Source organism: Scyliorhinus torazame, chromosome 1 (genome assembly GCF_047496885.1).
Source record: "Scyliorhinus torazame isolate Kashiwa2021f chromosome 1, sScyTor2.1, whole genome shotgun sequence".
In the NCBI taxonomy this organism is placed as follows: Eukaryota; Metazoa; Chordata; class Chondrichthyes; order Carcharhiniformes; family Scyliorhinidae; genus Scyliorhinus; species Scyliorhinus torazame.
This window is the reverse complement of record NC_092707.1, coordinates 245,277,807-245,399,702: the sequence shown is the minus strand read 5'-3', so window position 1 is coordinate 245,399,702 and position 121,896 is coordinate 245,277,807. Positions and strand designations below refer to the sequence as shown.

Sequence of the window (121,896 nt, the reverse complement as noted above, 5' to 3'; positions counted from 1 at the left end):
TGTTGTCTGATCGCTTTAAGAGACTAAGTGAAGAGTCACTAAAGGAAGTAATGACACATCGCCCATTATCAGGGTCGCTGGGGGTGTAGACTGACAGAGTAAAATATGCATAAACTTGCTCCCATACTGATGCTGTGTATTTATGTTCATGTTCAAGCTACAATAAAAGAACCCACGTATATGTTGTTTTGTATTCCTGTGACCGCCCCTATATCAGCCACGCATTAAAGGAGCAAATAATAAAGCAGTATTAGTCTGTGATCTGCTGTCCTCATCTTGCATCTACAGACTTGTGGCAGGCAAACAGATCACTTTAGGGCTCATCGACACCATTGAACCCAAGTATTTGCCAGAACCTGAGCTCAATTTACAATGCTCGTTGATGATGCGTTTCTTCACTTAATCCGTATTTTATGCACCTATCTTCCATCTCGATTTGCCCTTCCTCTTCTTACCACCGTCATCAAGCTCCTCTTCAAGCCGCTGCATCTCTCCCGCTCCCCACATTGACCTCATCTCCCCAATGCCCCCTCCTTACCTTCATCTTGGAATGCCTTACCCCTCCCCTCCCCCCAGCCGCGAGCGGGCAGCTTCGCGCGCACGCTCTCTCTAACGGCCGTTGTTTCCATGGAAACGGCGGTTGGCCTCTGCAGCTGCGCACGTGCCCCGCCCCCTCCTGATATTCGGAAGGCGCCGGAAACTTGAAGAGGGAAGGAAAGTGCAGTTCTTCTGTGGCCGTCCTCGCTCCCATTCGGTTCGCCAGTACGATTCCCACGTCCAGCTTCACCGCCTCGATGGAATTGCTCCCCTAGTTCCGTCTGAGGCGGTTTTCCCGGTTTGCTGCCGCTGAGCCTCCAGGTGCTTGTTGGAGGCTGAATGTGGGGCCAGTCCTGAGATTTCGGGTATCGCACTTCTGCTCGGCCTGACACTTCCAGTCCTGGAATTCGATGTATTATTGAGACTACGTTTTGTTTATATGGAAAAAAAACAATTGACAACCCTGTTGTGTTTATGCTTGCCATTTGCCATCGTATTACTGTTTTGGGTGGATTCATCCAGACTTTTGGGTAATGTTGCTTCTTCCCCTCATTATGTCTCTTTAACGATAATGTGGCGATGTGGTGCTCTATCTCGTTCGACTGGTGCCCATTTCTTAGGGCGAAAGAAAGGTGCCAAGTGTTTCCCACCAAATTGGGTTTGGCAAGGAGTTGCAGTCATTATGGCACAGAAGGAGGCCATTCAGCCCATCGGGTCCATGTCACCTCTTTATGGAGGAATCCAGTCCCATATCTCTGCTGTTTTCCAGGAGCCCTGCAAGTTTATTTCGCTCGGTGTCCATCCCTTTTGAAATCATTGACCATTTCTGCTTCATAACCCTCATAATCAGTGAGTTCTAGGTAGTTACTGGGGCAGCACGGTGGTGCAGTGGTTAGCGCTGCTGCCTCATGGCTTCGAGGACCTGGGTTCGCTCTTGTGAATGTATAATTACTGATAATTCACCAGTGCAGTGTGTTATGTTATCAACCCTGTGGGCTCCACCTATGGGTCATTGTGCGGCTTCACCCACAGGGGTATATGTTGGGGCATGTACAGGCTCCGCCCATGGCTCCACCTCTTTAGAGGAAGTATAAGAGCAGCTGACCTGTGGGACCATCAATTCACTTGAAGACACGTGGAGAAGTAAACCGTGGTTTTAATCAGCTTGGAACTGTGCCTGCCTGTGACCGGTACAATACTGAAGGCGGCCCCGCAGGTCAGCTGCTCTTATACTTCCTCTAAAGGGGTGGAGCCATGGGCGGAGCCCATACATGCCCCAACATATCCCCCTGTGGGTGAAGCCACACAATGGCCCATAGGTGGAGCCCACAGGGTTAATAACATAACAACATAATGCAGTGCACTGGTGAATTATCAGTAATTATAAATTCACCACAGCTCCCGGGTCACTGTCCGTGTGGAGTTTGCACAGTCTCCCCGTATCTGCTTAAGTCTCAACCCAACCCAAAGATGTGCAGGGTAGGTGGATTGGCAATGGTAAATTGCCCCTTAATTGGAAAAAAATGAATTGGTTACTAAAAGACCTAGCTTGTTACTACTCTCTGCATTTTTAGAAAAGTTCTTCCTGATGTTCTCTCCTCACAACCCTAAATCTGTTCCCCCTATTCCATGTAACATTGATTAATCATCTAATTCTGTCATGATCTTGTATACCTCTGTCCGGTGTCCCTTCAACATCCTTTGCTTCAAGGAGAACAATGCTAGCTTCTCCAACCTAAATTATCTCATCCTTGGAACTATTCTGGTAAATCTCTACCCACTCAAAAACCCTCACATTTTTCCTAAAGTGTGATGACCAGGGCTGGATGCAAAACTTTAGTTGTGGTCTAGCAAGAGATCTATGAAGGAGTCATTCACAATTGGAGTATAGATTGCATGTAATGTCCCAGGTGTCTGTACTGAACATGATCAGAATTTCCCTCATACTTATGGTTTTTTACAGATAGGACTTGAGCGTTATATGCATCAATTTCGATGGAGATTATTGAACAATCTTCAATAAAAGAATGGTTATCCACCTCCCCATGATATTCAATTATTTTATCATTGCTGACTCCTCCACCATCACTATTCTAGGGGATCCCATTGACTAGAAACTAAGCTGGTCCAACCATGGAAAATACATGTCTGCTAGTGAAGGTCAGAATCTGGGTATTCTTGATTCAGCATCTAACTGCACAAAACCATGTAATATTCACTATTTGCTTGGATGGATGTCATTACAACATTCAATAATCTTGACAAAGCAATTCACTTGATTGGTAACCCATCCGCCACTTTAAACATTTGTTCTCTACATCACCTGTTTTGCTGTCTGCCAGGGCTGTCTCACCAGTGCTACAAAACCTCAGAACTTTAACCATAATGCTGTGAAATTCAGAACTGCCACCTTTAGTTCGACCCATTCTCAAGACAAGCTACTGAACTTCATGACTCCTCACTGCCGTATTCACAATAACTTTGATTGCATTTTTAATTTTAATGAAGTGAGGTTAAGGGGCATGAACCTGGGCTGATGAAAAGCAGCCAGATAATCATAAAGACAGTGGTAAGGATTATTGGTCTGTTGGTATATTTGGGATGGGAGAGATAGTTTAGATGCAGTACTGTTCAATGAACGGAGTTCTGGGACCTAGGGACACTGGTGATCAATGCTTCATTAAATCATATTGTGGAACGATAGAGCCTGTGCCGACTTTGAAATTGTTATTCCACTCCCCTGTGCTTGATGCAAAGCACTGCAAATTTTTCCATCTTCACAAATATTCTTCCAATTCCTTTTTGAAAGCTTCTGTTGAATCTGCAACATCCATCCTTTCAGATAAACAAGACAATGAGCCATACCGCCACAAAAAAATGTGATCAATTGTTCAACTGTTGCTCTTATTAGCCTTAGTTTTATTCGTTCTAATTATGTCACCTTTGCTCACGAGTCGCCAGGTATCTTACTGGAGTCAAACTTACGGTTGCTGGTCGATGATTCTTGCGAAGGTTGCGAGCAGGAGAAGAAGGGAGAGAAGGGTCGATCTGAACTTGGCCCCTATCTTTATAGGTCCCAGGGGCTTCCCGCCTCTCGGGGCGGACCTTGACCCTGGTCCCAAGTGATTGGACTTGTTCCCAATCACTGGGTTCGATATGCTCCAATAATGGGGCGATTCCTTGATCGGGGGGTGGTCGTTCACCTTTCTTTGTCTCGGCCACTGCTGGCGCCGAGTGGTCTGGATCGGCATTCAATTGCTAATATGTTGCAATTGTTCCCGGGGATAGCCGATTAAACTGCAGATGTCTGGGCTGATGTGCTGCTAATGGTTGCAGGTATCGATCTGGGCCGACTTCCCCAGAGCCGAATACGCTATTCTGTCTGCAGCTGTCCGTTTGTGCCCTGTTGGCTGCTTTTCCCATCAGCCTTTTCGGTCAGCCATTTTATATCGGGTTTTGGCCAAATTAATCGGGAATCAGCCATTTTAGGTGGCTACACAACTCAAGCAATGTTTCTGTTGCCTCAACTGTTCCAGAGAAGCTCGCGAGTACCACAGGAGCAGCTATCCAAATTTGTGGTCATCTGCTGTATGCTCCATAATTGTATCATCATAAGTTCTCATCTCCATCTTAAACGGAGGACCTCTATTTTGAAATTGTGCTCCCTAGTTTTAGATTCCTAATGAGGAGAAACATTCTCTCAGCATCTACCCCATTAAGCCCCCTCTGAATCTTTGTTTCAATGAGGTCACCTCGCATTCTTCTAAACTCAAATGAATATAGGTTGCATAAGTCAACCCTTTCAGCCTAGAAATCAACCTAGTGAATCTTCTCTGCACGGCTTCCAATGCAAGGAGATTGTTTAAGTGAGACTCATACAATAAGGTGAGATGGGGTTTGAATGGCTCACACATGCAAATAGATTACAGAGGGAGAAGATAGGTTAGGAATTTAAAGCCCAGTAAAGGGGTACACCGATCTTGAATGTTGGTGGCTTCAGGCTGAACTGGGTGGTCCTTCTGGGTCAACATTGAGATTTAAAGATGCAGACAGATGATTTATCTGTTCTTTTGAAGAAAGCTGCTGTGAGGTAGAGTTTTTCTTTTAAATCTTTGCCAAATGTATGAAATGAAATGAAATGAAAATCGCTTATTGTCACAAGTAGGCTTCAAATGAAGTTACTGTGAAAAGCCCCTAGTCGCCACATTCCAGCGCCTGTTCAGGGAGGCTGTTACGGGAATCAAACCGTGCTGCTGGCCTGACTTGGTCTGCTTTCAAAGCCAATGATTTAGCCCTGTGCTAAACAGCCAGATTCAAACACCCAGATCCCCCTGTGCTCCAATATTCTGCAGTCTCTCTCCATTTAAATAATATTGTACTTTTCTATTCTTCCAAATTTTCTACCCACTGACTTTATCTATGTATATCCATAAGAATTAAGAGCAGGAGTAGGCCATTTGGCCCTTCGAGTCTGCTCTGCCGTTCAATAAGATCACAGCTGATCTGACTGGCCTCAACTCCACTTTCCTGTCTGCCCCCCTACCCTTGACTGAATTAAAAGTCTCTCTAACTCGGGGCGGGGGTGGTGATGCGGCCACGTGATGTGAGGGTGGGATTGGTTGCATTTTCGCGAGCTCTGGCTTTGCTCATCTTGTAATCCTTTATTTTGCCCTGGTGCACATCTTATATTTGTCTTTTCTTGTGATATATGTCTTGTGCAATGTCCCTGGAGAATCCTGATTGGTGTTTTGTGAAGAGGAGCTGAGATAAGTTGTGGAAAACCCTAGTTTGACCATGCCAGTCGGAGTTTTCAGTGGCATTGTTGCTGGTGAGTGAACTTTTGCCTCTGTGTGCTGTGTCCACCCAGATAATAGTCGCAATTGAGAATGTCGTTCTGGATGAAGATCTCGGCTCTGTGGTGCAGATCTTCAGAGCTTGTAAGGGCCCTTCCTGTTTATCCTTGATTATTCCTTTATTTCCCCTTTTATTTTTGCTGTTACATTTTTGGTCCATGGATGACTAATGGGCATGTAACTTTAAGGCAGCCTGTATCTTTAATTCAAGCAGAAGCCTGTACTAAAGGCTGTACTTTGCCGGTAACAGGTAGTGATTGGATCTTATCCCACTGAAATGGTTTGGAGACCTAAGGGGGTTATGAGTTTCGGTTCTGACAGTGGTGAACAGACTCATCTAAACCTCTCCAAAAGGCTGCTGTGAGAGCTGTAACACTCTTCAGAAAGAGCTAGCTGACTCTCTCCAAGAAGCCTTGGGTGTTGGATTCCTGAAACTACAGAAAACTGAAGCTAACCACGAACTGAAAGCAAGGTTTGATGAAACAAAAACTCTACCTCTTTAGAGTTGTGAGTACGGTATTTTAAAACTACAGAAAAGACCAGTACAGTGGACTGCTAGCGAGATGTTAAACAGCAGATTGAGCTATTCACTTCAGCAAGGCCTGTTCAAAAAGCCAGAGGTCTAGGGGCAGCATGGTGGCGCAGTGCTAGCATTGCTGCCTCACGGCGCCAAGGTCCCAGGTTCGATCCCGGCTTTGGGACACTGTCCATGTGGAGTTTGCACATTCTCCCTGTGTTTGCGTGGGTTTCGCCCCACAACCCAAAAGATGTGCAGGGTAGGTGGATTGGCCATGCTAAATTGCCCCTTAATTGGAAAAAATTAATTGGGTACTCTAAATTTTTTTAAAAGCCAGAAGCTTATGTCATGTGACTTTACCTGGTCACGGTGTCGTCAACAATGGATGTTTAGCAGGTGTTTGGAAATTGACGATGTGTTCCAGGCTGATAATGTCTCAGCCATTATGGGTTAAAGGGAAGGTTTGAGAGGCCATTGTCTTAGATGTTTCTTCTCAGCTGGTCCGACTGGTGTGGTGAATGTATTGCTGTAACAATTCACCATGTACATATCTGTATTACACTGTTGGACATGTGGGCTCCACCTGTGGACCATTGTAAGGTATTACCTATGATGTAGCATGTTGGGGCCTGTGTGGGCTCCGCCCCTGGCTCCACCCCTTGAGGGGAGGTATAAAGAGCAGTCGCCCTGTAGGTGGCTCCCACTAACAGATCAGTCGCAGGCAGGCACTGTTCTAGTTGATTAAAGCCACAGTTTACTTCTACTCCTGGTTTCGTGTGAATTGATGGTCGCATCACCTGGTTCATCAAATACCTTTGTGTATCTCCCTTTGAAGTTGAGCTGTGCAATATGCACGTGGTTGTTAGTAGCTCCTACGAGATAAGATGGTGTGAGTTTCCCTAAAACTGCAACTTGGCTTCTTTTGTTCAAGGTTACTGACCGACACAGTTTCAGCCATTTTAAAGATATTTGTTCAGTTTTTAAAAGATTAGAAATAGTGATGAGCATTCCTCTATACAGTTTATAATAATATACTGGCCGAAATTCTCCATCCAACAACTCCGGAATCGCGAAACATGAGTGGGTGGAGAATCGTACGTGAGCTGAAAATTGTGGCTTGTGCCAGGGGCCTGACACAATGCCATGCTCTGGTGCATCGACAGCGCCGTCAATGCATTCGACTCCGCATGTACAGTAAACGGCGATGGCATATCATTAACGGGCCCGACCAGTATTTTCCAGGTCTCCCGCGGTGCTCCTTGGCAGCCGGAATTACCGGCAGCGGGTTTCACTTGTGGTTTTAAAATTAGGAAACAGACACCATGGCTGCTGAGGGGGATAGGAGGTAGGTCATGTTCCTGGAGGTGCAACCATGGGTTGTCAGTCCTGCTGCTGGCATGGCTTGGCTTTGGGGGAGGGTGTCTGCCAGGGCTGGGGGAGAGTCGTGTGGGGTGACCGGCGGATGGGCCATGGAGTCAGGGTGACCCCCCAGGACCGAGGCGTTAAGGCACGAGCCGCATTGACGTGGCCTGCAAGGCAGCCATCTTGCTGTGCACCCCACTGACCACCCACCATGGCCCGTGGAATAACACCGCCCCCCACCCCCGCCCCCCAACATATCCGGGGCCCACCCGCCGGCGGGGCATCTCGCAGTCCACCCAAGGGGGATGCCCACAGTCGCCCCTACAGGAGGGTGCCCGACGGGGGCTGCGGAGCATACCGCCAGCATGGGTACGGCCAGCTCTGGTACCCCTGCCAGCAGTGATGGGCCCCAGGCAGCGACGGGGCTAGGAGTGCTGTGCAGAGGGAAAAGTGCCAGGGGGAACGGCCGGAAGAGAGTGAGGGTTAAGGGAAGGGGGCATGTGGGGGCAACGGCTGCAGTACAGGCTGGGTCCACCGTGTAGCCCGTTGGACCTGATTCATAGATTATCATAGAATTTACAGTGTAGAAGGAGGCCATTCGGCCCATCGAGTCTGCACCGGCTCTTGGAAAGCGCACCCTACCCAAGGTCAACACCTCCATCCTATCCCCATAACCCAGTAACCCCACCCAACACTAAGGGCAATTTTGGACACTAAGGGCAATTTATCATGGCCAATCCACCTAACCTGCACATCTTTGGACTGTGGGAGGAAACCGGAGCACCCGGAGGAAACCCACGCACACACGGGGAGGATGTGCAGACTCCGCACAGACAGTGACCAAAGCCGGTATCGAACCTGGGACCCAGGAGCTGTGAAGCAATTGTGCTATCCACAATGCTACCGTGCTGATTGGGCACAGGGGTACGCACCATGCTAACATGTCTGCCTTTCACCCCCTGCAGACAGTGGACTTTGGAATCCAAGCAGGAATGGAGGCCTTCATCCCTAGCTGCTTAGCCCTGGGGGATGCATTGAGGTTGTACGAGTAGGAGCTGCTTGGGGAGGACTCTGCAGCGGCGGGGGCAGCCGATGAGGATGGAGAGCTGGCCGCACAACAGTCCGAAGAGGAGGTGGGAGGGAGGCACCGCATTAGGCCTTGTGTGTACCGGCAGCGCCTGTCATTCGAGGACCTGCCGGTCTGGGCACCCTGTCGAACACTCCGGCTGAGCAGGGGGACCGTGCAACATATCTGCCGGAAAATGGCGCACTTCGAACCTGGGCTATGGGGGAGGACCACGCTCCCGGTGACGGTCGCCCTGAACCTTTGCACAACAGGTGTGGGTGGGGTCCTGTCAGGGATCTCGCAGACCTCAGTGCACAGGTGCCTCTGTGCCGTCATAGAGGCCCTGTATGCCTGGTCGGCGCAACACATCAGCCTGAATATTGACAGCCCACCAGGATGCTCGGGCAGCAGGGTTTGTTGCCATTGCTGGGATGCCCCGCGTCCACGGGGTGATTGATGGGTTGCATTTCCCCCTACAAGTACCAGCCCATGACAGGCCGGTCTTCACAAATCGAAAGGGGTTCCACTCGATGAACAGGCAACTGGTTTGTGACCATGAGCTGCATGCCTGCGCCCGGTACCCGAGCAGTGTGTATGACGCCTTCATCCTGGCATACTCGACGGTTCCTGACACTTTCAAGGCGCACCCCTGGGTGAGGGGTTAGCACTTGGGCGACAGGGGTTATCCTCTGCTGTCGTGGCTGATGATACGTATTTGGAGGCCACAGGCCGGTACGTGAAACCGCCACAACAAGCCCATACAGTGACCAGGGACGTGCATCGGCGTCCTGAAGGTGCGGTTCAGGTGCCTGGACAGCTCTGGAGGGGCCCTCAAGTCTTGCGCTAAGAGAGTCTACCACATCATGGTGGCCTACTACATCCTCCACAACATTGCGCAGCAGATGAGTGACATGCTGGAGGAGGGGGATGAACACCAGGCCTCGTCTGTCAAGAAGGAGGATGGCCTGGGTGGGCAGGGCATGGCGTCCAGCCAGGCACAAGCAACTGCACAACATGAGTGCTAGGGCTGGCGTGCACGGGATGCTCTAATCGTCTCCAGGTTCACTGACTAGGGGGCCTGACCGATAGCACGAATATCCCCCCCCCTTCACGGCTGACAACCGCCTCCCATGACCACCCGTCCTACATCACCACCACCCCAACCCCACCTGACTCCTGCCCACGGTAGCTCATTCCACTGTCCACCTGGGGCAGCCCTGTATGAGATCTGGCCATACCATCACATGGTCCCATTGAACCCTTGTGATGGTGGGGGTGGGGGAGACGCAGTTTGGCATTGGAGGGAGAGGGACAGGGTACAGGAGCGATGTGCGCAGTCTGGCCTGAGGGCCACGGCCCGTGATCATCTCCACTGTCCGCCCATCTCCATCCCCCCCACTCCCCCCAACCCTGTCTGACTCCTGCTCATGGCAGCTATTTCCACCGTCCACCTGGGTGAGCCCTGCATGCGAGCTGGTCATTCCATCACATGGTCCCACCAAACCCATGGGATGGTGGGGGGTTGCGGTTGGGCTTTGGAGGGGAGGGGTGGGGTCCGTGATCTCCTCCAACGTCTGCCCATTTCCTCCCCAGCGCCACCTCTGCAGCCAGCAAAGCCCAGTCCAGCCATCCCTCACATCCTGCTGACAGAGCACCGAGGCAGGTTGGAACTTTTGTACACAGGTGTTTATTATGCAAATAACATGTGAATATCAGTATAAAGGTTTGTGCCCTAGACCCTAACTCTATCATATGTGCTGCACCCATGCCAGTTTTCTTTAAACAAACATTTTATTAAGGCATTTACAGTTTTAGAACAACAAAAGATACAAATACAAATGTAAACATAATTCAGTGCATAACACACCCCTGCATCTCCCACTGTTCCCGCCTAAGCTAGACAAAAATAGCGTAACAACCCCACCCCCCCTTACTCTCTAACCCCCCCCCCCGCATTATTGAATCCGCTAACAGTTTAGTTTTCTCCAAAGAAGTCGATAAACGGCTACCACCTCCGATCGAACCCTAACGTTGATCCTCTCAGGGCGAACTTAATTTTATCAAGCCTGAGAAACCCAGCCATGTCGCTAACCCAAACCCCTGATTTGGGGGGCTTCGAGTCCCCTCCATGCTAGTAAGATCCGTCTCTGGGCTACCAAGGAGGCAAAGGCCAAAACGTCAGCCACTCTCGTCCCCGGGTCTTCCGACACTCCAAAAATCGCCACCTCTGGACTTGGCGCCACCCTCGTTTTTAGAACCGTGGACATGACATCGGCAAATCCCTGCCAGAATCCCCTGAGCATCGGACATGCCCAAAACATGTGGACATGATTTGCGGGCCCTCCTGCACACCTCACACACCTGTCCTCCACCCCAAAAAACCTGCTCATCCGGGCCACCGTCATGTGTGCCCGGTGAACCATTTTGAATTGTAGCAGGCTGAGCCTGGCACATGATGAGGTTGAGTTGACTCTGCTCAGGGCATCCTCTCACAGACCCGCCTCCAACTCCTTTCCCAACTCATCTTCCCATTTACGCTTTAGCACACCTATCTGGGTTTCCTCCCACACCATAGGTTCTTTACAAATTTCCGATACCTTCCCCTCCCCCGTAATAGAAACTACTTTGTCCTGTATCCTCGGTAGAAGCGGAATGGTCGAAACCTGCCTTCGCTCAAAATCCGTTACCTGCAGATACCGAAACCCATTCCCTCCCGGCAATTCAAACTCCACTTCTAGATCCTCCAAACCGGGAAAGCTCCCAGCAATAAACTGGTCCTCCATCCTCTCAATCCCTGCTCTCTGCCACCTCCGAAACCCCACTTCCCCAGGGCAAACCAGTGATTGCCGTAAATGGGAGCCCAGACCGACACTCCCGACACTCCCATATGCTTCCGCCACTGCCCCGAAACTCTCAGGGCCGCCACTACCACTGGGCTTGTGGAGTACCGGACCGGCAAGAACAGCAGAGGAGCCGTTACCAATGCCCCCAAACGTGTGCCCTTACATTAGGCTGCCTCCACCCGCTCCCACACCGACCCCTCCCTCACTACCCACTTCCTAATCATGGCTATATTTGCCACCCAGTAGTAGTTCCTAAAGTTCGACAGTGCCAGCCCCACCCCCAACTCCACTCTAACAGTACTTTCTTTACCGGGGGGGGGTTTACCCGCCCACACAAACCCAGATATCACCCTATTCACCCGCTTAAAAAAGGCCTTTGGTACAAAAATAGGGAGGCACTGGAAAAGAAACAGAAATCTCGGGAGAACCGTCATTTCTACGGTCTGTACCCTCCCTGCCCCTGACAACGGGTCCATGTCCCACCTCCAAAAGTCCTCCTTCATTTGTTCAAATAACCGGGCCAGATTTAATTTATGTAGCTGCTCCCGTCCCCGTGCCACCTGAATACCCAAGTAGCGAAAGCTCCCTCCCACCACTTTAAACAGCAACTCCCCCAGTCTCCTCTCCTGCCCCCTCGCCTGAATTACAAAAACCTCGCTTTTACCCATATTCAATTTATACCCCGAAAACCGGCCAAATTCCCCCAAGATCCGCATAATCTCCCCCATCCCCCTAACGGGTCAGAAATATATAGGAGTAGGTCGTCTGCATATAACGAGACCCTGTGTTCCACCCCCCTGGACTAGCCCCTTCCAGTCCTTTGATACTCTCAGCGCCATCGCCAATGGCTCAATAGCTAAGGCAAACAATAGTGGGGAATGGGGACATCCTTGCCTTGTCCCCCGGTGCAGTCTAAAGTAGTCCAAACTCACCGGGTTCGTCCACACACTCGCCACCGGTGCCTGGTACAGCAACTGAACCCAGTTAATAAAGCCCTGCTCAAACCCAAATCGTCCCAGGACCTCCCACAAATAAATCCATTCCACACGGTCAAAGGCCACCACCTCCGCCTCCCCCCCTCGGAGGGCATCATGATCACATTCAGAAGCCTTCTAACATTGGCCGTTAGCTACCTGCCTTTGACAAACCCCGTCTGGTCTTCCCCTATCACCCCCGGAACACAATCCTCTATCCTTGAGGCCAGAAGTTTGGCCAGCAATTTGACATCGACATTCAATAGCGAGATTGGTCTGCATGACCCACATTGCTCTGGGTCCTTCTCACGCTTAGGATCAACGAGATCGAAGACTGTGACATTGTTGGGGGAAGAACGCCCTGCTCCCTTGCCTCATTAAATCTTTTCACCAGCAGAGGGCCCACCACCCTAGACAACGTCTTGTAAAATTCAACTGGGTAGTCCCAGGGCCTTTCCCGACTGCATGGCTTCCAATCCCTCTACTACTTCTATAATCCCGATCGGGGCTCCCAGCCCCTCCACCATCCCTTCCTCCACCTTCAGAAGCTTCAACCCTTCCTAAAACTGCCTCATCCCTCCACCCCAGCAGGGTGCTCCGACTCATGCAGCCGTCTGTAAAATTCCTTGAACACCCTGTTCACCCCCCGCAGGGTCCAAGACCTCGTTCCTCCCTCTGTCCTTCACTCTTCCTATCTCCCTGACCGCCTCCCTTTTCCTGAGCTGATGTGCTAGCATCCTACTGGCCTTCTCACCATATTCATATATCGCCCCTCGCCTTCCTCAACCTCCCCACCGCCTTCCCTGTGGATATCAGACCAAATTCCATCTGCAGCTTCTGCCGCTCCTTCAACAACCCTGCCCCGGGGCTTCAGAATACCTTCTGTCCACATGGAGTATCTCCCTAACCAGCCTATCCATCTCTGCCCACTCCACCTTCTCCCTATGAACCCGTATCGAAATTAGCTCCCCGCTAACCACTGCCTTCAGAGCGCTTCCCACACCTTTGCTGCCGAAACTTCCCCCGTGTCATTTATCTCCAAATAATTCTGGATGGTCTCCCTCTCCCGCTCGCACCCCCCCTCATTCGCGAACAGTCCTACATCCAATCTCCATTGCGGGCGCTGACCCCCCTCCTTGCTCACCCGTAAATCAACCCAGTGTGGGGCATGGTCCGACACAACAATCGCCGAATACTCGGCATCCACCACTCCCGCCAGCAAAGCCTTGTTCAAAATGAAAAAATCAATCCGGGAGTACACTTTGTGAACAGGGGAGGAAAAAGAAAACTCCTTCGCCCTTGGCAGTCTGAACCTCCACAGATCTAACCCCCCCTCCATCTGTTCCATAAACCCCTTTAGTTCCTTCGCAGCCGCTGGCACCCTCCCTAGCCTTGAACTCGACCGATCCAACCGCGGATCAACAACCATATTAAAGTCCACCCTCCCCCTCATGGTCAACCTATGCGAGTCCAGGTCCGTAATCTTCCTCAACACCCGCCTCATAAACACCGCGTCATCCCAGCTTGGTGCGTAAATATTCACTCATACCACCGGCATCCCCTCCAGCTTCCCACTCACTGTAACATACCTACTCCCTGAGTCCGCCACTATATTCCCTACCTCAAATGACACCCACTTATCAATCAAGATCACAACCCCCCTAATTTTAGAGTTTAGCCTCGAGTGAAATACCTGCCCAACCCAACCCTTCCTCAGCCTAGTCTGATGCCCTACCCTCCGGTGTGTCTCCTGTAGCATTGCCACGTCTGCCTTCAAGCTCTTCAAATGCATGAACACGCAAGCCCTCTTGACCGGCCCTATCAGCCCTCTCACGTTCCATGTGATCAGCCTGGTCGGCGCGCGCACCCCACCCCGCCGCCGCCGATCAATCATCACCCTTCTTAAGCCAGCCTCCAGCTCGCGTCCCACGCCTCCTCAGGCCCACCCTTGGGTCATCAACATCAACTGGGTCATCAACTGAGCTTTGACAAAGAGTCATTGGACTCGAAACGTTAGCTCTTTTCTCTCCCTACAAATGCTGCCAGACCTGCTGAGATTTTCCAGCATTTTCTCTTTCATTTCAGATTCCAGCATCTGCAGTAATTCGCTTTTATCATCGACCTCCAATTTGTCTCCAAGTGCAGTCTCTCCCCTGACAGCAGAACAATTCACCCCCCCACTAACAAAATAACAATCCCAAACGCACATAACAAACTAATCACTTGCTCGCCCCCACTGCGCTTCCACTGCCCACCTGACCTGGTAGCCCCCGCCCATGGTGCCAAGCATCCTACCCCCCCCCACTGATCTCCCTCCCCCACCCCGTTCGAACATACATATGCAAAACAACAATCCCCAACAAACACAAAGAAAATAAATTCCACCCACCATCCCCCATTAAGAACAAAGTTAACCCGCATACAAAACTGAGCAACGGCCCAAAAATTGGTTCAAAAATAATACATACAAAAGAAAATAAATTTAGCAGCATAGGTACAGAGTTGCTCGCCCCCAAGTTCAATGTCCTCCATCACCTGCCTGTCCCCTGCCCTTAACAAAGTTCATCGCCTTATCCGGCGATCTGATAAAGTTCTTGACCCTCGTAAGTGACCCACAAACGAGCTGGGTACAACATGCCAAACTTCACCCCCTTCTTGAAGAGGGCCGATTTAACTTTATTGAAGCTCGCCCTTCTTTTGGCCAGTTCCGCACCCAAGTCCTGGTAAATGCGCAGCTCGTTATCTTCCCATTTCCAGCTCGTCGTCTGCTTGGCCCACCTCAAGATCTGTTCCTTGTCCAGGAACAGGTGCATTTGTACCACCATCGCCCTCGGCGGCTCATTCATTCGTGGCTTCCTCAGAAGCACTCTGTGCGCCCTGTCCACCTCCAAGGGTCGAGTAAACGCAGCTTCCCGAACATACGCGCCACATATATGCCCCTATATGCACATCTATATGCCCCTGCATTCGATCCCTCGCTGCCCTCTGGGAGGCCAACGATCCTCAAGTTCTGCCTGGGGGACCTGTTTTCCAGATCCTCCACTTTCTCTTGCAGCCTTTTCTGGTGGTCCCTCATCAGCCCCATCTCCGCCGCTATCACGGTTAGCTTGTCCTCATGCCCAGCCACCGCCTCTTCCACCTTTTGAATCACCTGGCCCTGGGCTTCCAATCTTTGCTCCACCCGGTCAATCCCCGTCTTAATCGGGTCCAGATACTCTCTTCTTTGCTTAGCAAAGCCTCCTGAAGGAATTCCACTAGCTGCTTCGTTGACAACTGAGCCGATAATCCCAATCCCTGAGCCTCCACTATGTTTTCCTGTGCTGCAGACTCCACTCCCTTCTTTGCCCAACAATCTCCTTTTCAGACCGCTTCTGGTCCACGAATCCATAAACTGGTGGGCGATTCTTCTCCTCTCCCTCACCAGTCTCCTATTTTACTGATCAAATCCTCCATAAGTCGGGGAAAAAGGTCATAAAGGTCCACCACGAGCTGGAGCTACCAAATAAGTGACCACTCACTCCATGGCCGCCACCGGAAGTCACCCATGCCAACTTAACTGGTCTCTACCTTTCTCGCCCCACAGGCCCTAACACTACATTTAGGTGGATCCCCGGGCGGTACATCAGGGGTGAGTCGGCCTGCTGCGAATCCCGTCTTGTGACATGGGTCTTGTTTGGCGGCCGTCCTCTGTTGCGATGGCGTGGTGCCACCCTGTTCTGCCCGCTGCCCATCGAATGCGCCAGGGACAGGAGGGGGGGGTTGGGGGGGGGAGTCTCGAGGTGCTGTGGTGTTCCGGCACCTCCCTGGCAGGAGTCACCGGCATGGGCCCCATCCCCTCCTCCTCCCTCGTGGTGCCCGATGGCCCCGGGGTACTCAGTGGGATGGGGGTGTGACCAGAGCGGACTCTTGGGGCTACCCCGGCACCTGGTACTACCAGTCCAGGAAGCCCGCTCTTGTCTCGACAGGGTCTCCATGCTCGCGGCCATGGAGCACAGGGACTGGGCCACCTCCCTCTGGGACTGGCTCAGGTCAGCCAGCGCCTGGGCAATGCCGACGACGGCCTCAGCCGTAGCCCGTTGTGACTGGGTCAAGCTCTGGAGCTCCATGGTACATAGCTGCCTGTGGCAAGACAACCCTGTCCTGTGCCTCGGCCACTGCCCGCACAGAGACATCTTGACTCATGGCTGACACCTTCTACCCAAGGCCTCAACCGTGGATGCCACCCGTGCAGTGTTGGCTTGGATGGCATGCATTATCACACAGCCTCCGGCCCCTGCAGGCAATTAGACTCCTCCAACTGCACCTGCAGGCACTGGATGGTTGCTGACAGCCCCTCATGTAGTCCCCAATTCTGTGTCTGCATCTCCTCGGTGGGACCGCCCTTTCCAGAAGCCCCAGACCCGTCTGGACGGCAGCTAGTCCCAGGGGTCAGGCCGCGCTCCAACCACCCGCCCACACGCGGGTTCCTACTTCCACCTGGTGTACCGCAGCACGTGTGTAGTGCGCACCAGGTAGAGCCCCAGGAGCCTCTTCACCAAAGTGCCCATCTGAGGTGAGTGTCTCTGGGATGGTGGAGGGTGTTGGAGACAGCAGTGACGGGAAGTCAGTATTGTCCCCGGACTGGTGCTCTTGGGTGTCTCGGGTTGGTGTTTGGGGTCTCCCTTTGCTATCCATTGCCTCCTCACTTCTAGATTCTGCTTGGGTTGGGGTCAGGGGACACGAGAAGGGCCCACCTCGTCGTCAGGTGATCCTACAACACACAAGACATGACGTATGTTTGGATTGCGGATTGGGGTGATGAGGGGGGGATGGAGTGGGGTCGTGGCATGTTTGCCATGGGAAACTGCATCCCAGCGGGGCTTATTTGGTTCCCGATGCCAACCTCCACCTCGGCGACTGCCCTGTCTCCGGGCACGTCGACCAGGTCCTGTACCCTCTGCTGTGAGGAGCTGTAAGTCTCCTCTCTCTCTCTCTCTCTCTCTCTCCAGTTATTCACCGCCTTCTAGAGGGTGGGGGGAGAGACAGAAAGTGCAGTGTTAGACTGTCGGACGCAGGGAGCACAAGGGTGGGCAGCAGGTGGCCTCCGTGGCCAGAGCACCCGGTATGGGTGCTGGCATGTGGTGCAGTGTGGGGAGTGACCACACTACCGACTGAGGTTCGGTCACCCTCCGGGTTGGTTGGAGGGGACGTTACGGGTGTGTAGGTTGGGGGTTGGTGCCAGGGACACAGTGCTGCCTGCTCACGTTGGCCGCCCTGAGGAAGTCGTGCAGCTTCTTGCGAGACTGCTCTCCGGTCCTGGCGGTGGGGCCCATGGCACTCACAGCCTCTGTCACCTGCGCCCAGGGCTGGTGTACGGTGGCAGCCTCCTTCCCACCCGGGGAACAGGGTGGCCCACTTCCCCACGGTGTCCAGTCGGGTCCCGAGCTCTGCATCCGCGAAACGGGGTGCTGCTTTTTGTGCTGCCATCTTGTCTGAAATGAGTGTGTGTGGGGAGTGGAGTACTAATATGCGGCTGCAGCTTGTCAGCCTCTGGAGTGGCAGTCCCAACCCCGGTGAATCGGACAGTTATTCATTGGAATCGATCGAGTTCCACGTGGCGCCGGTGCTAGCCCATTAACGAATCATGAATTGCTCTGGGACCAGCGCAATTTAGTTGTCGTAGTCCTGGCGTCAAGACATGGGGGGGATTTCTGGTGCAGCACACCATCGGGATTCTCCGTTTCGCCAGCTGGTGAATGGGGTTTCCCATTGTGGGGCAGCCCCACGGCGTTGGGAAACCCCGGGCTGCCGGCAAAACGGAGAATCCCGATGGCGGAGAATTCAGCCCTTAATCTCTGAAAACGAGAATCCTGCCCACTGTGTGAGGTACAACATTCACCTCAAACCATTTTGTGACTCCATGAAATGGGGAATAACAAGGAAAGTTTTAAATCTTTAGAGCACAGCCAATTTATTCATTTTGTGATATATTCTAAATAGGAATAACAACATATATGATGTTCAAAGTGAAATTATGCAACAGGTTTATGCTTGTTATTTCATGGCAATCATAACTAAGTGTCCTCTGCAATTATCTTAATTCTACATTTCTGGTGTCAATCATGAAACAATGTTTGAGGTCGAGCATTGGGGACCATCTACAAATTCCAAATTTATTTTGTTATGTAATCCATTTGGGATTGCCTTGAGTGAAATTGTTGCCGATTGTTTAACACAACTTCATTTCAAATGCCATGACATGCAAAATTTGCTTTCATCTTGGCAATGGCACCTTTCTTTGTTTTTATTAACCTGATGAGAGGTTTCCTTCACTATTTAGCATAGCATTTTTGGATATTTCACACTTGCATATGGGACTGGATTCTTCATTCCTGAGACTAAGGGCTGGATTCTCCAATTCTGCGGTTATATCCGCAGGATCCGTCTGGTCTTAAGACCAAAAAGTCGGGGCCGCCCCTGCACTGATGCTCCGCCCGGTGAGGGGCTAGCAGCCGTGCACGCCGGCTTTACCTGCCGATATGGATGCAGTATTGCCGGGTCCATGGCCCCTCATGCGCACGGCGCCAGCATGCGGCGGCCGCGCCGTACAACATGGTGCCAGCCGCGTGTAGACCCGGCCTGCCAAAAGCTACCCCCCTGTAACCCCCCCCCGCCACCCCCGGACCACCTCTCTCCAGCCCTTGCTGATGCCCCCCCTGTCAGCGGAACAGCCCCCCCCCCGACTGTAGCGGCACTGGGCACAGTCCACAGCCGCCACGCGAGGTCCCCGAAAAGTGAGAGGACAGGCGCACCGTGCCGTTGGGGACTCGGTCTTCGGGGACGGATAATCGGGGGTGAGCCTCAGGTGACAGCCTGAGCTGTCCCGTCGGCGTGGGGCGTACTCCTTGAATACTCCATTTTTGAGGGGGCAGAGCATCGGAAAAACGGCACTGTCCCCGATTCCGGCGTAAACATGGATTCTCCGGCCTATCGCAGAATGCGATTTCGGCGTCGGCGATCAGAGAATCCCGCCTTAAGTGTTGACGCCGGGGCAGGATTAATGGACTTCTACAACAGCAAAACTGGTGCCGCACCTGAACCAATTCACTGACTGTTAAGGGGCTAGCACCGATGCCACATGGAACATGCGCGGTTCCAATGAAAAACGGTGTCTGATTTGCCGGATTAGGGATTGGTACAAGCTGCAGCCGTATAAAAGCACTCCACTCCCGACACACACCATCCCTGCTAACAAGATGGCAACAAGCCCCTGCTAGACGCCGTGGAGGAGAGGCGGGCCACCCGGTAGCCCAGCCCGGGAAGGAGGCGACCAGCCGTCGCCGTTCGGCAGGCCTGGACACGGGTGGCAGAGGTCAGCAATGCAGAAAGAACCTGCACAACCTCCTCAGGACAGCCAGAGTGAGTAGGCAGCACTGTGCCCCTAGCACCAATCTCTGTCCCACCCAACCGTAACCCCACCCCCACCCACCCGGAGGGCGGCTGGAACCCCACCTTGCACCACATGCCGGCACCCATAGCGGCTGCCGTGGCCGGGTGCCTTGGCCACTGAAGCCACCAGCTACCCACCCCCTGGGCTGCATGCGTCAGACTGACTAAAACTGTGCATGTTCTGTTTCACCTCCCTTCTCCTCCACTCCCCCCACAAGGAAGTAAGACCCTGCTGAGTTGCAGTTCCCCATGGCGTGTGTGTCAACCCCCCACCACCACACGCACACCACCCCCACATCCACCCCACCCACCATCATCATCCCTGACCCACTACCCCCAAACCCCCTCCCTACCACCAGCCCCCCAACCCATACAACCCCTCTCTCCCCACACCCTAACCATCCCCGCAAACCTCCGGCCGATTATGCAACCATGCGTCTTGTCTTGTGTCTTGCAGGAGCTGCTGCTGATGGTACGGGCCCTTCTGGTGTCCCCCGCCCTTAAACCACAACTCCAGGTGCGGATCAATGAATGTGATGACACAGACACGGGTGGGAGCCCTCGTCCCACATTCCGTGTCACCCCGGAGCTCGAGTCCGGAGAAGACACCGACTCCCCATCACAGCTGTCTTCAACACCTTCCACCATCCTTGAGACACTTACCTCGGATGGGCACTTCAGTGAAGAGGCTCCTGGGGCACTATCTGGTGCACATCACACACATGCTGTGGTACATCAGATGGAGATAAGAACCCCCGAGGAGGCGGACGATCGGAGGGTGGTCCGACCCTCGGGAACAGCATCTGTCCAGATGGGTTTTGCGCTTTGGAACGGACAGTCCCATCGATTGTGGAGATGCAGTCGCAGAGCCAGGGACTAAATGAGGGCTTGTCGGCAAGCATCCAGCATCTGCAGGTGCGGTTGGAGAAGTCCAACCGCGTGCAGGAGCTGTAGGTGGTGCCGATCTTGCGTGCCACCCAGGCTAACACTGCACGGGTGCCGTCCGCGGTGGAGGCCTTGCGGGTGAAGGTTTCGGCCATGGGCCAAGATGACCAAGGCCTGGGGCAATCTATGCAGGTGGTGGCCGAGGCTCAGGACATGGCTACCCTGTCACAGGCAGCCATGAACCAGAGCCAGCTGGACTCCAGAGCATGATCCAAGCACAGCGGGCCATGGCCGAGAGCGTTGGAAGCATTGCCCAGGCACTGGCTGACATGGCCCAGTACCTGAAGGAGGTGGCCCAGTACCAGAGGGAGGTGGCCAAGTACCAGAGGGAGATAGCGCAGTCACTGGCTGATGTGGCACAGACCCAGAAGGTGACGGCACAGTCGAATAATGATGTGATGGAGATGATCCACTCCCTTGCACCCTGGCTGTGAGCATGCAGACCCTGGTCGAGATGAGAGTGGATCTCCGGGACTGGCCGTGCCAGGTGTCGGGGGTGCCTCAGGGGTTAGCTCTGCTCACACCCTCGTCCCATGGAATAGCCCGGGGACCATTGGGCATTCCGAGGGAGGAGGAGGTGCTGGGGCCCATGCCCATGACTCCCGCAGGGGAGGTACCGGAACACCACAGCGCCTCAGACTCCTTCCCCCTGTCCCTTGCACATTGTGATGAATAGGTGATGTGTCTTTAAGATCATGCATGTAATGTCCCTTTAAAATCGGGTTTGGAACCCCGGGGGGCTCCAGCTCCCATCTCCCAGGGTCAGGATATAACGTGGCGTCCTGTGGGGGGCCCTCAGTGAGCTCTCATCTCTCCGGCTGGCGAAGTTCTCTGTTTATTAAAGCCTTCGTTTTACGAGTACACTCTCTCGTGTCATAATTGAGGGTATATCAATTTAATAAACAGATTATGATAGGATGGATGGCGGATGGATAGCGGTTTAGCACACTGGGCTAAATTGCTGGCTTTTAAAGCAGACCAAGGCAGGCCAGCAGCATGGTTCAATTCCCGAACCAGCCTCCCCGAACAGGCGCCGGAATGTGGAGACTAAGGGCTTTTCACAGTAACTTCATTTGAAGCCTACTTGTGACAATAAGCGATTTTCATTTCATTTCAAGCCAGAAAAGCTCGACCTGGACGCATGTACACCGGAAGTCAAAGACATTTTTGAACACTGGATTTGGTGTTTTGAGGCCTACCTGGACTCCTCGGCAGACCCCGTCGCTGAGCCTCGCAAGCTGCACCTACTCCACGCCCGGGTGAGCCACAGAATCTCCGGCTTGATCGAGAAGGCGGCCAACTACAGCGTGGCAATCGAGATTCTGAGGAAGGGTTTCGTAAAACCCATCAATGAGGTACATGCACAGCATCTGCTCTCTACTTGCCGGCAGCACTCAGGGGAATCGCTGGACGAGTCCTTGGAAAAGCTCACCATGCTCGCTAGATGGTGTAACCATCAAGATGTGACCGCGGAGGTCCACATGAACCTACACATCCGCGACGCTTATGTGTCTGGAATCCGATCGAACTATATTAGGCAGCGACTCCTGGAAAATGGGGCGAAAGATCTGCAGGAAACGGTAACGCTCACCACCTCTCTGGAGGTGACCTACCAGAACCTCGGCACGTATCCCGCAGAGCATGCAAGCCCCTCTCGGCCTTCCCCAGACTCGGCCACGCCACGGGCCTGCGCCGCGCGGCGACCCGCCCAGACCAGGGGCACAACCTGCTTTTTCTGTGGGCAGGGCCAGCATCCACGACAGCGCTGCCCAGCCCGTTCCGCGACCTGTAGCGACTGCGGAATAAGTGGGCATTTCGCAAGGGTCTGTCTGACCAGGCCCAAGGCCCAGAAACAAAAAGCCCAACAGGCCCGAAAATTGAGCTCACAGGCCCGCAGGCCCCACCAAGCGGCTGCGTGCCGGCCGGACACGGCCCTTTTTGACGTGTCATCGGCCTCGTGCGAGTCATGGGGGCGGCCATCTTCTAAACCTGACAGGTGCGACCAACGGGGGCGGCCATTTTGTGACTCCAACTCGGCAGAAGATTCAGACTACCCACAGCTGGGAGCATTCACCCTCGACCAGTCGCAGCCAAAGCACCTGCGGATCTCCATGATGCTCCTCCAGATCAACGGGCGCGACACTCCCTGCCTTTTACACTCCGGGAGCACGGAGAGTTTCGTGCAACCAGAAACGGTACGACGTTGCTCCCTGTGCACCTATCCCGCATCCCAAACCATCGCCCTCGCCTCTGGGTCCCATTCGGTCCAAATCAAGTGGTACTGTATTGCGAAACACGCGATCTAGGGCGCCGAATACACCCGTTTTAAGCTGTACATCCTCCCTCACCTCTGCGCCCCCCTGCTGCTCGGCCTGGATTTCCAATGTAGCCACTGAAGCCTGACCCTGAAGTTCGGCGGACCCTTGCCCCCCCTCACGGTATGCAGCCTCGCAACACTGAAAGTTGCACCTCACTCACTATTCGCAAACCTCATCCGTAAGCCCGTCGCCACCAGGAGCCGGTGGCACAGTGCCCAAGGTATGACTTTCATCAAGTCAGAGGTTCAGCGTTTACTGATAGAGGGGGTCATCGAGGCTAGCAACAGCCCCTGGAGGGCACAAATGGTGGTAGTCCGGTCCGGGGAAAAGAATGGATTACAGCCAGAGCATAAACCGCTTCACACAGGCCGTGCGTACCCCCTCCCCCACATAACAGAGATGGTCAACCGGATCGCGCAATACTGGATATTCTCCACGGTCGACCTGAAATCTGCCTACCACCAGCTTCCTATCACCACCTCTATACTGCTTTTGAAGCAGCCTTCCGGCTTTTCCACTTCCTTAGGGTCCCCTTCAGCGTTACTAATTGGGTCTCCGTCTTCCAGAGGGCGATGGACCAAATGGTGGACCAGTATGGGCTGCGGGCTACTTACCCGTACTTGAACAATGTCACCATCTGCGGCCATGATCAGCAGGACCATGACGCAAACCTTGAAAAGTTTCTCCAGACCGCCCAGGCCCTCAACCTGACCTTCAACAAAGAAAAATGCGTTTTCCACACAACCCGACTAGCCATCCTCGGCTATGTCGTGGAAAATGGGGTCCTAGGGCCCGACCCTGACCGCATGCGCCCCCTCAAGGAACTCCCCTACCCCATAGTCTCAAGGCCCTTAAACGGTGCTTGGGGCTTTTCTCCTATTATGCCCAGTGGGGGGTGCAGCAAGATGGCCCGGTCGGCCTTCAGCTGTATCAAGGCCGACATCATCAAGGCCACTATGCACGCGGTGGACGAAACCATCCCTTTTCAAGTCGAGAGCGATGCGTCAGACGTCGCCCTGGCTGCTACCCTCAACCAGGCAGGCAGGCCAGTAGCATTCTTTTCCCGAACCCTCAACGCCTCCGAGATCCGGCACTCTGCAGTCGAGAAGGAGGCGCAAGCTATTGTGGAGGCCGTGCGGCACTGGAGGCACTATCTAGCCGGTAGGAGGTTCACCCTCCTCACTGACCAACGGTCGGTCACCTTCATGTTCGATAACGCGCAGCGGGGCAAGATCAAAAATGACAAGGTCTTGAGGTGGAGAATCGAGCTCTCCACCTACACGCACGATATTAAGTATCGTCCAGATGCCCTGCCCCGCGGCACGTGCGCCAACGCGCAGGAGGATCGCCTGCGGGCTATCCACAATGACCTCTGTCACCCGGGGGTCACCCGGCTCGCCCATTTTCTTAAGTCCCGCAACCTACCCTACTCCACCGAGGAGGTCAGGGCCATGACCAAGGCTTGCCAAATCTGCGCAGAGTGCAAACCGCACTTCTATCGACCAGGCAAGGCTCGCCTGGTAAAGGCCTCTGGGACCTTTGAGCGACTAAGCATGGACTTCAAAGGGCCCCTCCGTTCACCAACCTCAATACCTATTTTTTTTTAAAAATATATTTTATTGAAAATTTTTGGCCAACCATCACAGTACATTATGTATCCTTTACACAGTAATATCACAATATAAATAACAATGGCCAGTTTTATAAACAAGAAATAAATAATATATAAACAAAAACAAAACTTAAATGGCAACTGCCTTGTCCCAGATAAATATTCTCCAAAAATATGTTTTAACCGTCCAATATACAATTATCTATAACAACAACCTATACATATTATACTTATATACTTATATATTAACATCCCTGAAAATCCCTCTGGTTCCTCCCCCCCCCCCCCCCCGCCCTGGGTTGCTGTTCAATACCTATTTTTTAACCGTCATCGATGAGTTCTCCCGCTTCCCATTCACTGTCCCCTGCCCCGACATGACCTCGGCCACCGTTATAAAGGCACTGCACGAGACTTCCGGGTGCGGCGATGACCAGCTAGGTTGCACGTTTCGGCAGCTCCCGTTGGAACGGACTTTTGGGCTCTTAATAGGAGCCCCAACGGCAATTTAAACGGGAAAACACTGTGCGGTAAACCAGAAGGGAATCCCCCCGGACACGCATGGAAAAGGGAGAGGATAGCGGCCGGATTGCGGAGGATCCTCTGGAGCAGCGGCAAGGAAGGGAAGCTCAAAGCAAGATGGCGTCGGAAGGTGGCCGTTTGTTATGGGGCCCGGAGCAACAAGAGTTCCTGCAGCGCTGTGTGGAAGAGCTGAAGAAGGAGTTGAAGAAGGAGCTGTTGGCCTCGATATTGCAGGCGATTCAAGGACTAAAGGAGGAGCAGAGGACCCAAGAGCTGGAGCTTCGGGTCGTGAGGGCAAAGACTGCTGAAAACGAGGATGAAATACAGGGCCTGGTGGTGAAGGCAGAAACGCACGAGGCACAGCACAAAAGGTGTGTGGAGAGGTTAGAAGCACTGGAGAATAACTCGAGGAGGAAGAATTTAAGAATCCTGGGTCTTCCTGAAGGACGTCGGGACATATGTGAGCACGATGCTTCACTCGCTAATGGGATCGGAGGCCCCGATGGGCCCTTTGGAGGTGGAGGGAGCGTATCGAGTTCTGGCGCGAAGACCAAAGGCTGGAGAAATACCTCGAGCTATAGTGGTGAGGTTTCTCCGCTACAATGACAGAGAGATGGTTCTCAGATGGGCGAAGAAAACTCGGAGCTGTAGGTGGGAGAACGCGGTGATCCGCGTATACCAGGATTGGAGTGCGGAGGCGGCGAGAAGGAGAGTAAGTTTCAATCGGGCTAAGGCGGTGCTTCACAAAAAGAAGGTCCAGTTTGGAATGTTGCAACCGGCGAGATTGTGGGTCACGCACCAAGGGAAGCACCACTACTTTGAGACGGCAGAAGAGGCGTGGACATTCATTGTGGATGAGAAGCTGGAATAGTCTGGCGAGAGAAAGAGCTTTTGGGACAAAGTGGTGGGGTGATTATGTGGGGCGAGGAAGGGGAAGGGGGGGGGGTGATTTTTCAATTTGTTAATTTTGTGATCCTGTAACCTTTCTCTCTTCCCCATGTTGGGGGGGGGAGCATGAGGAACTGTGGGTGCTGGCCATTAGGGGCGGGGCCGAGTGGGAAACGCGGGCTTTGTTCCCGCGTATGGTAATTATGGCGGGAACAGGGGCGCAGGAAGGAGGGGGCCTCGCACAGTGGGAGCCGAGGACAAGGGGGGAAGCCGAGGTCAGCCAGAGTTTGCTGACTTCTGGGAGCAACATGGGGGGTGCAACTACGCTAGAGGGGGATCTAGCGGAGGGGAGGGGGTTAACTGGGTTGCTGCTGCTAAGGAGAAGGGGGAGCTGTTATGGGGTGGGGTGGTCGAGGCGGGCGGGCACCGTCGGGGGGATATACGGGTACTTGGGAACCGGGTGAGGAGCTGGGTTAAAAAAGGGGATGGCTAGTCGACAAGGGTGGGGTGGGTAAAAGAGCCCCCCAACCCGGCTGATCACGTGGAACGTGAGAGGGCTGAACGGGCCGATTAAAAGGGCACGGGTACTCGCACACCTAAAGAAATTAAAGGCAGATGTGGTTATGTTGCAGGAGATGCATCTGAAACGGATAGATCAGGTCAGACTACGTAAAGGATGGGTGGGACAGGTGTTTCATTCGGGTTTAGATGCGAAGAATGGGGGGGTGGCTATCTTAGTGGGGAAACGGGTACTGTTTGAGGCAAAGACCATAGTGGCGGATAGTGGGGGTAGATATGTGATGGTGAGTGGCAGATTGCAAGGGGAGACGGTGGTTCTGGTGAACGTATATGCCCCGAATTGGGATGATGCAAATTTTATGAGGCGTATGTTGGGACGTATCCCGGACCTGGAGGCGGGAAAGTTGGTAATGGGGGAGACTTCAATACGGTGCTTGATCCAGGGCTGGACCGGTCGAGGTCCAGGACCGGGAGGAGGCCGGCAGCGGCCAGGGTGCTCAAGGACTTCATGGAGCAGATGGGAGGGGTAGACCCCTGGAGATTTAGTAGGCCTAGGAGTAAGGAGTTCTCATTTTTCTCCCATGTTCACAAAGTATACTCACGGATAGACTTTTTTGTCTTGGGAAGGGTACTGATTCCAAAGGTGACAGGGACGGAATATACGGCCATAGCCATTTCGGACCATGCTCCACATTGGGGAGACCTGGATGTAGGAGAGGAAAAAGAACAGCACCCACTCTGGAGAATGGATATGGGCTTATTGGCGGATGAGGGGGTATGTTTAAATGTGAGGGGGTGTATTGAAAGGTACTTGGAGCTTAATGACAATGGAGAGGTTCAGGTGGGAGTGGTCTGGGAGGCGTTGAAGGCGGTGGTCAGAGGGGAACTGATATCCATAAGGGCACATAAAGGGAAGCAAGAGGGTAAAGAAAGGGAGCGATTGTTGAAAGAACATTTGAGGGTGGACAGGCAATATGCAGAGGCACCGGAGGAGGGACTGTACAGGGAAAGACAAAGTTTACATGTGGAATTTGACCTGCTGACCATGGGCAAGGCAGAGGCACAGTGGAGGAGGGCACAGGGTGTACAGTATGAGTATGGAGAGAAGGCGAGTCGGCTACTGGCCCACCAATTGAGGAAGAGGGGAGCAGAGAGGGAGATAGGTGGGGTGAGAGATGAGGAGGGAGAGATGGAACGGGGAGCGGAGAGAGTGAACGGGGTGTTCAAGGCATTCTATGAGAGGTTATATAAGGCTCAGCCCCCGGAAGGGAAGGAGGGAATGAGGTGTTTCCTGGATCAGCTGGAAATCCCGAAGGTGGAGGAGCAGGAGAGGGCGGGACTGGGAGCACAGATTGAGATGGAGGAGGTGGTAAAAGGGATTGGGAGCGTGCAGGCGGGGAAGGCCCCGGGACCGGACGGATTCCCGGTGGAATTTTATAGGAAATATATGGACCTACTGGCCCCGCTTTTGACGAGAACCTTTAATGAGGCCAGGGAAAGGGGGCAGTTGGCCCCGACTATGTCGGAGGCGACGATATCGCTCCTTTTGAAGAAGGAAAAAGACCCGCTGCAGTGTGGGTCCTACAGGCCCATTTCCCTTTTAAATGTAGATGCTAAGCTCCTGGCCAAGGTGATGGCGACGAGGATAGAGGACTGTGTCCCGGGGGTGGTCCACGAGGATCAAACTGGGTTCGTTAAGGGGAGACAGCTGAACACGAACATACGGAGTTTGCTAGAGGTAATGATGATGCCCCCACCAGAGGGGGAGGCGGAGATAGTGGTGGCGATGGACGCCGAGAAAGCATTCGACAGAGTGGAGTGGGATTATCTGTGGGAGGTGCTGAGGGGATTTGGTTTTGGAGAAGGGTTTATTGGATGGGTACAGCTGCTGTATAGGGCCCCGGTGGCGAGTGTGGTCACGAACAGGCCGAGGTCTGACTACTTCCGTCTTCATAGAGGGACGAGGCAGGGGTGTCCCCTGTTTCCGTTACTGTTTACATTGGCGATTGAGCCCCTGGCCATAGCACTGAGGGGCTCCAGGAAGTGGAGGGGAGTACTCAGGGGAGGAGAAGAACACCGGGTATCTCTGTATGCAGATGATTTATTGCTGTATGTTGCGGACCCAGTGGAGGGGATGCCTGAGATAATGCAGACACTCAGGGAGTTTGGGGAATTTTCGGGGTACAAATTGAATATGGGGAAGAGTGAGTTGTTTGTGGTGCATCCGGGGGAGCAGAGCAGGGGAATTGATGATTTACCGCTGAGGAAGGTAACAAGAGATTTCCGGTACTTGGGGGCAGTGGAGACGACATAGGGGAAGGACGGGAGCCTCGGTGCGGACCCCGATAAGAAATAATCATAGGTTTGTCCCGGGGAGAATAGATGGGGGATTTGGAGCATGGCAGAGAGCTGGGGTTGTGCAACTGAGGGATCTGTTCGTAGACGGGACGTTTGCGAGTCTGGGAGCGCTAACGGAAAAATATGGGTTGCCCCAAGGACATGCATTTCGGTACATGCAACTGAGGGCATTTGCGAGGCAACAGGTGAGGGAATTCCCGCAGCTCCCGACGCAGGAGATTCAAGATAGAGTGATCTCAGGGACATGGGTGGGGGATGGTAGGGTGTCGGATATATACAGGGAAATGAGGGACGAGGGGGAGATCATGGTGGATGAGCTGAAGTGGAAATGGGAAGAAGAGCTGGGGGAAGAGATTGAGGAGGGGCTATGGGCTGATGCCCTACGTAGGGTAAACTTGTCGTCCTCGTGCGCCATGCTAAGCCTGATACAATTCAAGGTTTTGCACAGGGCGCATATGACCGGAGCAAGGCTCAGTAAATTTTTCGGGGTCGAGGATAGGTGTGGGAGATGCTCGAGAAGCCCAGCAAACCACACCCACATGTTTTGGTCATGCCCGGCACTGCAGGGGTTCTGGGTGGGGGTGGCAAAGGTGCTTTCGAAGGTGGTGGGGGTCCGGGTCGAGCCAGGCTGGGGGTTGGCTATATTCGGGGTTGCAGAAGAGCCAGGAGTGCAGGAGGCGAAAGAGGCTGATGTTTTGGCCTTTGCGACCCTAGTAGCCCGGCGAAGGATATTGCTTATGTGGAAGGAAGCCAAACTCCCGGGCATGGAGACCTGGATAAATGACATGGCAGAGTTTATAAAACTAGAACGGATAAAGTTTGCACTAAGGGGTTCGGCTCAAGGGTTCACCAGGCGGTGGCAACCGTTCATTGACTACCTCACAGAACGATAAAGGAAATGGGAAGGCAACAGCAGCAACCCAGGGGGGAGGGGGGTCCTCAGGGGTGTTTTTGTATAGATATTTGTACTTGGGTATGTATATTGGATTGTTTGATTTTATCTCTGGAGAGTTATTATTTTTGTTATGGCAGTTGCCATTTAGTTTATATATTATTTATTTATTTGTTAAAACGGTCACTGTTATTTATATTGTTTTATTGTTGTAAAAAGGAAAACCTTTGTATTGTTTTGTTCGGCCGAAAAATTTGAATAAAATATATATTTTTTTAAATAAATAAAGGCACTGCACAGCATATTCACCCTGTTCGGTTTCCCCGCTTAAATCCACAGCGACCGGGGTACATCGTTCAGGAGTGATGAGCTGCGTCAGTACCTGCTCAGCAAGGGTATCGCCTAGAGCAGAACGACCAGCTACAACCCGCGGGGAAACGGGCAGGTGGAGAGGGAGAACGCGACAGTTTGGAAGGCTGTCCTTTTGGTCCTACGGTCGAGAAGTCTTCCAACCACCCGCTGGCAGGAGGTCCTATCAGGTCGCTCCTCTGCACGGCCACACTCGCTTGTTTGTCTTCCCCAGGAAGACCACCTCCGGGGTCTCGCTTCCACCTTGGCTGACGACTCCGGGACCTGTCCTTTTCCGGAGGCACGTGAGGAGCCATAAGACGGACCCTCTTGTCGAGAGGGTCCAGCTGCTACATGCAAACCCCCAGTACGCCTACGTCGCGCACTCGGACGGACGGCAAGATACGGTTTCCCTGTGGGATCTGGCACCCGCTGGTTCCCCCCCTGACGCTCCCCCCTCGCCAATTTCCCTCTTGCACCCCCACAGCGCCTGTCGCAACCAACCGCGCCCTCCCCCTCGCGCCTCCTCCTCCACGCCGGCGATGTCACCGCCACCCCTAGCTACCCCCCCACATCCCAACCCCCTTCCCCGCACCGCACAAAAGCTCCAACCACCGTGCTCCCGGAAGTACCCTCATCGAAGACATTCGTGTCCGCTGCACCACCGCCCGAGCTGAGAAGGTTGACAAGGACGATCAGGCCTCCAAAGAGAATGGACATGTAATCCCACTTCACCCCCGACGGACTCTGTGTTTTTCCTAAACGGGGTGAATGTGATGAATGGGTAATGTGCCTTTAAGATCATGCATGTAATGTCCCTTTAAGACCGGGTTTGGAACCCCGGGGGACTCCGCCTCCGGTGCCACCTCCCAGGGGCCGGATATCCGGTGGTGTCCTGTGGGCGGCGCTCAGTGAGCACTCATCTCTCCGGCTGGCGAAGTTCTCTGTTTATTAAAGCCTTTGTTTTGCGAATACACTCTCTCGTGTCATAATTGAGGGTATATTACACATCACATGGGCAGCAGGCACAACAGGGCATTAACACGCTGTTGTACCCTCAATGGCCTCCTTCTGCATTGTATGTTCTATGTAATCTATGTAATAACGACGCTTAGAAAGTAAACGGTAAAGAAGACTTTAATAAGCTAAGAACTATCCTGGTGCCGAGACGTGTGCTAACAGGTGCCGCCCACAAGGCGGCCCCTTATATACGGCTCCCAGATGGGCAGAGCCGGAGGCGGAGTCCCCCAGGGTTCCAAGCCCGGTCTTAAAGGGGACATCACCTTACATGATGAGCAGCAGGTGGGAGAACGCAGAGGTCCGGATTTATCATGACTGGAGCGTGGAGATGGCTGAGAAGGGGGCCGGGTACAATCGGGCTAAGGCGGTGCTGCATCGGAGAGGGGTGAAGTTCGGCATGTTGCAGCCGACGCGACTGGGTCACCTACAGGGACCGTCGCCATTACTTCGGGGGGAGGGGGGGGCAGGGGGGAGTTGGTATTCTGGCCTTTGCATCCCTGGTAGCCAGGCGAAGGATTCTGCTTCAGTGGAAGGATGCGAGGCCCCCAAGCGTGGAATACTGGATTAACGACATGGCAGGATTTATTAAATTGGAGAACGTGAAATTTGCCTTAAGGGGATCTGTGCAAGGGTTCTTCAGGCGGTGGCAGCCGTTCCTGGACTTCCGCGTTAGGAGATGGTCAGCAGCAGCAGCAACCCGGGGGGTGGGGGGGAGTTTGTGATTAGTAGGGGATGCACTATTGTTTACTGTTTAACGTTTATTTGTTTAGTTATGCACTTTTGTTCTTATTTTATTATTTGTGTAAAGGGGGGGGTTCTATTTTCTGTTGTGATAATCTGAAAAATTTTGAATAACATTTTTAAAAAAAAAAACACTCCACCTGGGACACCCGAGCAGCAACCTTGGGTGGGCTGCAAGTTGCCCCGCTGGTGCCTGCCGTCTGGTTGTGGTGGGGTGGTATGGTGGAGGGTGGGGGTGGTATGGGGGAGGGGGGCTGGGGTGCGGGAAAGGTAGAGGAATGGGATGCGGGGTGGGCACCCATACGGCCGGTGTTACTCTGCAGAACCACAGGCCACAGAAGTCAGTCAGTGGGGGGTGCAGCAAGATGGCAGTACTGCAGGCCGCAGCAATGGCGGTCCAAGCCTGGACACCCTGCTCCCGTGGGGAGCATTCCCGCCCCACGGCCTATCCCCTGAAACCCCTCCCCACCCCCACCCAGCCGCCGCGGCCAGTGTCTGGACCAGCAGCCCACAATTGCGCCTCGACATCTTCTACCTCCTCTCTCCACCTCATCAGCCACACCGCCTGTCTCCCGATTTTAAAAAATAAACCTTGCCATCGGGAATTCCCCCCAGCGGAGGCAGAGCATCAGGAGTCCGCAGAAAATATTGGGTCGGTCCGCTAATGATAAGCGACCGGTGTTTACTGTACGTGCGGAATGGAACGCATTGACACCACTGTCGAGGCACCGTAAAATTGTGATTTGGCGTGAACCCAGCGCCCGCCATGATTTCGGCGTCAAGACTGATTCTCCGCCCAGTCGCCTTTCCCGATTTCGGCGTTGGCCAACAGAGAACCCCGTCCATGAAACTGAGAGTCAGAGTTCAACTTGTGGGTAGCTGTAGAAGCAATCTAATATCCTACGTATTCATGTAATGTGTTCCACAGTCAATAATTTAACATATAGTGATTTCATTTGGGTTCTTTTCTCTTTTCAGGCAACTAACTCCTGTTTGAAAATATCGTCCACTGTGCTTCACTGGTATCAGATTTTGTTCTGAACTTGTGGCTTTCATTTGTAAGATACAGATCAATTTAATTTGAGCTACATCCAGAATCACCATAGCTGCTACACTGAAGCCAGTTATCCTAAATATAAAGCAACAAATGGAAAAATATGAAAAACTTGCAAAAATTGGTGAAGGTTCTTATAGTGTAGTATTCAAGAGCAGAAACAAAGATACAGGTCAAATTGTTGCCATCAAGAAATTCATGGAATCGGAAGACAATCCATTCATAAAGAAGATAGCCGTGAGAGAGATCCATATGTTGAAGGTATGACTTCAAAGGCTGTTTATGTTCTTCCATGTTATCAGTAAAAAGTAGTCATTGATGCATTCTTTTCATATATGAAATTTGCTGGTATTGGTGTTATTAGAAAAACAGTAAAAGCAGAAAATAATTATCTTCACATTTAACAGGTACACTTCAGAACATATTTATAGGGCTGCACGGTGGTGCAGTGGTTAGCATTGCTGCCTCACGGCGCCGAGGTCCCAGGTTCGATCCCGGCCCCAGGTCACTGTCCATGTAGAATTTGCACATTCTCCCCGTGTTTGAGTGGGTTTCACCCCCACAATCCAAAGATGTGCAGGGTAGGTGGATTGGCCATGCTAAATTGCCCCTTAATTGGAAAAAATGAATTAGGCACTTTAAATTTACTTTAAAAAAGAACATATTTATAAAGTCACACTTCTTGTAATCACATGTTCTTTGTGTTAACACATTATAATTCCCCAATGCAGTTTCAAACATGTTTTTAGTCATTTAAGTCCGAATTCATTACAAAGTTGAATCCTAAGTAAAGAGACTAGTTTTACTGCCTTATTAATCAAGCTTGTCGAAGACAAGTTAACTCACCAGAAAAGAGAGGCAATTTGCTGTTTTTATTCAAGGTCCAATAACGAAAAATGTCAATGAGTTTGGGGACTGGAGTGCAAGTGGGAGAAATGTTATGCATAAGGCTAGAAGTAAAGTGTATAATGCTGTAGTGTGAAGGTACAAAACAGTGACTGGAGTTGGGCATGATGGTTGGTTGTCTTTAAAAAAATCTTTAATAAAAATATATTTTTGAAAAACGCATCCCTGGAGCACAGAGTCCTGCGGCACGGAGCTACTCGGGATGAACCTCGACAAATACAACTGCATCTCTCTCCAGATCTTCTTTGCAAAGGCACATTCCACAAGGTGGTGTGCAAACATAAGTTACCCCCCTTCCCCCTCCCCCCACTCTCCGCAGCCAGGGCAAGGTGCAGTGGTGCAGAGACTTCAGATATGCATGAAGGATACGTTGGAGAGTGCCCTTTGCCCTTCTCATCACCAGCGAAGCTAGATCTTGGTGATTGTTTTAAAGTTCTGGTGATGAGGCATTCTGCCAATTGACTTTTAACAGTGTTATTAGGGAATCATCAGACAGGATCACCATCTCCTTTTCCCTCAGGGCCTCGAGGAAGTTAAATGCAGACCACTGCTTGATGGGCATGTGGTCAAAGATATTTTTCTGCACAAGCTTTTCAATGAGGAACAGGTATGGCATGGTCCAATTACTTGAAGCATTCAGCGCCAATGTGGCCTTCACAACATTGGGACAGATGGAATCTCAGTACATGGTGACACTTGGTGTTTGCATACCGAGGGTCTACGCACTGCTTGATGCAGCCGCACACAAAGTGGCCATCAAGATGAGGACAACGTTAGATATGAATAATCTGAGAAACGAGAGATTTTAGACTGGAAAACGAGGTAATCACTGTACACTGCTCTCACTGCAACGGCCAGCACCCACAGATCAGAACAGCTTGTTTTACATCTGGTAAAAGATGCAACAAATGCGGGAAATTGAACTATTTTGCTAATACTATAGATCGAAACCACAGCAGCCTTACTCTACCATCAGCAACATGGCAACGGTTCATAGAATTCATAGAATTTACAGTGCAGAAGGAGGCCATTCGGTCCATCGAGTCTGCACCGGCTCTTAGAAAGAGCACCCCAACCCAAGGTCCACACCTCCACCCTAACCCAGTAACTCCACCCAACACTAAGGGCAATTTTGGACACTATGGGCAATTTATCATGGCCAATCCACCTAACCCGCACATCTTTGGACTGTGGGAGGAAACCGGAGCACCCGGAGAAAACCCACGCGCACACACCGGGAGGATATGCAGACTCCGCATTCGATCTTCTGAGGTTTGAGTATCAGTAAGGTGAATGAATTAGAGTTCAATCAAAACAGTTAAATTACAGAGCCTCCAATAATACTCGAATGCAACAGTGTTGACAATGTTACAGGAAAGAGTGAGTCAACATAATTAACAGACTTAAAGTCAAGATTGATACTGGAGCAAAGGATAATGTACGGCCAAAGGTTGCAGGAAGTAGACCCGCATGCAGCACCAGATCCCAGCACCCAGACACATCATGTGGCTTTTGGTGGATAGATAATCCACACTGAAGATGTAGCAACCTTTCACTGCACACAGGGAAATTTCAAGTTCCATATTGTTGACCACAACGTATATCCTTTACTAGGGCTACGGGACAGCATTACATTGGGGCTCCTTCAACTTGCTCCAGAAGTACATGCTCTACAACTCTAAGTTACAGAGATGACAGCATATAGAGACCTTTTTAACTGTGACATGATTGGTAAGATACCAGTTGTAAACCGCATGACACTAAATTATGCAGTACCACCAACAGTCTGTGCTCCGAGAAGTGTACCAGTAGCCATGAAACAGAAAATCATAAATGAGCTGCATCGAATGATGTCATAACTCCTTTAAAAAAAAATCCAATTAAGGGGCAATTTAGCATAGCCAATCCACCTACCCTGCACATCTTTTGTGTTGTGGAGGTGAGACCCATGCAGACACAGAGAGGATGTGCAAACTCCCCACAGACAGTGACCCGGGCCCGGGATCGAACCCGGGTCCTCGGCGCCGTGAGGCAGCTGTGCTAACCACTGTGCCACCGTGCCGCTCTCGTGTTATAACCCCTATAGATGAAGCCACTGAATGGGTTTCAGCAATGGTGGCCGCAGTAAAAAAATGGCACGGTTAAAATATGCATTGACTCAGTGCACTTGATCAAAGGGCTGCTCAGATTACATAATCCTATGAAGACAGTGGAACTGGTGATGGCAGACATGCCAAGGTGTTCAGCACTGTCAATGCGAAATGCAGGTTCTGGCAGATCCCACTAGATGAGAAATCCTCTAAACTAACCACAGTCAAGTTTCCAATCGGCAGATATCATTTTCTTTGTATGCCCTTTGGGATCTCCACAGACAGTGAGGTTTTCCAGCGGTGCATGAAGCAACTCTTTGCAAGCCAACCATGGGAGACCGTTGTTGATGACATCCTTGTTTGGGGTCGTACTATGCAAGAACATGATGCATGTCTTCATCTTGTCCTTGACAAAGTCAGGACTATCCAATTAAAGCTTAACCTAGCAAGATGCAGATTCAGGGTCAACCAGGTCCATGGGCCATTTCCTACTCCTAGATGATGGTGTTAAGCCTGATCCAGACCAAACAAGGGCTAGATGACAGATGGCCATTTCCATTGACAAGCACGCTTTACATCGCTTTCTTGGTATGACAAATTATCTTTCTAAGTTCATTCCGTTTTATAGTGAGGTCTCGGACCGCTTCGTCAACTTCTCCACCAAGGTGTCAAATGGTGCTGGCAAGAGCACCACACATCAGTCTTCAACAGACTCAAACAAGCGCTCGCAGCCCCATCAGTATGACAATACTTTGTTGTTCAAGCACTCATACTCATATCAGCAGATGCCTCCCAGCACAGGCTTGGTGCAGTCTGCATCCAGAATGGCAAACCTTTGCTTCAAGGACCCTCACTGACACTGAGGCTCACTGCACAGATTGAAAAGGAACTTCTTGCTTTTAGTCTTTGTCTGTCAGAAATTTCAGGACTTCTTTTTGGTCACCCTGCAACTGTTGAAACAAATGCCACTCATAACTATCTTAAAGAAACCTCTCCACACTGTGCCTGCATGGCTGCAACGCATGATGCTAAAGTTGCAACGCTACAACCTCAGTGTCAACTACAAATGTGGGAAGGAGCTGCACTTGGCTGATGCCCTCTCCTGTGCCATCTTACCCACCACAGGTCAGGCGGATCGTGAGGAAGACAAAAGATTCTCCGACCGATAGCCGACGGCAAAATCGGTAAATGGGGTATGACGGAGAATATCGTCCACCGCCAAAATCATGGCAGGTGCCGATTTGATGCAAAATCGCCCAAAATGCTCCCCCACAGAAATATCAATTACCTGGCCTGGCTCATTCCCCAAAACCAAATCTAGTATGGCCCCTACCTGGTTGGATTGTCAACATAATGTATTCAACCTCCATCCCGGCCTCTGCTCCTGCCTCGAACTAAGTCTAATCTTCAACCAGCACGGCGAATAATCTGAGATCACGATTCCTGTGTACTCCGTCCCAATCACTCCTACCAACACCACTCGGCTCACTACAAAAAATGTCAATTCTGTAGTATACCTTGTACACATACGAGAAGAAGTAGTACTCCCTCTTCCCCGAGTTCCTAAACCTCCACTGATCCATCATTCCCATCTGTTCCATAAACCCTCCCAACTCCTTCGCCATCCTCAGCCTTCCCATTGACTTAGGGCTCGATCCACCCTCAGTTTCAGCACGCAGTTAAAATCACCTCCCATAATCAACTGATGAAATAAAAATAAAATAAATAATTTTTATTGTGATAAGTAGACTTACATTAACACTGCAATGACGTTACTGTGAAAAGTCCCTAGTCGCCACATTCCAGCGCCTGTTCGGGTACACAGAGGGAGAATTCAGAATTCTCAGCTGGTACGGGAATTGAACCCACGCTACTGGCCTTGTTCTGCATCACACATCAGCTGTCTAGCCCACTGAGCTAAACCAGCCCGGGTCCTCTGTGCCGCAGTCCCAGTGATAACCACTGCGCCACATGCCGCCTTCGGACTCATCTCTAATAAATGCCATCAACTGCTCCATCGGGGCTTTCCAACCTGTGACAACCCTCCCCCCTCTGCCATCTTCACAATTGCTACTGCGCCACAGTCTCCTCTAATTCCTTGGCCAGGTCCTTAACCTTTTTTTGCCGGGTCTGGTAACCAGCAGACATGCCACTCACGGGAGGAACTTCTCCACACCTTCAGCTACATGTCCCTGTCGAAACAACCCAAGTTTTGGGTAAGAAGAGCTCAAACCAATGCCTTCCAGCCGGAGCTTGCCTGTGTGAGACCACTCCCTCCACGACTGCCACCGGAAGTCAGCTGATGTTGGTGATTTAAGGAACCCACACCCATCTACCTTACTAAACATCTTCAAGATTCTAAAGACCTATATTAGGTCATTTTTAAATTTATGACAAAAGCAGCAACTTATATTTAATATAAAACATCCCAAGACACTCCACTGGAGCATTAAACAACATAGGACACCAATTAATTTTAAAGCTAGGCTACTTTAGAAGAGGAAGGCAAATTACTGCGGATGCTGGAATTTGAAACAAACGGAAAATGCTGGAAAATCTCAGCAGGTCTGACGAATGTGCCACTCTTAATGTGCCACTATCAGCACCGTTTTCAGCCATGATCACCACCATTTACATTCCCTTTGTCTTTCAGTCTATGACATCCCTGTCAATCTCTCCCCAGCCCCCATCTATCGTTAGCCTTCTATCCAGCCCGACTGCTCCACCAGCCTGTCCACAACAGTTTAATTTTCATCCTATTTTCAGTTCTCCCTAGCTCTGACGAAGAGTCATCCAGACTCAAAAAACGTTAGCTATGTTCTCTATAGGTGCTGTCCGACCCGCTGAGATTTTCCAGCATTTTTTGTTTTTGTTATTTTATAAGAGTTTCTACGTGCTAATATGAATATTGTAAATGTGTACCACATCAGAAATATTTTAAACATCGTTGCTTGCTTCACTGATATAAAAGTAACTTGTGCTTTGGGTATTTTCCTACTCAGTTCAGTAAACTAAAGCACAGGCAAGGCCCAAGGAAATGCTGATCCCCTGAAGCACTTAAAAGTTTCACTGATTTCCGTCATTTATGTATATTAGTCGCGCATGTTTAAGAACCCGCAATCTGGGAATCATTTTAATTGTTAACGTGACGAACTGTATAAAGTACATTAAAAGAAGCAGAAAACACAAAGCTTGTGTCAGAGATGATCAGTGTTTTTTTGAAGTGCTGCAAAAGTGAAAGAAAAACTCCTCGAAATGACTGTTTCTTGCTTTAACTAAAGCAGCCTTAACTAAAAGAGTGCCTCTAAGCAAGCACAGGAAACTCCTACAGAATGCTCTGCAACTTTGGGGCACGGGCAGTTTTATGGGTGGAGATAAAATCGGGCGGAGAATTGATTGACAGCAGTAAATGTTTGACGGCGTTTGTGCGTGACATGCAAACTTTCACAGTCTTATCAAATTTGTTTGCGCCCCGATTGCAACAGAAACTCATGACTGCACCAATCCATAATTTAAATCTGAATTTTCAAACACAAAGAGAACAAATACAAATTTGAGTTGCACACGTCATTAAACTCCGCCCACAAGAAAGCTCCTTTACATACCCATAATCTACAACGTACTTTGCAAAAAGGAAAGCAATAGAACTTCAGATTGTGAAAGTGGTTTTCACTGAGATTAAATATTCCAGTTTATTTTCCTGAGGATGTATTATTTGTAGTAGGAGATTTTCTCTGTTTGTTGGTGCGAGTGGTTCAGTACAATGTTAAAGAGGTATACCGTCGCTTGGGTGCCAGGAACTGGTTGCAATTTTCAGTACTCTGGTTTCTCTTCAGATCGTATAAATCTTTCGCCTTTTACTAAAGATTTCCGTGGAGAGGAACACTCAGAGTTTTAATTAATTTTTTGTGGCCCTGCTTCTGTAGGGCTGGTTCAGTTAAAAGACAGATTTAGTTTGTTTTCCTTAGCTTTCGTTATACTCAATTTACCCCACTTTTCTTTTATGGGGTTAAGTAGCACCAAGTAAGCGTTCCTTGCACTAGTTTATGCCACTCATGGCTATTCATACAGATATATCTGTTAACTTATTCACTTCAATACTCTCTGATTTTAGTTTCTTTGCTGTGGAGATGCGTTGGACTGGGGTGAGCACAGTAAGAAGTCTTACAACACCAAGTTAAAGTCCAACAGGTTTGTTTCAAATCACTAGCATTCGGAACACTGCACCTTCCTCAGGTGAATGAAGAGGTAGGTTCCAGAAACATATATATAGACAAAGTCAAAGATGCAAGACAATGCTTTGAATGCGAATGAACCTACCTCTTCATTCACCTGAGGAAGGTGCAGTGTTCCGAATGCTAGTGATTTGAAACAAACATTGAAGGTGTTTAGGCTCGGGAGGCTACATTTCCTGCTCCTAGGTTCCAGGGAGGAGATGCTCTGGTTTATTTTGCAATCCAGCTCTTGGTCTGTAGCATTGTAGGTAACAGATGAGGAACATATCAGCCATGATACAATGGCGAAGCAGACTTCATGAGCTGAATGGCCTAAATTTGCTCCTATATCTTATGAACCCGGGTAGTATGGTGGGGGTTACATGTGTTGTCGATTTAAAAAAACTTGTTTTTTTCTGTGGCTCTGTTCCAATTAGGGCAAACAATGGATTTGCCTTCTTTCTATATTGTCTATGTCCGAATGCTTAGAGTCGCCAGGTATTGAATGATACCACCACAAGTTTCAACCAGCTATCAATCAAAGAGCCAAACACCAGTTAGTTAGTTCAAGGTCAAGGATACTTTATTTACATACAATCAATCATGCAACATAAACGCTACTAGTTAACTACACCTATGACTAAGACAACCTATACTTAACTTCGGGCACCCGGTTTAGGTCAGGAAACAGTGGCCGCTGTTCAATTCTGGATCGCTTGGGTTCGAAGTGGTAACTGCTGCTCAGCTGGGCTCATCCGTCTGGTAGTGGGCGTTGAACTCGAACTTGCTTCTGGTGTTGCTGCAGTTGGCGATGTCCGTGACCGGGGTACCAAGGCCAAAAGAGAGCGAACATATGGCGAACTCTTCCTTTATACTTGGGGGGGCTTTCGCGCTCTTTTGGGCGGTCCTTCGATTTGGGCCTTACTAATTGGGTGATCCCTGATCACTCCGTTCGATTCCTTAGCCAATAAGTGGGCGGTGATCTGGATGACTGGGCGTGTCGCAGGCGGTCATTGACCCTGTTGTTTGCGTTTCCCTTGGATAGGGAGTGGCACCAAAATGTTTGGGACTATCCCGGTTGCTGGAGTACCAGTCCTTTGTGTTGGGGGAGATGGGCCATCACCTGCTAATCGGCCTGATTAACATGCCAATGGGATGGAGTTTCAATGCCGTCTGGACTTTGATGACAAATATGCATTTCAGGCTCTGAGCCTGCCTGACTCTTGGCTTGTCCATTTTACCCATCAGTCTTTGCGAGTTGCTCTGTACTTAGTTGGAAGTGGCCATCCCAGATGGCTACACATGTAATGTGACATGAACCTGAGATCCCAGTTGAGGCAGTCCTCATGCATGGGGAACTTGGCTACCAGTTTCCGCTCAGTAATTCTGCATTGTGTGTCTTGCCAGCCACTTTGGATAATGTTTACCTGAAGATCAGAGGCTGAATGTCCTTGACTGCTGAAGTGTTCCCTGACTGGAAGGGATCACTCCTGCCTGGCAATTGTTGTATGGTGTCCATTCATCTGTTGTAGCACCTGCACAGTCTCACCATTGTATCTCGGGACATCCTTTCCTGCAGCGTATGAGGTAGACAATGTTGGTCGAGTCACATGAGTATGTAACGTGTATGGTGGGTGGTGTTCTCATGTGATGGTAATGTTCACGTCGATGATCTGGGAGGGGATGGAGCTTAGGATGTCCTTGTATGCGGATGATTTGTTATATATTTCGGAGCTGGGCTCCTCGATGGGGGACATAATGGGCTTGCTTCAAAAATTTGGGTCATTCTCTGGATATAAGCTGGATTTGGGGGAAAATTAGTACTTTGTGGTTTCCTCTGCAGAGGTGGTAGCTGGGGTGTGGGGGGTGGGGGTGGTGGTGGTGCTGCCATTCTGTCTGGCAGCTTCTCACTTTAGGTATCTGGGGGTGCAGGTGGCCCGGGATTGGCAGGTCTTCAGAAGTTCAATTTCTCTAGGGAGGTTGAAGGCTGATTTGCTGAGGTGGGATAATCGTCCTCTGTCGTTGGCAGGCCGGGTACAGGCAGTGCAGATAAATCTCTTATTGCAATTCTTGTTTTTGTTTCAGTGTCTGCCGGTCTTTTTGCCTAAAGCATTTTTCAAGGGGGTGGATAGGCTGATCTCTTTGTTTGTCTGGGCGGGGAAGGTGGCCAGGATAAGGAAGGTGACACTGCAGAGGGGATGGCAGATCCCAGAATCCACCGGTCACGTTGCGCCACGCTGCTTTTTGGGCGTAATGCTACTAGTAGATCCCAGCCAAAATATCTTTCCCTTTCAGTTTTTGAAAAACATTTTATTGAGGCATTTCTGTCTATACATCAAACACCACCATTGTGGGCTGGTTTAGCTCAGTAGGCTAGACAGCTGGTTTGTGATGCTGAACAAGGCCAGCAGTGTGGGTTAAATTCCCATACCAGCTAAGAATTCTGAATTCTCCCTCCATGTACCCGAACAGGCGCCAGAATGGGGCGACTAGGGACTTTTCACAGTAATGTCATTGCAGTGTTCATGTAAGCCTACTTGTGGCAATAAAGATTATTTATTTATTATTTAAAATAGCAAGCAAACAGGAATACAAATACTCAAACCTCTGCTCCCACCTCCCGCTCCCCAACTCCCCTATCTCCTTTTTTAACTCCCCCCCCCCCCCCACTCCCCCGCTGACAACTTGGGCTGGATACTCCGCTCCCCGACACCAAAATCGCAGTCGGCGACGGGGCAGAGAATCCGTTTTGGCGCCGAAATCAGTAGCAGCGCTGATTTTTAAATTCTCTACCCCCGCCCCCCCCCCCCACCCCCGACAATCGGCATACTCGTGGAATACGCCGCGCTGAGTATCCACCGCCTTAAGCCATTGCCTGAGGCCCGCCCCGCGCTGCTCCGTTTCCGACCAGCCGAATTCCCGACGGCTTGGGGCTCATGTGGTCTCACCGTCCGGGATCTTCACGTGGCGGCTGCGGACTCAGTCCGGGGCCGGCACAGTCGGGGGAGGGCTGATTAGTGGGCAGGGGGGGCTTCATTTGGGGCTGGGGGCAATGTGGGCGGGCGGTCGGGGCGCGTAAGCGGCTGATTCGGGGCACCAGTTTGGCGGTCCAGGTCCGCCGGCTGAGTCCGCCATGGAGCATGGCACAGCTGCTGCAGGCCGCCGCCGTGCACATGCGCGGCCTCTGACCCGGAAGTGCTGGGGGTCATATTGGCAGCTAGAGCTGCGAGCTGTATGACGGCTGCCTGCTAGCCCTCAGCAAAACGGTGAATCTGTGGCCTTTTGACGGCAGTTTTCCTGGCGTAACAGACCACAGTTTTCACAACGCCGTGGGGACTTACCCCAAAAAAGGAGAATCTAGCCCCTTAACTATTTTCAAAGAAGTCGATGAATGGCTGCCATCTCCGAGCAAACCCCTCCACAGACCCTCTCAAGGCAAACTTTGTCTTCTCTAGCCTGAGGAACTCTGCCAGGTCGTTCACCCAAACCCCTGGTTTCGGTGGCACCGGGTCCGGGCATTCCAATAAGATCTGTCTCCGCGCTACCAGGGAGGCAAAGGCCAAAATGTCGACCTCTCTTGCCCCCTGGATTCCTGGGTCTTCTGACACTCCAAAGATCGCCACTTCTGGGCTCGGGACCACCTTCACCCCCAAGACCTCTGACATAACATCGGCAAACCCCTGCCCGAATCCTCCAACTTTCGGACAGGCCAAAAGATGTGGACATGCTTCACGGGCCCACCCGCACACCGCTTGCATCTATCCTCCACCCCTTTAAAAAACTTGCTCATCCTAGCCACAGACATGTGTACCCTGTGAACCACTTTAAACTGAATAAGGCTAAGCCTAGCACACCATGAGGATGCATTTACCCTCCTCAAAGCTCCCTCCCACAGCCCAGCCTCCACCTCCCTCCCGAACACTTCCTCACACTTACGCTTCACTACCTCAATCAGGGCTCCCTCCTGGTACATCAACTCCTTATAAATTTCCGAAACATTGCCCTCACCTACCCCTGTTTTTGACAGCACCTTGTCCCGCAGCCCTTGGGGCAACAGGTGGGGAAAGGTCGGCACCTGCTTTCTGCAAAATCCCTCACCTGTAAGTACCTGAACCCATTCCCGGCGGGCAACTCAAATTCCTCCACCAACCCCTCCAAGCTCAAAAGCTGCCCCCCGCGAATGGAACCCTAAACCTCTCAATCCCTGCCCATTCCCACCCCCGAAACCCCCAGTCCAGCACCCTGGAACAAACCTATGATTCCTGCTGATCAGTGCCCAAACCGAGGCCCCCTCCAGCCTCAGGTTCTGCCGCCACTGTTCCCACAACCTTAGAGCCGCCACCACTACCGGGCTTGTGGAGTACCTGGCCAGCAAGAATGGTAGAGGCACCGTCAACAGTGCCCCTCAACTCAAGTCCTTATAGGAGGTTGCCTCCATCCGCTCCCTTACAGACCCCTCCTCCACTACCCACTTCCTGACCATGGCTATATTTGCTGCCCAGTAATAATTCATCAAGTTTTGGAGACCACCAGCCGCTCCAGCTTCAGCTGACCCCACTTCAGCAGCACCTTCTTCACCCGCGGGACTTTACCTGCCCAAACAAACCCCGATATCAGTGCATTCGCCCTCTTAAGAAAAGCCTTTGGAATGAAGATCGGGAAATTCTGGAACACAAATAAGGACCTCTGGAGAAACGTCATCTTCACCGATTGCACCCGTCCCACCAGCGACAGCGGGAGCACATCCCACCTCCTAAAATCCCTCTTTGTCTGTTCCACCAACCAAGCCAGATTCAGTTTATGCTGCTGCTCCTATCCCCGCGCCCAAATAACAAAAGCTCGCCCCCACTACTCTAAACGGCAACACCCCAGCCACCTCTCCTGCCCCATTGCTTGGATCGGAAAAATCTCGCTCTTCCCCATATTTAATTTGTACCCCGAAAACTGACCAAATTCTTCCAATATTCCCATAATCCCCCCAATAATTTCCAAAGGATTTGATATATAGAGCAGTAAATCGTCCACGTACAACAAGACCCTGTGCTCCACCTCCCCCTGATCTATCCCCTGCCAATCCGTCCCAATGGGGAGAATGGGCATCCCTGCCTCGTCCCCCGGTGTAACCTGAAATACTCCGAACTTACCTGGTTTGTTTGCACGCTCGCTGTCGGCACCCGGTATAACAGCTGGACCCAATCCACAAACCCCTGCCCAAACCCAAACCGTCCCAGCACCTCCCACAAATAGCCCCACTTCACCCGGTCGAAGGCCTTCTCTGCATCCGTGGCGATCACCACCTCCATACTTCGTCCCTCCGGGGGAATCATTATAACATTTAACAACAGCCTGATGTTAGCCGACAGATGCCTCCCCTTAACAAACCCCGTCTGGTCCTCCCCTATCACCCCCGGCACACAATCCTGAATCCTTGAGGCCAAGATCTAAGCCAGCAACTTGGCATCCACATTTAATAATGCAATTGGCCGGTAAGACCCACTCTGCTCCGGATCCTTATCCCTCTTTAAAATTAAGGAGATCCAGGCCTGCGATAACATAGTGGGGAGCACCCCCTATTCCTCACCTCATTGAATACCCTTACCAGCAGGGGCCCCAATACCCCCAAAAACTATAGAATTCCACCAGGAACCCATCCGAGCCCGGGGCCTTCCCCACCTGCATCGTCACCATATCCTCCAACACCTCCACCAGCCCAATGGGGGCTCCCAATCTCGCCACCAGGTCTTCTCCACCCTAGGGAACTCCAACTCATCCAAAAAATGCCTCATTCCCTTCACCCCGGCTGAAAGTTCTGACTCATACAGTCTCTTATAAAAGTCCACGAACACCCCATTCACCCCCACCCGGTCCTCCAAGACCGTGTTCCCCCTCCTATCCTTCACCTTTCCGATCTCCATTGCCGCCTCATGCTTCCTCAATTGATGTGCCAACATCCTATTCGCCTTTTCCCCGTATTCATAGACTGATCCCTTAGTCCTCCTCAACTGCCCTACCACCTTACCTGTAGATATCAGTCCAAACTCCATCTGGAGTTTCTGCCACTCCCTCAACAACCCCACCTCAGGGACCTCCGAATACCTCCTATCAACCTGCAGAATCTCATCCACTAACCTCGCCATCACCGTCCGCTCAGTCTTGTCTCTCTGCGCCCGTATTGAAATAAACTCCCCCCTCACCACTGCCTTCAGTGCCTCCCTTTTTTAAAAATAAATTTAGAGTACCCAATTAATTTTTTCCAATTAAGGGGCAATTTAGAGCGACCAATCCACCTAGCCTGCACATCTTTGGGTTGTGGGGGCGAAACCCACGCAAACACGGGGAGAATGTGCAAACTCCACTTGGACAGTGACCCAGAGCCGGGATCGAACCTGGGACCTCGGCGCCGTGAGGCAGCAGGGCTAACTCACTGCGCCACCGTGCTGCCCTAGTGCCTCCCTTAATGTGGTGGGCAAAACTTCACCGATGTCATTCAGCTCCACATATCCCCAAATAGCAGCCTTCACCCACTCACAAACCTCCTCATCTGCCAACAGCCCCACATCCAACCTCCACTGCGGGCGCTGATCCCCTCCATCCCCGATTCACCTGCAAGGCCACCCAATGCAGCGTGTGGTCCGAAACCACAATCGCTGAGTGCTCCGAACCGACTACCCCCGCCAACATCATCCTGTCCATCACAAAATAGTCGATCCGGGAGTACACCCTATGTACCTGGAAGAAAAACAAAAAATAATTTGTCCTTGGCCTCCCAAACCTCCACAGGTCCACTCCCCCCATACGCTCCATATACCCTTCAATTCCCTCACCACCGCTGATACCCTCCCCGACCTTGGGCTCGATCGATCCAATTTCGGCTCAAGAACTGCGTTAAAATCCCTCCCCATTATCAACTGGTGTGAGTCCAGGTGCGGGATCTACCCCAGTACCCGCCCCATAAACTCTACATCATCACAGTTCGGGGCATAAACATTCACCAACACCACCGGCATCCCCTCCAATTTCCCACTCACCATAACTAACCTCCCCCCGGAGTCTGCCGCTATGTTCCCCACTTCAAAAGCTACTCGTTTATTTATCAAGACCGCCAACCCCTACATCTTCAAACCCAATCCCGAATGAAGACCTGCCCTACCCACTTTTTCCTGAGCCGAGTTTGATCCCCGATCTTCAGATGCGTTTCCTGCAAGAATGCCACATCCGCCTTTAAGCTCCTCAAATGCGTGAACACGCGGGCCCCTTGATCGCCCCATTCAACCCTCTCACATTCCATGTGATCAGCCTGTGCAGGGGACTCTTTCCCCCAAATCAACCGTAGCCCTTCCTGGGCCAGCCTCCAGCCCCCATCCTCGCACCCCATCAGGACCATCCTCGGATGTCCACCCTCTACAACACCCCCCATACCAAATTGTAAAAGCCCCTCCCCTATCAACAGTCCACCCGCCCCCCACCGACATAACAACAGACCCAAATCCAATCAATACCATCTGCTCACTCCCCACTGCACGTCCATGAACTAGCCCACCCAGTTTGCCTGGCAGCCCCTGCCCATGGTGCCTAGCATCCTATCCCCACTGATTCCGCTCCCCCCCCACTCAAACACGATGTTGGTGCAAGCAACAATATTAACAATCAAAGACCGAAAGAAAAAACACAAACCCCACAGAAGAACAAAGGACAAGGGCCCCCAGAGAAAAAACAGAGCCCAATGCACTCACCCATGACGCTCCCCATTCCCCCCCTGAAAAAAACCAACCCCCCAGGGGAGAAAAAAAAAACAAGAAAAAAAAGAGGGGGACCCCCCCCCTCCCACAAAAAAAAAAACCCGACCTCCCCAGACAGGGGGACAGGGAGAATCAACCTCCCCAAACACCACCTCCAAAGTTAAATGTCACTCTTCTCCTGCCAGTCCATTGTCTCTCACAAACTCCACTGGTTCCTCCGGTGTCCCAAAATAGTGTTCCCGACCATTGTAAGTCACCCAGAGGCATGCCGGAGACAGCACCCCGAACTTCACCCCCTCCCTAAAGAGGGCAGCCTTCACTCAGTTAAAACCCGCTCTCCTCTACGCCAGCTCCGCACCCAGGTCCTGGTATACTCGAAGTTCGCCGCCCTCCCAGGTACATTGCCTCGTCTGCCTGGCCCACCTCAGGATCCGTTCCTTACCAAGGAACCTGTGCAATCGCACCACCATTGCCCTCGTTGGCTCATACCCTGTGGCTTCCTCATCAGCGCCCTGTGTGCCTGGTCCACCTCCAGGGGCCATTTGAAGACCCCCCCCCCCGCCTCCCAGCAACATCTCAAGCATCTTGGCTACATACGAGCCAACGTCCACTCCCTCAATGCCCTCTGGCAACCCCACAATCCGCAAGTTCTGTCTCCGAGAGCTATCCTCCAGATCTTCCACCTTCTCCTGAAGCTGCTTTGGGGTATCTCGCATCACCCCCATCTCGGCTGCCAACGAAGTAAGCTGCTCCGCGTGCTCCCCACCTTAAGATTGCCTGGCTTTGAGACTCCAGCCTCAGCTCCACGCGGTCGATCCCCGCCTTAAGTGGATCCACCTCTTCGCCAGGTCCTCCAGAGACTCCTTCCTCTGTTGACTGAACTTCTCATTCAAGAAGTCCACCAGCTGCTCCATTGACCACTGAGATGGTAGAGCCGAACCCTTACCCTCTGCCATCTTCCCCTGCGTTGCAGGAAAAGTTTCTCGCTCCGACAGCTCCTTTCGCCTAAAACCACTTCTGGTCCACGAATCCATCCACCAGTGGAATAAACTCTTCCTCCACCACTCCTGCACCTTTTCCCATGAAAACATCCACCCGTTAATTGGGGAAAAAGCCCAAAAACACCGCCACAAGCAAGAGCTGCCAAATGTACGACCACTCACCATGGCCACCACCGGAAGCCCCTTTCACTGTTTTAATTAACACACTCCAGCTTTATACTCCCAGACCTATCCAATCCTCAGTGTTTCATAGCCTGTGTTTTGAAAAAGATTAATTTATTCAGTGCAGAGAAGAGTGTAAAGTGCCAAAATGGTATCCAATTTTTAAAAACTGAAGAGAATGTAGAGTGTAAGGAATTTAAACCACATTTTCTATATCTTTGTTACAGCAGTTAAAGCACAATAACCTAGTGAACCTACTCGAAGTATTCAGAAGAAAACATAAATTGCATCTTGTGCTTGAGTACTGTGATCACACTGTATTAAATGAGCTGGAGAGGTATCCCAGAGGGTAAGAGTGCTTAAATTTAATGTCTAATTACTGAAAACACTGCATACAGATGAGAAAGATTGTAAAATTAAGATGGAAGTTTAGATTTATTCCATTTGCCATCCTTCAAAAGAAATTGATTTGTTAGTTTATACTGTTGTTCTGATATAAATAATATCCAGTAGCAAGGGTTCCACTAATGTCAAGAATATATAATGACAATCCTTTCTGTGTTTGCTTGTGCGCTGAGAGTGAGAGCGAGGATATTGTTTTCATTGACCTATCCAAATTAAGCAGCAGATGACAAGGTCTTTACCTTACCTTCTGTCAGAGAAAGCTGCATGCTGGATTTATTCACTAAAACCAGTAACCGTGATATAAATATTTAACTGTGCTTTGCCTTCTGTGTCCCGCCGCATAAACCTCTGGATTGTCCTTTATATGTTCACATTCTGCTATTTCTCCCCTACCCTTCTCAATGGGGTTATAGCTTTGCCTTTGTGCAGCCCAGAAACTGAGGATCATTACAGGCCCTCTGCGTCATTATACACCAGATCAGAAACCCATGTGACTGTCTTACAAAGAGATTTAACATACAAACTTGATGAAACATAAATATATAGAACACTACAATTACAATCATTCTTGCCCATTGCTTAGATTTTCAACGTCTTTGAATGTAAAGTACTTATTCACCTAAAAGAGATGGCTAGAGGGCAGAAAGCAGATGCTTGGGCTAAATGGAAGTTGCTCATACTGGAAGATGTGGTGAACAGGGTTTAACAATCTGTTATTTACATAAATGATCTGGACTTCTGATCATGGAAAATTTAGAAATTTGAAAATGGTGCAAAATTGTTGATATGGCAAAGTATAATAAAGATTTGTTACTGGATAGGCTAGCAGGATGGGGACTTCTGGTGGTGGCATGTAGGGAATAGTAGCACACAAGGTGGCTCCTGCCAGGGTACTTTATTTTTATTCCTTTTCACCCAGTTTTTCGGGGTGTTTGGGTTAAAACTTAACTAATTCAATGGGATAAGGTTCCCACCTAAGAGAATTTCCCTTCAAGTCTACATAAAGGAAGCCAGCAGGAAAAAAGTCATCGACAGATTCAGAAGCCTCTCGAGGCTCTTCTGCTGAGAAAATGGCAGAAGCCTCTACCGCGGCTCTGTCCACTCCACTGACGGCTGAGATGTTTGCAGGCATCTAGGCAGCAGAATTTCAGAAACAGCGGCGGCTGTCTCTGAGGACCTTCATAAATTAATAGAAGTGGCTCTTATTCTGTTGGTGTTGGGTAAAGACTGATGAAACGGCAAAGGCACTTGGCAGGTGTTACAGGGTGTGGCGGTGGCCCACTCGAAGCAGAGCAATCAGATTGTTTCCTTGGAAACTCAGATGGCAATGTTGGCTGGTGATGATAAAGTACTGCGGACCAAAATGGATGATCTGGAGAATCATGCCAGGAGTCAGAACCTTAGAATCATGGGGCTGGCGGAGGGAGTGGAGGGCCCAAACCCGAGAGACTACATCTCAAAGATGTTGAGAAGACGGTGTGATAAGGATGAATCATTGTCCCCTCCCGAGCTGGATTGAGCCCACCGGTTACTCAGGCAGAAGTCAGGTTCCGGCGAGCCACCATGGGCAATCATTGTGAGGTTCCAGAGGAATCAGAAGAAGGAACGAGTCCTGAGGTGAGCGAAGGATCACCGAGACTATAAATCAGTGGGCCTCGCTATCATGCTTTATCAAGATGTGGGAGCAAACTAGCTAAAAGGCAGGCGTTGCTAACAAGGCCAAAGCCGCGTTATATAAGAGTGGAGTTTGGTTTGGGGTGATAGGCCCTGCACGCCTCCGAGTGACTTATGATACAAAGGACTATTATTTTGATGCCCTGTAGGAGGCTGATTCTTGTGTTAGGAAGCATGGGCTGGGGGCTGGAGTTAATTGTAATTTTTACAAGATCTTTGTGGGGCCGGAGGGTTCTGCCTAACTTGGCGGTGGCACATGCCTCACCGTGTAACCCTGTTACGCATGCGGACCCGGGACGCACCATTGTCAGGGGGGTGGACTCGGGAGAGCTGGTGACCGTCGCCGTCACCCCATATGGAGGCTATGGGTTGGCCTCCAGTGCTCCCTCCTCCCAATTGGTGTCCATTGGGCCCTGGGGGTCATCTCGGGATGTAGAGGCAGCTGGATTGAGCTCTGGATGCCCCTGTGTCACCTGGCTCTGCCACCCCTGGCGGCTCTCCAATGTCTAGACCGTGGTGTTGATAATCTCAGTGATGTCGCTCTGCGAGCAGGCCATGCTCTGCAGCACCTCGGAAAGGTCCACCTGCATCAGGGATACGTCCACCAGTGACTCAGACATGCTGTCAAGGTGTTCAGCCATGGCCGTCACTGACTGAGCAACACCTTGGACACCACCATTTATGGTGCTAACATCGTGCTCCAGGCTTTCCACTGCAGTCACCACCCTAGCAGTGTTGGCCTTGGTGCCACGCATTTCCGGCGCTATCACCTGTCCCCATAGCCTTTAGGACTCCTCCAATCGGCTATGGACCCACTGGAGTGGCGCTGACATTTCCCTCTGAATCTCACGGCCGCACCTTATCGACTGCATCATCTCTGGGATAGCCTGGCCCAGAGACTCAGCATCTGACTGGGACTCTGCTAGGTCCTGGGATCCAGCAGACCCCTGACTGCTGCCCCCCCCTCCCCCCCCGGAAGTTCCTGCCTCCACCTGATGTGCATCTGTGGCTGTGGTGCTCACCAGATTGTGCCCCAGAAGCCTGTCACCACTTTCACCCAGCAAGGTGAGGTGTGTGTCTCTGCGCTGGTGAAGGGTGGGGATGACAGCTGTGAAGCATTGACGGTGGCATCCTGGGAGGTCTCCTCTGAGGTGTTCCCTTGGACGGCGGGGGGGTAGGGGGGGGGGGAAGAGGGGGGGGGGGCAACCCCAGGGGGGGGGCAACCCCAGATGGCCTGGCACCATCCAATGGAGACCCTGTGGGGGCCTGGACATGTGGTCAGTGCGAGGGCAGGGTCATCATGCTGGCATGAAGAACTCACGTGTGACAGGTCATTGGGTGGAGGCCGGTGGATTCTCACCTCTACGGTGCAGGGCAAGCTCGACATTGGTGACCAATCTGTCATCGGCCAGCCCCACAACCTCCAGGACCCGTTCCTCACAGGGCGTGCGGACCCTGAGGTTCGGCATCCCGCTGCTCATCTGGTCCCTTTCCCGTCTGATGTGGGACAGCTTCTCTTGGGGGCCTAGGGGTGGGGGAAGGGGTGCTATGGCAGGGGACAGGCATGGGTGGGGTGTGCTGGTGGGTGCCAGGGTGTGCTGGAGGGTGCCAGGTGCAGGATCTTGGGGGGGGGGGGGGGGGGGGGGGGGAGGCGGGACTGGTGCCAGGGGGCCAATGCCAACTCACCCATGCAGCCCCGTGGAGGTCGTTGAGCTTCTTATGGCGCTGGGTGGCGGTACTCCTGGACGGATTGCTGCTGCCACTGCCTCCAAGGCGGCACTGGCTGACCTGTGGCTGACCCTCCGACTCCCTCGGAGGAACAGGGTAACCCATCTGGACTCGACCGCGTTGATCATAACATCCTCCTCCAAAGCCTCTCCGGCAGACAAACTGAATAGTTACTTTGCATCAGTCTTCACTGTGGAAGACACCAATGGGATGTCAGAGCTTCAGGAGAACCAGGGGGGCAGCAGTGACCATTACTAAGGAGAAGGTTCTGGGGAAACTGAAAGGTCTGAAGGTGGATACGTCACCTGGACTGGATGGACTACACCCCAGGCTCCTAAAAGAGAAGCTGAGAAAATTGTGGTGGCATTGGTGATGATCTTTCAGGAATCACTGGAGCCAGGAAGGGTCCCAGAGGACAGGAAAGTGGCTAATGTAACACCTCTGTTTAAGAAGGGAGGGAGGCAGAAGACGGGAAATTATAGGCCGGTGAGCCTGACTTTGGTCATTGGTAAGATTTTAGAGTCTGTTATTAAAGATGAGATCGCAAAGTACTTGAAAGTGCATGGTAAAATAGGACTGAGTCAGCACGGCTTTGTCAAAGGGAGGTCGTGTCTGACAAATCTGTTAGAGTTCTTTGAGGAGGTAATAAGGAAGTTAGACAAAGGAGAGCCAGTGGACGTGATTTATTTAGATTTCCAGAAGGCCTTTGACAAGGTGCCGCATAGGAGACTGTTAAATAAGTTAAAAGCCCATGGTGTTAAGGGTAAGATCCTGGCATGGATAGAGGATTGGCTGACTGGCAGAAGGCAGAGAGTGAGGATAAAGGGGTCTTTTTCAGGATGGCAACCAGTGACTAGTGGTGTGCTGGGACCACAACTTTTCACAAGATACATTAATGATCTGGAAGAAGGAACTGAAGGCACTGTTGCTAATTTTGCAGATGATTCAAAGATTTGTAGAGGGACAGGTAGTATTGAGGAAGCAAGGGGGCTGCAGAAGGATTTGGACAAGCTAGGAGAGTGGGCAATGAAGTGGCAAATGAAATACAATGTGGAAAAGTGTGAGGTTATGCACTTTGGAAGAAGGAATTTAGGCATAGACAATTTTCTAAATGGGGAAATGCTTAGGAAATCAGAAGCTCAAAGGGACTTGGGAGACCTTGTTCACGATTCTCTTAAGGTTAATGTGCAGGTTCAGTCAGCAGTTAAGAAGACAAATGCAAGGACTTCCGGATGCAGCGATGACCAGCTGAGTCGCACGTTTCGGCAGCTCCCGGTGAAACGGACTTTTGGGCTCTTGATAGGAGCCCCAACGGCAATTTTGACGGCTAAAAACACTGTGCGGTAGACCAGAAGGGAATCCCCCCTGGATACGGATGGAAAAAGGAGGAGAAAGTGGCCGGATTGCAGTGGATCCTTTAGAACAGCGGCAAGGAAGGCAAGCAAAAACCAAGATGGCGTCGGAAGGTGGCAGTTTAACATGGGGCCCTGAACAACAAGAGTTCTTGAAATGCTGTGTGGAAGAGATCAAAAAGGAAATGAAGAAAGAGCTGTTGGCCCCGATACTACAGGCGATCGAAGGGCTAAAGGAGGAACAAAAGACCCAGGAGCGGGAGCTTCGGGTCGTGAAGGCAAAGGCAGCCGAGAATGAGGACGACATACAGGGCCTGGTGGTGAAGACGGAGACGCAGGAGGCACATCAGAAACGATGTGTGGAAAGGTTGGAGGCACTGGAAAACAACGCAAGGAGGAACAACCTGAGGATTCTTGGTCTTCCTGAAGGTGTGGAGGGAGCGGACGTCGGGGCATATGTGAGCACGATGCTGCACTCGTTAATGGGAGCGGAGGCCCCGGCGGGTCCATTGGAGGTGGAGGGAGCATACCGAGTGATGGCGCGAGGACCGAGAGCAGGAGAAATTCCCAGAGCCATAGTGGTGAGATTCCTCCGTTTTAAGGATAGAGAAATGGTCCTTAGATGGGCGAAGAAAACTCGGAGCAGTAAATGGGAGAACGCGGTGATCCGCGTTTATCAAGACTGGAGTGCGGAGGTGGCGAGAAGGAGGGCGAGCTTTAATCGGGCCAAGGCGGTGCTTCATAAAAAGAAGATAAAATTTGGAATGCTGCAACCGGCAAGACTGTGGGTCACATATCGAGGGAGGCACCACTACTTTGAGACGGCGGATGAAGCGTGGACTTTTATTGTGGAAGAAAAACTGGAATGAGCGGGTTATTAAAAAGAACGTTTGAACAAAGTGGTGGGGCGAATGTGGGGGGCAAAGAGGGGGGTTAAAAACGGGGGAAAGAGGAGTTTTATGTACTAATCCTGCGATGTGGTAACTTTTCTCTCTCCCACAGGTGGTGATGGGGGAGGAGGGGAGGTGGAGGAGATGGGGCGTTGGCCATTGGGGGCGGGGCCAAGGGAGAAGCGCGGGCTTGGTTCCCGCGCTATGATAATCATGGCGGGAATAGAGAAGCAGGAAGGAGGGGGCGTCGCACGGTGCGAGCCGAGGTCACGGGGGGAAGCCGAGGTCGGCCAGAGTTTGCTGACTTCTGGGAGCAACATGGGGGGAGTAATTACGCTAGCGGGGGATCTAGCGGGGGGGGGTGGGAGGGGGGAATTACTGGGTTGCTGCTGCTGGGGAGAGGGGGTAGCTGGTATGGGAGAGGATGGGCGGGGGGGCACCGCCTGGGGGAGATACAGCTGCGTGGGAACTGGGTGAGGAGCTGGAAAAAGGTGATGGCTAATCGACAAGGGGGGGGGGGTGGGAAGCCCCCCAACTCGGCTGATCACGTGGAACGTGAGAGGGCTGAACGGGCCGATAAAGAGGGCACGGGTACTCGCACACCTTAAGAAACTTAAGGCAGATGTGGTTATGTTACAGGAAACGCACCTGAAACTGATAGACCAGGTTAGGCTACGCAAAGGATGGGTGGGGCAGGTGTTCCATTCGGGGCTAGATGCGAAAAACAGGGGGGTGGCTATATTAGTGGGGAAGCGGGTAATGTTCGAGGCAAAGACTATAGTGGCGGATAACGGGGGCAGATACGTGATGGTGAGTGGCAAACTACAGGGGGAGACGGTGGTTTTGGTAATTGTATATGCCCCGAACTGGGATGATGCCAATTTTGTGAGGCGGATGCTAGGACGCATTCCGGACCTAGAGATGGGAAAGCTGATATTGGGGGGGGGATTTTAATACGGTGTTGGAACCAGGGCTGGATAGGTCGAAGTCCAGGACTGGAAGGAGGCCGGCAGCAGCCAAGGTGCTTAAAGATTTTATGGAGCAGATGGGAGGTGTAGACCCGTGGAGATTTAGCAACCTAGGAGTAAGGAGTTCTCGTTTTTCTCCTATGTCCATAAAGTCTACTCGTGAATAGACTTTTTTGTGCTGGGTAGGGCATTGATCCCGAAGGTGAGGGGAACGGAGTATACGGCTATAGCCATTTCGGATCACGCTCCACACTGGGTGGACTTGGAGATAGGGGAGGAAACAGGAGGGCGCCCACCCTGGAGAATGGACATGGGACTAATGGCAGATGAGGGGGTGTGTCCAAGGGTGAGGGGGTGCATTGAAAAGTACTTGGAACTCAATGATAATGGGGAGGTCCAGGTGGGAGTGGTCTGGGAGGCGTTGAAGGCGGTGGTTAGAGGGGAGCTGATATCAATAAGGGCACATAAAGGGAAGCAGGAGAGTAAGGAACGGGAGCGGTTGCTGCAAGAACTTTTGAGGGTGGACAGACAATATGCGGAAGCACCGGAGGAGGGACTGTACAGGGAAAGGCAAAGGCTACATGTAGAATTTGACTTGCTGACTACGGGCACTGCAGAGGCACAATGGAGGAAGGCACAGGGTGTACAGTACGAATATGGGGAGAAGGCGAGCAGGTTGCTGGCACACCAATTGAGGAAAAGGGGAGCAGCGAGGGAAATAGGGGGAGTGAGGGATGAGGAAAGAGAGATGGAGCGGGGAGCGGAGAGAGTGAATGGAGTGTTCAAGACATTTTATAAAAAATTATATGAAGCTCAACCCCCGGATGGGAGGGAGAGAATGATGGGCTTCTTGGATCGGCTGGAATTTCCCAAGGTGGAAGAGCAGGAAAGGGTGGGACTGGGAGCACAGATCGAGGTAGAAGAAGTGGTGAAAGGAATTAGGAGCATGCAGGCGGGAAAGGCCCCGGGACCGGATGGATTCCCAGTCGAATTCTATAGAAAATATGTGGACTTGCTCGTCCCGGTACTGACGAGGACCTTTAATGAGGCAAAGGAAAGGGGACAACTGCCCCCGACTATGTCTGAAGCAACGATATCGCTTCTCTTAAAGAAGGAAAAGGACCCGCTACAATGCGGGTCCTATAGACCTATTTCCCTCCTAAATGTAGATGCCAAGATCCTGGCCAAGGTAATGGCAATGAGAATAGAGGAATGTGTCCCGGGGGTGGTCCACGAGGACCAAACTGGGTTTGTGAAGGGGAGACAGCTGAACACGAATACACGGAGGTTGTTAGGGGTAATGATGATGGCCCCACCAGAGGGAGAAACGGAGATAGTAGTGGCGATGGATGCCGAGAAAGCATTTGATAGAGTGGAGTGGGATTATTTGTGGGAGGTGTTGAGGAGATTTGGTTTTGGAGAGGGGTATGTTAGATGGGTGCAGCTGTTGTATAGGGCCCCAGTGGCGAGCGTGGTCACGAATGGACGGGGATCTGCATATTTTCGGCTCCATAGAGGGACAAGGCAGGGATGCCCTCTGTCCCCATTATTGTTTGCACTGGCGATTGAGCCCCTGGCGATAGCATTGAGGGGTTCCAAGAAGTGGAGGGGAGTACTTAGGGGAGGAGAAGAACACCGGGTATCTTTGTATGCGGACGATTTGCTACTATACGTGGCGGACCCGGCGGAGGGGATGCCAGAAATAATGCGGATACTTGGGGAGTTTGGGGATTTTTCAGGGTATAAATTGAACATGGGGAAAAGTGAGTTGTTTGTGGTGCATCCAGGGGCGCAGAGTAGAGAAATAGAGGACCTACCGTTGAGGAAGGTAACAAGGGACTTTCGTTACCTGGGGATCCAGATAGCTAAGAATTGGGGCACATTGCATAGGTTAAATTTAACGCGGTTGGTGGAACAGATGGAGGAGGATTTCAAGAGATGGGATATGGTATCCCTGTCACTGGCAGAGAGGGTGCAGGTGGTTAAGATGGTGGTCCTCCCGAGATTTCTCTTTGTGTTTCAGTGCCTCCCGGTGGTGATCACGAAGGCTTTTTTAAAAAGGATTGAAAAGAGCATCATGGGTTTTGTGTGGGCCGGGAAGACCCCGAGAGTGAGGAAGGGATTCTTACAGCGTAGCAGGGATAGGGGGGTGCTGGCACTACCGAGCCTAAGTGAGTATTATTGGGCCGCTAATATTTCAATGGTGAGTAAGTGGATGGGAGAGGAGGAGGGAGCGGCGTGGAAGAGATTAGAGAGGGCGTCCTGTAGGGGGACTAGCCTACAGGCTATGGTGACAGCCCCATTGACGTTCTCACCGAGGAACTACACCACAAGCCCGGTGGTGGTGGCTACACTGAAGATTTGGGGACAGTGGAGACGGCATAGGGGAAAGACTGGAGCCTTGGGGGGGTCCCCGATAAGAAACAATCATAGGTTTGCCCCGGGGGGAATGGATGGGGGATATGGAATGTGGCAAAGAGCAGGAATAACGCAACTGAAAGATCTGTTTGTGGATGGGAAGTTCGCGAATCTGGGAGCGCTGACCGAGAAATATGGGTTGCCCCAAGGGAACGCATTCAGGTATATGCAACTGAGGGCTTTTGCGAGGCAACAGGTGAGGGAATTCCCGCAGCTCCCGACACAAGAGGTGCAGGACAGAGTGATCTCAAAGACATGGGTGGGGGATGGTAAGGTGTCAGATATATATAGGGAAATTAGGGACGAAGGGGAGACTATGGTAGATGAACTAAAAGGGAAATGGGAAGAAGAGCTGGGGGAGGAGATCGAGGAGGGGCTGTGGGCAGATGCCCTAAGCAGGGTAAACTCGTCGTCCTCGTGTGCCAGGCTAAGCCTGATTCAGTTTAAGGTATTACACAGGGCACATATGACTGGAGCACGGCTCAGTAAATTTTTTGGGGTGGAGGATAGGTGTGCGAGGTGCTCGAGAAGCCCAGCGAATCATACCCATATGTTTTGGTCATGCCCGGCACTACAGGGGTTTTGGATGGGGGTGACAAAGGTGCTTTCAAAAGTAGTAGGAGTCCGGGTCGAACCAAGCTGGGGGTTGGCTATATTTGGGGTTGCACAAGAGCCGGGAGTGCAGGAGGCGAGAGAGGCCGATGTTTTGGCCTTTGCGTCCCTAGTAGCCCGGCGCAGGATATTGCTAATGTGGAAAGAAGCCAAGCCCCCGGGGGTGGAGACCTGGATAAATGACATGGCGGGCTTTATAAAGCTAGAGCGGATTAAGTTCGTCCTAAGGGGGTCGGCTCAAGGGTTCACCAGGCGGTGGCAACCGTTCGTCGAATACCTCGCAGAAAGATAGACGGAATGGAAAAAGGAAGGCAGCAGCAGCAGCCCAGGATCGGGGGAGGGGAGGGGGGGGGGGGGAGGAACCAGAAGGACTCTCAGGGTTGTTAATATATACTGTATAGTATGTATAGGTCGTTGCTACAGATAATTATATATTGGACTGTTAAATTATATTTTTGGAGAGTGTTACTTGTGACAAGGCAGTTGCCAATTAGGGCTAGTTTTCATTTTTGTTATTTATTATTTATTCATTTTTTGTTTATAAAATAGGTCATTGTTATTTGTGTTGTTATAATATTGTGTAAAGGATGCACAATGTACTGTGTTGGTTGACCAAAAATTTTCAATAAAATATTTAATTAAAAAAAAAAGAAGACAAATGCAATGTTAGCATTCATGTCGAGAGGGCTAGAATACAAGAGCAGGAATGTACTTCTGAGGCTGTATAAGGCTCTGGTCAGACCCCATTTGGACTATTGTGAGCAATTTTGGGCCCCATATCTAACGAAGGATGTGCTGACCTTGGAAAGTGTCCAGAGGAGGTTCACAAGAATGATCCCTGGAATAAAGAACTTGTCCTATAAGGAACGGTTGAGGACTCTGGGTCTGTACTCGTTAGAGTTTAGAAGGATGAAGGGGGATCTTATTGAAACTTACAAGATACTGCGAGGCCTGGATAGAGTGGATGTGGAGAGGATGTTTCCACTTGTAGGTAGAACCAGAGGACACCATGTCAGACTAAAGGGACGATCCTTTAAAACAGAGATGAGGAGGAATTTCTTCAGCCAGAGAGTGGTGAATCTATGGAACTCTTTGCCGCAGAAGGCTGTGGAGGCCAAATCACTGAGTGTCTTTAAGACAGAGATAGTTAGGTTCTTGATTAATAAGGGGATCGGGGTTATGGTGAGAAGGCAGGAGAATGGGGATGAGAAAATATCAGCCATGACTGAATGGTGGAGCAGACTTGATGGGCCGTGTGGCCTAATTCTGCTCCTATGTCCTATGGTCTTATGATATCATTCTGCCCTCTATCCAGTTTCTGATATTGTCCACTCATCTAATCCCTCTTTGACCTATCGCCAACACCAGACTCTCACTCCACCTTCTCCAATGATCATACTTTCTCAATTTCCACTTCTTCACTTCACCTGAAAGCACACAAGATGCTGGGACTCCGATTTTCCTCTGGACAAATTCATTGGTTCTACCTTCTATCCTGCTGATTTAAAGGACACTTCCCCAGAGCCACTTTTCAAAAGCTGTAATCCCCTTCTCATCCGACTTATTGATCTACATTAACAATGATTGTGCACTGAATCTCATTCCATTTTTTTCTATCTAATCGTAGAAGAAAATCACCTACAGTGGCTTCCGATCTGTTCCCATTACATTACTTCTGGTACCCCAAAAGACCCCCTCCTGTTTCTCATCTACATGCTGCCTCCTGGTGGCATCATCCTAAAACATAGCATCATTTTCTACGTGGATGCTGATGACACCAAGCTCTATCACACCACAATATGGGCGGCACAGTAGCACAGTGGTTAGCACTGTTGCTTCACAGTGCTAGGGTCCCAGGTTTGATTCCCAGCAGGGGTCACTGTCTGTGCGGAGTTTGCACGTTCTCCCCGTGTCTGTGTGGGTTTCCTCCGGGTGCACCAGTTTCCTCTCACAAGTCCCAAAAGACGTGCTGTTAGGTAATTTGGACATTCTGAATTCGCCCTCCGTGTACCCGAACAGGCGCCGAAGTGTGGTGACTAGGGGCTTTTCACAGTAACTTTATTGCAGTGTTAATGTAAGCCTACTTGTGACAATAAAGATTATTATTGTTATTATTATTAATCTCTCTCGATTCCTCCTGTAAGGCCCCTCTCTTATTTTCCATTTCATTTACTTAGTTGTGGTTATCATTTTGATCCATGGATACTTTATAGACATATACCTTTAAGTCGAGCAGAGGAAGTGAGGAACTCAAAAATTAGTACACTGTCCTGTCGGAGATTTAGCTTTTGAACAGCAGTACACAGACTTTCTGACACCTGACAGAATGGAGGGATTCAGTTCAATTGGTTGACTGGTGGCCAATGAATTGGCCACAGGCTGTATTCTGCCCGGTGACAGGCGGTGATTGGGTTCTACCTGTGTGGGATGGTTTTCACAGAACCCAGGAGGGACAATTGGGTCCTGGACATTGAGAGGAGAAGCTGTGAGTGGCTGTCTCTCTCCCTCTCTCTCTTTCTCCAGGAATGTTCTTGAGAGCTGGATAAATCTACAGTGAAAACCATTACAAACGGGAAGTAAAAACCTCCAATTGAAGCCCTAGACTGAAGAATGGTGTACTGGAAGATGTCCACCTGAAACAGAAACTTTTATCTTTTTTATTTTTTTCTTCACACTCCTCTTTCCCCTCTGTGTTTGTCTGTCTTGTGTATGTGTAGAGGGTGGGGTGAGTTAAAGAGGGCAGGGTTTGTGAATTAGATAATAGTTAATCAGTTGTATTTATTGCCTATTTACTCAAGTTATTGTTTTTTTTTTAAAAACCATTTTATTAATGCATTTATAATTTTATAACAATAAACGGTACAAATACAAATATAAACATAGTGCAAAAACATCTCTCCATTCCTCACTAATCCCGCCTACCCTAAACACAAAGCAGCCTAACTCCCACCCACCAACCCGTCCCCCCTCCCCTATTGCCTCTGCTGACAGTTTAGCTTTTCCCGAAGAAGTCGATAAATGGCTGCCACCTCCTGACGAACCCCAACGTTGACCCTTTCAGGGCGCACATAATTTTCGCAAGTCTGAGAAACTCAGCCATGTCGTTAACCCAAACCTCTGATTTTGGGGGCTTCGAGTCCCTCCACGCTAACAATATCCTTCTCCAGGCTACCAGGGAGGCAAAGGCCTAAATGTCAGCCTCTCAAGCCGCCTGGACACCCGGATCTTCCGACACTCCAAAGATCGCCACCTCTGGACTCGGCACCACCCTTGTTTTAAGTACTGTGGACATGACATCCGCAAATCCCTGCCAGTATCCCCTAAGCTCCGGGCATGCCCAAAACATATGGACATGATTTGCTGGCCCTCCCGCACACCACACACACTTGTCCTCTATCCCGAAAAACTTTCTCATCGGGGCCACCGTCATGTGTGCCCGGTGAACCACTTTGAATTGTATCAGGGTGAGCCTGGCACATGATGAGGACGTGTTGACTCTGCTCAAAGCATCCGCCCACAGACCAGCCTCTACCTACCCCCCCAGCTCATCTTCCCCTTTAGCTCATCCATCTGGGTTTCCACCCACTCCATAAGATCTTTGTAGATATCCAAAACCTTGTCCTCTCGTTCTAGAAACTACCCTGTCCTGTATCCCCTGTGGAGGTAGGAGCGGAAAGGTCGAAACCTGCCTTCGCAAAAAAACCCTTATCTGCAGGTATCGGAACCCATTCCCCCCCGACAATTCGAACTTCTCCAAATAGGAAAAGCTCCCATCAATAAATAGATCGCCCATCCTCTCAATCCCTGCTCTCTGCCATCTCCGAAACCCCCCATCCAGCCTTCCCGGAACAAACCGGTGATTATCACAGATTGGAGCCCACACCGATGCTTCCTCCACTCTCATATGCTTCCTCCACTGCCCCCAGACTCTCAGGTCTGCCACTACCACCGGGCTTGTGGAGTACTGGGCCGGCGAGAACAGCAGAGGAGCCGTTACCAATGCCCCCAAACTTGTGCCCTTACACGATGCCGCCTCTACTCGCTCCCACACCGACCACCCCCCCCTACTACCCACTTCCTGATCATGGCTATATTTGCCACCCAGTAGTAGTTACTAAAGTTCAGCAGTGCCAGCCCACCTACCCCTCGACTCCACTCCAGCAGCACTTTCTTTACTCGCGGGATTTTACCCACACAAAACCAGAGATCACCCTATTCACCCGTTTAAAAATGGCCTTTGGTATAAAAATAGGAAGGCACTGGAAAACAAACAAAAATCTTGGGAGGACCGTCATTTTCACAGTTTGTACCCTCCCCGCCAGTGACAGCGGGAGCAGTTCCCAGGAAGTCCTTCTTCATTTGTTCAACTAGCCGGGTCAAATTTAACTTATGTAGCTGCTCCCATCCCCGTGCCACCTGAATTCCCAAATAATGGAAACTCCCTCCCACCACTCTGAACGGCAGCTCCCCCAGTCTTCTATCCTGTCCCCTCTTCTGGATCGCAAACACCTCACTTTTTCCCATGTTCAATTTGTACCCTGTAAACCGGCCAAATTCCCCTAAGATCCACATAATCTCCCCCATCCTCCCTAACAGGTCAAAATATATAGGAGCAGGTCGTCTGCCGATAGCGAGACCCTATGTTCCACCCCCCCACCCCGGACTATCCCCTTCCAGTCCTTTGACACTCTTAGCGCCATCGGCAGTGGCTCTATGGCCAAAGCAAACAACAATGGAGAGAGAGGACATCCTTGCCTTGTCCCCCAGTGCAGTTTAAAGTCCGACATCAACCGATCCGTCCGTACGCTCACCACCGGTGCCTGGAACAGCAACCGAACCCAGTCAATAAAGCCCTGCCCAAACCCGAACCGCCCCAACACCTCCCACAAATACTTCCACTCCAACCGGTCAAAGGTCTTTTCCGCGTCCATAGCGACCACTACCTCCATCTCCCTCCCCTCGGAGGGCATCATGATCACATTCAAGAGCCTTCTGACATTGGCCATTAGCTGCCTGCCTTTAACAAATCCCATCTGATCTTCCCCTATCACCTTCTATCCTTGAGGCCAAGATTTTAGCCAGCAGTTTGGCATCAACATTCAGTAGGGAGATTGGCCTGTATGACCTGCATTGCTCTGGCTCCCTCTCCTGCTTCAGGATCAATGATATCGAAGCTTGCGACATTGTTGGGGGAAGGACACCCAGTTCTCTGGCCTCGTTAAATGCCCTCACCAGCAGCGGGCCCAGCATCCCAGAAAACTTCTTTAAAAATTGCACAGGGTATCCGTCCGGGCCCGGGACCTTGCCCGACTGGATGGCCTCCAATCCCTCGACTACTTCTGCAATCCCGATCAGGGCTCCTAACCCTTCCACCAACCCTTCCTCCACCTTCGGAAACTCCAAACCCTCCAAGAATTGCCTCGTCCCCTCCAAATCAGCTGGGTGTTCTGACTCTTACAGCCGACTATAAAGCTCCTTAAACACCCCGTTCACCCCTGCTGGGTCCATGCCCGTATTCCCTCCTCCATCCTTCACTCTTCCTATCTCCCTGGCCGCCTCCCTTTTCCTCAACTTATTGTTATTAATAAAAATTAATTGTGATTAAATTTACAAACCTGGTGACTTGAGTTATTGGGCAGCCATAGACCAGAGACTTTGGGTATTTTCTGAGAAAAAATTGTTAATTTCAATTGTGTTGCGACTCTGGGTCAATTGGGGCTGGAATTGACTGCGCACTGACCCAGGGTGTCGTAACACCCCATTGCCTCTAAATTATCAGACTGCTTATCCAACATACGGTATTAGGGAAGTACAAATTTCCTCCAATTAAATATCAGGAAGACTGAAACCATTGTTGGTCCTGCCCATATACTTCATTTACTCGCCATTAACACCAGCTCTCTCCTGACAATGGTCTGAGGCTGATCCAAATTGTTTGGAATCTTGCTGTCATTATTGACCCCAATGAACTTCTGACCACATGTGCACTAAGACTGCTTATTTCACCTCAGCAACATTTCCTGACTACACTCCCTCCTCATCTCATCTGCTGCTACTACCCTCATCCATGCCTTTGTTACCTCTAGACTTGACTATTCCAGCACAATCCCAGCCAATCTCAGACATTCTACCTTCTGTAAAATTGCAGTTATCTAAAACAATGATGCCTATCTCCTTAGTCACACCAAGTTCCATTCATCTATCCACCCTGTGCTTGCTGACCTATAGTGGCTTCCAGTATTGATTAAAAATTCACATCCTTGTTTTCAAATCCCTCCATATCCTTAGTCCTCCTAATCTTTAACCTCCTCTGTCTCCACAGATATCTGGACTCCTCCTATTCTGACCTCTTATCTATCCCTGATTTCTAGCTTCACTATTGGTGGCTGCACCTTCAGCTGCTTGCCTCTATTTCTGGAATTCCCTCCCTAAACCTCTCTGTCCCTCCACTTTTCTTTCCTCTTTTTAAAAAAAATTTAGAATACTCAATTCATTTTTTCCAATTAAGGGGCAATTTAACGTGGCCAATTCACCTACCCTGCACATCTTTTGGGTTGTAGGGGCGAAACCCACGCAAACACGGGGAGAATGTGCAAACTCCACATGGACAGTGACCCAGAGCCGGGATCGAACCTGGGACCTCGGCGCCGTGAGGCAACAGGGCTAAGTCACTGCGCCACCGTGCTGCCCCCTTTTCTTTCCTCTTTTGACATGATCCTTAAAACCAACCTTTGATCAAGCTTTTGCTCATCTGACCTATAGGCCGTAATCTTCCGGCCACATTGCGTCAGAATAGCATCTCGCAGCAGCACAGCGTTGCCGATGAAAGCCGGGAGACCTGCTCCCAGGATCTACCCGGCTTGCAACGCCTCGCGACATTCAGTGCAATCTCGCGAGACGTTGCAAGGGGAATCCAACCCACAATTTTTGGCAAAGCTGCATATTAGAGTGAGGAAGTAAGCCGCACTATAATGTTCAGATTCCCAAGGTACCTGAGGCTTTCGGATCCAATCCCTTCGCCTCAGGGACCTTGGGCGAGCACTGTTTGGATCTGGTCCCCATAAAATGGGGACCAGATGGTACGGCACTTGTGGGGGTCTCCAAGGGGATCGGAGGCCCCCAGCTGCAAGCCCTTTGGGCAGGGTAGTACCCTGGCACTGCAGATGCCACCTGGGTATCCTGGCACTGCCAGCCTGGCACTCCCAGCCTAGCACCCTGGCAGTGCTACCTGGGGTGCCAGTGTGGCACTACCCAGGTGGCACTGCCAGCTGGCAGAGGCACTGCCACGGTGCCAAATGGCACTGCCAAGGTGCCACATTGGAATTGTTTTCCGCGCGTGTGATCGGGCTGGGGTTGTCCGCTGTGGGTGTTGAAGGGGAGGAGGGGGCGGGGACCCTCCCATGTTGCGTTCGGGCTGGGGGGGAGGTCCCCGCTCCCATGTTGCGTTCGGGCTGGGGGGAGTTCGGGGATTTTTTTGTGGCCTTTGGAGTTCGGGATGCCATTTGTAAAAACGGGGCTATGTGTGGCCTCGCCGCACGTTCCCCGTTTAGGTCCCCTATTCAACGCGAGTTGCGTTGGATAGCTATGTGTTTCTTGGCACTGTGTGGCGGGAAACAAGCAGCTAAACGTGCTTTGTTCCCAATATCCCCTCATATAATGCGGTGTAAAATTTTGCTTTATAATCTTCCTGTGAAGATCGTTTTTTAGGAATTGAGTTTTCCAAACAAAGCAAAGAATAAAATTCAAAAACTAAAATATTTTGTATTTTATACAGTTTTTAAAAATATTTAAAAATATTCACAAGTTGCGATGATGATGACTACATGTCTCTCTGGTTTAGGTTACCAGAAGCAATGGTTAAAAACATCATGTGGCAGATGCTTCAAGCTATTAATTTTTGTCACAAACATAATGTAAGTCATTGTTATACTGATCATTTTTTTCTGTATAAGGCTAGATTTGACAATGTAATTCTTGGAAAGAAAATATCAAAAATATTAAAATGTTCAACTTAGCAGTTTTAACCGCTGACAAAAGAGAATGTGAGAACTGTGTAAGGTTACCACATCAAATGTTGTGTGGCGTAATAATCAACTTGTATTATATACTGCGAGGTCTGGATAGAGTGGACGTGGAGAGGATGTTTCCACTTGTTGGAAAAAGTAGAACCAGAGGACACCATGTCAGACTAAAGGGACGATCCTTGAAAACAGAGATGAGGAGGAATTTCTTCAGCCAGAGGGTGGTGAATCTGTGTAACACTTTGCCGCAGAAGGCTGTAGAGGCCAAATCACTGAGTGTCTTTAAGACAGCGATAGATAGATTCTTGATTAATAAGGGGATCAGGGGTTATGGGGAGAAGGCAGGAGAATGGAGATGAGAAAATATCAGCGATGATTGAATGGCAGAGCCGACTCGATGGGTCAAGTGGCCTAATTCTGCTCCTGTGTCTTATGGTCGTACATTATAATTGTGCCTAATTTTTAAATAATATTAATATTCAAGTGGGATTTATTCAAGGCCATAAATGTGATAAACTGTGTTTTTCCACCTTGAATTAAAGTTTTATGTGGATAAACTAAGCAGATTTTACTTTTTAATTTGATCTCCTCTTCTAGTGTATTCACAGAGATGTCAAGCCAGAAAACATTCTAATTACGAAACAAGGAATCATCAAACTCTGTGACTTTGGATTTGCTAGGATGCTAAGTATGCCATTTTTTACTTTGAATGTTATAAATTAATATTAAATTTTACATTGACAAAGTATTGTACATGTATAAAAATGTTGTTAGTTCATTCCTTTCTTTAATCTTTTCCCCTAATTTTCTGTCCCTTATTATCCCTTCTTACCTGAAGTTGGGACTTGTTCTGGGGTGTAAGACTCCAACTTGTCCATTTTCATGTGAGTGTCAGCATTGCAGCCTAGCTTAATCATGTCCTCACTCAATGTCGACACATACACACTCGAGCATTGCTATTGGAAAGCAAATTTGCAAAGAAAGTCTGGCAAGAAATGCAATGGTTTTTGTCGAGGTTCATCCTGAGCAGCTCCATGAAGGACTGTGCTCTGCAGACTATTCCCAGGAATGCCCATTAACTCCGGTAGGAGTACCTTCCTTGGTCAAATAGTACAGACTGGTACATTCTAGGTCAAGGATTATATGCTGAGGGACGCACTAAAGCTTGAGCCAGCTACCACAAAACCTTTCAGCCATAGTACACCAAGGGTCTAGAACAGTGTTCTTCAAACTTTTTTTCCGGGAACCCATTTTTACCAACCGGCCAACCTTCGGGACTCAGCCTGGCCCACCTTCGCGACCTAAGCCGGCTGACCTTCGTGACCCACGCCGGCCGACCTGCGCGACCCACCATTTTCTCTTACCTTGTTTGCTGCTGACAAAAATGGAGGAAATGGTTTTGGGTCCCTTTGGCCCTCGTACACGCTCCTCCAATGGAACCTGTTGGATGAAGGTGAAGCCTTCCGGTGTCGGAAAGTATGGAGTCTCCATCTGTACAAAGTTCTGCATTTTTTTCCTGTAAAATTTTATCAAATAAAACCCCCCCGAACTTGTAAAACAAAATAAACATAAAATTAATAAAATAAATGAATAAAACCCCCCCGAACTTGTAAAACAAAAAGCAGCGACCGTTTAAAAAAAAAAGCGGCCGCACTGCACATGCGTGCCAGATCATCGGTGCGCATGCGCATAGTTTTGCGCCGGCGCACCGGTGATCGGGCACACATGCGCAATGCGGCCGCAATTTTTTAACGTTTGCGGCCATTTTGAAGGCTGCCTGCAGTGGCGTTATTAAAAGCCGGCTGCTGCGCGCGGATTTGCGCGATCGGGAGTGCCGCGAAGGACGGCTCCGCGACCCTCCCGACACCCGCCCGCGACCCACAGGTGGGTCGCGCCCCCGAATTTGACAATCACTGGTCTAGAATCAGTGTAAAATCCCTTGGGCTTTATTCCTGATAGCGAATAAACATTGTGAATATCAATAAATTGTATTGAGGCACTCTAGAATGGAATATGCTGTTCCGAGGAAGGTTGAACTCTATTGCACTTCCTGTAATATTCAATTTGAAATGTTTTGCCCTCAGGCTTTATGCTTACGTGGAATGTATTTTACAGATATTAAGAATATTACAATTGTATTTAGGCATCCCAGAGTAGAACATGCTGTATGGAGATAGCTTGACTTTTATTGCATTTGCTATAATTTTCAAGTCAAAATGGTTTTCTAATTTACTTTTAAAGTCCATTTTTTGAAAACAAACGCAATCAAATAAAATCTATCTAATTGCTGGAGACTCACTTGTACCCAGCTTTTGCACAGCACTGGCCTAGAAGCCAGGTTAGCTCTGTGCATTCTCAATTACCCCAAAAGGTAAAAGAAGAAGTCATCGAACCCCTACAGTGCAGAAGGAGGCCATTCGGTCCATCGAGTCTGCATTGAGCCTTTGAACGACCACGTTACCTAGCCCCAATCCCCCGTCCTATTCCTGCAGCCTTACCCTAAGGAGCAATTCAGCATGGCCAATCCACCTAATCTGCACATCTTTTGACTGTGGAAGGAAACCAGAGCTCCCGGAGGAAACCCATGTAGACACAGGGAGAATGTGCAAACTTCACACAGGCAGTTACCCAAGGCCAGAATCGAACCCAGGGGCGGGGTTCTCCGACCCCCCGCCGGGTCGGAGAATCGCCAGGGGACGGCGTGAATTCCACCCCTGCTGGCAGTCGAATTCGCCGGCGCCGGGGATTTGGCGGGGGCGGGAATCATGCCACGCTGGTCGTCGGGCGCTGGCAGCGCCCCCCCCCGGCAATTCTCCGGCCCACAATGGGCCAAGTGGCCGCCCATTTTCGGCCGGTCCCGCCGGCGTAAATTTGAGTAGGTACTTACCGGCGGTACCTGGCTGCGCGGGCGGCCTCGGGGGGGCGGGGGGGAATCTGGCCCCGGGAGATGCCCACACGGTGGCCTGGCCCGCGATCAGTGCCCACCGATCCGTGGGCGGGCTTGTGCCGTGGGGGCACTCTATTCCTCCACGTCGACTGCTGTGGTCCTCCGCGATGGCCGACGCGGAGGTGATCCCCCCCCTGCGCATGCGCTGGGATGATACTAATACACACTGGCGCTCCAGCGCATGTGCCAACTCGCGCTGGCCGGCGGAGGCCCTTCGGCGCCGGTTGGCGTGGCGCCAAGCCCCTTCCCGCCGGCCGGTGTGGCGCAAACCACTGCGGCGCCGGCCTAGCCCCTGAAGGTGCGGAGGATTCCACACATTTGGGGCGGCCCGGGCCGGAGTGGTTCACGCCACTCCTTCGCGCCGGAGTTGCCCGCCCCACCGATTCCCGCAGAATCCCGCCCCAGGTCTCTGGTGCTGTGAGGCAGCAGTGCTAACCACTGTGCCACCATGCCGCCACTGGAAGTGGAGATAACATGACCTTTAAAAACCTACCTAAGCATTGGATCTTGAAGTAAGATACCAATTGTTATTTTTGTGAACTTATAAACTATTTACTTGCACAGAAATAGCCTTTGAATTGGAATATTATCATCTTGTAATCAAATGATTTAAAATATGTTTGTATATAAATTAGTTTTTGGTTTACGTGATTTTTGCAAAAAAGTATTTCCCAGCCTTTATGAACATACCAGCGGCCGAAAGTGATTTTCAGATCACACATGAAACCATATATGGTCTAAAGAGACTTTTATATCGTGTGAAATTATATCAATTTTATTTTCCCCCAACAGCAAGTCCAGGAGAGGATTACACAGACTACGTAGCAACCCGGTGGTACCGAGCACCTGAGCTGCTTGTGGGAGATACACAGTATGGGGCTGCAGTAGATATCTGGGCTGTAGGTACTGTCTTTGCAGAGCTGGTGTCCGGACAGGCCTTATGGCCTGGGAAATCAGATGTGGACCAAATCTATTTGATAATAAGGACTCTGGGTAAACTAGTTTATCATCTTGTAAACCATTCACTTTCTTTAACATGTCTTTGGTACATATATTTATTGCATTATTATTTTTTTCTTCTTTTAGGTAAACTTATCTCAAGACACGAGCATGTATTCAGGAATAACCAATTTTTCCTGGGTGTTACCATACCTGAGCCAGACTCTGAGGACATGGTAAATTGTACAGTACAGGAGATAATGTAACACTATTACATCTTTTTGACAATATAAGTGAACTTGTTTGTGAATCACAGAATACTGGTATAAATATTATCATTTTTGAGGAGAAGGGAGTATTTTAACTATAAAGTATTCCTCAAAGTCGTGTGGAATGTTGCAACTACCAAGTAAAGTACTAGCATGGTACTAACTTCTCTCCCAAGTTCTCTCTATCTCCCCCCGCCCCCCCAAAAAAAACATTCTTGGTTCAATTCTCGGCTTGGGTCACTGTCTGTGTGGAGTCTGCACGTTCCCCCCGTGTCTGCGTGGGTCTCCTCCCACTAGTCCTGAAAGACGTGCTGTTAGGTAATTTGGACAGTCTGAATTCTCCCTCTGTGTATCCGAACAGGCGCCCGAGTGTGGCGACTAGGGACTTTTCACAGTAACTTCATTGCAATGTAAGCCTACTTGTGACAATAAAGATTAATGCTCTCAGTTTTATTTTCCTATCCATATGGTAGTAATTCATTCAAGAGATTAAATTCCATGGGCACAGTGATCCCTACATTCAGTTGACTATCCTTCCCATTTGAGCTCGGACAGTCAGGCTTGGATTTTCATGCCTCAGTCCGTGTCAGAACAGAAGTGCAATGATTCTAAAATGGCAGATGGGAACTGATTCTGGGATTTCCACCCACATTCCTGTTGTGAGGGATTATTATGGCTGCAGACTAAGGTTGTACATAACAAGTCTTTTGTGAGGGCCACGAAGAATCCAGCACGAGTTTTAAGGATACAAAGAAATAACATTTATTTACAATAACATATATATACAACAGCAGCAGCAGCAACTTCCCTTGCTGCTCACTCCTTCCTGCTGGTTCCAAACTAGCCAGCTTTATTTATGCAGGGAGTCTGCTCATGATTTCTCCGCCCCCCTCATTGGGGAAGCTCATACTCCCACAGGATTGTGGGATTGTCATTAGTCCCCAGCCAGTGGTAAGCAGGCAGGTTATAACATCCCTCCCCCCCAAAGTCCAAGGAATCCACCGAAGACCCTGGCGAAGGAGGGCATCGGACTCGTTTTGCCGCAGGCCGGACACCATTTGCACGAGGCGCGAGATCGGGTGGCGTGTAACGAGACAGAGACCGGCGCTTCCGTGATGAACGGCATAATGGTTGTACATCCACGGTCCGTGGGCCCGAGGATTCCCCCTCTGAGGCGTTCTGTGTCTCCATCTCGGAGTCGGAGTCTGCTGCCTCCGTCATCTCGGCGTCTCTATCTCCGCGCGGTTCTGTAATGACCTGCGCAGGCTTTGAGTGAGGCACCAGAGGAAGATTGTGAGGAATACTTTCCATTGTGTCTGGTCTCTGTGGCTGGGGGGGGTGGGGAATCTTTGGGGAATGAGCTCCGGGAGTGGGGAATCTTTGGAAGGGATAGTCTTCTGGACCGAATGTGGTCTACATGTTTGCGCTGGAGACGACCCTAGGCTTGCACCTGGTAATAGATAGGGCCTGTTTGGTGAAAGATTACGCCAGGGACCCACTGGGCACCACCAGCAAAACTCCGAACGAACAATGGGTCACCGGGCGCAAACTGCCGAATCGGCCGCTGCCGAGAAAACCCATGTCCCTGCCGTTCTTGTGTGCAGCATACTTTTGCGCCAATGTCCGGGAAAACGACGCTAAGGCGGGTGCGAAGTCTCCGGCCCATTAGGAGTTCTGCGGGAGCTACCCCAGTCACTGCATGAAAAAACGAGCCAGTCTTGTGTCCATCGACCCGGAAGACTGCTTCTTTCGGCCTCGTTTGAATGTCTGCACTGCGCACTCCGCCAACCCGTTTGAAGCCGGGTGGTACGGGGCAGTGCGGATATGGCGTATGCCGTTCATCTTCATGAACCTCGCAAACTCCTCACTTGTGAACGGAGTGCCGTTGTCCGTGACCAGCACCTCGGGGAGGCCATGCGTACTAAAAGACAAACGCATCTTCTTGATTGTTGCTCAGGACGTTGTGCCTACCATCTTATGCACCTCTAGCCATTTAGACTTTGCATCGATTAATAGAAGGAACATGGATCCTTGAAAAGGGTCGGCAAAATGCACATGCAAGCGCGCCCAAGGCCGCCCTGGCCATTCCCAGTGATGTAGGGGCGCGGCCGGTGGAAGCTTCTGATGCACCTGGCACATGGAGCAGTTTTGGGCCACCTTCTCAATGTCGGTGTCGAGGCCTGGCCACCAGACATAACTCTGAGCCAACATTTTCATTTTGGTCACACCTGGATGCCCATTGTGCAAGTCTCTTAGTATGAGCTCTTGTCCTTTTTCCAGGACAATCACACGCGTCCCCCACAAGAGGATGCCGTCTTCCACGCTGAATTCTGACAGCTTGGAGGAAAATGCCCGCAACTCGCTTGGGAGCTGTCTATGCTGCCCACCATGCAGGACTATGTGCCGAACCTTTGACAGGACTGGCTCCGTCTGGGTCCACTCACTGATCTGTGATGGCGTGACAGGCAAGGTGTCCATACTATTTAGGGTTGCAACCACCTCACCGGTCGTGGGGGTCGACATGGGGCCGGTCGATAAAGGTGCGTCGGCATTCGCTATCTGGGTTCCTGGTTTGTGCTCCAGAGAATACTTGTATGCAGCGAGCAACAAAGCCCAGCGCAGGATCCGTGCGGAAGCAATGGGCGGTATTCGCTTATCCTCTCTGAAAAGTCCCAGCAGAGGCTTATGATTAGTCACGATAGTGAAGTGGCGGCCATACACGTACTGGTGGAAACGTTTCACCGCAAAGACCACTACCAGGCCCTCCTTCTCGATCTGCGCGTACTTTTTTTCCGCTGCAGTCAATGTGCGGGAGGCAAAAGCTATCGGCCGCTCAGCCTCGTTCTCCATCTTGTGGGACAGGATGGCCACAGTACCATACGGGGAAACATCACATGTGACGAGCAAAGGCTTCCCAGGATCCTAGTGGGTTAGTAACCCAGACGACGACAATTGTTGTTTTACCCGCCAGAAAGCGGTTTCTTGCGGCTGACCCCAAACCCTGGTGTGATTCCCCTTTAGCAGAAGGTGCAACGGGGCCAGCGTAGTTGCCAGATTGGGGAGGAACTTCCCGTAATAGTTTACGAGGCCGAGAAAAGAACGAAGATGCGAGTTGTCAGTCGGGGAGGACGCCTGTTGAATCGCGCGCACCTTCTCTGCGACGGGGTGCAAATCTTCGCGGTCCAGCCGATAACCCAGGTAGACTACTTCCTTTGCCTGAAAGACGTAAACGGACTCCAGCCTCCGAAAAGCGTCTAAGGACAGCCTCCAAATTTTCCAAATGTTCCTGCTCCGACGTCCCTCTGATCAAACCGTCATCTAAGTAGACAGCAACATGCGGTAAACCACTCAAAATGCCCTCCATAATGCGTTGAAAAATAACGCAGGCAGAGGATACTCCAAAGGGCAAACGTGTATATTCATACAGGCCTCGGTGTGTATTAATCGTTACATATGGCCGGGAGGCAGGGCCCAGCTCCAACTGTAGGTAGGCATGACTCATATCTAATTTTGTGAACGAGAGTTGCCTGCAAGCTTCGCGTAGAGATCCTCTATGCGAGGCATTGGATATTGGTCGAGTCGGGAAGCCGTATTCACTGTAAGTTTATAGTCGCCGCACAAGCGAACTGTGGCATCTGGCTTCATTACAGGTACAATTGGTGCTGCCCAGTCAGCGAAACAGACGGGCCTGATAATACCCAAACTCTCCAAACGAGTGAGCTCCCCTTCTACCTTCTCAAGCAAGGCATAAGGCACCGGGCGCGCCCGGAAATAGCGCGGCGTGGCTCCTGGTTCGACTTGGATACGAGCTACGGCCCCTTTTATTTTCCCCAAATCGGGCTGGAATATATCTGGGTATCATCCTAACACCTCAGTCAACCCTCCAGAACCTGTTTGGAGGATGTGCTGCCACTGCAACCGCAAATGGCGCAACCAGTCCCGACCCAACAGGCTAGGCCCATGGCCGCGCACCACGATAAGTGTGTGTGGGGGTGGGGGGGGGGGGGGGGGGCGTGCATGGGCCCACCATGCCAACCCCAGAACCATGTGTACCTGTACCGGCCAACCCTAGCTCCTGTGTGTCTGTCTCACTGACCATGGAGGCCTCTGGCCGTGCGGCTGGAGGCTATTGCTAATAGGGAATTGCCAATCATGGTTAAGTGAGCACTTCACACATCCCAAGTGGATCCCCATGGGTGGGCGGACCATGTAGCATGTGGGGCACATTGCCTGGCATCCCAATCACACCTTGATGCATGGACACTGTGCTTGAACACTGCAGGAGGCAGCACCACAGACGAATCAGCCAACCTTCGGCCACCCAGGGGATGGGCTCCAGCCCCAGACACATGTCCATGGCTAGATGTGCATGGGAAAGGTGTGTCAGGTGGGGGATGTCTGGGGAGTGGGATCGTTGGTCAGCCCGCATTGCAGAACCAGGAGCCAGAGGCGTCATTGGTTGTGGTGAAGGCACAAGTGTACACCACTGCACCATTATCCCGATGGTGCTGCCCCATTATCCCCCCCTCCCTCCCTCACCCCCCCCAAACCCTCCACAATCCCCCCTCCCCCTCAACACAGACTCCACTCCTTAGCCCCCCCAATCTATCCTCACGCCCCCTTCCCCCATCCCTATGTCTAGGTGTGTCCCCAGGCTGCACATCAGAAGTGGAGACAACCAGCTGCCTACCACGTCCTGTGGCCTTTGATGCCCCTGGTGAGCGTCCTCTGGGGGCTCTTGGGCCGGAGGGCCCCGGCGCACTTGTTGGCAGCACATACACAGCCGTGCCGCACTGTTCTGGGCTGCAATACATGGCCTCATCAGAGGGGAAGAACTTGGGGGTGGTGGTGGCCACCATCAGCAGTCCTTAGGATGGGTCTGGGTTACCCATAGGATGCTGGATTTCACCTCGGGATGGAGGGGCAGCTGTGTGATCTGGCTCTGCCAGCCCTGGCGGCTTCCCAATGTCTGCACCATGGTGCCAACACCCTTGGCGATGCTCCTCAGTGATTGGGCTATGCTCTGCAATGACTCAGCAATGCCCACCTGCGACTGAGACAAGCTCCGCAGCGCCTCGGCCATTCCCATTTGAGAGCGGGACATGTCCCGCAGCACCTCACCCAGGTCAGCCTGGTACTGGGTCATATCCCCCAATGAGTCGGGCATTCTGTGAGGCGCTCAGACATGGTCTGGTCACGTTGGGGGGTGGGAAAGTTTTGGGTGAGATGGTGTCAACTCACCCGTGCTGCGCGGTAGGTCGTTGACCTTCTTGCGGCACTGGAGGCCAGTCCTCTTAGTCACCCTGCCCGAGCTGGCGGCCACTGCCACTTCATCCCAGGCGGCACTGGCTGCCCTGTGGATCACCCGCCGGGACCCACTTGGGAACAGGAAATCCCTCCTGGCGTTCACTGCATCTAGGAGCCTCCCCAGGACCGTGTCTCCAAACCTTGGGGCCGGTTGTCTCGGCGCTATGGCTGCAAGCTGAGTGGGACTGATTGTGCAAGTGCTGTTTAAGTGCTGCTCAACCTTGTTAGTGGAGGGCTGGCAAGCGCAGTCCCGGCGAATTGGCTGGTGAGCCTTTATTTGCGGCGTGAAGCCCGTGAAGCCTCGTTAAGTAGACCAAATAAGACTTCCGGTTACGGCTATGCTGAGCTAAGTCGCACGTTCGGCAGCTCCTGCCAGAAACGGAATTTTGGGCTCTTTTGAGGGGCCCCAGCGGCATTTGTTCGACGGTTCCCAATGTGGGAAGGTGACAGTATGATTTCCCCGGCACTGTATGGATTGGACCAGGGGTGGAGCGGTGAAAAAAGTAATTCTGGTGCAGCGAAAAGTGCGAGGGAGGAAAGTCAAGATGGCGGCGGGTGGAGACCAGGCAGCGTGGGCACAAGAGCAGCAGGAGTATCTCAAGCGCTGCTTCATGGAATTGAAAGCAGAGCTGCTGGAGCCGATGAAGGCTTCGATCGACAAGCTGGTCGAGACCCAGAAGGCCCACGGGGCGGCGATCCGGGAGGTACGTCAGAAGGCCTCGGAGAATGAGGACGAGATATTGGGCCTGGCGGTGAAGGTGGAGGCGCATGAGGCACTGCATAAGAAATGGCTGGAGAAGTTTGAGGACATGGAGAATCGGTCAAGGAGGAAGAATCTGCGAATTCTGGGTCTCCCGGAGGGAGTGGAGGGGTCGGTTGCTGGAGCATATGTGGTCACGATGCTGAACACTTTGATGGGCGCGGATGCCTTCCCGAGGCCCCTGGAGCAGGATGGGGCCCACCGAGTCCTGGCGAGGAGGCCCATGTCTAACGAGCCGCCACGGGTGGTCTTGGTGCGGTTCCACCGCTTGGTGGACAGGGAGTGTGTCCTAAGATGGGCAAAAAAGGAGCGGAGCAGCAGGTGGGAGAATGCAGAGGTCCGTATATACCAGGACTGGAGCGTGGAGGTGGCCAAGAAGAGGGCCGGGTACAATCGGGCTAAGGCGGTTCTGCATCGGAAGGGGTTGAAATTCGGGTTGCTGCAGCCGGCGCGACTGTGGGTCACGTTTAAGGACCGGCACCATTACTTTGAGACGACGGAGGAGGCGTGGACCTTTATTCAGGCCGAAAAGTTGGACACGGACTGAGGGTCGGTTGTGAGAGGAGGTCGCGGGGGGCTACCGTGGTTACTGTGCTTTGGGGAATGTTCTATTCTGTTCTGTATTGTTTCCTTGGGTGCTGGGTGGGGTAGGGTGAAATGGTTCGAAGTGCGGGTTTTGTGAGAGTGTGGGCGTCGGTGGTTGGCAGGACGGGGCCCTGTTGGGGGGAGGGGAGATGGGAGGCCCGAGGTGGGGTAGCTGGGATTAGGCCGCAAAAGGGAGCTGCGTAAGAGAGGGCAGGGCCGGTCTGATGGAAAGCGCGGGCTTTTTCCCGTGCTAGGGAAGGAAGGGGGCAGGGCCGGGGGGGAAGGGCGGTGTTAGAGAGGAGCGGCCGCTGATGGACAGGAGGGGGGGGTGGGGGGGTGGAGGAGACTACCACACCGGGGGGGGGGTCGATGGAATGGTGGGAGTGGCCGGGGTCAGCAGGAGTCAGCTGACTTATGGGAGCGCTATGGGGGGGAGCAATGCAGCTAGAGGGGGAGGAGGAGGGGGATCTGGGTTGCTGCTGCATTGGCCAAAGGTGAGCTGGAGCTCGGAGAGAGAGTCGGGGCAGGGGTCTGCCGCTGGGGGGAATGGAGAGGGCGGGAGGCGCGGGCACGTGGCTGGCCTAGGAAAGGGGATGGCTAATTGGCGGGGGGGGGGGGGCGGTGACGGTGACGGGAAGCCCCCTGATCCGGCTGATAACTTGGTATGTGAGAGGCCTGAACGGGCCGGTCAAGAGGGCCCATGTGTTCGCGCACCTGAAGGGACTGAAGGCAGATGTGGTTATGCTTCAGGAGACGCATTTAAGGGTGGCAGTTCAGGTTAGGCTGAGAAGGGTGGGTAGGGCAGGTTTTCCACTTGGGGTTGGACGCAAAGAATCGAGGGGTGGCAATTTTGGTGGGGAAGCAGGTGTCGTTTGAGGCGCTGAACATCGTGGCAGACAGTGGAGGTAGGTATGTGATGGTGAGTGGTAAGCTGCAGGGGGTGCGGGTGGTATTAGTGAATGTATATGCCCCGAATTGGGACAATGCCGGATTTATGCGGCGCATGTTGGGCTGGATTCCGGACCTGGAGGCAGGGAGCTTGATAATTGGCAGGGGGGGGGACTTCAACATGGTACTGGATCCAGCATTGGACCGTTCCAGGTCCAGGACGGGTAAGAGGCCGGCGGCGGCCAAGGTGCTGAGGGGGTTTATGGACCAGATGGGAGGAGTGGACCCATGGAGGTTTGTCAGGCCGGGGGCCAGGGAATTTTCTTTTTTTCCCACGTCCATAAAGCCTACTCCCGGATAGACTTCTTTGTTATGAGCAGGGCACTAATTCCGAGGATGGAGGGCACGGAGTATTCGGCCATAGCCATCTCAGACCATGCCCCGCATTGGGTGGAGCTGGAGCTAGGGGAGGAGAAGGACCAGCGCCCACTGTGGCGCCTGGATGTGGGCTTGCTGGCGGATGAGGAGGTGAGCGGGCGGATCCGGGGGTGAATTGAAAGCTATCTAGAGGCTAACGATAATGGGGAGGTGCAGGTGGGGTTGTTCTGGGAGGCGCTGAAGGCGGTGATTAGGGGAGAGCTAATCTCCACTAGGGCCCACAAGGAGGAGAAGGAGGGAGAGAGAGGGAGAGATTGGTGGGGGAGATTTTAAGGGTGGATAGGAGGTATGCAGAGGTCCCCGAGGAGGGACTACTCAAGGAGCAACGAAGCCTCCAGGCCGTGTTGACCACCAAGAAGGCAGAGGTGCAGTGGAGGAAAGCGCAAGGGGCGGTGTATGAGTACGGGGAGAAGGCTAGCCAGATGTTGGCACACCAGCTTCGGAAGCGGGAGGCAGCGAGGGAGATTGGGGGAGTTAGGGATAAAGGTAGGAACACGGTGCGGAGTGCGGTGGGAATAAATGGGGTATTTAGAGACTTTTATGAGGGGCTGTATAGGTCTGAGCCCCCGACGGAGGAGGGGGGCTGCGTCGATTTTTGGATCGAGTGAGGTTCCCGAGGGTGGAGGAGGAGCAGGTGGCTGGGCTTGGGGCACCGGTAGGGCTGGAGAGCTGACTAAGGGGCTGGGGAGTATGCAGGTGGGGAAGGCACCGGGGCCATATGAGTTCCCGGTGGAATTTTACTGGAAGTACATGGACTTGCTGGGCCCTCTATTAGTGAGGACTTTCAATGAGGCGGGGGGGGGGGGGGGGCCTACCCCCGACGATGTCCAGGGCACCCCCGACGATGACCAGGGCACCCCCGACGATGTCCAGGGCACTGATCTCGCTGATCTTGAAGCGGGACAAGGACCCATTACAGTGTGGGTGGTATGGGCCAATCTCTCCTCAACGTGGACGCGAAGCCGTTAGCGAAGGTGTTGGCTACCAGAATTGAGGACTGTGTCCCGGGGGTGATTCACGAGGACCAGACGGGTTTTGTTAAGGGAAGGCAGCTGAATACCAATGTGCGGAGGCTCCTTAACGTAATTGTGGTGGTATGTATTAGGGGTAATACGGTACACCAGGAATGCCGAGGAGCTATTGGAGGACAGATGCTGGGTCCCGATTGGATCTGCCGCCTACTGGGCTCCACCCAGATAGGCGGGGTATAAGAACCCGGTTTACTCCCCGCAGCGGCATTCTGTGACTGAGCTGCTGGGGAACAAGTCTGCTCAATAAAGCCTCGATTGAAGTTCTCTACGTCTCGCCTCGTGTGTGATCGATGGTGCTACAGTAATCATGATGCCTACAGTGGAGGGGGAGGCAGAGATAGTGGCGGCGAAGGACGCGGAGAAGGCCTTCGATAGGGTGGAGTGGGGGTACCTCTGGGAAGTGTTGAGGAGGTTTGGGGAGGGGTTCATTAGTTGGGTTAGGCTACTTTACGAAGCCCTGGTGGCGAATGTGGCCACGAACCGGAGGAGGTCGGAATACTTTCAGCTGTACCGGGGGACGAGGCAGGGGTGCCCCCTAGCCCCCTTGCTATTTGCATTGGCAATTGAGCCTTTGGCTATGGCTCTAAGGGAGTCCAGGAACTGGAGGGGGCTGGTCCGAGGAGGGGAGGAACACTGTGTTTCCTTGTATGCCGATGACCTGTTACTGTATGTAGAGGACCCAGGGGAGGGGATGCCGGAGGTGATGCAGATCCTCAGGGAGTTTGGGGACTTTTCCGGGTATAAGCTCAACGTGGGGAAGAGTGAGCTCTTCGTGGTACACCCAGGGGATCAGGGAAGGGGGATAGACGAGCTTCCACTGAAGAGGGCAGAAAGGAGTTTTCAGTTCCTGGGGATCCAGGTGGCCAGGAGCTGGGGGGCCCTACACAAGCTCAACTTGACGAGGCTGGTGGAGCAGATGGAGGAGGAGTTTAAAAGGTGGGATATGCTTCCACTCTCCTTGGCGGGTAGGGTACAGTCGGTGAAGGTGACGGTGCTCCCGAGGTTCCTTTTTATATTCCAGTGCCTCCCCATCCTGATCCCTAAGGCTTTTTTTAAGCGGGTCAGTAGGAGCATCATGGGATTTGTGTGGGCGACAAAGACCCCGAGGGTGAGAAGGGTGTTTCTGGAGCGGAGTAGGGACAAAGGAGGGTTAGTGTTACCTAATCTGTGTGGGTATTACTGGGCTGCCAATGTGGCGATGATACGCAAGTGAGTAATGGAGGGGGAGGGGGCGGCGTGGAAGAGGCTGGCGATGGCGTCCTGTGTGGGCACGAGTCTAGGAGCACTGGTGACAGCACCGCTGCCGCTCCTGCCGACCAGGTACACCACGAGTCCGGTGGTGGCGGCGACTTTGAAAATTTGGGGGCAGTGGAGGCGCCACAGGGGTGAGGTAGAGGCTTCGGTTTGGTCCCTACTCTGGGAGAACCATCGGTTCGTCCCGGGGAGAATGGATGGATGGTTCCTGAGCTGCCACAAGGCAGGAATTAGAAGGATGGGGGACCTGTTTTTAGATGGGACGTTTGCGAGCCTTGGGGCGCTGGAGGAAAAATTCGGGCTTCCCGCCGGAAATGCCTTCAGGTACATGCAGGTAAGGGCGTTTGTAAGACAGCGGGTGTGGGAGTTCCCGCTGCTTCCAGCACTCAGGATCCAGGATAGGGTGCTCTCGGGGGTGTGGGTTGGAGAGGGCAGGGTCTCGGCGATTTACCAGGAGATGCAGGAGGAGGAGGAGACCTCGGTGGAGGAGCTAAAGGGTAAATAGGAGGAGGAGCTTGGGGAGGAGATAGACGAGGGTATGTGGGCGGACGCCCTGGGTAGGGTTAATTCTTACTCCTCTTGCGCCAGGCTTAGCCTGATACAATTTAAGGTTCTTCACAGAGCGCATATGACAGGGGCGAGGCTGAGCAGGTTCTATGGGGTGGAAGACAGGTGTGGGAGGTGCTCGGGGAGCCCAGCAAATCATACCCATATGTTCTGGGCGTGCCTGGCGCTGGATGGGTTCTGGAGGGGTATTGCGAGGACGGTGTCTAAGGTGGTGAACACCCGGGTTAAGCTGAGCTGGGGGTTAGCACTATTTGGGGTATCGGACGAGCCGGGAGTGCAGGAGGCGAAAGAGGCCGGTATTCTGGCCTTTGCGTCCCTGGTAGCCTGGCGGAGGATTCTACTACAGTGTAAGGATGCGAGGCCCCCGAGCGTGGAAACCTGGATCAGCAACATGGCAGGGTTCATTAAATTGGAGAGGCTAAAATTTGCCTTGAGAGGGTCTGTGCAAGGGTTCTTCAGGCGGTGGCAACCGTTCCTAGACTTTCTAGCGGGGCGTTAGGAGGTGGTCAGCAGCAGCAGCAACCCAGAGGGGAGGGGGTGGAGGGGTGGGGTGGGGGTGTACCTTGTGTTTTCTACTGTTTATTATTGCTTAATGGGGGGTTTGTATATTGGGGGAATTTGTGATGTAGTTGTAAGATGTTTATTTATGTGTTCTTTGTTTTTCTTTTTTCTGTAAGGGGGGTTTGTTGAAAATATGTAAAAATTTGAATAAAAATATTTCTTTAAAAAAAAAGTAGACCAAATAACATTGAATGACATTGCCGGTCTCGCCATGCCGAGCGCTAGGAAGCTCACGGCAGTTCCCGCTCGCTACCACACTTGGAAATCTTTCCGGAGAATTGCATCCAACGAACATGGAAAGATGATGCAACTTCATCTTCTTGATTTGCAGACATGTAATCGTCAGAGAGTGAGCTACATCTTCCTGGGCTTTAAAAATACAATTAAAAATAGGTTTTGGGATACTTCGTTGATTTTCTTCAGTGCACTGCCTTTATTGGCAGTGAGCTGTATAGACCTGGGAGGTTGGCATCACTAAGCTGTTACAATTGATTTCAAATGTTTCATTGCAGCCTGAAACAGCACGCTCCAGACAGAAAGGGAAGAAAATTGGATTTTTAATTGAGGTATCATGCCTAAGTGCTTTAATCCAGAATTTGACATTGAGGTTATGGAAACTGCAACAGGCTTCTGGCAACAATTGTTTTCTGTAACCATTGATGGATACTTTTCACAGTACCATTTATAAAATATTAAGAGCTTACTGTTTTTCTTCCTATTCAATAACTCTCATATTATCAAAGTTTTCTGATTTTTAGGAACCCCTAGAAGATAAGTTTCCAAACATAAATCCTCATGCTCTGGCTTTCATGAAGGTGAGAAATATCTGCTACCTTCAGTGGAATGTGCTCTACTTGTCTATGTTTTGTTTCTTTTAAAGGCATTCGTCTGTTTTCAAAACTGTTTATTCTGGTATCAAATGACTCTTTGAGTCCATTTTAATTCAGAGTTGTTTGAAAATGGATCCTGAGAACAGATGCAGCTGCGAAGACTTGTTCGAAAACCCATACTTTGATTTATATCGAGATGAAAATGAAAAATCTAGGCAATGGCTTGATGGACGGAATCGAAAAAGACAGCAGGTACAGATTGAGCTGCTTTTGCTCAGTTTAACATATGAACCAGATATGGAATGAAAGAAATGAAAAGTGGAGAAATTGGAATTAAATTTACATAACGTAATAAAAAGGGGAAGGTCATGCAAGTTTGTCTTCTTGATTTTCTAACTTGGAATCAGATTCATAAAAAGGAAAATTGTTCAAGATAAATTGATCGCAACAGTGGTGAACTGCAATAAAAAAGAAGACCATTTATTGATGCCTCAACAATAGGAGAGCACTTCCATCACGTGCAGATGCAGTTAGTGAAATTATGGCCAGCAACATCCTGCCTGGCTGGATTAGGAAATTGCCTTCCTGATTCGTCAAAGGTAAAATAAAAAGTAAGGCCAGAACTTTTCAGTCCCCCTGGCGGGTTTCCCTGCGGCGGAGGCATTCACCTTCGGCCGTCAGCAAGATCTTTCAGTCTCACCAGAGTCTACAACATTTTGCGTAACTCAACTCCCCTGATTCCAGAGAACCCGTGGCGCTGGTCGACTTCGGTGAGACTGAAAGATCCCGCCAGCGGGAATGGCCAGAAAATCCTGCCCTAAATGTGGCACCATTGGGAAAAATAAAAGTGCAGTGGAATTACATTAAAAGTGAATAATGAAGTTAAAAAGTCATTAAAATCAATAACAGGAATCTTGAAATGAGTCTAGATCCATCTTGGAACAGAGGGATCTCAACTCTACCTTAGAATTTCCATTGTGAATCTTTTAATGAGTTGCTAAAATCAATAATAATGTATTTTGAATACAATAGTTTTTAAGAAAAAATCCATCACCCAATATATTGCCTTGAAATCACAAACCTGGCATTGAGAGTCCTGTTATCTATCAGCTGAGCTCGTCAGCTCTGTAGGAATTCATTTTACAACCTGATCATCAATATTATAAATCTTCACACGCTACACGCTTAGACACATGAATTATTTGCTTAGATAGCTTTGTGTACCAGTTCAATGCTCATAAAGTGGTGAAAGTAATTGGTATTTCACTCACATTATAAAATCCCGATTTTCAGAAGTAACATAGTCATGTAGTTGTATTGTTAAGATGAGGAAAAGTGATTTTGAACCAGAATACCCAATAAGTCAGAAGAAAGAAATTGTTTAAAACTGACAGTTAACATTCCATTTCTGTCGTTAATGTTGCAGTGTTAAACTGTCTGAGGACCAGAAGTGGCTTGCAGCTATCACTTTGGTGGAATAAATTGCATACTCCGGCAGTTCACTGCAGGCCTGAGCACACATATATAGCTGTTCCTATAAGACAGCAGGTGTCAGGAGTTAAAGTGGAAAAAAATAACACCCAAGACAACTGGCACACATCACTGCAGTTAACATATGGTGCAGATTAATCCTTTTGAGTCTTTTGCAAATTCTGCATTTGTGAAAATTATTTTATTGTCTTCTAATGTAGTTAGCCAAATCATCAATGGATTATTTAGAGATTTACCCCCCTCGCCCACTCCTCTCCAATCAACTCCCTCCCTGCTCCGCTACCTTACCTTTCACAAACACATAGGAACATTAAACCAGTACAGTGAAATTCTCTATACCTCTGTAATATTATTTTTTATTTCTAATTTTCTCTTCTCCCTCCTGAATGCACCGATTAATGTTGCACATGATTCTGCAGGTGTCAGCAGCTCTCCATCTCCTCACCCAAGTAGCTACTATTAATGTGGGAGTCTAATTAACGAGGCCTACCAGATTATTACATCAGATGGGGCTTGCCCTTGCACATTCATGAATTTAATTATTCCACCATAAGTAGCTGTACTTTCACCTACATAGGTCCCGAGCTCTGGAATTCTCTCTTTAAACCTCTCCACCTTAGAGATGCCCCTAAAAATTTACCTTCTAATGTAGTTGGCCAAATCATCAATGGATTATTTGGAGATTTTAACCCCCTCTTCCACTCCCCATCCAATCAACTTCATCCCTGCTCCACTACTTTACCTTCCCAAGCTTTTGGTCATCTGTCCTGTTAACTGTTTCTGTGACTTGATGTCAAAAATATTGCTCTCTTTAATAATAATACGCTAATAATAATAATCTTTATTAGTGTCACAAGTAGACATATCTTGACACTGCAATGAAGTTACTGTGAAAAGCCCCTAGTCGTCTCACTCTGGCGCCTGTTCGGGTAAACTGAGAATGATTTCAGAATGTCCAATTCACCTAACAGCATGTCTTTAGGGACTGGTGGGAGAAAACCGGAGCGCCCAGAGGAAACTCACGCAGACATGGGAAGAATGTGCAGACTCCGCACAGACAGTGACCCAAGCTGAGAATTTAACCCGGGTCCCTGGCACGTGAAGTTGTTGTATTTGTTAAAATGCAAGACAGTAGGATCTACCTGGCTGAAAGCATGACAGTCAATGGTGGGGTGAAGGAATGGAAGTTGTGCAAGGGGCCAGTGTCAGAAGAATGCAGAGCTCTCAAAGGATTGTAGATCTAGAGGAAGTTACAGAGATTGGGGAGGGGCAGGGCTATGAGTCAGAGAAGAATGATTACATCACAGAAGTAGGCTTTTTGGTAAGCTAACCAATCTTCTATCCATTTTAATATGTTACCCTTTGCATTATGAGCTCTTATTTTGGGTAATCTTTGATGTGACACCTTATGGAAATCTAGGTACACCACATCCTATATCCATATTGCTTGCTGACTCCAATCCTGCCTCAGTTCACCTGCTGCTGAAACCCTTATTGGTTCCTTGTTACTTCTAGACTGGATTATTTAAATGTTCTGCTGGCCAGCTTCTCATCCTCCACCCAACATAAATTTGTACTATCCAAATTTCTGCTGCCCTTTTCTTATTTTGCATTAAGTTGTGTTCACCTGTCATACTGTGTTTACTGAGCTCTTGATCCAGCAATCCTTCAACTTTAACATTTAATTCTTCTTGAAATCACTCCAAACCCTTGTACATCCCTATTAGTGTAACCTTCTCCAACCCTAAAACTGTTTGAAATTCCTCTGCGCCTCCAATTCTGCCATTTTACACATTCCTGATTTTAATCACTCCACCTTTGGCCATGCTTGCAGCTGCGTTGGCCCTAAGCTCTGCCATTCCCTCACTAAACCTTTTCACCTCTTTAACATTTAAGATGCTTGTTAAAATCTGCCTCTTTGACCAAATGTTTTTTTTTTAATTTAGAGTACACAATTATTTTTTTTCCGATTAAGGGGCAATTTAGCATGGCCAATCCACCTAACCAGCACATCATGGGTTGTGGGGGTGAAACCCACGCAGACACGAGGAGAATATGCAAACTCCACACGGACAATGATCCAGGGCCAGGATTCGAACCCAGGTCCTCAGCGCCATAGGCAGCAATGCTAACCATTGTGCCAAGTGCCGCCCCGACCAAATGTTTAGTCATCTAACCTTTTGGCTTTCCCTGGTTCAGTGTCAAAAATATTAATTAATAATCTGTAAGAGCCTTGGAACATTTTGCTTTATTAAATATGCTACAGAAATGCAAGGTGTTGTTGTTGATGTGTCATGGACCAACAAGTAGACAAAGAAAAGGAGGAGATGGTGAAAAGGAGTCTCTTTGGGAGACTCCAGAGATTGCAGGAGCAGAAAGCGTTGGCAAAACCAAATAAATGTACCTTATTCAAAAGGTGAATGGTCATTGTTTCCGAAAGGAATCTAGTAAATTGTTTGGAATACATTTGATGAAAATAACAAAGCGAGCAGCTGGTTCACTATCTCCTTGAGGCCTTTTCCCTTTTTGTCTAGAATTCAAAAAAACTTCCACCTATCCATTATTAAGTTCTAATATAATTAACTGAGCCGACTGCCGGTGGCGCCCTCGAGGAAGCAGGTCGCAGGTCGGATTGCTCCCGCCCGCGATGGGCAAATGGACCTTTTCCAACGGATTTTTTCGGGAGCTGGCGACCTGAATCGGTGGAGGAGACGATAGGGAAGTGGCTTCCCCCCGGGGTATGGACAGCTGGACCAGAAGTGGTCAGGTGGCGCAGCAAGGATCGAAGTGGGAGTAGCGGGGGCCCCAGACCGGGTGGCGAAGCATGGCAGACGGTAGGGACCAGGGAGCGGAGGCTCACTGGCCAAGGGAGCAACAGATGGAGTTCTTCAGGAATTGCTTCGCCGAACTGAAGAGGGACACGCTGGACCCGATGAGAGTGGTGATGGACCAAATGGTCGAAACACAGGCCGTCCAAGAGAAGGCGCTTAGGGAGGTCGAGGCGAGCCTCTCCAGCCTGGCAGACACGTTAACGGAGCTGGAGCATGAGGTGGAGGAGCTGAATGCCTGCCAGAGGAGGATGCAGGAGCAGCTTGAAGAACTGGGGAACAGAGCTAGGAGGCAGAATTTGAGGATCGTTGTCCTCCCCGAGGGCTGCGAGGGATCGGATGTGGGTGCATACGCGACGGGTATGCTCGAGGCGCTGCTGGGACCGGAGGCCTTCCCTCGACCCCTGGAGTTGGATGGGGCGCATAGAGCCCCCACAAGGAAGCCCAGGACAGGTGACCGACCGAGGGCTTTGGTGGTCCGCTTTCCCCGGCTTGCTGACAGGGAACGTGTGCTGCGATGGGCCAAGGCGGCGAGGAGCAGCAGATGGGAGAATTGCGAGCTGTGCATTTACCAGGACTTGGGAACAGAGCTGGCCAAGAGGCATGCAGAATTCATCAAGGTAAAGGCAGCCCTCTACAAAAAGGAGGTGAGGTTTAGAATGCTGTATCCTGCGAAGCGTTGGGTAACGTTTGAGGAACTCCATCACTACTTCGAGACACCAGAACAGGTTTGGACTTCCATTAAAGATAAGAAACTGGACTTGAACTAACAGGCACTTAGTTTTTTCACTGTTGTACAGTGGCGGCGGTCTGTTAACCTAATTTGCTCTGACTAGGTGTGGACTTTTATTAAAAGAAGAAGCTGGACTTGAACTAAAGGACTCTGGTCTCTCAGAGCTTTTGTGTGGCGGCAGTTTGTTAAATTATCCTGTACGGTAATGTTTTATCCAAGATTGTTTTCAGCCTGGTCAGAGAGCGGGGACTGGAGGGCGCACTGTTTAGGGTGTTTTTGGGAGCTTGCAACGAGGGGGGGGAGTGGGGGGGGGGAAAGAGGGGCCCTGCAAAGGGGGCCCTGCACTTGGTACCTTTTGGCGGGAGATCGGGGCCTCTGATAGGGGGGTGGGCTATGGGCTGGTTAAGGGACTTGATAGGGCACGATGAGATACAATAAGGTTAATGGGTCCTTGGTGTGTGGGGGAGGGCGGGAGACAGACAGGCGCCAAGGGCAGGGGTCAGCATAGCTAGCGTAGGTCAGGGGGCACCAGGGAGAGTAGGAGGAGGGGCAGACTAGGGCCAAGCGGAGGGCTGACCTGGCAGGTCAGACCTGGGGGGGGGGGGCAGGGGAGGTCGGGGGGGGCGGAGCGGGGGGGAGCTGAGACGTAGAGCAGAGGAGACTTAAGTGGGCAAGGGGGGTGACCAGGGATCCCCGGGGGAGAAAGTCGCTCAGGAGCAGCGCAGGAAACCAACAGCAGCACCCGGGGGGGGGGGGGGTTAGAGCCATGTTAGTTTAGTTGAACATGTGTGGCATGGGCAAACAGAGCTGACAGGGGATGTGCCTTAATAACATGTTTATTCTTTCCCACTGTTTGTTTTCACTATGTTAAGGCTCTTTGCATAGGGCCTTTTTTCTCTCTGTAAATGTTACAAATTTGTTTTAAATAAAAAAAATTAAAAAAAATAATAAAAAAATTAACTGTGCCCAGATAATACTGAAAAGGAATCTTCACTCTAAGATGGTAAGTTTGGAAAATATGTGAAGCCAATCAAAAATGGTCTCATTGAGGAGCAGAAAGTCCATTCCCTCATATGCTACACAGACTTGATGTGGAGATGCCAGCGTTGGACTGGGGTGGGCACAGTAAGAAGTCTTAAAACACCAGGTTAAAGTCCAACGGGTTTGTTTGGAATCACTAGCTTTCGGAGCGCAGCTCCTTCATCAGGTGAATGAAGAGGTAGGCTTTGCAGGTAATGAAGTCTTTACAGATCCAGACGGTGCAACTGGAATGAGGGATAATCACAGGTTAAACAGGTGTGAATTGTCTCAAGCCAGGACACATGGTAGGATTTCGCAAGCCCAGGCCAGATGGTGGGGGATGAATGTAATGAGACATGAATTCAAGATCCCGGTTAAGGCCGTACTCATGCGTGCGGAATTTGGCTATCAGTTTCTGCTTGGCGATTCTGCGTTATCGCGCGTCCTGAAGGCCGCCTGGGAGAACGCCTACTTGAAGATCAGAGGCTGAATGCCCTTGACTGCTGAAGTGCCCCCGATTGGAAGGGAACATTCCTGCCTGGCGATTGTCGCGCGATGTCCATTCATCCGTTGTCGCAGCATCTGCATGGTCTCGCCAATGTACCACACCTCGGGATATCCTTTCCTGCAGCGTATGAGGTAGAGAACTTTGGCCGAGTCGCATGAGTATGTACCGGGTAACTGGTGGGTGGTGTTCTCACGTGTAATGGTGGTACCCATGTCGAAGATCTGGCACGTCTTGCAGAGGTTGCCATGGCAGGGTTGTGTGGTGTCGTGGTCGCTGTTCTCCTGAAGGCTGGGTAGTTTGCTGCAAACAATGGTCTGTTTGAAGTTCACGGTTGTTTGAAGGCAAGTAGTCGGCGTGTGGGGATGCCCTTGGTGTGGGGATGTTCGTCTTCATCGATGACGTGTTGAAGGCTGCGAAGAAGATGTCGGCTGCGAAGAAGATGTTGTAGTTTCTCTGCTCCATGGAAGTACTGGACAATGAAGGGTACTTGTTGGTTGTGTCCCGTGTTTGTCTTCTGAGGAGGTCGATGCGGTTTTTTGCTGTGGCGCATTGGAACTGTCGATCGATGAGTCGAGCGCCATATCCCATTCTTACGAGGGCGTCTTTCAGCGTCTGGAGATGTCTGTTATGTTCGTTCTCGTTTCATTTCATTTCATTTCGTCTGAGCAGATCCTGTGTATACAGAGGGCTTGTCCAGAGGATATGGCTTCTTTCCCATTTACCCAGAGTCGCAACACAGGTGAAATTCGATTTTATTTACAGTACCCGAGGTCTTTGATTGAGCCCAGTAAACTACAGTCACCAGATTTAAGCCTTTGTTTTGGTACTTCCTCTTTCTAGGCTTGAGATGGTTTTCTCTAGCAAGGTTGTCTACCTTTTCTGCAGACTCAGCAGTATTTCAGGCTTACAGCAAAGGATATGCCAGGAACTCACTGCTTTCAGAACAATAGAGCAGTTATTTCACTTAAGCCAGCAGGAGAGAGAGAGTTCCTTTCACTTCCAAGGTCTAAATGCTTTTGCTAAGTTCTCTCAGAAAGCATCATGCAGGAACCAATCACTGACCATTGTCAGGCAGAACACTCTCCCTAGCTAATCCACTAGTTGCCAGTTAACCAATCAAACCGAGTCCCTCCAAAGCGGATTCCTAAAATCCACTCATGCCAAGGAGTCTGACTTCTTCCAAAATACAAAACCTGGGAACACAATATCCTCTCAAGCAGGATGTTTTAACCGAGACTCCTGCTTAAAGGCACATCCCGATAATGGGTCCACAGACCAAAAATAATAAAAATAGAATAAAATAAATGGAAACAATGGAAATAAACAGGAAGAACTCTTACATAATGATGCGCAATCAATTACACTCAAGACGAAGTGATTTCATAACTGAAGGCTTTAATCTGCTAGAACCTTTTCCCCAGCAGCTTCGATACAGAAAGTGAAGGCTGCTGGGACAGCACTATCTCTTATACCCCGCCTTCAGGGCAGAGCTACGTAATACAGCCAATGGTAGACTCCTGGGTCTAACCAAGGGGCACCAGCCTCTCAGGTACCGCAATACCTGGTACTACCACATTCACCCCCTGTTAAAAAAGAGCCCGGCGGGGGTGGTGGCCAGTGTTAATAGTCGTCTTTAGCATGGTATGACCAGGTATGGAGGTACCGTGATGTCGAGGATATGTACAAAGTGTTCATAGTGCAGCAATCAGTCGATCGGGCGGCCTGGTCATCCTTCTGGAGCGTCTGGGCTTCGGCGGTGATTCTGACGAGGGTCCCGGCAGTTGCGACTCAGGGAGCGTGGTGTCGTCCTCCCAGGCAGCTTCGTCACCCCTAGGCGGCGCTGTAGGGGCAAAAGGCTGACAGGGAGGGGGGGTGCCTGTAGGGGGCGTCGGTGGGTGGTCGGGCCTAGGCAGGAACGGCGGGAGTACTGACCCTCCAATGAGGTGCTGTGGGGGTGGGGGCAATGGTTCGGGTAGGCGTGGGGTTCCGGCGGGCGGCAGGTCCCGAAGGGAGACTGTGTCTTGCCGGCCGTCAGGGAACGCCACGTAGGCGTACTGGGGGTTAGCGTGCAGCAGGTGGACCCTCTCGACCAACGGGTCCGACTTGTGCGCCCGCACGTGCTTCCGAAGCAGGATGGGTCCGGGTGTCACTAGCCAGGTTGGGAGCGAGGTCCCGGAGGTGGACTTCCTGGGGAAAATGAGATATTCATGAGGCGTCTGATTTGTGGTTGTACAGTGCAGCGACCGGATGGCATGGAGGGCCATCGGGAGGACCTCTTGCCAGCGGGAGACCGGGAGATTCCTGGATCATAGGGCCAGTAGAACAGTCTTCCAGACCGTTCCATTCTCCCTCTCCACCTGTCCGTTTCCCCGGGGGTTGCAACTGGTCGTCCTGCGCGTGGCAATGCCCTTGCTGAGCAGGAATTGACGCAGTTCGTTGCTCATAAAGGAGGACCCCCTATCACTGTGAATGTATGCGGGGAAACCGAACAGTGTAAAGATACCCTGGAGGGCCTTGATGACGCTGGTTGTGGTCATGTCTGGGCAGGGTATGGCGAATGGGAACCGGGAGTACTCATCAATCACGTTCAGGAAATACGTGTTGCGGTCGGTGGAGGTGAGGGGGCCTTTGAAGTTCATGCTGAGGCATTCAAAGGGACGGGAAGTCTTTATCAGGTGCGCCCTCTCTGGCCGGTAGAAGTGTGGTTTGCACTCCGCGCAAATTTGGCAGTCTCTGGTGACTGTCCTGACCTCCTCGATGGAGTAGGGCAGGTTGCGGGTCTTGATGAAATGGAAAAAAACGAGTGACCCCTGTGTGGCAGAGGTCCTCGTGGAGGGATCGGAGGCAGTCCACTTGTGCAGTGGCACAAGTGCCATGGGACAGAGCATCAGTAGGCTCGTTCAGCTTCCCCGGACGGTACAAGATCTCGTAGTTGAAGGTGGAGAGTTCTATCCTCCACCGCAAGATCTTGTCGTTTTTAATCTTGCCCCGCTGTGCATTATCGTTGGTCTCTGAGGAGAGTGAATCTCCTGTCGGCCAGGTAATGCCTCCAAAGTCTCACAGCTTCAACTATGGCTTGTGCCTCCTTTTCGACCGAGGAATGGCAAATTTCGGAAGCATGGAGGGTACGGGAGAAGAAGGCCACGGGCCTGCCCGCTTGGTTGAGGGTGGCGGCCAGAGCTACATTGGATGCATCGCTCTCGACCTGGAAGGGGAGGGACTCGCCAATGGCGCGCATCGTGGCCTTTGCAATGTCTGCTTTGATGCGGCTGAAGGCCTGGCGGGCCTCCGTCGACAGGGGGAAAGTTGAGGACTGGATCAGGGGTCGGGCTTTGTCTGCGTAATTGGGGACCCACTGTGCATAATAGCTGAAGAACCCGAGGCAGCGCTTCAGGGCCTTGGGGCAGTGAGGGAGGGGGAACTCCATAAGGGGGCGCATGCGTTCAAGGTCGGGGCCTATGACTTCACTTCACACTACGTAGCCTAGAATGGCTAGACGGTCGGTGCTAAACATGCATTTATCCTTATTGTATATCAGATTAAGGATTTTCGCGGTCTGGAGGAATTCGCGGAGGTTGGTGTCGTGGTCCTGCTGGTCATGGCCGCAGATGGTGACGTTATCCAGATACGGGAACGTTGCGCGTAAGCCGTACCCACCATTCGGTCCATCTCCCGCTGGAAGACCGAGACCCCATTAGTGACACCAAAGGGAACTCTTAAAAATTGATAGAGCCGCCCATCTGCTTCGAAGGCAGTCTACTTGCGGTCACTAGTACGGATGGGTAGCTGGTGGTAGGCGGACTTGAGGTCCACCGTGGAGAAGACCTTGTATTGTGCGACGTTTTACCAGGTCGGCTATACGGGGGAGAGGGTACGCATCCAGCTGCGTAAACCTGTTGATGGTCTGGCTGTAGTCTATGACCATCCTATGCTTCTCCCCGGTCTTTACCACCACTACTTGAGCTCTCCAGGGACTGTTGCTCGCTTCGATGACCCCTTCCCCCAGCAGCCTTTGGACCTCTGGCCTGATGAAGGTCCGGTCCTGGGCACTGTATCGTCTGCTCCTGGTGGCGACGGGTTTGCAATCCGGGGTGAGGTTCGCAAACAGGGAAGGCGGGTCGACCTTAAGGGTCGCGAGGCTGCAGACAGTAAGGGGGGGTATAGGGCCGCCAAATTTAAAAGTCAGGATTTGCAAATGGTACTGGAAGTCTAGCCCCGGGAGGGTAGCCGCGCAGAGGTGCGGCAGGACGTACAGGCGGAAATTGTTGAATTTCCTGCCTTGGACAGTGAGGTTCGCGAGGCAGAACCCCTGCATCTCCACCGAGTGTGACCCGGAGGCCAGGGAGATCCTTTGATTTACAGGGTGGGTTACAAGTGAACAGCGCCTTACCGTATCGGGGTGAACAAAACTTTCCGTGCTCCCAGAGTCGATCAGGTAGGACGTCTCGTGGCCGTTGATGAGGACCGTCGTTGTGGCTGTTCCAAGCGTTCGGGGTCGACTTTGGTCCAGTGTCACCGAGGCCAGATGAAGCAATTGCGAGTTCTGGTCGGGCAGCGTGTAGTCGGCCGTGCTGGGGGCCTGGTGCCCCATCCAAGATGGCGTCGCACATGGTGTCCGAGGATGAAGAAGATGGCGGCGACAATGGACAATATGGCGGCGTCCAGCGTGGAGTCCGGGGGGCAAGATGGCCACGCCCGTGGGTCGCACGTGGCCCTGGGATGGGGGGTGGCGGTGAGCGCTGGCCGGTTGGGGCCTGAAGGGGGGGTTGCTGCGGCGGTCCGGAGTCACTGGAGACCGCGGCCACGGCGCGGGCCTGGCAGACCCCCACAAAGTGGCCCTTCTTGCCGCACCCTTTGCAGGCGGCGGTGCGGGCCAGGCAGCGCGGGCGGGAATGGTTCGCCTGCCCGCAGAAGAAACAGCGGGGCCCGGCGGCATTAGCGGGCCGTCTCGCTGCGCATGCTTGCGGGGTCAGGGGGAAGGTCTGAGGGGCTGCCGCTGCGGGGTGCCACGCAGCCCAAGGGGCCGCCACGCGATTGGGTGCAAAGGACAGCACGTTTTTGTAGGCAACGTCCATGGACCCTGCCAGGGCCCGTGCCTCAGTAAGTCCCAGAGTGTCCCTTTCTAGGAGTCTTCGGCTGATATCGGGGGAGCTCATAGCTGCCACGAAAGCATCCCTGATTGAAAGTTCCGTGTGCTCGCTCCCCGAAACTTGCGGGTAGCCACAGTTTCGGCCCAGCACCAGTAGCGCCCGGTAGAAATCTTCCAACGTTTCCTTGGGGCTTTGCTGCCTAGTCGCAAGCAGGTGACGAGCGTAGACCTGGTTTACAGGGCGGATGTAATGTCTTCTAGCAGTTCGATAGCAGCAGCATAGTTCTCCGCCTCCTCGATAAGGGGGTAGATCCCAGGGCTGACCCGGGAGCACAGGAGATGCATCTTCTGTCCTTCCGTGGGGGTGCCTACGGCCATGTTGAGGTAGCCCTAAAAGCACGCCAGTCAGTGTTTAAAAATAGCAGCAGAGTTATCCGCGTGGGGGCTGAGCTGAAGGCACTCCGGTTTGATACGGAGATCCATCCTTCCAACTTAAGTTGTGGCAGATTAAATTGATGCGCAATCAATTACACTCAAGACGAAGTGATTTCATAACTGAAGGCTTTAATCTGCTAGAACCTTTTCCCCAGCAGCTTCGATACAGAAAGTGAAGGCTGCTGGGACGGCACCATCTCTTATACCCCGCCTTCAGGGCGGAGCTACGTAATACAGCCAATGGTAGACTCCTGGGTCTAACCAATGGTCATCAGCCTCTCAGGTACTGCAATATCTGGTACTACCACACATAATGCAAAACCAAGTGTAAGTGGGTGCTCATAAACTGTGTATTGTAGTTTATTTCAACAACAGTTTAGGAGATCTTTATAGGAGAGCTAGATCCAAGTCCTGGGCTACTTAAAAATCAAATTATTTTTAAATGACCCCAGTTGCCACCATAGTGATACTTCCTTTTAGTTAGCAGATTTCTAAGCTAGTTTAAGCATGATAGTAATAAACAACATTCCAGAGATCAGGCCGAAGTCTAAAGTGCAACAAAATCCTACAAACAAGTCTGCTTTCTAACACAGCAGCAATGTTATCATTTATAAGTAATGGTCAATTTAAGAATGGGACATTTTGCCACACATTAATGGCTCAGCAAATTGGGCTCATGGAAATAAACAATTCATGTGATTAAATATAAACCTTAAGAGTATGTAACTATAATCTATTTGATCAGCCAAAGCATGGGAAACAAATCATTAAAGACACTCAACTTACCTAATATTATTACTGTGACTGATCAAGAGCAAAATGCAGAATCTGTTTAAGTTGCAGTAAATTCTGACCCAAGGGTGGCAAGTTCTTTTCCTTTGGCATTGATGTTTATTTGGTTTATGGGGAGTTGTGATGGGAAGGATGTGGGAAGTCTGAAAGTAGGTTGCACACCCAGACAGATTGGGGATATGGAGGTTGGCTGATTCTAACAGTGGGGCCGATATATATTAAACTTTCTGGAACCCTCTTGCTACCCAGCAAGCAATGCGGAATTTGGTTGCAGGAAACATCACTATGGACTGCCTGACAGTCAGTGGGAGGCGGGATTTTCTTTGTGATCAGGGAATGCCAAGTTTGGAGATTATTTTTCCAATTGGCATGGGGAAAGGCCAGGGGTGGTGTTGCTCAAGGTTCCTTGTAGGGCTTTATTGATGCATTCCTGTTCCTCCAGGTCCTTCAAAAGAAATACATTTCTGAGACTTATTTTGATCTTTTCAGGCCAGTTGGCTCCTCATGTGTGTTGTGTAACTCCCCTTGGTTTGATATTAATATTATGTCATGGCGCCAATAATGTCATCAGGCTGTGACTATTGAATGTTTTTAAAAAATATCTTTAGTGACTATTGTATGTAAAGTGGGTCCCCGTCTGCAGCGGTTGCTATGGCTTAAAGATATTTAATTATATTTAAATAGATGTTAACCTATGGAAAACAGGTTCACACCTTTCACCGGCAAGGGCAGGGGGGAGATCTCAAACGGAGATCTCGCAGGTGTAAATCCTATTTTGGCTCTCTCACAAGATTTAACAGCCATAACAGGATTTGTGCTTGTGGCTAATGGCCCAAAAAATCACGCCAAAGATCTATGGCTCACATCAAAACATTTTGTCGCATATTTATTAGTCTGTTTGTAATTTTTAAAAACAGCTTTTGCCTCAGCTTCCTGGTAATAATGGGTCATCTGCACCAGATCCCAGAAAGCAGGTTCGTCAGCAGCGACTTGACCATCTTCCTACCATCTGACAACCCCTATCAAATCTCATCCAGACAAATGTATTCAAGAAAGATTCTGTATATGACAAGTAGCATCAGATATTATTTTGCTTTGTTTTACTTTCTGTAAATATGATCCATGTATACATGAATTAAAAACAACATTGTTTCATATTATTATTATTTTTTTCTTAGACTCCACGAGGGCAGTTAAATGGGACATTAAAAGTACAAATTAAATTCTGTGACAGGTGCATCATATACGTAGATCAATGCCTATGATTCTCTACGTAGTGTGTTGTTAGATTTTTCAACTGTAGAAACTAACAAAGCCCACGAGAGATACCATCCAGTGGTCATTTCCTTAATACCATCAGCTAATTTTTCAATTAACAACTTTCAGAAGGCTTTTGTGGCAATGTTTGGAACTGATGTTTCACCTCACTGTTTGAAAAAGTCTTTGAAGTAGCATGTTTATAAAGTTTCATGCAATGTCTTAAACCAATTAGAGAGAATGTGTTTGACTATTTGAGCCATATTATAGGGAGGAACTCAACAAATTAATAATATTAGCCTTTGAGAAAATTCTAACCCACCGACCCCATTTTCGGAGCTTTTGCCTTTTATTTCATGGCCTGGATGTTACACAGAACTGGAAGACGGGGCTTGCTAAAAACTGCTGGTTGACTGGTGGTGATGAATAGGACAGTCAATTGTAAAAGCTGACTGCTGTTTGTACCTTGCTAACATGCAGCTTGCTGGGCTGATTCTGGCTTTTCTGCTCACTGAATCACCATGTTTTGTGTTTTTTGATTGATTCATTTTACATATGCTACCTAATGATATCAAACAAAACGTTGATATAACTGCACCAAATAACGTATCACAAATCAAAATTATCTTGAATGGCCAACCCCAGACATCCATAGAAATGATTTCTCATTCATGATGTGCAGTTTATTAATTTTAAAAATTGCCACAACACTGGTTTGGGGAATATAATACAGGAAGAGTATTATAGGTGCAGCATAGATTTATTAGTATATTACCAGCATGTGCTGTAGAATTTAAGGGAAATGTATTGGTAATTCTGTGCAACTTTCCATTATCGAGGCTATTAGTTGGTCTGTACTATTTCAGGGGCTGGTTTAGCACAGGGCTAAATAGCTGGCTTTTAAAGCAGACCAAGGCAGGCCAGCAGTGCGAGTTCAATTCCCATACCAGCCTCCCCGAACAGGCGCCGGAATGTGGCGACTCGGGGCTGTTCACAGTAACTTCACTTGAAGCCTACTTGTGACAATAAGCGATTTTCATTTCATTTTCATTTTCATTTCATTTCATTAAAGGAGATAGATGCATGATTGTGTATGCTGAATTATATGCCAGAAGTAATAAAGATTGCACCTGCTTTTTACATTTGACTTGTGTCTTAATGTTCATTCTTTGCTAGCTGATGATGTAACAATTGCATTAAAAAAATATTCATTTAAAGGCAAAAGAACTAACTACAATGAGTTAGCAGTTAGGGCTTTCTCTGGAATTCGATTTAGGTTAATTCTCAACCAAACTAATTGCCACGAATCAGTAGCTTAAAACTACTGCAAATGAGAATCTTATGACTTCCGGTGGTGGCCAAGGTGTGAGTGGGTGCACACAGGGCAGCTCCTGCTTGAAGGCATAGAAAAGAGAAAAGAGCTCTTTTGACCTGAAAACGGGAGTAACTTCGATGGAAAAGAGTAGCTGACGGTCGGAGGAGAAGGCCCCCCCACCCCCTCCCCTCCCTCCTAGGTGTGGCATGTCTGCAGGAGAAGGTGGAAGACCTGGTCAGGAGTTGGAAGAGACCTATGGTGCAACAGCTATTGGAAAGATGGCAGAGGAGGAAGGGTCCGTGCAAGTTAGAAGGCCCCAGATGGAACAGTTGATGGCCTTCATCAGGGAAGAGATGCAGGACGACTGATCGAAGGCTATCGAACGGGCTGTGGCACCCCTGAAGGGCTCGACGAAAGAATTGAAAAGTATTTGGAGGCTCAGGGGTCGCAGATCCAAGAGACGGAGAGGGTGATGTCAAACCACAGCAATCGGTTGGTGGCATTGGAAGTGGAGGTGGGGCTCTTAGGAGACCTTTGCAAGACGCTGAGAGCAAAGGTGGAAGAGCAAGAGAACAGGTCGAGAAGGCAGAATCTGCATATTGTCGGCCTGCCTGAAGGAGTGGAAGGCATGAGTGCCACGAGTATGTCTCGAGGATGCTGGCAGGGCTGGTGGCGGACGGGGTGCTGGACAAAGCCCCTGAGATGGATAGAGCTTACACAAGGCCCCTGAAGTGGATAGAGCTCACAGGTCTCTGAGGTAGAAGCCAAGAGCTGGGAAGACTTCATGGGCAGTGATCGTAAGACTCCACAAGTTTGTGGAAAAAGAGAAGATCCTGAAGTGGGCCAGGGAGAAGTGGAACTGTGAATGGGAGGGGAACAAGGTCCGAATATACGAGGACATTGGAACTGAATTGGCAAAACGACGTGGTGGATTCAATGGGGCCAAGGCGGTGCTATATCGAAGGCAGATCAGGTTTGGGGTGCTCTACCCGGCAAGACTATGGGTGACTTATGAGGGCCGGGAATATTATTTCGAGACCCCAGAAGTGGCCAATTACTTTATTAAGGAGCATAAACTGGGGGAGATCTGAACTTTATTGGAAGATGGCAGTGCCGGCACTTTGAAGTAATGGAAGAAATGGGTTGGAGGGTGGGGCTTTTTTTCTTTTCCTCCCAGGAGGAGGGTATTTCTTTTTTCTGTTGGATCGACAATGGGTAACAGGGGTGAAAGGTTTGTAAGGGGATGGCCGTTCCCCCTCCCCCCCCCCCCCTTCCTGTTGCCTGTTGCGGTGTTTTTCTTTTCTGTTTGTCTTTGGGGGAGGCGACCTCTAGCTTGAGATGTGTCTTTGCTTGGGTGGGGGAGGGGGAGGTCTCTGGGAAGCCTTCTGTACAGAACAAAGGGGAGGGGGAGGGGTCAGTCGGAGGAGCCTTTGGGTAAGAATTGCCACGCTGGCAGGTAATGCTGGTGAACAGAAGTGTGGTGGGGGAAATGGCCGTGAGGCATGGTCCAGGGGGGAAGAGGGGGAGGGGAGTGCAGGTGAGGGGGGGAAGGGAGAGAGATACGATAGGCAGGGTTGGACAAGAAGCGTGGTCAGGTGCGAAGAAGGGGGCCATCTTGGATGTGCCCAGTACAGGGCGAAATTAGATGGGGTAGAGCTGAAAGGTGCGGAAGGCAGATGGTGGAGGGGAATGCAGGCGTAAGCCCCCGGTAAGGCTTGTAACATGAAACGTGCGAGGGTTCAATGAACCGGTGAAAAGATCTTGGATTTTCGCGCACCTCAGGAGATTAAAGGCGGAGGTGGTCTTTCTGCAGGAGACGCAATTCTGAGTGAAGGACCAGGTCAGATTGAGAAAGGGATGAGTGGGTCAGGTATTTCACTCGGGGGTTGACTCGAAGTCGGCGGTGGCCATCTTGATGAGCAAGAAGACGGGGTTTGTGAGTGCGAAGGAAGTGAGGGACCCGGGTGGTAGATATGTGATGGTGAGCAGGTTATTGGAGGGGCCAGTGGTGTTGCTGATTGTATATGCGCCAAATTGGTACAATATAGGGTTTATGAGGGGGCTGCTGGCAGCAATCCCGGACTTGGCCATGCACCAGTTGATCATAGGAAAATACTTTAATTGTGTTCTAGATCTGAGGATGGACAGGTCGAGCCCCAGGTCAATGGGAAGGATACGAATAGCAAAGGCGCTGGGAGGGTTCATGGAAAAGATGGGCATGATGGGCCTGTGGGGTTTTAAGATCCCAGGGGGGAGTACTCCTTTTTATCACATATTTACAGGGTGTACTCCAGAATGTTCTTAGGGGTGGAGGGGACAGAGTATGTCGGGATTGTAATTTTGGACCATGCGCCCCACTGGCTGGAGATTCGGTTTAGATCGGGACGGGGGCAGAGGCCAGGATGGAGGCTCGATTTGGGGTTGTTGGCAGATAGAGAGTTCTGTGATAAAGTGCGGTCGGTGATCAAAGACTATGTAGAGTTGAACCAAAATGGGAGGGTGTTGGCAGCCACATTTTGGGAGGCACTGAAGGCGGTGGTCCAAGGAGAGATTATCTTGTTCAAGGCACATGAGGAAGGGGAAAGGAGGGAGGAGTATAGGCGCATAAATACCAAGATAGTCTAAGTAGGCAGGGAGTATTTGAGGGTGTGATGTTCTTGTTGGATGGCCTGATTTATATTACAAGAGCACTTGTAGCTAAAGCTATAACCATTTATTAACATTACTGTCACGATATGCACTCATGCACATAATGAGATACAGACAGGCAGTGACAGACACCCAGTACAGCCAATCAACACACAGGACAGAACACAACCAATCACCAGGCAGAACACTAGAAGGTGGTCTCCCACTATAAAACACACGAGGCATCAACACTCTACCTCTTTCTACTGGTGACAACTGGAGTGACAGTCAGGATGTATATATCAGTTTGCACCTTCTACACGTGGCTCAGAGCTAGTCTGGTCTAGTTAGATCTAGTAAGCACGCTTAGATTAGTAGAGTGTCAAACCCACAGCGAACTGTGTGCACTGCTTAACAAGTTCAATAAAGCGTATTGAACCAACACCAAAATTTGGAGTCTACTTTCAAGTACAACTGCAGCCAGTTGCAGTCCGTGTTACCCCAGGGTGATTAACACGACAATTACCTGTGGGTCAAATATATACAAAACGACGGATGAATAACAGTATGAACATGTACAAGCAACCTCTCTTTCAGCTCCCTAAACAGTCTGAGGTCACCTGACTCTAACATTCACTTATATACTAAAGAGACTCCTCGTGGTCAGTTGGTGAATTACAACACAACCATGATATCACAACATTCCCTTTCCTTTGAAGGAATAAATTAATACATTATCATCAGTATATTTACATGTGATATCATTAGCCTGTGAGTCTAACAGTATTACTTTTTAAAACTGGTTTAACAATTATATATATATACAAGAAAAGCAAGCATAGTATGTAAAAATAGTCCAAATCTACAAATTGAGCCGATCAGGTTTTCTTCTGACTCTGGTTGATCTTCTCAAAGTTTGACCGTGCCGCCCAAGAACTTGAAGATTCAATGTTCTCCATGATATTCTCATGCTCAGGCACTGCTGAGCTCTCTGACACTGCAGGTGATGTTGATTCTGACGTAGATACGTCATCCATCACGTTGTTGTGAAAGTCTTCTCTGGTTTTCAAGAACGCGCAACGATTTCTTCTTAAAACCAACCCGTCCTCGGTCTGTACATTGTAGGAACGAGGTGCTACTTCTTCAAGTACAATGGCTTTTCTTGACCAATTGCCTGAATTTTGTATTCTCACAATGTCATCACTACACAGAGGTGGTAAAGTTCTAGATACTCTGTTTTGCTTTAATGTTTTGCATTTCCTTCAGTACCACTACATTCTTCTCCTTCTGTTCCAAGTATGGAAGAGTGGTACGCACCTTCTATTCATGAGTAACTCTGCTGGAGACTTCTGGTTGCGGCTATGCCTAGGTAGGTCGCACGTTCGGCAGCTGCCGCCGGGAACGGACTTTTAGGCTCTTCATAGGGGCCCCAACGGCAATTGTTAGACGGCTTCCAGTGTGGGAAGGTGATAGTAAGGTTCCCCCGACACTATATGGATTGGACCAGGAGTGGAGCGGTTAAAAAAGTGATCCTGGTGCAGCGGAAAGTGCGAGGGAGGAAAAGCAAGATGGCGGCGGATGGAGACCAAGCAGCGTGGTCGCAGGAGCAGCAGGGGTTTCTTAAATGCTGCTTTGCGGAGCTGAGGACAGAAATGCTGGCGCCAATGAAGGCAGCGATTGAGAAGCTTGTGGAGACTCAGAAGACCCAAGGGGCGGCGATCCGAGAGGTGCGGCAAAAAGCCTCGGAGAACGAGGACGAGATCTTGGGCCTGGCGGTGAAGGTGGAGGCTCACGAGGCGCTGCACAAGAGGTGGGCGGAAAAATTTGAGGACCTGGAGAATAGGCCGAGGAGGAAGAATCTTCGGATTCTGGGTCTCCGTGAAGGAGTGGAGGGGCCCGATGCCGGGGCATATATGAGCACGATGCTCAATTCACTGATGGGCTCGTGAGCTTTCCCCAGGCCCCTGGAGCTGGATGGGGCTCATTGGGTCCTGGCAAGGAGACCCAAAGCCAACGAGCCGCCAAGGGCTGTAGTGGTGAGGTTCCACCGCTTTATGGACAGAGTGTGTCCTGAGATGGACCAAAAAAGAGCAGAGCAGCAGGTGGGAGAACACGAAGATCCGAATTTATCAGGAGGTGGCTAAGAAGAGGGCTGGTTTTAACCGGGATAAGGCGGTGCTCTATCGGAAAGGGGTGAAGTTCGGGATGCTGCAGCCAGCGCGATTGTGGGTCACGTTCCAAGATCGGCACCACTATTTTGAAACGCCTGATGAGGCATGGAAATTTATCCAGTATGAAAAGTTGGACTCAAACTGAGGATTTGTCGTGGGGGGATGTTTACTGTGTTTACTGCGTTTGGGAAATGTTCTTTTTGTTTTGGTGCTGGGTGGGGATGGGTGAATAGATTTAATGTGGGGGCTGGGGGAGAATGTGGGTGTCGGTGTTGGAGGGGGGGGGCCACGGAGGAAGAGGAGGGGTGGAGGCTCGGGGATGGGGAGTTGAGGTAAGGCCGCAGAAAGGAGCTGCGCCAGAGGGGGCGGGGCCAGCTCAGGAAAGCGCGGGCATTTCCCCGCGTTAGGGAAGGATGGGTGAGGGGCCGGGGGGGGGGGGGGGGGAAGGGCGGTGCTGGAGAGGAGCGCTCACTGACTGCCATGGGGTGGGGGGATTCTCACACTGAGGGGGTCGATGGAATGGCGGGAGAGGCCAGGGACAGCAGGATTCAGTTGACTTATGGGGGTGCAAAATGGCTAGATGAGGATCTAGCAGGGGGGAGGGAGGGAGGGGGGGGGGAACTGGGTTGCTGCTGCATTGGCCAAAGAGGAGCTGGAAGTAGGAGAGGTAGTCGGGGCGGGGGTCTGCCGCCTGGGGGACTGGAGGCTGCGGGGGGGGGCGGGCACGTGGCTGGCCTAGAAAAGGAGATGGCGATTCGGCAGGGTGGGGGGGGGGGGGGAGGAGAGTAGCCCCCTGATCCGGCTGATAACTTGGAATGTGAGGGGTCTGAACGGGCCGGTCAAGAGGTCCCGGGTGTTCGCGCACTTAAAGGGACTGGAGGCAGACGTGGTTATGCTCCAGGAGACACATCTGAAGGTGGCAGATCAGGTTAGGCTGAGAAAGAGATGGGTAGGGCAGGTCTTTCATTCAGGGCTGGATGCGAAGAACAGAGGGGTTGCAATACTGGTGGGGAAGCGGGTGTCGTTCGAGGCACTGAATATTGTAGCAGATAATGGAGGCCGATATGTAATTGTGAGTGGTAGGTTGCAGGGGTGCGGGTGGTGCTGGTGAACGCATCTGCCCCAAATTGGGATGATGCCGGATTTATGAAACGCATGCTAGGTCGGATTCCGGATCTGGAGGTAGGAAGCTTGATAATGGGGGCGGGGGGGGGACTTCAACACGGTGCTGGACCCACCACTGGACCGTTCTAGGTCCAGGACGGGTAAGAGGCCGGCTGCGGCCAAGGTGCTCAGGGAGTTTATGGACCAGATGGGGGGAGTGGATCCATGGAGGTTTGCTAGGCCGCTGGCCAGGGAATATTCCTTCTTTTCCCACGCCCATAGAGCCTACTCCCAGATAGATTTTTAAATTTTGAGTAGGACGCTAATCCCGAAAGCGGAGGGAACGGAATATTCGGCCATAGCCATTTCAGACCACTCCCTGCATTGGGTGGAGCTGGAGATGGGGGAGGAGAGGGACCAGCGCCCGCTGTGGCGTCTCGATGTGGCGGATGAGGGGGGGTGCGGGCAGGTGCGGGGGTGTATTGGAAGATACTTGGAGGCCAACGACAACGGGGAGGTGCAGGTAGGGGTAGTCTGGGAGGCGTTGAAGGCGGTGGTCAGGGGAGAGCTAATCTCCATTAGGGCCCACAGGGAGAAGAGAGGGAGAGGTTGGTGGGGGAGATTTTAAGGGTGGACAGGAGTTATGCAGAGGCCCCGAGGAGGGGCTACTTAAGGAGCGACGGAACCTCCAGACAGAATTCGACCTGATGACCATGGGGAAAGCAGAGGCACAGTGGAGGAAAGCGCAGGGGGCAGCGTATGAGTATGGGGAGAAGGCGAGTCGGATGCTGGCACATCAGCCTCGTAAGAGGGAGGCAGCGAGGGAGATTGGTGGAGTTAAGGATAGAGGGGGGAATACGTGCGGAGTGCGGTGAGAATAAACAAGGTATTTAGGGACTTCTATGGGGATCTGTACAGGTCGGAGCCCCCAGCGGGGGAGGAGGGGATGCAACGATTCCTAGATCAACTGAGGTTCCCGAGGGTGGAGGAGGAGGAGGTGGCTGGTTTGGGGGCGCCGATTGGGCTGGAGGAGCTGGTTAAAGGATTGGGGAGCATGCAGGCGGGGAAGGCCCCAGGGCCGGATGGGTTCTTGGTTGAATTCTACAGGAAATACGTGGACCTGCTGGGCCCGTTGCTAGTGAGGACTTTTAATAAGGTGAGGGAAGGGGGGACCTTGCCCCCGACAATGTCCAGGGCGCTGATCTCTTTGATCCTGAAGCGGGACAAGGATCCATTGCAATGTGGGTCGTATAGACCAATCTCGCTCCTCAATGTTGACGCTAAGTTGCTGGCGAAGGTGCTGACTACGAGAATTGAGGACTGTGTCCCGGGGGTGATTCATGAGGACCAGACGGGATTTGTGAAGGGTAGGCAGCTAAATACAAATGTGCGGAGTCTCCTCAATGTGATCATGATGCCCTCGGTGGATGGGGAAGCGGAGGTAATGGCAGCTATGGACGCGGAGAAGGCCTTTGATCGAGTGGAGTGGGAGTATCTTTGGGAAGTGTTGCGGAGGTTTGGGTTCGGGGAGGGGTTCATCAGTTGGGTCAGGCTGCTATATAGAGCCCCAGTGGCGAGTGTGACTACGAACCGGCGGAGGTCGGAGTACTTTCGGCTGTACTGGGGCACGAGGCAGGGGTGCCCCTTATCCCCCCTGGCTGTTTGCACTGGCAATTGAGCCTCTGGCCATGGCACTGAGGGAGTCCAGGAAATGGAGGGGATTGGTCCGGGGGGGAAGAGGAACACCGGGTGTCGTATGCCGATGACCTGTTGTTGTATGTTGCGGATCCAGTGGAGGGGATGGCGGAGGTCATGCGGATCCTTAGGGAGTTTGGGGACTTTTCGGGGTATAAACTCAACGTAGGGAAGAGTGAGCGCTTTGTGGTGCATTCAGGGGACCAGGGAAGGGGGATAGACGAGCTACCACTGAAGAGAACGGAAAGGAGCTTTCGGTATCTAGGGATCCAAGTAGCTAGGAGTTGGGGGGCCCTGCATAAGCTCAATTTGACGCGGTTGGTGGAGCAGATGGAGGAGGATTTTAAAAGATGGGATATGCTGCCACTCTCACTAGCGGCAGGGTGCAGTCTGTCAAAATGACAGTCCTCCCGAGGTTTCTCTTTGTGCTCCAGTGCCTTCCCATTTTGATCCCCAAGGCCTTTTTCAAAAGGGTAAGCAGGCGCATCATGGGATTTGTGTGGGCGAATAAGACCCCGGGAGTGAAGAGAGTGTTTCTGGAGCGTAGCAGGGACAGGGAGGTGCTGACGCTGCCGAATTTGTGTGGCTATTATTGGGCAGCCAATGTGGCGATGATCCGTAAGTGGGTAATGGAGGGAGAGTTGGCAGCGTGGAAAAGGCTAGAGATGGCGTCCTGTGTGGACACGAGCCTGAGGGCGCTGGTGACGGCACCGCTGCCACTCTCGCCGACAAGGTACACCACGTGTCCGGTGGTGGCGGCGACGCTGAAGATCTGGGAGCAGTGGAGGCGACACAGGGACGAGGTGGGAGCCTCGGTTTTGTCCCCGATTTGGGAGAACCATTGGTTCGTCCCGGGAACGATGGATGGGGGGTTTCAGAGCTGGCATCGGGCAGGGATTAGAAGAATGGGGGACCCGTTCATCGATAGGACGTTTGTGAGCCTAGGGCGCTGGAGGAGAAGTTTGGGCGACCCCCGGGAAACGCTTTCAGATATATGCAAGTGAGGGCGTTTGTGAGGCGGCAGGTGAGGGAATTCCTGCTGTTTCCGGCACGTGGGATTCGGGACAGGGTGATTTCGGGTGTATGGGTTGGAGAAGGCAAGGTTTCGGCGATTTACCAGGAGCTGAAGGAAGAGGAGGAGGCCTTGGTGGAGGAGTTAAAGGGCAAGTGGGAGGAGGAGTTTGGGGAGGAGATAGATGAGGGTCTGTGGGCTGATGCCCTGAGTAAGGTTAATTCTTCCTCCTCTTGCGCCAGGCTCAGCCTAATACAATTCAAAGGTACTCACAGAGCGCATATGACAGGGGCGAGGTTGAGTAGGTTCTTTGGGGTGGAGGACAGATGTGGGAGGTGCTCGGGGAGCCCGGCAAATCACGTCCATATGTTCTGGTCGTGCCCGGCGCTGGATGGGTTTTGGAGGGGTTTTGCGAGGACTATGTCCAAGGTGGTGAACGCCCGGGTCAAGCCGAGCTGGGGATTAGCATTATTTGGGCTATCGGACGAACCGGGATTGCAGGAGACGAAAGAGGCTGGTATTCTGGCCTTTGCGTCCCTGGTAGCCCGGCAAAGGATTTTGCTACTATGGAAAGATGCAAAGCCCCCTAGTGTGGAAGCTTGGATCAATGACATGGCAGGGTTCATCAAGCTGGAGAGGATAAAGTTTGCCTTGTGAGGGTCTGTGCAATGGTTCCTCAGGCGGTGGCAACCGTTCCTAGACTATCTCGTGGAGCGTTAGGAGGAGGTCAGCAGCAGCAACAGCCCGAGGGAGGGGGGGGGCTTCTTTTGGGGTGGAGTTTGCGTGAAGGTGTTTTTTTTCCCTATTTGTGTTTTTAAATGTTATATGGGGGGTTATTGTATACGGGGGAATCCAACGTATAATTTCTGCTTGTTGTGTTCTTGGTTTTTTTTCTTCTTGCTGGGGATTGCGGGGGGGGGGTTTGTTGAAAATTTGTTGAAAAATATGAATAAATATATATTTTTTAAATGAGTAATTCTGCTGGTGATCTACCATGTGACAATTCAAACTCTTTGAAATGTGATTTCACGAGATAGGGATCAGAATGGCTGCCCATTACTTGCTGTAATGGTCATTTTACAATATGAACACATTTTCCATTTAGATCTTTGGGATCCATGACTATACAAGCATCACCATTTTTTTGTTTCACACATACCATGGAATTTACCCCATTGATAGCTTCTTCTGTCTTCTTAATAACTTGTGATTTTGTATCTGATGTGGGTGGTCGGGTAGAAATGAGATTGACATGCAGATCTACATTTTCAGCAATTTCACTACTATTAGTTTGTATCGGTGCTTTAGATAATGCATCTTCTTCAAATTGTATCTCATTGGCAAATGGTGGTGCACTAAAATCAGTGAATACATTGCTGAATTTGCTGGTAATGTTCTCAGAATCATTGGAGTGTTGATCCAATCCTTTGTGGATGCTATATACGTGCACAAGACCTAATTCTTCACAGGACTGATAACCTAATAATTAATCCATGCCCTCGGAAACAATACAGAATGGGACAGAATAAATTGTGTTCTTCACCACCACACTCAGATCATAAGCACCTTTTATAATAGCATTTAATGCTTGAACCATTGAATATCCAGAGATATTTTGTGATTTCTTTTAATCAGCTGAATTTTTAGATTTTTCAAATCAGTCATGCTGATTAAATTGGCTTTGGCACCAGTGTCTAACAACAATTGGACCACTGTACCGTTCACTTTAAGTGGTAGCAGCCATTTGTCTTCATGAATCGCATTTACTTTAAATGGAACATCAGTTTGCATTTTTTTAAGTGCTGGAGAACTTTTTGATGTCTCTAAAAATCATTATTCTCTGTTATTAGTCCAACAAAGAATGAAGTTTCATCACTGGAGACATTGTCTTCCACTGTACTGACTGATCTGGGGTTGAGCTTAGAGTAACAATTTTGCGCAAAGTGATTTTTTTCCTTTGCATCTGGAACAAAACTTGCCAAACGCTAGACACTGCCTTAATTTGTGCCTTTGACCACATCGTTTACACAGAAATACTTCATCCCGATCTGTAAACTGTTTGTGTGTGAGGAGCTGCAGGAACATTCCCGCCCTTTTTTGGAAGTTTCACTCCTTTTTGGAAAAAGGGCAGCAACCGGAGTGCTTTCCTCCAAAAAGACACCGCCATTACTGAGAAACATTTTAGAATGCTGTGCTTCTAGCTTGTGAGCCTGACAAATCTTAACTGTTTGTTCCAAGGACAGCTCCAATTCCCTCAGCAACTGTTCCTTCAGCTTATTCTCATTCACCCCAAGCACAATTTGGTCCCAAATCATGGAAGATTCCACCACAGAAAAATTACAGATTATAGCTTTTAGCTTTAAATCATTGATGAAATGATCTATGGACTCTTCCGTCTTCTGTAAACGTGATCTAAACACATATAGTTCATAAATTTCATTCTTTCTCGGGTGCAATGTTCATCAAATCTTCTAATGGCTTTGTTAAATTTAAAAGTATTGAACACGGCAATTGCTTCGGGCCCTGCCGCTGTTCGAAGCATCGCCACCTTACGCAAATCTGATTGATCTCCTAAATTTACTGCAGTTAGAAACTGATTAAATTATTGTTTAAATACATGCCAGTTGTTATCTACATTACCATGAAATCTGAGATTCATTGGTGGCTTCAATGACTCCATGTAGTTCATTATTGCAGTCTGAAAAATCTCTGGACCTCGAGGCAGGCTTCACTTGATGATGTGATGTTTTTTTCTCAGTTTTAATACCGCACTCCTGGTACTATGTGATGTTATTGTCAGATGGCCTGATTTATATTACAAGAATACTTGTAGCTAAAGCTATAAATGATTTATTAACATTAACTGTGGGTCAAATATATACAAAACAACAGATGAATAACTGTATTAGCATGCACAAGCAACCTCGCTCCCAGCTCCCTAGTCAGTCTGAGGTCACCTAACTCTAACATTCACTTATATACTAATAGACTCCTAGTGGTCAGTTGGTGAATTACAACACATGATATCACTATAGAGGGTGTCCACCACAGAGTGATTGGCGAGAAGGAAAAGGTTGCAGGGGCAATTTGATAGGTTGACGACAAGGAGAGCGGTGGGCAGCTGCGAAGAGCAAGGGGAGTGCAGTACGAGTACGGGAAGAAGGCAAGTCGAATAGTGGCACACCAACTACGGAGGCAGGGAACTACCAACTACCATGTCCAGGGAAATGTTGAGGATACGGACAGAGACGGGAGGTATTGACAGAGTCGGGGAGGATAAATGAGACGTGTAGGGAATACTATAAGGAGCTGCACAGGACGGACCCGGGTGGGTGAAGAAGGGGACATGAGGCGTTTTTTGGATGGGTTGGAGTTTCTGCAGTTGGAGGAAGAGAAGCGGCAGGCGCTAGAGGAGCCTTTGGGGCTGAGGGAGGTATTGGACAGTATAAAGTCGGGAAAGGCCCCAGGGCCCGATGGTTACCCGATGGAATTTTATAAGGAGTTTCAACAGAATTGGCACTGCATCTGATGGGGGTGTTCAGCGAGGCGCTGGAGAACGGGAATCTGACGGAGATGATAATGCAGGCAACGATCACATTGATACCAAAGAAAGAGAAAGACCCATTGGAATGGGGGTCATATAGGCCCATATCACTGTTAAACACAGATTTAAAAGTGCTGGCTAAACTGGTGGTGGGGAGGATGCAAGGCTGTGTTCCGGGGGTGATTGCGGAGGACCAGACAGGCTTCGTAAAGAGCAGGCGGCTCTCTACTAACATAAGGAGACTGTTAAATGTGATCATGACTCCATCGAGAGGTTGAGTACTGGAGGCAATGGTATCCATGGACGTGGAGAAGCATTTGATCGGATGGAATGTCGGTACCTGTTTGGGGCCCTGGGAAGGTTCGGGTTTGGGCCGAAGTATGTGCCTTGGTTGTACCTGTTATATGTGGCACTGGTGGCGACCAACAATATGGGCTCACAAAACTTTGGGTTACAGAGGGGAACAAGGCAGGGATGCACGCTGTCACTACTGTTGTTTGTGCTAGCTATAGAGCCTCTGGGAATGGTCCTTAGGGGGTCGGCAGAGTGGCGAGGGATTACGAGGAGGGGGAGTTGGGAGCATCGGGTATAGCTATCTGCGGACGACCTGTTACTGTACGTGTCGGCCCCCTGGAGACCATGGGGAGGATCATGGGCCTATTGGGGAAGTTTGGGACATTTTCGGGATATAAATTAAATGTAGGGAAAAGTGACGTGTTCCCAGTGAAAGAGCTAGGTCGGTGAGCCAACCTAGGTGGTTTACCATTTAAAGTAGCCAGAAATAAGTTTAAATATCTGGGGATTCAGGTAATGGGAGAGTGGGCGACGCTGCATAAGTGGAATCTAACAAAGCTGATGGAAGATCTGCATCTGACTTTGGCAGGGAGGGTCCAAGTGGTGAAGATGAACGACCTGCCGAGCTTTTTTTTTCGTATTCCAGACGCTACCGATATTTATACCAAAGGTTTTTTTCCGGAAACTGGATACGATTATCTCAGAGTTTGTGTGGGCAGGGAAGGTACCAAGGGTCAAGAGGATCCTGTTACAGATGCAGAAAGCGGGGTTGGCGTTGTCAAACCGGCTGCATTATTATTGGGCGGCGAACATGGAAAAGGTGAGACGGTCGTGGTGTAGCCATCTGGGATGGCCACTTCCAGAATACAACATGGACACTCGCAAAGAATGTAGGGAACTGTGGACAATGGTAGGAAAACAAGCAAGCACAGAGCCTGCATGCATATTGGAGAGACAGCTCCCAGACGGAATTGAAACTATAGGTCAATTAACATATTGTTGGCCCATCTCCGGGAACAAAGGAAAGACACTCAAGCAACCGATACTGTTTCAGACATCCCGGTGCCAGTCCCCAACCGAAAGCACAAACAAAGCAAGGCCAACGACCACCAAAGACACGCCCAGCCATCAGGGCACCCACCCCTTTATTGGTCAAGATCAATACCAGTGATCGAGAAGCGGCCCAATTAATTGGGGCCAAGTTTAAGGCCCGCCTAAAAGCACGCGAAGCCCCTCCGGGTACAAGAAGGAACCCCCACGAGAGAATCGCTCTCTTGGATTTGGCTCTCAAAGCGGAGAGACCCATCCACCAGCTGCACCAGAAGCAAGTAAGTCCAAGGTCAACGCTCGCTACCAGACGGACGACCTTAGCTGTTCTCCTGTACCACTTCGAACCCAACAACCTCAGATCCAAACAACGGCCATTGTTCCTCTGACTGAGTGGGCACCTGAAGCTAAGTATAGGCATTAGCATTAGAGATAGTTTAGTTTGTAGTACTTTATGCATGAGTAGATATTACTGTGTGTAAATAAATAGTATTGACTTTGAACTAACTAACTGGTGTATTGGCTCTTTGATCAGTAATCGAGTTTGAACCTGTGGCGGTATCGAGAGATACCTGGCGACTCGAAAGAAAACATAATTAGGATTAAGGAAGACGACCATATTGACCGCCATATTCATAACTAGAGAAAAAGAGCAACATTACTGGCAACATCTGACGGGACTCGACCTAGAAGTGGCCTAGTCACTCCGAGAGAACCCAAAATTTGAATTAGAATCCAATTGGAAACAGGAAAACCACAAGCGTAAGACCAATACTGATCAAACCACCAAGATTCGGAAGTGCGTTATTTGCATGCGTACTAACAGGAATATAAGGTAAACCTGAGAGATTTTGTTGCGTAAAACTGTCGGAAGTTTTGTAGGCCGGAAATTAGCGTAAGCCCTACCCGTGTGTACATCACCACTTTATTCCCCCCTGTTCCAAATTCGGTACAGACCACAGAGATAGTGATAGAAATGGCAATGAAGACTTATGAACCCCCCAAGAATTCGAGGTCGCAGCGACCAGTAGAGTAGGACAGTGTCCCGTATGGGAAGAGGAGATCAGAAAATATCTGAAAGGGAAGGAATGGCCCCTTTGGAGTGAATTTTGTGCGAATGATGAAACAGGTCCCGGCAGTATAGGGCATACTTGGTGGGAGAACCTGACAGAGATCCATGGGAAGAGCTTAGGGAAAGCTCGCAAGCCGATGGCAATCGTGTACAGCTTGACACAATTGCGAGGCACAGAGGAGGTTGTGAAGATGCTCCGCAGAGAGATTTAAGAGAGAGATAAGAATAGTGAAGGAGACGTGAGTGAGTATGAGAAAGGAAACGGAACTGAGAGAGCAGATAGCGGCAAAGGACAAGGAGATGGTTGATGTCAAACAGGCACACCAATCTTGTCTCGCCCATTTAAGCAGCTTTCAGTTGCAATACGACAAGGCCTACCAAGACACGCAACGTGTGGTGTTGGTAAGAGGAAACGGAACACCAAGTCGAGCAGTTACAGAAACAGTGTAACGATTTAAAAGCAGCCCAACGAGCACTCCACACTTCCACGACGGAACAAAGGCAGAGCTTGGTAGATCACGCAAAATGCCGGAAGCAAATTGCAGAACTGCAATCCCTGCTTTCTGTCCAAAATGCGTTCCAGAGCACGTTTGGACCCCAATTAGACCAAGAAAATGGCCCCAATTGGCAGGAGTTAAATGAGACTGCTCATCGATACGTACATGGCACATATACACAGGACAAACCGCAAAAGAGAAAAGCATCCCAACCCCCGACTGCACAGGCAGAACACAATCCTATGAACCCTGTCACCACACAGCGCAGGGCCACAGTGGAAGGAGACCCAGATTTTCTATACACCACCCCATTAACCATCACTCAATTAAGGGACGCGTGCGACAAGATTATACCGTTCCTACCCACATCGGACCCCCACCATTACTTTGCAAGAGTAAAACAACAGGCGACCATGTACGGCCTGGATGAAAAGGAGCAAGTGAAGCTCAGTTTTGAGCCTCAATCCCTCAGTCGTGGCAGCCTTTCCAGACCCACAAAATGTAGGAGGAGGCACCTTCCAAGAAATGCATACAGCGATCCTTGATGCGATCGGCTACAACAAAGGAGACCCCGTAGAAGGCCTAAACAAGTGTAGGCAGAAAAAGACAGAGCACCCCACAGCGTTTGCTGGACGCTTGTGGATTCATTTTACAGCGGTGTTTGGAGAGTTAGCCCGCACCCATTTGACCCCAGACAATATGGCCAAATGGACTCGTATCCTAGTCTCTCATGCAACAGAAGCAGGACAGAGAGCTTGCGCAAATTACGACCCCTCAGACGAGGCCCACAACGAGAAATGGGTTTTAAAGAGATTGTCCCGCACTTGGGAACAGTCCGTTCAAGGTAAATCAGCTTATGGTAAAGCAGAGAAAGAGCAGGCAGATGCGAACATGCATCGAGTTAGGATGCACCAGAACCCCGCATGGGTAAACGAGGGAAGAAACAGCCCACAGCAAACTAAATCCCAGGAGTGTTATAATTGTGCCCAATTAGGACACTACACACGAGAGTGCAATGCGTCCCAGAAGCCGCAGTGAAACCAGCAGACAGGCACCCTGAATAAGAACAGGGCCAAGCCAATTCACAGTGTTAGCACCCGTTCCGATAGCGCAGATGTGAACGGCACCGACTGACGGTGTTCGGACTCCCCAACCTGGGCCTGCGACACCCTTTGGGACAAATCCGGAAGACCGGTAGTGGAAAGCACAGTCCGGGGACACCCCGTAGAATTTCTTTGGGACACAGGAGGGTCCCGCACCACGCTCAATTCCTCCACGATATTTTAGCGAGACACATGGCCCGCCAGCGACACCATTACTTTCAGCGGTTTTACAGGGCACTAACAGCAGGGACACATCACAGCCCCTGTAGCGATTCAAATAGGGAACATTAAGACTACACACCCCGTAGTTCTAGTCGACCTACCCCAGACAGTCGAACACATTTTAGGTATCAATTTTATGAGCTCCCACAATCTATCATTCGACCCAGTAAACAAATGTGTATGGAGAATGGCAAAGGCAGCATGAGCCCCCACCGCGCTCACAGTTGGAGAGTATGAAAATTTGATCAGCGCAGTAGGAGACTTCTGGTTCGACTCCTGAGCCATTAGTCAAAATAAAGAAGTTAGGGAAGTCCTGCAGCGACACAAAGCAGCATTTGCACAGCACAAACACGACTGTGGCAAGATCGCTGGCTTGGTGAACATTACAGGTCCCGACCCCAAACCCCAAAAGCAGTACGGTTTTCTCCAAGAAGCAGAGGGAGAAATCGCAAAGGTGATACAGAGTCTGCTTGACCAAGGCGTACTTCGATCAGTAGCCTCCACGAACAATGCCCCATTTGGCCCATCAGGAAACCCGATGGATCATGGCGACTGACCATCGATGACCGGGAACTAAACAAAGTAACCCCAGCAGCAGCCCCCACCGTAGCCACGAGTCCCGAGACAATGCTCAAACAGGGACTACAGTCAAAATGTTTTTCAGTTTTGGACATTAGCAACGGCTTTTGGTCCATTCCATTGGATAGAGCGTGCCAGTACAAATTCGCCTTTACATTCCAGGGACAACAATACATGTGGACGTGCCTTCCACAAGACTTCCACAACTCCCCCTCCATTTTCCACCGACAGCTGGCAAATGGTTTAGCAAAATTTCCCCGATCCGATTGTCTGGTCCAATATGTAGATGATTTACTGTTACAGACTGACACAAAGGGAGAGCACATTTCACTTCTCGACGAACTATTAGGACTCCTTCAACAAATTGGCTGTAAAGTGAACCCCAAAAAGGCCCAGATTTTACAGGAAAAAGTGATTTACTTAGGCACAGTGATCACACACGGCAAACGCGAGATCGAGCAGAAACGAATCAACTCGATCGTCAAATTACCCCTGCCCCATAATGTCACAGCCCTCCGGTCATTTCTAGGACTGGTTGGCTACTGTATGAATCACATTGACGGTTTTGCCACAAAGGCAGCCCCCTGTCCGACCTTCTCAAGAAGCAAGCACCTTGGGAATGGCTTCCACAGCACACGGATGCCTTGGATGTATTAAAATGAGCCCTCAGCACAGCCCCCGCATTACAGGTCCCAGATCCACTCTCCCCATTTGTAATTGAAGTTGCAACCACCGACCAAACCCTTTCAGCCGTCCTCCTTCAAGAAAGACATGATCGTTTAAGCCCCGTCGCATACGCCTCACGAGTATTTGATCCAGATGAGCAAGGATTTTCTGCCTGCGAAAGGCACCTGCTCGCAGTTTTTTGGGCAGTACAATACTTCGCCTACATTACAGGACTCAACCCCATCACCATTTTAACTGAGCACACCCCAACACAACTCCTACTTGATGGTAGACTTAAGGACGGCACAGTCAGCCATATTTGCGCAGCCCGATGGACCCTCCTCTTACAGAGACGGGACATTACAGTGAAGAGGACAAAAAAAACACACTTTCCTCGCCAATAATTTAAACTATGCAGGCACCCCACATGAGTGTGAAATAATAACCACAAAATACAACACAGGCCCCGAAACCAGAAACGACACCCCAGACACCCCAGCCCACAGACAGAGGCGCACCCCTTAGGATTTATGTGGATGGCTCCTCCACAGTTTTAAATGGAAAAAGGATTACTGGTTGCGGTATTTATGTAGAGGACGCGCAGGGACGCGCGCTAGAAGAAATATCGTTAAAATTGCCAGGACATTTAGGCTCACAGGCAGCAGAACTAGCAGCCGTAGCGTATATTGTACAGCACCCCCACTCGTTCCCGACCCCAGCTGACATATACTCCGACAGTTTATATGTCTGTAACAGTTTGACCGAATTCCCACCCATGTGGGAATCTAAAGGATTAGTTTCCGCAGACGGAAAACTCCTACCCTCAGCCCCATTACTCCAGCATATCCTAAAGACAGCAAGAGATCGGAAATATGGCATTATTAAAGTTCGTAGCCACCATCGTTCTTCCCCCCCCGGTGACGTTAAGGCAGACGCCCTAGAAAAGGCAGGTTCCAGACACTGTCACTTTTGGAACTCCCCCCGAGAGCGCCCCAGTACACGCGGTTCAGGTCTCACAGACCAACATTCAGGATTTAGCACAGGCCCAAAAAGAAGATGAGAAGCTCAGGGAAGTTTTAAAAGGCAACTTCCCAGCCCCTTATAAATACAAGAACACGTTGACGACACATGACGGTGTGATTATAAAAGAAGGAAATTATGTAATCCCCAGCCAGGACAGGAATCAGATTATTTGCCAATTCCATGACAACCATGGACATCAAGGCACAGAAGCTACCCTAGCCCACCTCAGACCTCTCTGCTGGTGGCCCGATTTAAAAGCTAATGTATCGCACTACATTGAGAACTGTTTAATCTGCGCCCAGAACAATCCTGACAAGGCAAGGTCAGCTTAGTCACACCCGCCCCGTTAATGGCCCCTGGATGAACTTGCAAATTGATGATATAGGACCCGTACCCCCCTGCAGGAATGGTCTCAAGTATGTGTTGGTGGCCATCGACACCTTCACAAAATGGGTGGAAGCCTTTCCATCCAGAACGAACACGGCCAAAGCGACAGCCAAGATCCTCACTCAGCACATCTTTACAAGACGGGGACTTCCACGCAGCATAGAGTCCGACCAAGGCTCCCATTTTACAGGACGAGTGATGAAAAACGTCCTTACAATTTTCGGAATCGAACAGAAATTCCACATTGCATACCATCCCCAGTCAAGCGGCATAATAGAAAGAATGAATATGACTTTAAAAGCAACCCTCAGGAAAATGGTGCAACAACACAATAGCACCTGGGACTCAGTTTTCCCCTTTGCACTGATGTTCATAAGAAACACAGTATCCACGTTGATAGGATACACCTTTTGGCTAAGATCAAGTAGTCTCATTTGATCGAGGGAAGCTAAGGATGTCGATCGTGGATTGGAGAACTCGGAGGGATTGAAGTCGTCAAAGAGGAAACGTTTGGAGCTTGGCTGCTATTGGTGGATCTACATGCTGGCCTAAACCTCTGGTTTAGGCCTAACGCCGATACAGTTCAGACCCAACGTACGAGCTATGGATGCAGCTGCATCCCGACCACCAGGCTGGGGAGTGCAAAACACTGTCCGAGTCACAGTGAAGAAAACGGAAGGAGAGTCACCTGTGGACCGGAAACTCTTCGTGAAGCGGGTGCTGCTCGAGTGTTGTGGGTTTAAAGCAACAGAAATCTTCTGCTTGCAAAACTTCCCCAACAATGGATATTTTGATGTCACCTTCAAGAGCGTCGCAGCGTGCATCAGATTCTTGAACGTCTTCAAGGAAAAAGGAAACCAGAGCCCCCTGTCGATCCTGACTGCGGAGCCTCTGTTTACGCTACCGTCGCAGCAAAACCGGGTTGTAACACTGCACACGTACAACCCCCACGTCCCCGTGTCTGATGTGCTCACGTTCCTCGCCAGGTACGCTGAGCTGAAAAGTGACAGCGTGCAAGTGAAAGACACCTTCGGCATCTGGACAAATGAGCACCAGATCAAGGTGACTCTAAGAACAGACAGCAACAGAACCATCCTGCATCCCCCCCTCCAGTTTCGCCATTGGAGGAAATCGTGGCTACCTCTACTACGTGGGACAGCCACGAGTATGCCACACCTGTGGCAAAACGGGGCATGTTGCCGCAAACTGCAGTGTGATCTTCTGCAAAAACTGCAGGCAGGAGGAACACATGACTAAGGACTGCAAAGAAGACAAGTGCTGCAACCTGTGTGGGGAGGCCGGCCACCTTTACAGGGCCTGCCCGAAACGCGGGGCGACATATGCACAGATCATCAGCAACGGAGTTAAAAAGACGACCAGAGAGGAGGTTCATACACCCTCCACCGAAAAAGACACCACGGCACAGAATGCGGAAAAGCAACAGAAGGGCCCCCAACAAAAAGAGGAGGCCCCAGCACGCCCTGACAACCCAACCCCAGCCCCATCTGATGAGGAACACTCAATGGAAGAGGAAGAGGATGGGACAAAGAATAAAGAACCCTGGGAAACAGTGAACAGGGACAAACGAAAGAGAAAACAAACTGAAGAACCCCCCGAGGGGGAGCGGCAAAATGCGACACCTTTCAGCCAGCGGACTTAGCGCCATATGACCAACGGCCAGCAAACGGCGGACATTGAAAACAAGGTCACAGACCAACCCCCGATAGTAACAAGCAGCAACAACCCAGGCGAAGACCGGCCTGCAACCCCAACACCTACTGACTGCCACAACGAACGCCAGGGCTACACCACCCCCCCAATGCATCTGCATCAAAATCACGGGGCCAGTGCGGACCAGAACAGTTTTCTCAGCCCTGCAACTGTGCTAAAGTTTGCGAGCACCACCGGCATGCTGGGGAACATCCAACAGCTGGAACAGCCAACTGTATAGACTCTGGACTCTTGAGACTGGTAAATCTACCTTTTTATAATGGGTTTAAAAATTGCATCCATAAATGTGCGAAGCATCAAAGATACTTTGCGGTGTGTAGCCACACTCAACTATTTAGCAAATGTGAAAGCCGACCTACTGTTCCTGCAGGTGTACGGAATTCTGCACCTCAGCAACTACAGGCGCTGGTCGAGCTGATGGTCCCACGGGCCATCAATCTGGTCAGGAGGAAACGACTGCCGCTCCTCTGGCCTGGGTATTCTGCTGCGGGGAGGCAACTTCACCATCACGTTAAGGAGGTGGTGGGCGGGCGCCTCCTCGTAGCAGACGTGAAATACAAAATCACCCCTCTCAGACCTATTAATGTGTACGCCCCGGCCGTAAAAGGTGAGCGGCTGACAGTCCTTCAGCAACTCCCACTGCTGTTGGCCACCTCCAAGCCGGTCATCCTGGGTGGTGACTTCAACTGCATCATCGATGCGGCTGGACGATCCAGCAGAGCCGACAGCAAACTAGACGCTACGTCCAGACTCCTGATGGAAACGGTAAAAGACGCCAAGCTGCTCGACGTCTGCAGCAACCCTGCAGACGGAGCGCAGCGTAGATACACATGGTCACGGCCAGACAGGTCCGTCCGCTCCAGGATAGACTTCTTTTTTGTGTCCCGAGCTCTCACGGTCAGGTCCACCGACGTAACGCCGGTGTTCTTCTCTGACCACTGCCTCCTACTGGCCGACTGCCACCTGCAGGAAGACCAGGGGGTAGGCAGGGGGGCATGGAAGCTAAATGTAAAACTGCTGACCCCTGAGAACCTCGAGGAACTCAGGAGGGATTACAAAGGTTGGAGAACCGTGAAACCCCTCTTTGAGGCCCCACATCTCTGGTGGGAAGCAATCAAGGGGAATATCAACAGGTTTTTCATCCTCAAGGGTGTTCAAAAGGTGAGAGAGAGACGAGGGGTAATGTCCAGGCTCCAGAAAAGTATGCAAAATTTGCTCCAGCTGCAGTCGATGGGGGTGGATGTCAAGGAGGATCTCCAAGAGGTGAAGAGCCAGCAAGCCTCGCTCTACACCTCGGAGGCCTCCAAGGTTATCTTCCGTTCCAGAGTCCGCTCCGTGGAGCAGGACGAAAAGTGCTCACGCTTCTTCTTCCAAAAGGTGCACAAAGAGACCTCTGTGATCAGCAGCCTGAAGGAAGAAGATGGTTCTGTAAAGTCATCGCAGTCTGACATCCTGAGGATCAGCCAATCCTTTTATGCCGGACTGTATGACCTGAAGCCAACAGATAGCACTGTTTCCCAGACTTTCCTGTCGACTATCGCGGAGGTCATAGGCGACAGCGAGCTGGAAAACCTGGACAAACCACTAACTCTGGACAAGCTGACAAAGGCCGTCAAGTCCTTCGAGATGAGTAAAACTCCCGGAAGCGACGGCTTACCGGTTGAGTTGTATTCGGCTCTGTGGGACTGGATCGGCCCAGACCTGCTGGAAGTGTACGAGAGTATGCTTCTGGAAGGCAGCATGTCAGAGTCCATGAGGAAAGGCATCATCACCCTCATCTACAAGCAGAAGGGGGAAAGGGAAGAAATTCGAAATTGGCGACCCATTTCACTGTTGAACGTGGATTACAAAATTCTAGCCAAGGTCATCGCCAATCGGGTCAGGTCTGCTCTGGGGTCGGTGATCCACCCTGACCAGACCTGTGCTGTACCCGGCAGGAAGATCTCTGATAGCCTCGCGCTACTCAGGGATACGATCGCCTATGTGCAGGACAGGAAGGTGGACACCTGCCTCATCAGCCTTGACCAGGAGAAGGCTTTTGACAGAATATCACACACCTACATGATGGATGTGCTCTCCAAAATGGAGTTTGGGGAGGGAATTCGCAATTGGATCAAACTGCTCTACACAAACATCTATAGCGCAGTCTCAATCAATGGGTGGGAATCAGAAAAGTTCCAGATCAAATCTGGAGTCAGGCAGGGCTGCCCTCTCTCCTCTGCCCTTTTTGTGTGCTGCATAGAACCTTTTGCCGAGTCCATCAGGAAGGATCCGGGTATAAGGGGAGTGACGATCCCAGGCAG

The 121,896-nt window shown here is 50.8% G+C and overlaps 1 protein-coding gene and 1 non-coding gene across 6 annotated transcripts; both read left to right on the top strand.

Annotated features, from left to right (window-relative positions):
- Positions 1-698: 698 nt before the first annotated feature.
- On the top strand, positions 699-98,643 carry LOC140420115 (cyclin-dependent kinase-like 4). 5 transcript variants are annotated; one of them, XM_072504148.1, is made up of 10 exons: positions 699-1,067; positions 32,719-33,055; positions 49,137-49,255; positions 66,794-66,866; positions 67,572-67,662; positions 70,714-70,914; positions 71,008-71,096; positions 83,279-83,335; positions 83,468-83,602; positions 97,164-98,643. In XM_072504148.1, exons 2-10 carry the CDS (start codon positions 32,888-32,890, stop codon positions 97,257-97,259), a joined length of 1,029 nt encoding a protein of 342 aa, XP_072360249.1. In that variant the 5' UTR covers positions 699-1,067; positions 32,719-32,887; the 3' UTR covers positions 97,260-98,643. The 5 variants fall into 5 exon arrangements, with proteins under 5 accessions (XP_072360249.1, XP_072360233.1, XP_072360264.1 ...); XM_072504132.1 differs by having other exon boundaries at positions 49,134-49,255; XM_072504140.1 differs by lacking the exon at positions 699-1,067 and adding an exon at positions 1,864-5,365 and having other exon boundaries at positions 49,134-49,255.
- LOC140430314 (U5 spliceosomal RNA) lies at positions 39,607-39,719 on the top strand. Its single transcript, XR_011949376.1, has one exon. It is a non-coding gene; the product is annotated as a U5 spliceosomal RNA (small nuclear RNA).
- Positions 98,644-121,896: the final 23,253 nt, after the last annotated feature.

What these genes read in the sequence shown, in the direction of transcription:
- LOC140420115 (XM_072504132.1), top strand. Translation starts at nt 32,888, where the DNA reads ATGGAAAAATATGAAAAACTTGCAAAAATTGGTGAAGGTTCTTATAGT. An exon ending in GAGAGATCCATATGTTGAAG is followed by an intron (nt 33,056 to 49,133) that starts GTATGACTTCAA and finishes TCTTTGTTACAG; the next exon opens with CAGTTAAAGCACAATAACCT. An exon ending in ATTTTTGTCACAAACATAAT is followed by an intron (nt 66,867 to 67,571) that starts GTAAGTCATTGT and finishes CTCCTCTTCTAG; the next exon opens with TGTATTCACAGAGATGTCAA.